The following is a 144,179-nucleotide window of genomic DNA, read 5'->3' on the forward strand; positions in this document are numbered from 1 at the left end:
GACCAATTTAGAAACTAATTTCATAATTAGAGACTAATCTAGAGACTCATTCTTTCGGTAGTCAAAACCTAAGTAGTTAATGATAATGATCAATTTATATTCATAGTAGAAACTATTTTAGTTATCAATTTAGACATCAATTATAATTTTTTTAAACTATTTTAGTTACTAATCATTTTTAATTTATAAACTGATTTTTATAGTGACTAATTATTTTTTGTTACTAAAATTGGTCATTAATTAAGGATTTTCTTAGAGTAAATATCAAATTATTTTCCTAATGTATTAAGTGATATTTTGTATCTTTTTTGAAAAAAAAACCTATATATACTTTATTTATATAGTTTTAGTCAAGTTAGATATAATCACCGTATATAAATAGTAAAAAAAATTGGTAAAACAAGGAATAGTAAAATTTTATTTCTGAGTATTTAATGTGTTTATATATATCCAGGAAAATAAATAAATTGAAGACTACTAATTAAAGTAGAATATAATCATATAAGAATAATCTTATAGGAGTGCATCTTTGAATTAGTTTGATAGTGAATTTATATATTCCATTAGTTTTAATAAACATTTAAATTGACTTGTTTGATAAAACTAATAAAATTAATCAATCTCAATCATTAAAAAAGAATAATAAGATATATTTCTACCATTTGTTCGTAATCTTCGGGTTCAGTAAAAGTATTTTTTTATATTTTAATTTATTGATACAATATATGTCATACATTTTTTATAAATATATATTTTCAAATTAACTTGTATATATAATAATTTTGTTTGAAATATTATCTAAAAATGTATAATGATAATCTGATAATCTGATTATTACATTCACAGAGTGCTGTTGTTATTTTTCATAAAAGCTCCTTTTATTTCAAAAATATCCTTTAGAGATATAAAAATTATCCTGAAACATTGATAAATAATTTACATTTTATGTAAACACTAATTAATAGAAAACTTAGCTCAATAACTCATTCAAAAACATACCTATAATTAATTTGAACTTTTTAATGGAGTACTTACTAAATATTTATATATACTCAAAATTATTACATTTTAATTTAGTAATTTTTTAATTAATTAGGTGATGTGAATGTTAGTTGACCTTGTGATTTTTTTTTCCACACATTAAAGGATAAAATATTTTACAATTAATATAAAATAATTTCAAAACTAATCATTAGTATTTTTAAATTAACCATAATAATTTTTTATTAACCATAATATCTCATATTTTTTAACATATAAAGATAAGGACTTAAGTTGATCATATAAGATAACAATCATATCATCTAATTAATAAATAAAATTAAAACTTTAAACACTTAATTAAAAACATCTAACTTTATAAAAGACTTAAAACTGAATTAAATCTATTAATAAATATAACATATGATAGGATGAGTCTAGACAGATAAAAAACAAGGTGCTTTAAAAGTTTTATTAAATGTTCTTAAAGTTTATTCAATTTTAGTTTAATTTCTTAAAATCAGATATTGATACTTAATTACAATTCATTTATTAACATATTTTAGATTAGGATAATAATCTAAAAGTGATGAGAATGGTAAACTAAAAATAGATCAAAAGAAATGAATTAAAATATTATTATCTTTTAGATTATACAAATACAATATATTTCAAAAAGTTTAAAAGTCAAAAGCTATGTATAGTATAACATGGTATCGAGCATCTGAGTGGATATAACATAAGCTTTTACATTCAAATTTTGTAAAATAAAATTATAATTTTTTTTAATCCTTATTGGGATGTTTATGGGATAAATATAATATTTATAGGAATGACAATAAAGTCTAACCCACTTTATTTTAATTTTAGTTAGTTTCACATTTAGTCAATAAAAAATAGGTTGAGTTGGCATGTGTTTCATAAGATTTACAGGTTAATTTTGTTGGCTTGCTTTCTGTAATGATTGATCCACGAGCCTCTGGAACAAACTGATAAAAGAAATTATACAAAATATTATAATAATTATAATATTGTTTTAATATTTTATATATTTGTTCATTGATCATAAGTTTATATTTGATAATAAAAATAAAATAAGCTAAGTAAATATAGAATTAAGATCCACATGAGATTAATATATTAATGTTAAATCTTTCGTGTATAAGTAAATATAAAAGGTTAATAATGTTTTTGTCTTTGATTTTTTTTTAAACTAAAATTTGTTTTTATTCAAAATTTTGATATATTTTGGTCTTAAACTTTAAAAATGAGTGAATATAATTTTTTTAACTCAATTACGTTAATTTTTTTTAGGTGTTGAACAAATTTTTCAGTAAATATTGAACTGAGGATGTGTGAAACGGTATAAACAACTTCAATACTGACATGAAACACGTTCAACAGATAAAAAATAATAATTAAGTTAAAAAGACTATATTTATTTATTTTCTAAATTTAAAAATCAAAATATATCAAAATTTCAGCATAAATAAATTCTAACTTTAAATCAAAATTTAAGGACTAAAAATATACTTAACACAAAGATAAAAATAAGGTGTAAAGAAATAACAAAATAAAATAAAATACTTTTATTGAAACTTAGAGATTAAAATAGTAAATTTCTTTCAAAATATTTAAATATATAATTTATTTCACACTTTTTGTTGTAAAGTAAGAAATCAGCTTCCACGCATTATTATCTCAAAATCTTTGGTCCCCATAAGTTAGAATGAGAGTATCCAAATGCAAATTAATCTGTCGTGATAGAATAAGAAAAGAATAATTGACATTACTTTCTTATTTTCTTCTTTTCTCATAAGTCTTAGTCTTAATAATTTCCTTAGAGAGGGTTCTGGATGATTCTTGAGTTGGACAAAATTGTCATAATCACTTTCAAGAACATTACTTTACACTTATACCTTTCCTTTATTTTCTAGATCCTATCATTCTTTCTCATTCCTCTTCTTCTCACACATATTTTGCTTTTTCACAAAGATTCTCTTCAAAGAAGGAAGACAAAAAAATTAAAAAACAAAATTGAAGCTTTATCACCTTTCAAAGTAGCAACCTCATATTTGCCAAGGTTACCAACATTAACTCATCATAATCTGAAACGTGGACACTCTTTTTTGGCTTTGGTCGTGACCACTTATCACTATGTCTCATTTTCCTATTAAAAAGTGAGAATGGTTTCAGCAAGGTTTTGGACCAACAATGGATTTTGGGACACGTGTTGCAAGAACAAAAGGAAAACTTTAGTACGCAATAAAAATGGAAAAAGAAAGAAAAAAAAAGAAAAAGAAAAAGAAAAGTAAGTGAAGTGAAGTGGTTTATTTGCCACTAACTAGACAGAATATGATATGGTGATTTCTTTTCTGTTTGCATTTATATATGCTTTTTGTGTTTTTTTTTCACTAATTTTTATAAGCTTCTCAAATTGTAAACGGAAAAGGGGAGAAAGAAACAAAAATCACGATGATAACTTTTCTGCTCAATCTTTTTAATAATTTTTAAAAAGTAATTATGTTTTTATTTGGTATTCAATCATTGTGTTTTGGTTTTAGTTTCTACGTTTTTTTTTTCTTTTCTTTTTTTCACCCGAAATTGAAAATCACTAATTTTGTATTCTTCTATTATGTGACTTCCATATAAACTGATTGGGGTATAACTATGACAAATCAAGTGATCATTTATAATGTAAGGGTATAATACTTTAAAAAAAAATCTAAGATTAAAAGATATACTTAGTAGTTATAAAGTAGAGGTTAGGAATAAAAATTAGTGACTTCAAAAAAGGATGAAAAATATAAAAAAAAAAATCACAAAAGATTAAAATCAAAACTCATATATAACAAAGCTTTAAAAAAATAGTTTTTTAAATTTCACAGAAATTAAAAAAAAGGCAGTTTAAGAAAAACCGAAATCAAACTCCTACAATTTAAATAGACTAATGAATATACAAGTTTTTTTTTTTTTTAATTATCGACTATTATATTTTTTTGTTACACAATCATATTAAGGTCGGTACGTAACACTTTTTTGAGAATGTATTAGCATAAATTATTTATTAGAAGAAACAACAATTAATATAGAATTTTGGACTATTTTAACCCAATAAGATTTCTCTAAAATAAGTTTTGGAACTATTCAATTTCAAAAATTATTGTTCTTCCTAAGGAGTTTGGATAATAAAGTTTTCCCGTCTTATATCTAGACTTGGTCCATGCAAAAATAAAGTTGGTTAATGGAGTCATTCCAAAGTTAAAGGTGTAAGTTTCTGTTGAAAGGTACATCATGAAAGGATGAAATTTGATATATAGTGTAAAAAACATAAAAAACTTCTTAATAATTATCTTCCTTCTTGTGGATCTTCTTCACCAAATCATACAATTGGTCAATAGTCATTAGGCTATTCCTAAAGTAATAAAATTAATTATGAGTAATTACTCATGTTTGTCCTTAATATGAACTTGAAGGACTATTTAGCATGGACAATGATACTATGACTCTTAATTTTTTATTTCCATTTTTTATTCTTTAATGTAACTTAATGTGAGTCATTGATTAGTGTACCACTATATTTTCTTTTGAAAGAATTAATAGTTTATGTTAAGTCATGTCACAAAATAAAGGATGTGAGTAAAAAAAAATGGAAGACAAATTATAATTTTCATTAGTATATAAAAGTTATAATTATTGAGATATAATATACACGTGTCTTTTTTATATGTGTATATGCTTTACTAATGTCTGTGTTATTTTTTCGCATGTTGTGTAATATGCGACAGTCACCATTTACTTCTTCCATGTTCTTCGTCTTTTATTCATCATGCCAACTCCTTCTGCAATGTGGACTCTATATATTGTTAACATGGGCATATGCTAACATATATAATATCAACATAAAGCTGATTTTCAAAAATAGATGCTAATAAATTTGTACCACACCTAGTCGGCTTAGTCATACATATCAACACTTCTCATCCTTTACCGTCACAGCTATACTGGCAAAGGCTGGGGGACTGGTGTACCACACCTAGCCGGCCTAGCCAATTTATCTATAAAGCCCATCTACGTAACCACCAAGGACGCAAATAATAATCACCATGTATGAACGAATGATAAGTACCTGACCCAGACCACCAAAGAAGTAACCGACCTAAGCCGCTAACTGAGAATAATTAAACACGAACTTAGTAATAACTTAGCATATTCGGGACACTACTAGTAAGGCTCTTGAGGACCACGATATTTGAATTGAGGAGCTTGGACCATGACCCAGGCCCACCTATGGCCCAAGCAGGAGCCTAGCCCATGATGTGGCAAAACATAATTAATAAGCCTATAAATAAGCATGGACCCAGCAATTAAAGGTACGCATTCATTACTCTCCTAATTACGAGATTTGACTTTCTAAGAGATTTTGTTGACTTGAGCATTAGAGTCTCTTCTGCAGGTAATCCCCTCGGGTCCAAACCAATTCACACCGAGATATCTACAGGCGACATGTATCGGTCGGGAGGAAACCTACTAAAGAGATTGCGGACCGAAATAAGGTAACGCTTGTGTCTGACTTATCTTATTTGTTCTCTATAGGAACAAAATTAATATACATGATTTTAGAATTTTTGTTTCTGAGATGCGAATCTGACATATTTACTGATTAGTGATTAGTGTTAGTTTTTGTTTGTTAGGGTGTATTTTAACTAATTCGGATGAAATGCAGGGTTTATTCTTCTAGTAATTTATGCGAGTAACATTATTCTATACAAACAGCAAAATTACTACTTTTTATGCGATTGAGAGGTAATTTGGAAAGGTTTGGTTGGAAGGCGATTGAGTGGAAGGGGTTTTTGTTAGAACATAAATAACGGTGTTTGAAAACATCGTAATATATAAAAATAAATGATATAACTTCACACTTTTTTTTATTATATAATTTATAGGTGATTATCGATAAATATTTATTGATATATTTGTAATCAATAACTATTTTACTGATGAGTTTTCGGTTGTTGATTATCCACCTATAAACTTAATTACTAACAAATTTTTGTTATTGACGTATGTTTGTTGATAATATATTATTTTCTTACCATTAGATTGAAAAGATTTAAAGCATATATGGTTTAAATTTTGTGTTTGATAGTATAAATTCATTAGAAATTAGTCTTAAAAGAATTTATTTATTACTTTGCAAAAGTTTCTCTAATTTATTTGTTAAGAATTATTAAAATATTTTTTCCAAACTTTCAAAATCAATTTACAAAAAGTTCAAAATAATTTATCAATAACTTTTTAATAATATATATTATTGAACATTTACACATTTAATTAAATAAAAGTCTTCATTTAAAAACTAAATACTAAAATAATATTTTATGTGTTCACAACCGAAAATAACACTAAAATAATATAATTATTAATTATTTTAAAATGAAATTAACATATAATCTTGTGATGATAAAATTAGTATGATAGCTTGAAGAATCAATTTAAAAAAAAATGATATGTTTACATTATATGATAGATGATTAGAGATAAAAAAAAGGATAATAAATGTTAAAAATAATTATCAATCAATCAAAGAGAAAGTAAGAAAATTAAATAAGCAATGGGGAAAAAAAAAACAAGAAACAGGATTAAGAATATTTTGGAGAAATTTCTGATTTAGAAGTTAAAAAAAGAAAATCAAACGAACTCTTGCGTAGCTTAAAATTAGTTTATATATAATTTCATTTGAAAAAACTTTAAAATATAATTTTTCCAATTTTTAAATATATACAAAAAATTAATTCTAATATTTTATTTTATGAATAAGTAACTTTTACTTAAAAAAAACTGTTTTTTTTCTTTTAAAATTTTTTATGAAAGATTCTTTTTCAAACTGAGACCCTAGGAAAAAATAGTTAGAAAAAAAAGTTTCATAGATACGAGTACACAAATTTTATTATTAGTAAGCAAACATAAACATTAATAAAAGTCAGTAGAAAAAAAAGTTTCTAGAAAAAAAAAATTATAAAGATGAGTACACAAAATTTTGTTACTAGCAAGCAAGGACAAGGTTATGAACGATTCAGATCTTTTACTGAGTGTTTTGACTGTTCTTTGTTTAATATTAAAAATATACTATGGGGTTACTTTAAAAATCTTTTTAAGATATTTTAAATTTTCAACATTAGTGACTATATATTTCTTAAAGACACAACAAAGAAACAACCTAGAAACAAGCTAGGAAACCCAATAAAAAATTCAAATTCGTTATAAACACAAGTATTAATAAAATTCAAATTCAATTCTTTGACAAAATTTGTCTATCTCTAGATTATCTCTTTAGAAACCTTTTTTTTTAAATATGTTTTTGATCTCTCAAGTTTTAGTGAATTTTAAAATTAGTCCCTCGAAACTTTAAACTAATTTAGTCATTTATTTTTAGAAATGCGTGGATTTAGTCATTCTTACCAAATTTCGTTAAGTTTATTTGACATTTTAAACGCATTTTATTATAATATTTGAGTTAACATTAAAACGAAAATATGTCTAGTGGTGTAAATAATTCAAATATTATTATGAAATGCGCTTGAAACAATTTGAACAAAATTTGGTTAAAAGGATTAAATTCACGCATTGTGAAAGGTGAATGACTAAATTGATCAAAAGTTTGGAAGATGGACTAATTCCAAATTTCAGTGAAACTTGAAGGACCAAAAACATATTTAACCCTTTTTTTTTTCTATAAAATTCTAACTTGGTTTCTCATCTTGAAAATCTAAACATGTCTTTGTAATCCTAACACAAGGAAAATATTTCGACCGATCAATTTCAACTATAGAGTATGTTCAAATTTTGCTCTATTTTTGAGAAAATTTATGTTTGCCATGCATGTGACCCTAATGCATTATAATAAGGAATTCTTTGATCTTCTATTATTTCAAAGGTATGTTTGGATCACTAAACCAAAATATATGTGTTTATAGAGTTGTTGGAAGGATGTAGAAGGTATATGGTGGATGTTTTTTTTTTAGAGCTTTACCAGAGTTTAGGAAGTTATTTGGCATGTTATAATTGATTAAGTAAATAGTTTTGGTTAAGCATATTTGTTTCTGAATTTTAACTATAATAGGTGGAGTCACTTGAGTTAAATATGTTAGAATTATGGTGCTTGATTTAGTCCCACATCGCTTAGAATAGTGAGTTGTGGTTCTCTATTTTACTATATAAGAGACTCTATGTAAAGCTTTAAGATACACCAAAAATACAAATACTTCCTAGTGTAGTCGTGGACGTAGGCATACACATTTAGCCGAACCACGTTAAATTCTCTGTGTCTATTTTTCTCTCCTTTATTCTTTCCTTTATTGCCTTGTTCCTAACAATTGGTATCAGAGCCGATGGTTAATACCGGCTCAGACGAGTGCAGTACCAGTATGGTCCTAGTATCGAAAGTCTTCCTGACAGTGTGAGTCAGGTAAGCGTGTCCCGTTAAGAAAAGAACGGCGGTACAGAAAAGGGCAGAAAAGGAGTACTCGTGGTTGGGCAGCTTCCGCTGGAGGGGGAGTGTACCAATGTGGTTGAAGGGACTCACCCTTGAGGGGGAGATTGTTAGGAATCCAAGTGAGTCTAAGTCTCACATTGACCAGAATTGAGAAAGTAGAGCACCATATAAGGATCAAGGCCCATAAACCTATTGCCTTAAGGTTTTGGGTTGAGAGTGGTGTCAGTGTCTTATGTGGTTAGGCTCAGATCTCATTGGTGTTTGTTCTCCCCAGTGAAACCCCCTCTGTAAAACCTAACAAGTGGTATCAGAGCCCGAGTCAGAGTTTGGGTCAGAACCTGAACAGATAGTAGAGTCAGTAACTCCTGAATTACCGACTAGAAGGTCTAGCAGAACCATTGTAGCACCACAAAGGTACTCCCCTTCATTGCATTACTTGTTGTTGACTGATGCTGGTGAGCCAGAGCATTTTGCTGAGGCTATGCAGGGAGGTGAATCTATTAAGTGGGAGCTAGCAATGGAAGATGAGATAAAGTCTCTTCAGAAGAATAAGACATGGTCTTTAACCAAGCTTCCAGAAGGAAAGAAGGTTTTGCAAAACAGGTGGGTCTATCGGTTAAAAGAAGAACCAGATGGCAGCAAACGATATAAGGCCAGACTCGTAGTGAAAGGGTTCCAACAGAGACAAGGAATTGACTTCACAGAAATTTTCTCTCCTGTTGTCAAGATGACTACCATCAGAGTTATCTTGAGTATAGTAGCTGCAGAAAATCTTCATCTGGAGCAGTTAGATGTGAAAACTGCATTCCTACATGGAGATCTTGAGGAAGAAATCTTTATGGCACAACCAAAAGGTTTTGAAGTACAAGGCAAAGAGAATCTTGTATGCAAGCTTCATAAAAGTTTGTATGGGTTGAAACAAGCACCGCGACAATGGTATAAGAAGTTTAATGAGTTTATGAGAAACTCAGGATTTCACAGATGTGAAGAAGATCATTGTTGTTATGTGAAGAAATATATTGATAGTTATATCATTCTTGCCTTGTATGTTGATGACATGTTGATTGCTGGTGCTAATATGGCAGAAATTGACAGGTTGAAGAAACAATTGTCAGAAAATTTTGAAATGAAGGATCTTGGTCCAGCCAAGCAAATTCTTGGTATGAGAATTTCCAGGGATAGATCTAAAGGTATTCTAAATTTATCTCAGGAAAAATATATTGAAAAATTGCTTAGCAGGTTCAATGTTGGAAATGCTAAAACCAGGAATACACCTTTGGGAACTCACTTAAAGTTCTCAAAAAGGCAATCTTCTCAGACAGAGGAAGAAGAAAATCACATGTCTAAAGTGCCATATGCATCTGCAGTAGGGAGCTTGATGTATGCTATGGTTTGCACCAGACCTGATATAGCACATGCAGTGGGAGTTGTGAGCAGGTTTCTATCCAATCCCGGAAAGGAGCATTGGGAAGGAGTGAAGTGGATATTGAGATATTTGAAGGGCACTTCAAAGATGCATTTGTCCTTTAAAAGAAGTAATCTCACTTTACAGGGGTTTTCTGATGCAGATTTGGGAGGTGATTTGGATGGTAGAAAGAGCACAACAGGTTATATTTTTACGTTGGGTGGCACAGCTATCAGTTGGAAGTCCAAACTTCAAGGAAGAGTCTCCCTTTCAACCACTGAAGCTGAATATATAGCTATCTCAAAAACAGCAAAAGAGATGATATGGTTGAAGAATCTTCTAAAAGAATTAGGAAAAGGGCAAGATGAACCTTCATTGTTCAGTGACAGTCAAAGTGCCATTTGTCTTGCTAAAAATCCAATTCTTCACTCCAGATGCAAACACATTGAATTGAAGTATCATTTTATCAGAAACTTGATAAATGATGGAGATTTGATTTTGTTGAAGATTCCAGGTGCAGAGAATCCAGCTGATATGTTAACCAAGACTGTCACAACAACTAAGTTGAGGCTTTGCATTGCCTCAACTGGCCTTCGAGAAGATTGATGATGAAGGCACTACACTAGGTGATAATGTAAATCAAACCCCAAGTGGGAGAATTGTTAGAATTATGGTGCTTGATTTAGTCCCACATCGCTTAGAATAGTGAGTTGTGGTTCTCTATTTTACTATATAAGAGACTCTATGTAAAGCTTTAAGATACACCAAAAATACAAATACTTCCTAGTGTAGTCGTGGACGTAGGCATACACATTGTAGCCGAACCACGTTAAATTCTCTGTGTCTATTTTTCTCTCCTTTATTCTTTCCTTTATTGCCTTGTTCCTAACAAAATATGTAAAATTTGAGGATTTTTGGTTTATTATGACTTTATTTGTTGTATTGTAATAATTTGGTGGCGAGGAATTGTTTGAAGGTATTAAAATTTAAGTAATTAGGCTCTAATGGTACTGTTTAAATGTATACTTTTATGTCAATTATTACTTTAGAACACAGTTACATGTACCAAAATTGATTAAACAAAAATGATCCATAGGAGAAGATTGTACACACCTTATATACTTTGTTTATGTAATTTCTCTGTTATGAGTATATTGAGTATATGGTGATATGCTATAATTGGATTATTATTATACAAACAAGTTATTGTTTATAATGTACCTTTTTTTCTTTTTTAGATGTTGAGCTAAATAACTTTGAGAAAAAAAAAATTAAACATTGATAGGGGTTGCTATCTCATTAGAACCCTAATTGTTCCGTGAAATCCAAAAACATAAGAAGCCAAAGATGAAGAGGTTGAGAAAGAAATTAGAAAAGTTTATTAGTAGTAGCATGCATATATGTGGTATGCATGTGTACCAGCTTTTGTCTTTGCTTATGAGTTACTCATCATGCATGTATGAAGAAGTGTGTCAGTCTCCTCTGAATTCTTGTTTCCTCTCTCTTTCTCCTTCAAACAAAGTGTGATCCTCTCTTCTCTTCTCTTCTCTTCTCAATATTCCTTTTCATCTCTCCTTATTCGAAGATCCACACAGTGACGCCATAACCTTTCTCTCTCTCATCCACCCAAAGAGCAAGAAAAACACCATTTCCCCATTCACAATAAATGACCCTTTTTTTTTCTCTTCTCTCATCAAACTCACTCATTTTGTGCCTTTCTACTCACTCACTACACTATACTTTGACTCATGCTACCTATACCACCTTACACAAACCTCCATGCAATAATATGTAACAACATTATCATCGTATGTTATGTCTCCCAACATTTCCATACATAAAAATATCTCACCTCAACCATGTCTCGCCCTATATAATCTCCAACACCGCTTTCTTTTCTCTCATCTCCAAAACCCTCACCAACATATCATCAACATGCAAGTCATGAAATCTGTCACCGACGCAACACCACCGCTGCAGCAACCACCCTCCTCCTCGCTCTCGCTAGCGCTCAACGTCATGAGACCCTACGAGATGGTGCACCACTTGGTCTCATGCAACGCCGTCGTCGTCTTCAGCGTCACCGACTGCTGCATGTCCACCGTCGCCAAACGCCTCCTCTTCAGCCTCGGCGTCGGCCCCACCGTCGTGGAGCTCGACGAGCAGACCAACGGTGCCGGAATCCGGTCGGTCCTCCACCAGCTTTCCGGGACCCACCAGCCTGTTCCTGCTGTGTTCATCGGTGGAAAGTTAGTCGGTGGGGTGGAAACCCTCATGGCCAGTCACATAAATGGCACTCTGGTTCCACTGCTCAAAGAAGCTGGAGCTTTATGGCTTTGAATTCACTTGTTTATGTGATAAGGTAGTGATGATATTGATATATAAAATAGGTAGATGAAAAAGTGTTACACAACTTTATCTGTGTTCTATCAAAAATTTCAGTAATGTTTGTTATTTTCATCTCTTAAGATGAACAATAGATGATTATATAATATTTTTGTTCAATCTCCTCATCTTTACAAAGTTTTTATCAGTCTTGTTTTTTCTAAAGAAATATTCTTTTTATTAAAATAGTTCAATCAGTCTTCATGCATGTATGTATACATATGGAAGGAAAAAAAATTGCATGCAAATTGTTCTGAAGAACCAGAGGAAATGAAATGAACACATGTGAGTGAACCACTGGCCCAGAGATATTTTAATGCAAATTAATTTGGAAATATGTACAATTTTAAAATAAGAGAAAGCTTTTAAATTTAATTTATATGTAAAAGATAAAAAAAAAAAATTGTTTTTGGTGTTTTTGAATTGTGAAGTGATGATTAGTCTATTGTAGTATGAATGGGTTGCTTTTCTGATTTAAAAAACTAATGTTGAGCCAAATTGGGCATTATGGATTTGTTCAGTTTTTGTTCTGTGGTTTGTTATTTTTCTGAGGAAAGGCTGCAGAATGACCTCACCCTGTCATGCATGGTCATGGTATGATAAATACCCAAATTTTGGAATTAAAATGAATTAAATGTTGTAACATATATGTGCCATCCAATTTTTTTTTTCTTCTCAATTCATTTACATGTTATATTTTTTCTTTCTCGACTAGTTCATCTGTTTCATTTTAAAATTTAGTTTTAGAAAAAAAAGAAAAAAAAAACTATTTAAGTTACATTACATTACATTTCAAAGTTTGGATATTAGTAATCGTTTTTTGTACAATGATATTGAATTTCAAAATCTAACGAATATACAAACAAATAAACCTAAAACTAATATAAAACATTGAAAATAAATCAAAATCACTTAAAACTTTTTAGATATTTTTTACAGCAGTCTGATTTGGAATTCAATTTAAAAATCAAGAAGCAAATGAAGATATAATATTATATATTTTAAGTTAATTAGTAATTAACTAACATGCATAATAGTTCTGACTCTTCAAATTTCTTTAACAGTGTGATTGTTTGTACTTGTATATTTATATATGTCTTACTTATGATAGTAAATTTGTTTTATAGTTTTTAATTATCATATTATATAATTTATATATGATAGAAATTAAAAATTATAAATATAACAGTAAATATATTTAAAAGCTATAATAAATCTCTTTATTTAACAATTTTTTATTGTAAAACGTTAATAATGTTATATTAATTCGTATAGTAACAATTTAATATAAAAAATACAAAAGTAAAAATTGCAAAATATTAATTTAATTCAAATTTATATTAAATTAAAATCAAGCAAAACCAGATTTCCAAAATTAATTTCAATCATTGTTAATAAAAAATCGAAAAAAAAAACTGACTCCCAAACACTTAACACCCCTTACATGCATGCATTATGCATTGAAAGTATAAAAGAATGAAAAAATGTCATAAGTAGGGTGAATATAATTAAAAGTAAATAATATTTCAGAAAATACCCTTATAAATTATAAATTAATTAATATTTTAAAAGGAAATAACTATTTTATCAAGACAAATAAAAAGTGTATTTCTTGATTTCTATAAAAGATTAGATAAAAAATAAATAAATAATAACTAACAAAATATTCAGGTTCGTAGCAACTCTTAAATTCATCATTTATGACGCTGAAAATGATGGTTTTGCACTTTGCTTCATGCTTAAAGTTGGCACACAAAATTATGTTTCTATCAATGCATGAAAATACTTAGTTTACATTTTTTGTCTTATTTAAGAGATATGTCATTGAAAATATCATGATATAGTTTAAAGGAAGCCTCGTTCAAAACGAGCATAGCAAAAAAGAAAAAAAAAATGATGAGATTATATATATATATGATATTCAAGTTAAGAATTAATGGCTATAATATAGTTATTTTCCTAGTTAAAATGTAAATTTTGATTCATGTGACACAACATTAATAAGCATTTAAAATCATTACTTAATTTTCCGTTAAATGCAGAATTTGTTTTACACAGTGTATAAATTGTTAACGTGTGTGAATATTTAACTTTAAAAGCTTCCTCAATGAGAAGGAAGGGAAATTAAATTTTGAATTAAGGTAATTAAAATGGGTAAATAAAATAAAAGAAAGATATAATTTAATATTGAATACTTTTGGAATAAGGTAATTAAAAACAATATGAAATGAAGTTGCTTGATGAGCCTCTTTTGGAGGGACCAAACATATGAAGAAACGAAAAGTTAGCATGATTGAAAAACATACAACAATATAAGAAAGTTGGAAGGAACAAGTCATGGCATGCGGATTCAAAGTGAGACCAAAATGATTATAGTTATTAGTTATAAAACTAAGATTTGATGTCTTTATTGTTTAATATTGATTTTAGAAAGAATTTTGATATTATTTTAAGAAATAAATTTAAATATAACAATTTATAAAATCAGTTTTTAAAATAAATTTAAAAATATTTATATTTATTTTAGAGTTAAATATATTTTTTTTAGGTTTTAGTAAAAATTGGAATTACAAAATTAATTCATCTCTAAAATATGTATATAATTTATGTTTTTTTAGTTATTTTAATTAAATTTTGTATTTTGTTAATGTTCCGGTACACCCAATAAATCCTATCTCCTACCTCGTTTAGGAGTCGAGGTCAAGCAAAATTTAAATATTCCTACCTCTCTTCATCTCTGGAGTATGTTTTAAAGACAAAATCGTGACAGAGCTCAAATGCTTCAGAATGAACAATATTTCGAGAACATAGTGGATGTTCCTAACGATAACTACAGGACGAATTTGGGTCAAAATTGGAATATTGGTGTCCACTACCGTGAAAACCGACAACTCACCTTCAACTTTCCTTGTCCTCGATTGAGGTCAAATAATTTTTAAAAACATTAAATTAAAACATTAAAATAACTAAATTCACACGATTTTAAATTAAAACATCAAATTAATTCAAAATTAAAGAAAAAACTAATTTTATTTTTCACTTAAAGAAAATATTGAATCTTTTATTTTATTTTGGAAGATAAAATCGGTAACAAATGATGAGCAAAGGATATGAAATTTGACCGTTGATGGAAATGTAAAGACGTGGGAAGGACAGAAAGTGACGTGAAGGTTCCTTTTTCCGAATCCCAATCTCTGTTTCTCTGCGTTTTCTTTGCATTTGACCGTTTTTCCACTTTCTTTGACTCTCACTCTTCATCTTCTTTCTCTTTTCCACTTTTGTTAGAGTATCTTCAAATGCTTTTCTTCTAACAAACTAATTCATTTTGTTATTGTTAGTCAATTGATTTTTTAACAATGTGATTCAATAACACCAAGTTTCATTGGTTGTGACGTTCAATAATTAGTGTTTATCTTATTAGGACATGTAATACAACATAAACTCCATTCCAATGTATATATATAAATCAATTACATCATTACAATTTAGAGTTTAGAGTTAGGGTTTATACATAGTTTACATTTAACCCCTTGAGTAACCTGTTGGATTCTATAAATGTTATAACCAATGGAAACAATAATTTGTTTACATAATCTAATTGGCAATGTTGCATTTACTGTAGAATGCATTGTGTATAGAATGTTTTCAAAGATCGAAATGATTTTCATGTTCAAGATTCAATGTCTAAAATCTACTAACTATAAGTAAAAGGGTTGTCCAATATCAAGGGGTTGAATTGGTGTTTTCAAAATTATTTTGCAAGTTATAACATATTAAAAACACTTTTCTTAAATAACTTCACTCGAGGATTTGAAAAAATTTTATCCAAAAAAAAAATGGAATTGATACTATTGTTGTATTAATTGTTTTTTGTTTGTTTGTAGTTTTAAAATTTTGAAAAATCCAAAATACAACCGTGATAATCCCAAATTTTCATCATGAATATTATGATGTATGTGTGTGATGAGTTAGATGTTCAAATTTGTTTTTAAGTAATGATATGCTTATGACGTGAATGCAATGAAAATCTTAATGGCATGAACACTAAAAAAAATTACGATTGAAAATTTGTTAGTAATGTTCGTCGATAAATTTTAGCTATGAATATTAAAAATTTGTTGGCAATTATTGACTATCAAAATTTATTGGTAATCATTGACAATAAAAAATTTATCGGTAATTATCTATCATTAAATATTATGGTTTGTTTCTCCTCTTCCTCCTTAAAATTTGTTGATAATTAATGACAGCCAAAAATTGTCTATAATCATCCATCAATAAATATTGTGATTTGTTTTTCCTCCTACTCTTTCTCTAAATTCGTTGCTAATTATAATCAAAATTTGTCGATAATTATTCATTGGTAATACTATGATTTGTTCATCTTCTTCCTCAAAATTTGTCGATAATTACTAAAAACTAAAAATTGTCACAATTATTCATCGGTAGATATCTAAATTTATTCCTTCCATTCCTCTTCTTTTTAGAAAAAACTTTAAAGGGTCGAAGAGTTAGAATACAACCCAAATTTTAACATGTGAGGCTTTGTAAATAGTATTACGCCAATTTAATGAAAGAATCTTGTTGAGTTTTTTTTTAAAACAAAAAAAATTAGAAAGTCAATTGAATTGAAAGTAAATATAAAAAAGTAATTAAAATTAAATATAAGCCTTACATTTTTATTAGCATATTTAAATTATTACTTGGTTGTCATACAAAAAGTTATTTAAGACCATGAAAAAAGTTTAAATTTTATTTTTTTTCTTCACTAAAATAGAGTTTCACTTTTTTTTACATTATAAAATATAGGGTTAGATATGTTTTTGATTCCTTAAATTTTAGTGAAAATTGAAATTAGTTCCTCTTTGAAACTTTGACCCAATTTAGTCCCTCAACTTTTAGATACGATAGATTTAATCCTTTTAATCAATTTTTGTTAATTTTATTTGAAGTTTCAAACACATTTCATGATAGTATTTGACTAAATATTGAAGCGAAAATGTGTTAAACAATGTAAATAACTCAAATATTATCATGAAATGTGTTTGAAACGTCAAAAAAACTTATCGAAATTCGGTTAAAAGAATTAAATTCATACATTTTTAAAGTAGGGGGACTAAATTGGCTTAAAGTTTTGTTGGGAGACTAATTCCAATTTTCACCGAAAATTAAAGGACTAAAAACATATTTAACCCAAAAATATAGTATTAAGAAAATATCATTTTCGTAATTTTGATCCGAAAAAAAATGGATTTGATACTATTGTTGTATTAATTGTTTTCTGTTTGTTTGTCGTTTTAAAATTTTGGAAAATTCATAATACAACCGTGATAATCCCAAATTTTCATCATGAAATTTATGATGTATATGTGTGAGTTCGATGTCCAAATTTGTTTATAAGTAATGATATGCTTATCGGAGATAATAATGATATATATAATGCGGATGGAATGAAGATCTTAATGACATCATATGTACACTAGAAAAAAGAATTATAATTAAAAATTTGTTTGTAATATTTGTTGATAAATTTTATTGATAAATATAAAATACATGTTAGAAATTACCGACGATCAAAATTTATTGGTAAGCACTGCTGATAATAAAAAATCTATTTGTAAAATGTTCATCAGTATCTATGAAAAAAATTTGTCAATAATTATTATTGTCCAAATTCATCAATAATTATCCATCGACAAATATGTTGAGTTGTTCATCCTCTTCTTCCTCCTCAAGATTTATGATAATTACTAATGGCAAAAACTTGTTGATAATTATCCGTTAAAATATTGAGATTTGTTCTTCCTTCTCCACCTCCTTAAAACTCATCAATAATTATTGAGAATCAAAATTTTCTAGTAAATATCATGGTTTGTTCCTCCCTTCCTCTTTAAATAAGTGAATTGAATTTAAAATAAATATAAAAAAAATAAGTAAAAATATAAAGATGAAATTTTAATTAAGTCTTATTTTTTTATTAGCGTAAAAAAGTTATTTAAGACCGTGAGAAAAGTTTAAATTTTATTTTTTTTCTTCACTTAAATAAAGTTTCACATTTTGTTACGTTATAAAAGATAGCATTACGAAAATATCGTTTTAAAGTAATGCATATTTCATTTCAAATGCAACAAATCATATATAAAATTTTTTGTTCAGTTTAATCAAAGTTTACAAATTAAATTAATAACAAAACATAATTCATACATGAATTACTTTAAAAATTTAATAAAATAATTAAAAATAATCGACTATAAATTAGTACATCACATTCACAGTATGAGAACATGTTTAACATGTCTATGATAATAACAATTTAATTTCCTGCAAATTTCCGTTGCTTATCTTAACATTTTGTGGGTATGTGATAAACAATAAAGAAGTTTTCCCTTATTGGGTTTTAGGAATAAAAGAAGGGTAGCGAAGTTAAAATTTTACAAGTAATAAAGAGATGGACACATTCTGTACTTTTTTTCGCATAACTGATCGGATTATTTGTTATTTTTTAAGAATTTCAATATTTATTATTGTTTTAGTTTTAGTTTTAGTAAATGAGTCATAAACAGATATGAAAAAAAAAATCTGCGAACATATGCGTGTGAAGATGCTAATCCTTTTTTTCGCATTTAATTTTGTTATTGATTTGTTAAATTATATTTAATTTATTATTTTTGTTGATGCCGCTTAAATTAATAATGATAGAGTATACATGTTGTCTCTATTCACACGACGTGACATTGTTCATCAATTGTGTTTTGTTCAAATAAGTCCTTGTTTTAGTTAAATTTGTTCAATTTATTCTCACCCTCTTTTTCATGATTCTTCACCACTATCACCACCATGTTAGGAACAAGACAATAAAGGAAAGAATAAAGGAGAAAAAAAAATAAACGACACGAAGAATTTAACGTGGTTTGGCTAGGAAGTATTTTTATTTTTTGTGTGTATCAAACTTTACAAAGGGTCTCTTATATAACAAAATAGAGAACCACATCTCATGATCCTAAGCGATGTGAGACTAAATCAAGCACCATAATACTAACAAATCTCCTAGTTGGAATTTGATTTACATTATCACCTACTGTAGTGCCTTCATCGTCAATTTTCTTGAAAGTCAATTGAGGCAATGTAAAGCCTCAACCTAATTGTTGTGACAATCTTAGTCAACATATCAGTTGGATTCTCTGCACTTAGAATCTTCAACAAAAATAAGTTTTCATCATTTATCAAGTATCTGATAAAATGATATTTCAATTCAATGTGCTTGCATCTAGAATGAATAATTGGATTTTTAACAAGACAAATAGCATTTTGACTGCCACTAAAAAATGGAGACTCATCTTGCTCTTTTTCTAATTCTTTTAGAAGATTCTTCAACCATATCATCTCCTTTGCTACTTCTGAGATAGCTACATACTCAACTTTAGTGGTTGAAAGAGAAACTCTTCCTTGAAATTTAGACTTCCAATGTATAGTTGTGATGCCCAATGTAAAAGTGTAACATGTTGTGTTTTTTCTACCATCCAAATCACCTCCCAAATCTGCATCAGAAAACCCTTGTAAAGTGAGATTACTTATTCTAAAAGATAAATGCATCTTTGAAGTACCCTTCAAATATCTCAATACCCATTTCACGCCCTCCCAATGCTCATTCCCGGGATTTGATAGAAACATACTCAACAATTCTATTGCATGTGCTATGTCAAGTCTGGTGCAAACCATAACATACATCAAGCTCCCTATTGCAGATGCATATGACACTTTAGACATGTGACTTTCTTCTTCCTTTATGAGAGAAGATTGCCTTTTTGAAAACTTTAAGTGAGTTCCCAAAGGTGTATTCCTAGTTTTAGCATTTCCAACATTAAACCTCCTAAGCAATTTTTCTATATATTTTTCTGGAGATAAGTTCATAATACCTTCAAATCTATCCATGGAGATTCTCATACAAAGAATTTGCTTGGTTAGACCAAGATCCTTCATTTAAAAATTTTCTGACAATTGTTTCTTCAACTTGTCAATTTTTGTCATAATAGCACCAACAATTAACATGTCGTCAATATACAAGGAAGGAATGATATAGTTGTCAACATATTTCTTCACGTAACAACAATGATCTTCTTCACATCTGTGAAATCCTGAGTGCCGCAACCGGGATCGTGATGGGACAACGAACAAAAAAGAAACAAGTTTAAAAAGAGATTTGGAGTCGCTACCATAGTTATTTCTGGAAAACTATGAAAAACCATAAAAATAAAGCAAGTCTGCGAAAAACCAGATTTTTGGATACGAGAGTTGATTACGCGTAGGGAAAATGTTAGCACCCTACCGTGCCCACCCTAAGGTCCTTAATTAAACATGCAAAGTTGATGTGGTTTTCAAAACATTAATTTTCTCCAAAAATAATGAGACAACTAATACTAAAAAGAAACAAAAATATATTTTTGATTTTCGGGTCCGACAAGGATTGACTTTGGTCTTACGTATTCTCATTTAGAGTGAGAAATCAGGGTGTAGTTCTTCAGAAAGACATTTTGCTTGAAAATGTTAATATTTTTGTATTTTGAAAGTTTTATATTTTTTTTTGTATTTTTTGAATTACTTGAAAAAAGGTGTCACACAAAGCGAACGGCCGAACAAACACCAAAAATTGAAAGAGAAAACCATCTTCGATATTTTTGGAAATTAGAGTCACACGATGCGGGTGACCGAACAGATACAATAAAGTGAAAGAAAACATTTTTTTAATTTTTTAAGATTTTTTTTCTATTTTTGTAATTTTTATAATTTTCAAATTTTTTTTAGAAAAAAATTAAAAAGGGGAGATTTAACTAAGAATAAAAGTGAAAAAAACAAAAGTATAAGGGTGCATGCGTAATGTGTGAGGTTCATGAAGTAAATGAGGTGTTTATAGTAAAAGTGGGGGTGCAGCTGGTAAAGTATAAAATAAGCCCGAACAAAGCACAAATGAGTGGTGGGGTCAGTAAACCTGGTGGTGCAAGAAGTATTTACTGAAGGTGTGTGTAGTGGAACATGGGCTGTGTACAATAACAACAAACAAGTCCAAAACAAAAATGGGGTGCGATGCTAACAAATATCAGGGGTGCATAGAAAAATGCACAATAGACCAACACAAATAATGGAGGTGTAGAGATTGAAAATGGCGGGTGCATGAAGGAGACAAACCCAATACAAAAAGGGTGAGAATATTAAAAGTGGTGATGCAGGAAGTTAATGGGACCAGATTTAAACCCAACTCCAAAATAACTCTCATAACATGAAAACGCTAAAGAGGGTTTCTTCCTAATCTATGTTGACGACCCACGACACCAACCCTCACCTACCCATGGTTGGCCAGGGCCAAAGTTGACGACGTCGACCACCGTCGAAGGTCGCAACGCTCCCATCGTCGTTTCTCATTCTTTCTTCCTCGCGTGCATGCTTCTTCAATCGCATCTTGCCCTCCAAACACGAGCCACTCCCTCCAACCCCAAGGTGACGACATCGCAAGCTTCTCGGTCCATCAGAGCCATCGGCGACGGCGCCAAACGCTACCAGAAGCGTCGCTGACTTCCGCGACACTCCAAACGTACCATTTTCTTCTCGCGCGAGCCACACCAGGTCTGGAATCTGCACCGCTGACCGCACACCCAACTGTGATCGAGGCCACCATCACTCAGCCCATTCGAACTCCGACATACTTTACTAGCTGCACCTTCCACTCTTATATAATGAAAAGGACGAAATTAAACATAATTTAGCAAATTAGGGACCAAATTGGATGCGCAAAAAAAAGAAGAACCAAATTGAACAAACTGAACCAAAATAGGACCAACATAGTATTTGAACCATCTTGTAATGGTTAGTGTATTTAATTATTTATTTGTTGATAGACAATTACATGTAGAGTACAGATTTATTATTTGAGTTTTTGGTGTTTTATCCATGATATATGATATTATTTTAAATTGTTTTAAAATTATAAAATTATTATTTTTAAACTAACTCTAACATTGGTATAGAAATTGTTGATATATGGATATTTAAAACAAAATTTAAATGAAGTTTAATATAAAGTACAAATTTAAATAAATTTAATATTGTTAAAAATATTTAGTAAAATTATTAATTTTAATATAAATATCATTATAACATTTATATGAGAGTTAATTTTGGTTTTAATTTAGAGAGATGTGAAATTATTTCACTTTAAAATAAGATTGAGACCGACAAATAAAAGGACTAAATTGAGATTTTTTTACATGACATGTGTCCCAACAAAGAGCCAAGTAACATTGCCACTACAACGTAACATAGCCTCTATCGTATGACAATACTCCTCATTTGACATGTGGCAAAATTTTATTTTAAAAAGTAAAAAAAAAATATAAAAAAAAGATCACAAAGCTGACACATGCATCAATTAATATGTACTTTTGTAACATTCGATGTGTATTAACTATCCTTAACTATTGTCATTAGAGTACCCGTGAGCAAGACCTAAGTAAAAATAATACTTAGACCCAAGTAAAAATAGTACTCAGACCCAAAGAAATAGTTCTGCCTCTTGCCATATGTGTCCTTGTTTTATTTATATTATGATAAGCCACTTACATTTTCCCCCCCTCTCCCTAAAGGATCCGAAGATATTTACAGTAAACATCCATCCACTTAAGTTCATACTCATTTAAGTTTGTATCCCGTCTAAATCCACATTTGGAAAGAAAAAATATTCTCGGATCAATAAATTTGTGAGTATATTTATTGAAAGATTTACGTAAAGTCATTTGACTTTATATGTTATATATATATATATATATATATATATATATATATATATAAATATATATATATATAAATATATATATATATATATGTATACATACATATATATATATATATATATATATATATGTATGTTATAGATACATATGTATACATATATACATATACATATGTATACATACATCTATATGTATATATATATATAGATGTATGTATACATATGTATATGTATATATGTATACATATGTATCTATAACATACATATATATATATATATATGTATATATATATATATGTATATATATATATATACATATATTATAAGAATAAAATAAAGGTTAAAATATTTTTTTATTCTAATTTTTGTCAAGTTTTGTCAAATCAGTTCTAATTTTGTTTTTATGCTCAAATAGGTTCTAATTTTTGTCAATTTTGTTCAATTAGGTACTTTTTTGTTAACATCATTTAAATCATTAACGATCATGAACATTGACTGACACATGTGATTTTGTGTTTTTTTTTTTGAATTTTTATTTTATTTTAAATTTTTTTTAAATATCCACGTGTCAACCCAACAATATGCCATATGTGAAAGTCAATGTTTTATATTCAAATAAGTTCTTGTATTCATTATTTTTTTTCAATTTAATCCCAATTTTTGTTAACATGAACCAATTTTGTTCCTCTCCAAATTGAAACAAAATTTAATTTTTGTATTAAAATTCACATTTTTACTTAAATATTTTTATATAATATATTAAAATTTACATCACTATAACTTTTATATAAAAATTAATTTTGGTCTCATATTCAACATGAACAAAATTGGTAAAAATTTTAATCAAAATTGGGATTAAATTAAACAAAAAAAATAAATATAGGGATCAAATTGAATATAAAACATTGACTATGACACGTGGCATGCAGCTGAGTTGACATGTGGACATTTAAATTTTTTTGTTAAAAATTAAAAAAATTAAAAAAAATTAAAAAAAATTAAAAAATTAAAAAAATTAAAAAAATCACAAAATGACACATGACAATCACTGTTTATGACCGTTAATTATTTAAACGGTGTTAGCAAACAAATACCTAATTAAACAAAATTGAGAAGAACCGAGACCTATTTAAGCATAAAAAACAAAATTATGACTGATTTTACAAAATTTGACGAAAATTGAGACAAAAAAGTATTTTAACCTAAAATAAAATAATAAATTCCTCTTCTTGTAATATATGTTTTATATCTATCATATTTCTTATATCTCTCATATTTTCATAATTTTTTAAAAAATTTAATATTCATATTATACTGTAATTTTATTATATGACTTCTTATATTTCATATTATAATATAACTCTTAAAATTTTAAAAGTATACATCTCAATTAAATTTATATACCAATTAAATTTGCATCAAACTTTTAAAATCAAACAATAAAACAAATATTTTCATTTCAACATCCAAACTAGAAAACCGCTCTGGCCATTCTCCACCTTCCTCTTCCCTCTTCTCTATCAATTACAATGTCCACAGGAATAAGCAAAGAACCTCCTTAATATATATATATATATATATATATATATATATATATATTAATAGGTGTTTGTGAAAAAACAAAGTAATATTTCAAAATTAAAAGAATGAAAATATAAAAAAGAAGACAATTAATATATTACAATTATTAATTGATAAAAATATTTATAGAATATTTTGCTGAAATCCCAAAAGCCAAGCACGAAACTGAAGCAAACTAGACGAAACCATCACTCCCCGCCAACCAAAAGAATAACGTAAGAGAACTAAAGAAAGCAGAAGCAGAGTTAATGTTACAATACGCAATGGCGTTACTAAAACTCCGTCAGAGTTCCTTCCTTTCTCCGCCCTTCCTCCGCCGCTTCTCTTCCGTTCCACCGCCACCAAGTGAATCAAACGACGCCGAACTGCTGTCGAATCTCCTCCTGCAGCACCACAACCCCTTCCACGCCGCGGAATCGAGCCTCCAGCTCCACGGCGTCACCCTCACCCCCGACCTCCTCTTCCAAACCCTCCTCCGCCTCAAGCACCACTCCAAGATAGCCCTTTCCCTCTTCCACTACGCCAAAACCCTCCCCAATCCCCCTCTCACCCACGCCTCCTACACGCTCCTCATCGATTCCGTCGCCAAGGTTCGCCAATTCGACGTTGCATGGCAACTCATCGTCGAAATGGCTCAGCGCGACCTCCACCCAACCCCCGCCACCTTCCTAACCCTAATTCGTCGCCTCATAGCGGCCGGCCTCACGCGCCAGGCGGTACGCGCCTTCCACGACATCGACGCCTTTGCCAAAACGACTCCCGACGACTTCTGCTTCCTGCTCGACACGCTCTGCAAGTACGGCTACGTCAGACTTGCCGTTGAGGTTTTCAACAGAAACAGAACCACTTTCCCTCCCAGCGTGAAAATGTACACTGTTTTGATCTACGGGTGGTGCAAGCTGGGGAAGGTTAAAATGGCGCAAACGTTTCTGAACGAAATGATTGAGCGAGGGATTGAGCCTAATGTTGTTACTTATAACGTTTTGTTGAATGGGGTTTGTAGGAAGGTGAGTTTGCACCCGGAGGAGAGGTTTGAGAGGACCATAAGGAATGCAGAGGAGGTGTTTGATCAAATGCGTAAGAACAGGATTGAGCCGGATGTGACCAGCTTTTCGATTTTGCTTCACGTTTATAGCCGCGCTCATAAGCCGGACCTGGTGCTTGATAAGTTGAGGTTGATGAAGGAGAAAGGGATTTTTCCCAATGTGGTGATGTATACGTCGGTTATCAAGTGTCTTGCTTCGTGTGGGAGGCTTGAGGATGCAGAGAGGTTGCTAGAGGAGATGGTGAAGGATGGAGTGAGTCCATGTGCCGCAACGTATAATTGCTTCTTTAAGGAGTATAGAGGGAGGAAGGATGCTGAGAGTGCTTTGAGGATGTTTAAGAGGATGAAAGAGGATGGGTTCTGTGCGCCAAGCTCGCACACCTATGTGATTTTGATTAGGATGTTTTTGAGGTTGGACAAGATCAGAGTTGTGAAGGAAATATGGGATGATATGAAGATCACTGGAGCAGGGCCGGATTTGGATTTGTACACGGTTTTGATACATGGGTTGTGTGAGAGGCAGAACTGGAGGGAGGCTTGCCATTATTTTGTTGAGATGATAGAGAATGGGTTTCTTCCTCTGAAAGGTACCTTTGAGACCCTTTACAGGGGCCTAATTCAGGCTGATATGTTGAGGACTTGGAGGAGATTGAAGAAGAAGCTTGATGAAGAATCGATAGCTTTTGGTTCAGAGTTTCAGAATTATCAATTGAAACCTTATAGGAGATAAGTCATCACACACAGGGTACTCTTACCTCCGATTGAATTCCCTCGCTTCGCCTCTGATTAGAATCCCGAGCTCCAGATTTGCAACTGGACTTCATTGCATTTCTTGTTTTCGAATCATTTTATTTTTTGTTTTGTTTAATTATTGTGTTTCATGTTTCTATTTTTAAAGCACGTGTTTGGAGGGTGCTTCAAGGAGGGTGTTATTTTCTACAAAGTGACCGTTGAACTTTAGTTTTGTTACCTTACTGTACATCCAACACTTTCCTCCTTTTAGAAAACTCTAGGCTCTGTTAGTGCTAAGTAGTGAGAGATATTAATCACGGTGAGCAATTAATCTGGGTAAGACGAAGTTAGTGCATCAAGGCCACTCAATGTGGACTAGAGACTTCTACAGTCTGTTTTATTTGTAAGTATTCCCAAAATATTTGGGAAGAAAAAACCACCAGTTAGAGTTAGGGCATATGCAGTAGAATTGAGACCTGCATTGTAAATTTTTTAAATGATGACCGACTAAAGTGACGTGCCTACAAATAATTATATGTTGTTGACTGAGATCTTCTCTTGTTGTTCTGCTTGTAGAGTGTAGACATCAACTTGACTATGATTTTGTTGAAATTGATCATATGTTTGAAATGTTTGCCGTTTTTCCCTTTTTCTGTGAATTTTTCTACTCTGACAATTCAATATTTTCTTTTATAGGATCCCGATTCCAAGCACTTGGGGACTACAGTATGGGATGCATCACTTGTGTTTGCTAAGTTTCTTGTAAGTTGTGTGTGCATCTCACGTGTTCGGGAATGTGCTTTTAACCTTTTAATAAATGAAAAAATGATTAGATCCTTATTATTAAAGCATAGTTGATGAGTAACTTGTAATTTGCTATGTTCATGAAAACCTAGCTGTGCAGACCGGACAAAAATAAGCCTTGGACTTGAACTTATTCTTGAAACTGTGCTTGAATAAAATTTTGCGTGAATACATTTAAATCACCTTTTTTCCTATAGCTCTTTGCTTTAAAAATGTAAGGGGAAATTTGGAAGAGGGAAGTTAAAGGACATGAATGGAAACAGGTCACATTTTCTCTTTGTTTGGGACATGATCCTAAGTTTACATTAGATCCTTTGACAGTGAACTAGGTCATGAAGCTCTTTAAATATTGATTTTAGTTTCCCTTACCTAGTAATAGAGTAATGGAAATAATAACTTGTCATTTGCTTTATGTATTTATTTATTTTAAATTCTTTATATCTTGTTGTACTTGTCCCTGGTTATTCTGTCTGTGGATTTAAAGATAGTAGTATTTGACTTGGAAATCAATTATTTTAAGAGACATTTGGTTCAATCAAGGTTGCTGAACTTCAGTGTTCCAGGATTTCCCTCTTATATAATGTTATGCATGTGTTGAATGATAAGATGAATTTTCTTGTTGAGGATTGATATTAAAAATATTTCCCTTTCTGAACTTCTTGAGATAAGTTAAATTTTGTTCAATAGTTGGTGACTAAATTCTTTTCTGTTGTTAGCTATTTAGGTCACAAGAATTTGCCACTTATTCATAGCTATGATGTCATTCAAGCACTTTCTAAAAGTATTCGTAGATCAGACATATGGATGACCTTGTAATTGCTGTAAGTTTATTCTTTTGGATTTTTACACTTGTTAGAAACATGTATATATATAGGCTCTAAATTTTTATATCCGGTATATTTACATTTTTCTCCACAATAGGTATAATGCAGTACCCATGTTTTAATTATTTGTCTCAGACTCTAGTACATTGTTAGGTTCAATCACAAGCATGGAAAAAAATATTGGCCAAACATTATCCAATTCTTCCAGAACATTGTTCTGCCACAAGAAGCTACCACTGTTCAGAAGTGCTACCTTGTGCTTGCCAGCAAGTCAAGGAAATGTTTTCCAAGATAGATCCTTACTTTGACAAGTTGGCAGATGCCACGGTCACTTGAAGCTTGGGATGAGCTTAACCTTGTTGGAGCATCACTGGCCAATGGAAAAACATGAATCAGCTCTGGTAAACTGCATAGCAGCGACAAAACTTGCAACTCAAATTAATTATACTGTATTATTTGGTCTAGTATGTATTTTCAACTTCGCTGTTATTGTCCTCTTAAAATATGCAGCACTATTGGCTATAACCCTATTAGTAACTATTGGTTTGAGCTTTTAGAAATAAGCACATGTTATAGGATGTTATTTTTCTTTTGATTATTGTTTGTTGGTTAGAGATCGGATAGCACCTTTTTGTTACATTTGACATAATTGGACAGATATTGATGTACCTTGTTTAATGTGCTTGTTTATTACAAAAAATAAACGTTATAATTAAGAATGATTTACATTTGATTTAACGAATATAAAATAATTAAACATGAGTTATTTATAAATTGTTGTCATTTAAAAATAATATAAAAATCAAAATTATATTTTAAAATTTATTATGTTTATTTGTTGCGAAATTTCTTGTAAAATTATTAGTAGAAAAAAATATACTTACAAATTTAATTTTGGAGAAAAAGTTATTTGATTTTTTTTTACAAAATATTACTTGAGAATTCAAAATATGTAAGAGAATTAATTTCGTAATTGAATTTGTAGAAAAAAATATGGGTTGATTTTTAAATTGATTTTTTCGTAGAAAAAGGATTTGCGATTTATTTTGCATGAAAATTTGTTGTAAATTTTTTTATAAAAGATTTTTTAGAAATTTGTTGTGAATTTTAAATTTAATGATAATTTACAGTGGAATTATCTACAAATCAAAATTTGTAGAAAAAAATTGTATGAAACACTTTTTTTGTAAATTTTTAAATTTGTAGAAAAATCTTCATAAAATAGAAGGATACTTGATTTATTTCTTAATAAACTCAAACAATTTAAATTCGATCTGATCTGTCACAAGTCGGTGAGTTAAAAGAAATTCAATTTATAAAATATTTCCAAGTTATCCGTGAAAGTTCTATATACATTAATTAAGGCAAGTTCTATATACATTAATTAACATTTAGTCATATCTGTCCAAAATTTACTGATTTTATCCATATAAAAATAAAACACACTACATAGATTGATTCTAATTTATTTTGTACGAAATGAACTTCGATTAAACAAACGAAAAATAAAATACTCCAACAAAATTCACCATCTGAATTTAATATAATTTAAAAGCTTCAAGAAAAGTTTCAATAAAATCCACCGTCTAAAGCTTCATGAAAAATCATTAGGATTTTTTTTTTTAGTATTTAGAATTTATAAATGGATCGATGAACCGGGTTTAAATTTGCTCTTAATTTTAAAATAAAAATAACAGTTATATAAATGTTATAATTTAATTGTGTAGACTTGTGTATGTTAAATTATAATAAAACTACCACCTTATTTAAATTTGGTAAGGCACTATCATGTAAAAAATAATAAAAATAAAGATTTAAAAACTTAATATTCATAGCAAAGCAATCACTATATATTTATTAATTTCATTTCTTAACACATGGGGAAAATAATAATGAAATGGACTCCTATTGGTTGAAACACGTAACCACACGCAGCCACCACGGTGTCCAAATTTGACACTGGAATTTTCTTACGAACACTGTTTTTTCAGAAACCAAAAATCGAAACCAACAACCGCCCATTTATTTCACCACTCCGACCAAGACCTTGACTGCTACAAACAGCAAAAACTGCCCTCAACTTTTAGTTCCTTCCGAAACGCATCCATTTTCTCCCTCGAAATTCACGCCACTGGGATCCGTCGAAGAACGCCAAAAATCTCGGTGCTTTGTTTCGGAAGCACCGGCATTGGGAACTGTGATGGTGAAAGCGGAGCCTAAGAAGAAGGGTCGGGGAGTGCCATGGCTTTGGGTTCTGATTTCTCTCGTGGCTGTCTTTGTTGCTATGGCTTTCTCCTCTAAAACTTCTCCCCGAATTTCTCTCTCTGGAGCCATCGATAGAGCTTGTCAGTGTGCCCGGGTAATTTTTATGAACTCTTCTTGACGAAAACCCACATTTTAAGCTTCTTTTTTTTTAGGGTTGTGGGATTCTGAATCTTGGACAAAGAGTGTGTCTTTTTATGATTTGTGTTTATGTTTCCCCCCCTTTATCTTGTTTGTGCAATTCTCTCTTTGTTGGTTGCAGGGTGCACCCAAGTTCAGTGGCATGGTAGAGGACTGTTGTTGTGATTATGAAACTGTGGACCATCTCAATGAGGAAGTGTTGAACCCTTCCCTCCAAGAACTCGTGAAGACCCCTTTCTTTCGATATTTTAAGGTTTTCTTCTTGGTTTATGCCTACATTTTTTCTGTTGACTAAGATCATCTTATTTTCTATTGATACTTATGTTTACCTTAAGTTTGATCAGAGCCTGATAAAATATTAGGTTATGGTTAGGCCCTTCTTGTATGTGAGTTTTTGTGTTCCAATTTTGTATTGGTTGCTGTTCTATTCTATCCCTTGTATTACCTGTAAAGATTCCTGGCATCCTGTTCACACCAGCAGCGCAATTTAGGATTGGGAGGCCTATGTAAAAGAACTTTTGATGATTCCAAGTTTGTGTTCTATTGGTGAATTTAAAGGTTCTATTCATCGATGAAATATTTGAATTTGGAATTGATCAACCGTATATGAAAATTTAACCACTAATGTTGTTGGAATGAATTAATGCTTTAGAATCAATCAAGTCTATGCATGCTCATTTGCATTATCAACTGAAATTAGTGGCCTTCATCTCCAACCAGTGTGTGAAATTTTGTACAGGTGAAGTTATGGTGTGACTGTCCTTTCTGGCCTGACGACGGCATGTGCCGGTTGCGGGACTGTAGTGTATGTGAATGCCCAGAAAGTGAATTCCCTGAATCATTTAAGAAGCCACATGGCTTGTCAATGAATGATCTTGTTTGTCAAGAAAGTCAACCTCAGGCAGCTGTTGACCGTACTTTAGACAGTAAAGTTTTCAGATGGACAGAAATAGACAATCCATGGACAAATGACGATGAGACTGACAATGGTGCGTTATTACTCTATGTTCTTATTCACATCTAAATTATTTGTGCTATTAGTTATTGTTTATCCAATTAGTTGTGTGAAAGTGAAATAGCAGATATTAGCAGTGAAGTATAAAATTTAGGATTCTTAAGTATATTTAGTGACATCAGATTTATACTCCTCAAATGATTATATCTTTGTGAGTGGATTTGTTTGATATCTTGATCTGCTAAGATATTTCTATGATTAAATTTCAACTTGATCAGCCCTTGATTTTCAGTATCAGAAAGCGAACAGTGTAGTTAGTATTCACTTCTAGTAAAAGTGCCTAAGCAGGTGGCAGCACATGATTCGAATTATTAAATTTTTTTATGATGTATTCAACTTTTTTCTAAGAAAAATAAGCATGTCAATTGAAAGCCGTGTTTGCATTTGCAGACGAGATGACGTACGTGAATCTTCAACTGAATCCTGAAAGGTATACTGGTTACACTGGTGATTCTGCAAGAAGGATATGGGATGCTGTCTACTCTGAGAACTGCCCCAAATGTGAGTTTTACTCTGAAAAGCTTATTCACTTAAATAATTTGACTAAACTTTAATATTTTGAAAAGGCCTTGGATTTTAGGTTGTTTGATGGTACCTGTCATATTGTCAAACATTGACAGACCAGTAACTTTGAATGTAAATAATCGCCCTCTATTTTTTCTATCTGTATGCATTATTCTTTTAATTGTATAATGTCTTTGCTTTCCGTAGAGTGGATATTGTTTGTGTTCTTATCATTTTTTTTTTAGTGAAAGATATCTTTGAAATGTTAATAAAAGGGGAGTTTGTTTTCTCTGGTTTTTATGGCTCATCATTCTGAAAAAAAAAAATGTCTTCTGCAGATCCGTCTCAAGAGTTATGCCAAGAGGAAAAAATTTTGTATAAATTGATATCCGGTCTCCACTCCTCCATATCAATACATATAGCTGCCGAATATCTACTTGATGAAGCTTCAAATTTGGTAAATCTCACGTTCCTCTTTCTAGCAATAGCTAATTTTCTGTTTGGAACGAAAATTTGCATTGTTTTTGAGGAATTAATATAGCTATTGCATATTTGAGCCTGAAAGTTATGGATCGTTCTATGCTCTAAAGTAATTTGGATGTAGCTCATTTTGAAGCTTCCTGCATTTTGTGTGTGGCATACCCATGTTATGTTATTCTAATATATTTCACTGTGAACATAAGAAAAATATATTTCAATATCTAACTTGTTTCTTTCTTTTTTATTATTCCAGTGGGGCCAGAATCTTACTTTGATGTATGATCGAGTCCTAAAATACCCTGATCGTGTCAGCAATTTGTATTTCACTTTTCTCTTTGTGCTGCGAGCAGTGACCAAGGTGAGTATAAAATGTAATAGTTTAACATCACAAACTGTGCATCTATATATGGATTAATCTTGCTATTTTATTCTTTTAAAAGTACTAGTTAACTAGTTAATTAATTCTTGATGCAATTTACATTCTTCTTTATTCTTCTTTAGGCTGCAGAATATCTGGAACAGGCACAGTATGATACAGGTAACCATAATGAGGACCTTAAGACACAGTCCTTGATAAAACAGCTACTTCATGACCCCAAGCTTCAATCTGCGTGTCCGATTCCATTTGATGAAGCTAATTTGTGGAGAGGCCAAAGTGGACCTGAGCTAAAACAGAAAATTCAACAACAATTTAGAAACATCAGGTATTACTAAAAACTAGTGGACTTGGTTCTGGCCTAGCTAAATATTATCCATTTATAACTTGCAGAGCTTGTTGTGGCTTATTCTCTTGTAAGCATGCTTCATACTTCTAACATGTATGTAGAAAAGACAATTGATTATCAATGATTCATAGTAACGCTCCCAAAACAATATTTGTGGAAGGAATCAAAGTGTGTAGGTTTGATTTTATCCAAAATCCTGTAATTGATAAGTATGATTTTTCTTTTTCTTCTTCCATGCTTTGGAATTTTAGTCCCTTTTGAGTTTCCACATCCCTGATGGATGTTAAGTGGATTTATCTAGACTTTTTAAGTGCTGATCGTATCTGAACATAACTTTTGACTGCATAAGACAACTAAGTGACCGAGCCTTTTACTTGTTCTCCATTTATTATTCTACTCCTGATTCATTTTACACTCTTTTTTATTTATCTCATTGGAAATTGAATAATATATTTTTGTGGAAACAGTGCGTTGATGGATTGTATAGGATGTGAGAAGTGTCGATTATGGGGTAAGCTTCAGGTTCTTGGTCTTGGAACTGCATTAAAGATTCTCTTCTCTGTTGATGGTCAAGAAAACTCAAGTCAAACAGTAAGTACATTTTACCTCAGAATTATTTTTTTTCTTCCTCTCTTCACACTATGGTTAAGTGACCAACACCTTATAAATTGCACTTGACGATCTTTCAGCTGCAGCTGCAAAGGAATGAGGTAATTGCATTGATGAACCTTCTGAATCGGCTTTCAGAATCTGTCAAATTTGTCCATGAAATGGGACCTGCAGCAGCTGATAGTGTGATGGAAGGACATGTTTCTGCTCATAAAACATTGATTAACGCATGGAAAAATATTTGGTCCTTTGTATCTAAAACATAGGTAACAATAACATACTCTCTTCTTAGTATTTGTTGTATCAGTCTTTGATGTACCAAACTGAGTATTAAATGTTTGCATCTGCAGGTTGAGTGAGTGGTGACAGTTCTGTTTTCTGTGATTCAAATTACTTCATAGGTTAGACATAGAAAAGCACTGTCATTATTTGGAAATTAATGTACTTAGAGTGTCTCAAAACTGAAAATAAATGGTTGAATATAGGGGAAAAGATTAAGTGAAAGTAATAGAAGATATATTACTTGGGAATATGGGGTTTAATCCCTTCTTCCCCACTGATTTTGTAGTTCAATATTTCTTACAATATCTCTGCACCATTTATCCTTCTGTCTTGGAAAAAGTAAACAACCAACAAACAAACAACCACACTTTTTGGAGTAAAACAGTGAACATGATGTTTGTTTCCTTCGACACGATAGGTGGATCATAAATAAGTATTGTTAAAAAATTTGCAATTCTTAAAATTGCAAAAACAGTTTTTCAAAGGTTGATGCTGTTTAACCCGCAATGACTTATAAGTTTATGGGATTGACTTGTAAACTTGTAGATTGACTTATTTTAATAACTATATTTTGAAAAATTAAAGGTGATGCTGTTTTATTAAAATATTTGTTAATTTAAATATCAAATGGTCATATTTAAAATTTCAAATTAGTTTTATGAATGCTGAAATAAGTTTTAAAATATATATTTTATTGTTTTAATTTTTATATTTAAAATTATCTTCTGAAAGAGAAAAAAAAAAGTTTATTAACCCAACATAAGACCTAAATATTACAATCTACTTAAAATATAATTTAGAGCATCAATTACATTTTTACCCCTTGACCCATTGGTAAAAAAAGTCGAATCATCTTTGGTAACCTCAGTCTCTTTAGTTAACAAGTTGGATAATTGGACCTTCGAACTCCTAACTAAAATATATAGAACCTTAAATCATTATTCATATAATGATAAATGTAATATACATAAATACATTATAATTATATATATATATATATATATATATATATATATACTTTTAAATTTTCTTAAATCACATTCACATTCCTTTTAATTTGAAAAAAAAAAATTGTTTTTCTAAATGTAATTTGTTTCTTTTTTAAAGTACGGTGTAAGATTTGTGTACATTATGTAATATTATGTAATAGATAAAATAAATTTTCATGTCTTACATAAATTCTCAATTTAATCCTCAATGAAATGCAAAATTAATTGTTTTATGAATGGATGTCAAAAAAATTTATACTTATGCTTATTTGTAAATAAAACCCGCAACGGGTAAAAAATGAATATTACAAATGGAACCCGCGATTTTAACGGGTACGGGTATTTTTTATACCAGCGTGTTAACAGAGTAGATACGAGTATCATAATATCTATGGACCCATACCTCCAATACTCTAATTTAAATTAAATAAAAATTAAAAAAAATATAAACATGATTAAAACATAAACACATTAATTTTGAATGAGTTACTTTTTATCAATTGGTTTTGATAAATCTTCATTTCTTTATAGACGGTAATTCAACACTATTTGAGTCACTATGTTTGAAATTTATGAATGTTATGCATTGTATTTCTATTTAAAATGATTAAAATATATTGTTAAATATTAAAATTTTCTTTTGTAAATATCCGCGGGTACCTATGGATACATGTGAATATTAAAAAAAATGAATGCGAGTACCTACATAATAAATACCCGTACGAATATGGGTAGAGACAGATATTTATCTGGCGATTAGAGTACGGAGAGCTATTATCCATACCATATTTGTCTCCCGCTGACATCCCTAGCACCATGAAACAAATATTAGTTATTTTATATTGTATTAAAAAAAACAAAGGGACTCAAGATTATGGAAAACAAATAGAGAACAAAATTATGATTTTTATAAAAGATAACTCCCTTGAATACAATTTTTTTTTATTGAATACAACATATAATATTAATTTTCAAGTTATTAAGTCTTTGGTTAATAACTTTAAAATTAAAATTAAAAGGTAAAATATAGGACAACGTAGTTTATTCGTGGTGACAATAATTTTAGCAAATTATTGAATTTTAATATAATTTAATTTGACGAATGGGTCATATACGAAAGACATTGATGGATATAAAATGAAACCTTAAAATTAGGGAAATTTTGTTCAGTACAATGTGAATGTATGGGCTATTTATGAGTGGATTAAAAAAGTCCCAACCGAATGAAGATTTTTAGTGCATGCCAGTTTTATTTTTATTTTTGTTTACTTTAGTAAATTATAAATAACTTCTGTAACCGTTTGAGATATGAATTTGAGACTAACTGTTTCTTTTGAATTTTAATTATAATTGTATTCAATTTTGGATTGCCTACATTCAATTTTGGATAGTTGGTTGCACAACTCCAGTAATGACACCAAACAAAGAGAAACAAGGGAGTTCATACTTGTGAATGATTTTAAAACTAAAAATTAAACAAAATTACAAATAATTAAAAATTAAAGAATAAAAAGTTATGTGAAAATTATTTGAAGACTAAATAATACATTATTCTTTCAAAAAGAAAGCAATACACATATATATAGTCGAGAAGAAATAATGAAATAAGTCTTTATATTAATTTATTACATTAAGTAAAGAATACGATTAAAAAATAAATTATTTGATTACAAAGAATACATAGATTCTTTATACGTGGGTATTTAGTGTTTAAATCAGATATAAGATAAAAGATGGACAAAAGTATTGCAATTTGTATAAGAAAGTAGTAAATAGGAAAAAGTTAAAAGAATTACCTACACATGTAATTCGTGCTTAGTTGACACGCTTTTATATCGAAGTCGTGGCAGAGGACGACGACGTCTCCAAATTTCTCAAGATGAAGATGTTTTAGATTTCGGTGACTTCAGTAGAAACGATGAAGTCGTGTGGTTTAGTGGATACTTTAATTAGTGGTAATCAAAGTCATTTACCACATAAACGATTCCAGGAAATTCAAAGTGTGAACTGAAGTCTCGGAACTAAAACATGATAGCATTTGTTAAATAGAATCTGATGGAACATCTAAAACCTCACAGGATCAAACTCGCACCTCAACCACGACGGCCACCACGGCGGGGGTCACGGCGGCGAGGGTCTGTTCTTCCGCCGTCATTGGGAGAATTAGGGGAGGAAGATAGAGCGCTGTGGTGATCTGGAGAGCGAGGAGGTGGTTGAATATCACGATGAATTGAATGAGCGGCAGTTAGACGGTTAGCGGGAATTAGGCATTCAACAGGAGCAAGAATGTTGAATCGCTCCATATGTGATTCTTGAACGGTCAAGAAGGACACAACATTATGAAGCGGTGGAGGGTTCCAACGTCCTCGTACGACGGTGGCACAATCGTTATACTGCTCCGGCAAGCCGTTCAAGATGGTATCAATGTGTTCTTTTTCAGAGACCGGTTCACCAGCTTCAGCTAAAGAGTCAACAATGGTTTGGATTCTCGCAAGATACTCTGCAAGATAACCGGTTTTCTTCACGTTATTGAGCTGCACCCTGAGTGCTGTAGCCCTAGCTTTCAGCTCAGAAGCCATGTGTTCGTTGATGGTGTGCCAAAGCTCCCACGAGTGTATGCATCGGACTATGATCGGAACAAGGTCGTCGGATAGAGACGATAAAAACCAACTGTACAACATCTGATCTTGAATAAGCCATTCCTCGTACTCTTCGCTCAGGATATCATTCTTGCGATCGCTTTCGTTCGCGTATTCATCCGGAATCAGAAACCTTACAACCAACCGCTCCAAATTGTGAGAGATGATGATACTCCGAACTTCTTCTTTCCACGAAACATAATTCTCCACTCCCTTCAGTTTCGTCGGTATCACTTCTGGGATTTTCACCGCCCACAGCGGAGAAGATGTCGGTGTCGACGCTGGTGTCGCTACAGTAGCAGATGTTGGGGCTGGTGTCGGTGCGAAAGCCGACGCTGAGGTTGAGGCTGTACACGACTTTCCTTTTCTTTTGCCATGTTGTCGTCTTTTTAACGCCATAAGAATGCAGTGGAGAGGATTCAGTGTTAGAAACTTGTTTATATTTTGAACGTGAGTGGGAACTAATAACACAAAGATTACCCACTAACTCCGGATATACATAACAATAACAACAACAATAACATAATAATAATACATTATTAATGCAACAAAATTTGAAGATATTAATATTAATTTTCTATAAATATCTTTTTATAATAAAATTTGTAAATATTTTTTTTTCAAAAAATATATATATATAAATATCTAATTAAAATTGCATGTATTTTTTAATCAATTATTTTTTATCGGCAAATTTGTAATATAGATATTTTTCTAATAGGCTTATATACTTTGTGCTATACAGGAGAATTCATGGAATATGTATTTTCAAGGGATGAATCCGAGAATGGCATAATGTTTTAGCCATTTTGACTAAAAAAAAAACAATTGTGTACTGTTAATTATTTCTTAAAAATATGTGGATGATAAGATTTAAATTGTCGCTAAAGTATCAAAGCTATGAAAGTCGGGTTGAACTGTATGTAAGTGATTTTTTCAGTATGCAATTCTTACTCATTTTTTTGTGGATACTTATCTTTATTTCTTTTTTTATAAGTTATGTGTGTATTAAAAAAAAAATTATTAAGAGGGATTTATCACTTTGCATTTCAAATAGATAACGACGAATCCAAAAAAGTGAAAAACGTGACCAGGAAATAAGTTTTATTTATTTTTAAATCAGGAGGACTGATTATGTATAAAAGGGTAGAAGACTTAATTCAAAAATACTTTTGAATTTGCATGTAAATTATTATAACCTTAAACAGCTTAGTAAACTCTTTATTTTATTTCGAAAAATTAAATGTGATTTCTTTTATTAATCTCGCCTCAATCGAACCTTTATTTATTTTTTTTCCTGTTTCCAAAGGTAAAGAACAGAAGGGATGAGATTTCTTTTTACTCTCAAATACTAATTCATAAACCAAATTCATTCATAACATTAATGTGAAGAGATTTGTGTACTAATTAAGATTTCGATTAAAAACCCTGTGACCTAGCTCATGATCAACAACTCAAAAGCAAATGAATTTTGAACCAATACATACTCACTGTAAAGTTCGGTGAATGAAGATTAAACTTATGATCAAACAGTCCATTAACGTATAGCATTGAACAGCACTGTACAACAATAAAGTGAGACCACAAAATTTGAATGGCCAAAGTGTTGTACGTGCATGGCAGGCATTTGTTAAACAGAATCTGATGAAACATCTAAAACCTCATCCTTTAACAGTTTAAAACTTTCACCTCAACCACGGCGGCCACCGCGGCGGGGGTCGCGGCGGCAGGGGTCTGTTCTTCCGCTGCGGCGGGGGTATGTTCTTCCACCGTCATTGGGATAATTAGAAAAAGGAGAAGATGATGCAGCGTTGTGGTGATCTGGAGGGGCAGGAGATGGTTGAATATCACGATCAGTAGAATCAGTAGAAGGAGCGGCAGTTAGAGGGTTATCGGGCATTAGATATTGAACAGGAACAAGAATGTTGAATTGCTCGATTTGCGATTCTTGAGCGGTCAACACCATTACGAAGCGGTGGAGGGTTCCAACGTCCTCGTACGACGGTGGCACAATCGTTATACTGCTCCGGCAAGCCGTTCAAGATGGTATCAATGTGTTCTTTTTCAGAGACCGGATCACCGGCTTCCGCTAAAGAGTCAACAATGGTTTGGATTCTCGCAAGATACTCTACGAGATAACCGGTTTTCTTCATGTTATTGAGTTGTACCCTAAGGGCTGTAGCCCTAGCTTTCAGCTCAGAAGCCATGCATTCGTTGATCGTGTGCCAAAGCTCCCATGAGTGTTTGCATCGGACTATCATCGGAACAAGGTCGTTGGATAGAGACGATAAAAACCAACTGTACAACCTCTGATCTTGAATAAGCCATTCCTCGTACTCTTTGCTCAAAATATCATTTTTGCGATCGCTTTCGTTCTCGTATTTCTCAGGAATCAGAAACTTTTCAACCAACCGCACCAAATTGTGAGAGATGATGATACTCCGAACTTCTTCTTTCCACGAAACATAATTCTCCACCCCCTTCAGTTTCGCCTGTATCTCTTCTGGGATTTTCACAGCCCACAGCAGATAAGATGCCGGTGCCGACGCTGGTGCCCTTGCAGTAGCAGTTGGTGGTGTCGGTGCCGGTGACGGTGCCCGTTCGGAAGCCAAATCAGACGCTGAGGTCGAGGCTCTAGACGCCTTTCCTTTTCTTTTGCCATGGTGTCGTCTTTTTGGCGGCATAAGAATTCATAGGAGAGGATTCAGTATTAGAAACTTGTTTATATTTTAAAAAATGATAGTTTGACAAAAAAAATTAACAAACTTTCTTAAAGTTTGTTTTTTACATTAAGACACTGTTATTTTACTTTTTATTTTTAATTTTTTTAAAAAAAATTCAGTTTAGTTAGGAAAAAGACAAAAGATTGTCAAGTTTGTTAATTTTGTTTTGTAAGATTCCATTCCCTTATATTTACAATTATATTTTTTGACTATTAAATTTTGATAACTTTATCTTAGAACATGATGGGTCATTTTCTAAGTTTCCAAATGGTTTTAGAATATTTAGAATGAGAAAATAGAGAAGTGGAGAACCATTTAGAAGATGCGACCTAAAATTCTAAGAAAAAGTTGTCAAACTTTAGTAGTCAAAAAATCATTTTCCTATATTTGTATCCTGTTTGAAGGGTGTGTGAGGGGTGACGGTAAAAATAGAAAGATTACCAACTAACTAACTCCTTATTATAATTAAATATTAAAATTTTAAAAATATTAATATTTTAGAATATAGTTATTATAAAAATAAACATATTCTAATAATATATATTACATAATTTTATTCTTGTTAACTATTAAATCTAAGAATTATATTCAATTTTTAATTAAATATAATAATTTACAATTGAATTTCAAAAATAATTAATAAAAATATTAATTTTAGAGAAAAAAATATTAGTATAATATTTATATATAAAAAAAATTGGTGTCAATTTGAAAGGGACAACATTGCTTCATTTTAACCAAAATTGACACTAAATTAAACAAAAATTAATAAATATAAGGACCGAACTGAAAAAAAATAACAAATATGTAGACTAAATTGAACAAAAAGAAATAATACAATCACAAACTAACACGTGACACCGACAATGACACCTGTCATAATGTTGAAATTAATATAACTATAAAAAAGGGGAGAATATGAAAAGTTAAAGTAGGAATTACGGTGGAAAATTTTAAATTGGTGAATTTTTCGAGGTTTCTTGAAAAATCCTTAACACTTATTAGGGGTTTCTAAAATCTCCATTACGATTATTTTTTCCTGAGGTTATTATAACCTTAAGTAATAAATCCCTTTTAAAATCAAACACTTTTAAATTTGTAGTGATAGGGAATGTTCAGCAGTGGAAATTTGGTGTTAAGCGCTAGTTAGTATTGAAGAACTTATGTTGAGAAGTGGTTTGACAAAGAGCCCCTTTGGCGTTTTAACTAATGGCACTCAACGGTGCTAAGATGTCGAGCGTCGTTGACATGTCAAAATTGGGTATTTATTCATGTTTTTCTTGAGGTTTTTGGGCATTCTCTTCCTCCCATGATTTCTCTCCACCTAATGTGACTGAGGAGACCCTTTGAGGTTGTTTAGAGTATTTGGAAACTCTTCCAGTCCTCGTTGGGTCTTCAATCTTCACCCAGGTGTTATGCCCCTTTAGGGTTTGATGACAAGGAAGATGTACAAATTGGAGGTGTTGATGCAAAGGGGAGTCATGACTCGAGCATGGAGAAACTCCTAAGAACCTTGGGAAAAAAGGGCGTGAATCTCTTTTTTGTTTCAATTTCTTTCATATCTTTCCTATTTGTAAACCATAGGTCCTCTACCATGGAGAGCTTATTCCATTTGTGAAATTAGATGTAATAAACTAAATCTTGTGTATTTTGAGATGTTAGTACATGTGTTTTTTCTTTTCTATGTTAGTATTTGATTTCTATGCTTAATGTTTGTTGTGACTTGATCACTCATGACTTGTTTGTTGGTTCTTGAGATGTTGAAAAATATTTTATGGCCCTAAAACTAAAATTGAATACCTAATGGAGTTTGTATCTAGGGATAAAACATGATTCATTAGCAATCTTAAAAATCTTGAACTTAATGCATGATTTATTACTTGCTACGTGTCACATGTACACGTAACAACAAACACAACAAACCCATAAAAAAATTGAAAATAATGAAGTCATGTGTTAGTTCCACAATTTCTTATCACACTAAAATCTAAAATATGAATTCCTTAAAGTCATTTATGTGTTCATGACTTCAATTACTACTAATTAAAGTCTGCACTGAACCACACAACTTCATCGTTTCTACTGAAGTTACCTAGGTCCAGAATGACTTCATCATGAAAAATTTGAAGATGTCGTCCTTAATTACGACTTCTTTAATATAAAAGAATGTTAATTAAGCACAACTTATATAGGTAGGTAATTTTTTTTAACTTTTTACCTATTTGTGTATTTTCTAATAAAAATTGCATGAGTTATGTACTTTTGCCTAAAAGATAAGTATATGCATAATTGTCAAATTTTTTCATATTCTAATTATTAAACATCTTTAATTTATTTTATGTGTTTTGGGTGTAGGGTCGAGTTTCTACTCCACCAATTTTGCTAAGTCTTTAAGTTTCCTATTTGTCTTCCTTTCCCAATGTTCTTGTTGGTCAACTGATCAATTAGTATCTGTTGAAGGTGCTTCGATGTTAAAGTCAGCGCAAGATCGATCGATTAAAGCAACAAATGATATAATTAATATGAGTTAAAAGTTCCAACAACTATACCTTTGACATATATTTATAATTTTGTCGTGGGCCAATGATTAGAGACAACCTAATCACGGCCTAATACTTCTTAATCCTGATTACTGGCCTGTTTAAGTTAATTAGATGATTTGACCTTTTGTTATCGATCGGTCAAGAGAGTGGTCAACAGACGTGACCACATAAAGGCATAAGAAGGTCCCAAGTGGAATGTTGTAGGTAATCCAACTAACTCCAAATGGAAGGGTGTTCATAGGTGTAAGACCCGGGAAAATTAAATAAATAAATAAAATTTATTTAATAAATACAAGGGCGAGAATCCCTAAGTTAATAAATGTGGAAAGAGAAGACAATGAGTAATGGTGGCTTAAGTGGTTAAGCGTGTGGAGTGGTGTTGAGAGGATGTGTGTTGAAGTCTTGTGTATGCCAATTGTTTATTAATTTAAATTGTTTTATCGTTTTACGTGTATGCTTGAGACTAGAGCAATATGATAAAATCATAAATAAGTATGAATTACCAAGAAACATGAATTGGTCTGATGGTTGTGCATGAACTTGGTAATTGGGAGGTTGTGGGTTCAAACTTTGGCTAGAGTAAAATCATAGCATCTTATTTTTTTATGCCTTGGGGGCGACTTGAGTAGATGAAGATCATTTCATGTGGTTGCTAATGAGAGAGCTTTAGAACCCTAGAAACAAAACTTAGGAAAGTGTTAGAAGGCTGGAAGGAGTGCTCAAGGGTGGAGATCATTTGTGGTGCAAGGAAGGATTCTAAAAGCACTTTTGGAGCAGGAATTTCAGGTTAGGGGAGCTGTCATTTCCTGTTTTAATGATTATAAGTATAGTTATAGTTGATATGACTAAAGTTATGACTAAAGACTTCAAGTTCAAATTGGGAATGAAATTTTGTTCTTGGAAGGATTTTAAACAGACATTGATGGAGCATGGTGTTTTGAATGGGAAAGAAGTACAATTTGTAAAGAATGATCAGAAGAGAGTGAGGGTTGTGTGTAAAAAAAGGTGTGGTTTTTTAATTATGGTGAGTAAGGTTGTTGGTAGGCAAACATTTCAGGTTAAGACATTGGTTGGGCGTCATAAGTGTGGAAGGGTTTTTAGGAATAAAAATGCTAATAAGGACTGGATTGCACAAGTGCTGGTAGACAAATTTATGAATGTGGGTGTAATGACAGTGTGTCAAATCATTGATAAAATCAAAAAGACATACAATGTAGGCATAACTCCATGGAGGGCTGGAAAGGCAAAACAAATTACAATGGACTATTTGGTGGGGGATGGACAACGTCAATACGGTTGATTACATGATTATGTTGCTGAATTGCTCAAAGTTAAGGCTGGAACTTTCAAGATCAAGATAAATCAACCTCAACCCAGTCTGCCACCAAGATTTGGCTGTTTTTACATGTGCTTAGCGAGCTGTAAGGCTGGTTTCTTGGTTGGGTGTAGGCCCTTTATAGGTGTTGACTTTTGCTACGGTTGAGAATGAATGCAAAGAGACCCAAAGGTGGTTCCTAACACTATTGCTAGAGGATATTGGAGGTGTTGCAAATCATCGTTGGGTATTCATCTCAGATCAACAAAAGGTAATGTAAATACATTAACTTTTCCTTTATACAGTCACAATTAATTGATTTTTTTTGCTCTTATTTAGAACTATGGTTTTTTTGGGACTTATGGTTGTATTTGATGAAATTTTGAATGGGGTGGAGCATCGTTTCTGTTTGAGGCACCTGTATAGCAATTTCAAGAAGAAATTTGGTGGTGGGGTGGTCATCAGAGACCTTATGATGGGGGCAGCAAAGGCTACTTTTTATGCTGCCTGGAAAAAAAAAGGGTGAGTTAAGAAATATTAACCTTGAAGCATATAATTGGTTAGTTGCCATTCCTAGAAGTTCATAGTGTAAACATGCATTCAACATTTACCCTAGATGTGATGTTTTAATGAATAATTTGTCTGAGTCATTCAATAGTACTATTTTATTGGCTAAAGATAAACCAATCATTAGTATGATGGAATGGATTAGATCATATACACAATGTGTAGATTTGCTACACTTAGAGAAAAGTTGATTGCATATCCGGGTAATGTAATGCCTAAGCCTAAAAAAACGGCTTGATACGGAAGTGGAAAAATGTGGGAATTGGCTTCCAGTATGGGCAGGGGGTTCTAAGTTTGAAGTCACGCAAGGGTTCACTATAGAGAAGTTTATAGTTGATCTAAGTAAGCATAGTTGCACTTGTTATTTTTTGGATTTGGTGGGTATTCCTTGTAGACATGTTGTGGCTGCAATTAACTACAAGATAGAAAATCTTGTGGCATACGTTCATCCATGCTACAAAAGAGAAGCTTATCACACTTGTTATAGCCCAGAAATTATCCAAATAAATGGACAACAACTTTGGTCCAAAAGCAACCAACCCTGAACTACTCCCACCCACATACAAAACACCACCTGACAGGCCCAAAAAAATTATAAGAAGGGAAGCTGATGAACATGTTAGTCATTCGAAACTTTAAAAGAAAAATCTCATCATGAAATGTAGTAGGTGCAAACAAATAGGACATAATATCAAAAGTTGTAGAAGGGGGATGAAATCCAGAAAGGTAAAACATCATGTTCTTTACTTTTTAATGATTTTTCTTTTACAAAATACAAATCTGAAAGTTGAAAACATACTGAATTGACAGGGAAACACACAACGGACTCGAACTGCCACTAAAGCTACCAATGCTGTTAGACCATCAAACCAAACCTCCAGTAGAACGAGATCCACACCCATAGTTGCAACAAACGTGAACCAAGGAGAAAGAGCACCAACAACACAGACAAGAAACATGGCAGCACAAGCATTGGGGTCTCAAGCTAGTAGTACTACAACTTGTGCACAATCCACGTGAAAATGAATGAAGAATCCTACTTTTTTGTTGCTTTATTAAAGACATCTATAATAAATTAAGACTTCTATAACATTGGGCATAGTGATAGTGGACCACTATTTTGTTTTGGAGCAGTCGTACTTCAATATTTTAGTTAAAGTTATGGACCACTTGCCTGCTTTGGACCACTTTTTGCATTATTGTATTCAATTCAAGGAAAAACTTTTGGTATTGCTTTGGACCACTTGTTTGGCATTATTGATCAATGGCGTTGGTGATGCACTGTTTGAATGAAATGCACATTTCTATTCCTTATTCACCATACATTGTATACCATTCTTTCAGTCATAATTTTTCATTCAAAAATACTTTCTGATACTCTGAAATTGGTAAAACAGGAGACCAAATCAAAAAATAATTCATGGAATCCATTATTACCAAACCTTTTCCAAACTGCAATATTTCATTCACAGATTATGCACATAATTATCAGAACTGATTACTTTTATACTACCCTTAAAGTGCTTTACAAACTAAATAAAAAATGTTATGGCAAATATAAAAAAGGTCATGGCAAATATCATATTCTAATACAAAACACTTCCTCACGAAACTTACCTCACACAACATTAACCACCAAGTTTAATACATAAGTAATCACTTCTATAACTAGCTAAGACATAACTAATTACAATTAACCTTCAACAACACCATAACAATCAAAACAACAGTTGCCACCCACAACAACAAATAAAAGTTGCAAAAAATTTCCAATTTTTTTCTCTTGTTGCAATTTCCTCTTCAGCTTCTCATTTTTCTTTATCAAGTCCATTATAACTTTGTCCTTTTCCAAACAACAACCTTTATCTTCTTCAACTATTTTTCCTCCGCTGGATTCAAATTCAGATTCTTTACCTTCAAATGTAGATTCCGACTCATTAACCCATTCGAAATAATTACAATGGAAATTGGACTGCACAAAAAGGAAACCATTACACAGAAAACCAAATGAAGCTCGAGAAAAAGTGAAGGAATTTATCACTTACAGCCCAATTCCTACACCTCTAAAATAATCTGCCCTTGTTCTTCACAGTACTTGCCTTTAGAAGCAACAAATTTTCCCACACCCACACACTTTGAATGCTATTTATGAAGATGACGCACAACTACGCCATATTTTCGAACCACTACTCCTTTATGTACAATCCAATCCTTTGCTTCCGCTATTCATCACTATAGAACGCTCAACAAAACTGAATTTTGTTACCTAAGATTTGCTCACACCAATACGATCTGCAATCTTTGCAACCTCTCCAATCCTGAAATTAAAATTTTAGGATTTCATAAATTACCCACAAACAACCTACCAATAACCACGTCTTTATTGTAACTAAAGAGAAACCTTTAAACAGGATCCTGACGTGACTATCCCTTAGTCATATGTTAGTTAATACTAACGGAGTTTAAAATTAGGGACCAATTCCATGCAATTCAAAACGTCAGGAACTGAAATTGATCAATCTTTAGATGGAGGACTGAAACCAAAATCCACTAATAGTTGGGGACAATCCTGAAAAATGATTTTTCGACAAATATTTTTTGTATGAAAATTACAAAAATTAAATAATAAAATTTTAGAATTTTTTTTTGTCAAAATTTTTCTAATAAAACGTTGTAAATATCATTTTCCTTGTAAATAATAAATCATAGTCAAAATGATCCTATCTTAATTAATCGCCGGGTTTGTTCCGGCCATGACATGGTTGGAAAAGTCACCTGAGAGTGCCTGCTTCTCCACACTATCTATGAACAACATTTGATCCAACACTCCATGAAGAACCTCAAACTCAACCTCAACCTCACCCAAGCCCAAGCCCTCAACCCCTCTCTGAAGCCCGTGTTCTACGCCTCCCTCCTCCAAGCATGCATCAAAGCCCACTCCTTCGTCCATGGCACCCTCCTCCACGCCCACGTCCTCAAATCGGGCCTCCTTGCCGACCGCTTCCTCGCCAACAGCCTCCTCTCCCTATACTTCAAACTCTCCCCACACTTCTCCCAGGCCCGCACTCTCTTCGACGGGCTTTCCTTCAAAGATGTCATCGCCTGGACCTCCATTATCTCCGGCTACGTCCGGAAAGCCCAGCCCACCCAGGCCCTCCGCCTCTTCCTCCAAATGCTCCGCCTCGGCCTCCATCCCAACGCCTTCACCCTCTCCTCCCTCCTCAAAGCCTCCTCCCAGCTCCCTAACCTCCCCCTTGGCAAGGCCCTCCATGGCATCGTCGCCACTCGCGGCTTCCACTCCAACTGCGTTGTGGCCTGCGCGCTCATCGACATGTACGGGAGGACCAGCGTGGTCGACGACGCGCGCAGGGTGTTCGACGAATTGCCCCACCCGGACCCCGTCTGCTGGACGGCCTGTATCTCCACGTTGGCGCGTAACGACAGGTTTAGGGAGGCCGTGGGGTTGTTTTCCGTTATGCACGACGGAGGTTTGGGGTTGGAGGTTGATGGTTTCACTTTCGGGTCACTGTTGAACGCTTGTGGGCACTTGGGGTGGGTGAGGATGGGGAGGGAGGTGCATGGGAAGGTTGTGACTTTGGGGATGCGTGGGAATGTGGTTGTGGAGAGTAGTTTGTTGGATATGTATGGGAAGTGCGGCGATGTTGGGTGTGCGAGGGTAGTGTTTGATGGGTTGGAGGGGAGGAATTGGGTGTCTTGGACTGCTATGCTTGGTGTTTATTGTCACAATGGTGAATCTGAGAGTGTGCTTGGGCTTGTTAGGGAGTGGGGGGTGGTGGATGTTTATAGTTTTGGGACGATTATTCGTGCTTGTTCGGCGCTGGCTACGGTGAGGCAGGGGAAGGAGGTGCATTGTCATTATGTGAGGAAGGGTGGGTGGAGGGATGTGGTGGTGGAGTCTGCTTTGGTTGATATGTATGCGAAATGTGGGAGTGTGGATTTTGCATATAGGTTGTTTTCGAGGATGGAGGTGAGGAATTTGATCACATGGAACTCCATGATTGGGGGGTTTGCGCAGAATGGGAGAGGGCAAGAGGGGTTGGAGTTGTTTGAGGAGATGGTGAAGGAGGGGGTGAGGCCAGATGGGATCAGTTTTGTGAATGTTCTGTTTGCGTGTAGTCATAATGGTTTGGTTGATGATGGGAGGAGGTATTTTGATTTGATGAAGAGGGAGTATGGGATTAGGCCCGGGGTGGTGCATTACACTTGCATGATTGATCTTCTTGGAAGGGCTGAGTTGATACATGAGGCTGAGACTTTGCTTGAGGCTGCTGATTGCAGGTATGATCATTCGGTTTGGGCGGTTCTGCTTGGAGCTTGCACTAAGTGTTCGGATTATATCACAGCTGAACGTGTTGCGAAAAGGATGATTCAGTTGGAGCCTGAATTCCATCTGAGTTATGTTCTGCTTAGTAATGTTTATAGAGCAGTTGGCCGGTGGAACGAGGCCCAGGAGATCAGGAGGTTGATGGAGGAACGAGGGGTTAAGAAGATGCCTGGCACCAGCTGGATTGAAAGTGAGAAGCAAAAGGGTTCTCCTAGTTTTGATTTGAGCATTGATGGAAGGAGCATGGGAGAGGCTGCGTGACGAAAGATTAGATAGTAATTGGCAGGTTGAGTTGTGTTGATATAGTTGATAGATCGATTTAGCGTAGAATGAACACCCGGTTTGTCCAGAGATTCTATGCTGGTGCTGTACATGAAAAGATTTATTTTGTCATCTGACTTGCATTGTATTGGACAGTCAAAAAACTCTCACTTGGTGGTTGACTAGAAAGAAGTCTGAAAGCAGCATCAAATGAATTTTCTTGTCTGGTTGGAGGGATCAGCATGAAAAGCCTGCAGACATCATCCGCTGCTGCAATCAAATGAATAAAGAGTAACACCTTGAGCTCATGTATGGTCTCATGACTAGGATGACCTCACTGTTGAAGGGCTAATGATAATAATTTCCCTTACTGCATGCAGTGGGTGCAATGCAAGCAAACTGAGTTTATTCCCTGCTTGCTTATGAAGGTGTGATCTTTGGACTGCATGATTGATGCAAAATCCCTACATCCAACAGTAACAGGATCTACCGATCAAAGATAATCAGTTCGCATGTAAAGAAAGGACCAATCAAATGCCTATTGGACTTGGAACTAGTGGGAACCTACCGGACCAAGTCTTTGTTTGAAGATTTAAGCTTTAATATTGTTTGAGCCTGAAATGTTTGTTCCATATTTATTTGAAGAGGAATCCATATTAATATTCCAGGCTTAACAAAGATTGTGATGTGCCGCGCACGAAACCATGCTTGTGATCTTACTGGAAGTGGTACCTGTCACAGAACAAACCAATAGCTTCACTCAATGTTATTAATATTGTACTAGGTTATGGGTTAACTTAACTAAACTTAGGTAACATGCTCTCTTCTTAGTGGTTTTGTTTGATATCTTGATCTGCTAAGATATTTCTATGATTAAATTTCAACTTGATCAGCCCTTGATTTTCAGTATCAGAAAGCAGACAGTGTAGTTAGTATTCACTTCTAGTAAAAGTGCCTTTTAACTTTTTTTTAAACAGGTGGCAGCACATGATTCGAATTATTAAATTTTTTTATGATGTATTCAACTTTTTTCTAAGAAAAATAAGCATGTCAATTGAAAGCCGTGTTTGCATTTGCAGACGAGATGGCGTACGTGAATCTTCAACTGAATCCTGAAAGGTATACTGGTTACACTGGTGCTTCTGCAAGAAGGATATGGGATGCTGTCTACTCTGAGAACTGCCCCAAATGTGAGTTTTCTCTGAAAAGCTTATTAACTAACATAATTTGACTAAACTTTAATATTTTGAAAAGGCCTTGGATTTTAGGTTGTTTGATGGTAAATTTTTTGAGTTGGAGAAAATGATTATTGACAAAAAGAGTGAACATGATGTTTGTTTCCGTCTACGAAATAGGTTGGTCATCTCATAAATAAGCAATGTTATGAAAATTGCAAAATCAGTTTTTCAAAGGCGGATAATTCTAAATCCAACTATGTTTATGTGGTTGACTTATTTTAATATATATATTTTGAAAAATTAAAGGTGATGGTATTTTATTAAAATATGTGTTAATTTATATATCAAATTATTATATTTGAAATTTTAAATTATTTTTATCCATGATGTACGGATATATATATATATATATATATATATATATATATATATATATATATATAAATCTTTAGAAACATAATAACTATGTATGAATCCTAACTAAAATCATATTTATTAAATATTATCAAAATAAAAAATTATAAATTATTTTTATCATAAAAATATTATTATTTTATAGATTAAATATTTTATTGTTAAATATTGGTAAAATTTCATAAAGTATCGAATTTATATACGTATTCACTTTCAAGTATAGTGCATCATATTGGTTTTATTAATATTGAAAAGAGTTTATATATATATATATATATAAAATTTTTAGATTTAAAATTATCTCTTAAAGGAGATTAAAAAATAGTTTATTAACCCAACGTAACACCGTGCGTCAACCTACAAATTACAATCTATTTAAAATATAAATTACATCATCAATTACATTTTTACTCCTTCAATTAATCTAAAAAAGCCTAATCATCTAATACTAGTAAAGTTAAACCTTATATATATATATATATATATATATATATATATATATGTATGTATATATACCGCATATGGTACAAAACAAAATTTACCTAATTTTAAGATTATATTTTGTCTCCAATGTCACCTTTAATGTCCATTAGTTAAATTAAATTATATTAAAATTTAATAATTTGGTAAATAATATTTTAGATTGATATTTAAGTTAAAACATTGTATTGTTTAATATGTACAAATAATTGAACGTAAAAAAATTAACATTTTGATTAAAAGAAGTGTAACAATTTGTTATACTGAAAAATAAAATAAAATAATTTTAAACTTATTGAAAGCAAGAACAATAACGAAACGTTAATAAATAAAAATATAGAATGGTTTGTAAATTAGATTTTTCTTTTCAAAATGTTTGAACCCGATTAATGTTTTTTATGACTTATATTTGATTTGAAGGAACAAGAGTAGCACATAGTTGGAAGGAGAGGAGATAGTGGTTAAAAACCCCCTAGGGTTTTAGGAAGAAGAGCGAGAGGAGTGTGTGTGAGTGTCTACTACAGAGGAAAATAATGAGTTTGGTTGCAGGTTCGTACGAGAAATTCATCTGGGGTCTCACCCTAAAGCCCCAATCCCAATCCCTAACCCCTCTTTTCTCCTACCCTTCCCACCTCTCCTCCATCAAAACCGTTGCCGTCTCAGGCTCTGTCGTCGCTTCCGGCGGTGACGACGACACCATCCACCTCTACGACCTCTCCGCCGCCTCCTCCCTCGGTTCCCTCCACCAACACTCCGCCTCCGTCACCGCCCTCTCCTTCTACGCCCCTCCCAACCTCCCCTTCCCCCGCAACCTCATCTCCGCCGACGCCGCTGGCTCCCTCTCCATCTTTGACGCCGACGGCTTCGTCCATCTTACCACGCTCTCCGTTCACCGCAACGCCGCCATCAACGACCTCGCCCTGCACCCCTCCGGTGAGCGCGCCCTCACCGTTGCCCGTGACAACTGCCTCGCCGTCGTCAACCTCGTCCGCGGCCGCCGCAACTGCTGCCTGCGCCTCGACAAGGAAGCTACTCTGGTCAAGTTCAATGCCTCCGGCGACCACTTTTTCATGGCCGCGAAGGAGAAGGTTTCTGTCCACCAGACCGAGGATGCACGCATATTGTTCGAATTGGAATGTTCCAAGCCCGTTCTCTGCGCTGCTCCTGCTAGGGTTTGTGCTTCTTCAAATTCTTTTTCTGTTTTCTCGAATTATCATTGAACATCAAGTTTGCTTCATTGGTTATTTTTATTTTCTCTGTTTCTTCTTTCGGTGCTGCTAATTTCTCTTGTATGTTAATGATGCATTTTCTCTATCTTGTAAGAAGAAGAAATGTTCTCTCGGATAAGGAATTCATAACCATCGATTTTTATGATAAAGGAGAAAGGAAAATATTGGTACTGCCATTGCTGATTGATGTTAATTCTTGCCTTTTGGAGGAGTGCTGATTACATAGTAATCTGTAATCAAATGCTTTGTTGTATGTTTTAAGGATGAATTAATGGTCTACTATTTATAATATAGACAGACACAACCGGTATGCAGGAAGTTCTGGATTTTAAATGAGGTGGGATGTGTATGTAATTCCTATATAATTTTCTCTCTTACTGTCAATCAAGAGTTGGAAGATCAGTGTTCATGTAATATAAATCGTCTATTAAGAAAATATTTCTTTGAAGTTTATGATATTGTAATTGGGGCTGGTCAAAGTATGTATGGTATGATATGGCTGTTTTCTTCCACTAGTATGCAACTTTTTTCCCTGATAGCCGGTTTGACTGGTGGAGTGAACTATCTCTGTAATTTGTGTGGAGTTATCAAGTAATTAACTCTGATTTTTTTCAATATTTTAAATTATTTTATTCCTTTTGCAGAATGGACTTCTTTACACTGGTGGTGAGGACAAAAGTATAACAGCATGGGATATCAAGACTGGAAAAGTTGCATATTGCTTGGAAGAGGCGCATACTTCCCGTGTCAAAGGTATTGTTGTGCTTACGGATACTGATGGTGCTACGGGGGATGATGATCCTTACCTAGTGGCATCTGCATCATCTGATGGCAGTATACGTGTCTGGGATGTTCGGATGGTGGCTAGAGAGAAACCATTAGCTGAATATAACACACGGTCAAGATTGACATGCCTTGCTGGAACAAGTCTGAGATGTAAGTTGTAAATACTAAATCCTCACATATGCTTTTTGTTATAATAGGTTAACTTATCCTCTGATCAACTCTGGGAGCGCTAAAATGCTGTTTTTTGGTGTACCTATCTCTAACCTGGAGTCCTAGGTGTGGTCTTTTTATATCTTTCCATTGTGTGCACGCATACATACCATGGTAGTTGAATCGTGAATCGTATCGTGTATCGGAGAGCTTAAATTTTGAATCGTGAATCGTATCGTATCGTGAATCGTACGATTCATAAACATTAAAAAAATGTAACATATACTTAAATATATAAGATATATAAATATGCAAAGAGACAATTAATAACAAAACAACGTCATAGTCAATTTCACCAATGTATATATACCACATAGATTCACAATTTCAGCAACACAGCCTTCAAAAAACATTGTGGTTGCTGCCTAAGATTTCTTTAACTATGGCTATATGCTACTAAACAAGTGTTGCATTATAGCCATCCAAAAAATAAGTGTTGTTGTTGCTTGGATCCTAAAGAACCTCAAAAAAACATTCTAGTCTAAATCATTCATATTTCATCATCATCATTTCCAAGATCTACATCACTTAAGTCATCTTCATCTTCTAGTGAAAGTTCTTCTCCTTCATTAATGTCTTCAAATTCCTCCTCATCTCCTACTACGGATTTTCCTTTTTTATTGGTCTTGGCATTTAAGTTTCTTGGTCCTATATTAGCAAAAGAAAAAGAAATAAAGTTTAGTTCTAGTTTGTTGACATTCAAATTTCAACTTGTGAATAGAAATAATTACCTCTCTTCCTTTTTTTATTTGGAGCTCCCTCTTCATCATCAAAGCACTCATGTATATCCATCCATGACGAATCAATAGGCAAACAAGGATTTTCTTTTTCTGTAATCCATTCATCATCTGATTCAATATCTGACAAACATATGGGATCATAAGTTTCCCCCTTCTCTTCTCTACTCTTTTGTCTCAACTCAAGTTGGAGATTGTACTTGACATAGACAAGAGCATTTAGTCTTTGCTGTTCCAATCTATTTCTTCTCTTAGTATGAACTTGGTCAAAGGTGCTCCAATTCCTTTCACACCCTGTTGCACTACATGTGAGACTCAAAATTTTCATGGCTATCTTTTGTAGCTCTTTACCTTCTCCTCCATAACTCTCCCACCAAAGAGCTATCAAAATAAAGAAGTATTGAATTATAATTTAATGTAATTAAAAATTATAAATCATATAAAAGTGGTAATGAGAGTAATTTCATTACCAGGTTGTTTCTTGTTTCTAGTAGCTATTGCCATGTGCATTCCAAAAAGCCCCTTAGCTCCCTTGAACTTTTCAAGTTGTTGATCAATTGTAACTCTTGTGCTAACATCCAAAACCATTTTTTCAAATGTTTCATATAAACCAATCAAGACCTCCCTATCCGGATTGAAATTTTTGTCATAGTGATATCTAACACAACAAAAATAAATTGATGACATGAGAAGAACGAAAATAGAGGTACTTGGTAGGAAAAATTTAGGTGAAATATGCATTACCTAGGATTGAGATAATAGGCTGCTGCATGGAGAGGCCTATGTAGTTGCAAATTCCACCTAGTGTCAATAATCTTCCACACTTTTTTATACCTTGTTTCTATCTTTTGGAAATTTTCAGCAATTTGCTCCTTTGCTCTATCCATTGCTTCATAAATGTATGGCATTGCTGGTTTTGCATCACCATCTACAAGCCTCAACACTTTTACAAGTGGAATCACACATTTTAAGCAATAGGTGATTGATCTCCAAAATCTACCATCACTCAACACCAAATTCATAACTTGCTTACCCTCACTTTTATTAGCATGTGGACTAGTAGCCCATTCCTCTGAAGCAAACATTGATCTAAGAGCATTCTTTTGTTGCTTAATACAATTTAATGTGAGAAAAGAAGTAGCAAATCGTGTGACAGCGGGTCTTGCTAATTCTCTTCCATTAGAGTAGCTTCTATACAAATTAAGGACCCATGTATGCCTATATATGTATGTGGTGATTTTCTTTGCATTGCTAATAGTATTGTAAAAGACTGGAAGCTCTCCAATATCTTCAAGAACCAAATCAAGGCAATGTGCTGCACATGGGGACCAAAATAATTTGGTTCTTTTTTCCATTAACATTCTTCCCGCTGCCACAAGGTTAGAAGCTCCATCAGTAACTACTTGGACAACATGGTCCTCTCCAATTTCCTCCACCATGCTGTCCAACAACTCAAACATTTTCTTCCCATCTTTAATGACATCACTAGTATCAATAGATTTCAGAAAAACAGTCCCACTTGGACTGTTAACAAGAAAATTAGTCAATGATCTTCCTTTACCATCCGTCCATCCATCACACATCAATGTACATCCCCATTTTTCCCAATCAGTTTTATACTTTTCTAGACCTTGTTTAACATTATCCACAGCTTTTTTCAGATATGAAACCCTTACCTCATGATAAGAAGGAGGTTTTAATCCTTTGCCATATTCTCCAACAGCCTTCAACATTTGTATAAAAAGAGGGCTCCTTACAAGGTTAAATGGCAATGCATTGCCATAAATACAGCTGCAAATTTCTCTGATTACATCTTCTCTATTTTTATATGTTGCATTGATTGTCATTTGTTGAAGATCATTTTTTCCCTTTGTCACCTCTCTTGATAAGTCTCCTCCACAATCAAAGCTGCCATCCTCTGTCTTTTTTTCTTTACCTTTTAGCATCTTCACAAATATATCTTTCACATCATCAGGGACACTACAACATGGAATAACATCTTTTTTTGTTCCAGCAAGGTGTTGTTTCATTCTTGCTATACCACCCCAACAAGTGTGAGAACAAAACTTGCATTTAACCTGTAGCCTATTTGGTGGAACATTGTCACAGTAATTCCAAGTAATGTCGACCTCCCTTTTCGACTTACTCATGTTTGAAGTTCAGCAGCTGCACATGAAAAATCCCCTACCCAGAAATATGAAAACAACCTCCCTGCCCAGAACCCCGCACCACCACAGAACCACCCCGCAACCACCACAAAACCACTGCACACACAAACAGAAGATGAACAGAGTAGTTCGCAACACAAAAACGCAACCACCGCGTGACCACCGCGCGACCACCAGAACCACCGCGCGACCACCACAGAACCACTGTGCGACCACCACAGAACCACCACACACACAAACAGAAGACGAAAAGAGGCGTTCGCGAGACGAAACGCAGCAACCACCGCGCGAAGACGGCACGACCACCGCGCGACCACCACAGAACCACTGCGCGACCACCACAGAACCACCGCACACACGAACAGAAGACGAAAAGATGCGTTCGCGAGACGAAACGCAACCACCACCGTGCGACCACCGCGCGACCACCGTTCGACCACCGTGCGACCACCGCGCGACCACCGTGCGACCACCACAGCACCACCTCGTCACCACCACAGTGCAAGTAAAGGTCGAAAGTCGAGGTCGAGAACGAGAGTTGAGAGGTCGAGTTCGTTAATGTTAATATGTTTGGAAGAGAGAGAGTTTCAATGTGAATAAAATAAAGGGGGGAAAATTTAGGGTTTTAAATTGGGGGTAAATTGGCAGGGGGAAAAATTTAGGGTTTTAATTTGGGGGTAATTTTGTATCGCGAATCGAATTATGATTCTTACGATTCGCACCTGTATCGTACGATACGTTTACGATTCGGGAGTAAAAACGATACATCGAACGATTCGTATCGCGGAGAGGATGTATCGTATCGTATCGTACAATTCGTATCGTGAATCGTACGATACTTACTACAATGATACATACTTTAATCACATAAAAATTACTGTCAATTTGGTATAAGAGGAGGTTGATCTCGCTTTGTCATTGTATAGTGAGGAAACCATCACCCACCACAATCCATTGTTGTCGGCCACCATCCTTATGTTTGGCAAGCACTGAATCTGGTGCAGCTTGTTGAGTGACAAAACCAATCTTGTTTTTCGTGAGAACCAAACAACTACTCATATTGTCTCCGATCCTGTATTTTGTGAGAATCTAACACGGGGAATTATTATTATTTTGTTCAAGAGGAGTTGTCCAAGGAAATTTGCACTCAATTTGTCAGCTTCAAGAGATTAGCATGTTGGCCAAATTCTTGAGACGTTTTCTCGAATTCAATTTATATGTTATAAACTTGGTACATATTTTGACCAACTATTGGAAAGCCAAAAAGCGGTATTTTGTAGTATCTATTTGTTATCTAGAGTCTTAGGTGTAGCCTTTTTATATTTTGCGTTTGTATTTCTGATGTAAGAACTCATGCATATATGTATATGTATATGTGTGTGTGTGCCCGCGTGTGTACATACATATATACATGAATCAGCTAAGCGATTATCATCTCCCAATCATCTTTTCTCATATTGTCATTCTCATGTCTTTTTAAGGTAGAGGATTGTTTCACAATTAAAGCCATTTTATCGCAATAATTTATGCAGCTCATAATTTAAAAGGAAATTAAAACTAAGTTGGAAAAAAGAATCTGGTGTTGTCAATCAAATTAGTTTATTACTGTGTAGTAGAAATATAGAATTACCGGCTTGTGTGTATATCGAATATGAATTACGAACATCTCTGAGGTTCCCTTGAGCCTAAGCTATGACCTTTACTGTTATTATTTATTTATAGTCTTAACCAGTGCTTTTGAATGCCTTCGGTCAGAGTTGCGCTTCATCTGTTTTGAGGAAGAATGATTTTGTAATTACGTAGGTAGAGCTGGCAAAAGACGAGGCTTTTGAGCGTATCATTTCACCTTACATAAAATAGAGGAATAATTGGAACAGAAGGGAATGCTCTTTCAAGGAGGATGCAAACCCTTGAATTCTTCGAGAAATTTTATATATAAAATAGCTTGTATAATATGGCATTATTAATAAAAATGAAGCATTGGTTTAATTTGGGAGTTTCTGTTCATTTCACTGCATCCCAAATCCGATGATCAGACTTTAGTTGATGTAATAATTTTAACTTGTGGTTGGTTGTAGTTTAGGGTTTAGTTTTATGCTTATTGGTTCTTTACTTGGATGTTATACATTTGTTTTAATTTCTGTTTCTGCAGTCCGAAGACAAAAGCCCCAGGATGGGAGTAAATCAAAGATAGTGAAACGACAAAGAGTGGAGGGTGGAAAGAAGGTAAAGGTAGATGATGAAACGATAGAAGGTTAATCAATAGCTGAAGATGACATACTTGAGAAAAGGTGATGCTATCTCAGTTGCAGAATTTTGATCCCTGTTACTTAACGAAGACATATCAACAATTTTTTGAAGTATTCTGAAATTTGAAACAGGAAAATCATGTATGTATAATTTTTATTCAATATAAAATTTATTATGGACAGGTCCATAAGATCTTTCATTCAAGTCTAACAAAGAACTTTAAGCGTGTGTTTGTATCGACGTATTTACTGTTGATGAGCGATTGAGAGCGAGTATCACCTCGGTTTGTTTCAATGAATTTGAAGTGATTTAAAGGGAGCAGATATCTGATTTGAGTTTATATCTTCATCCTCATAGAAGATTTGGGATGATTTACGGTTCATACATGGTGAAGTTACCAATGTGTCCCTTTTATTTAAACCAGTTTGCGCATGAGTTTGCTTCTGATGGATTGGTTAAACATTGGTGAGTGAGGCCTTTAAAACTGAACATTAGGTTTGATGTAGTAAGCTTAGAGTTGTGATGTGAGTGTCTTAATAAGTATAATACTTAATAATAATAATACTAATAATACAATAATCAAATATAAAGCATTTTAACATAATAATATTGAATAATAATACAACATTTATTTATTTTATTATAATATAATATTTAAATTAAAATTATTTTTAACCATTGACATTATATTTTAAATTAAATTCAACTAAAAAAATATATTTTATAATAATTCAAACTATAATGACAAAATTGTAATTTTATATTTTAATCTATTAAAACATTCTTTTTATATTTATCATGTTTATCAAATTATTTACAAATTTTTATCAATTTTAATTTCAAATTTTTTCATCTATTTCTTAAAACAAATAACACCATCATCTTCGTCTATGTTCCGTCCTCTTAAATTTATCTACTCACTTACCTTTAAATTCATTCTCAAATTCAAATACATCCTAGATTTCTTGAATCTGAATTATTTTAAATTATCTTTTAAAAAATTATTCTCATTTCCAATTGTACGATGGGATAAATAAATCTTTGCAACATTAATGCATTTAAATTTTTTATCCAAATCATCTAAGTTTATTAATCAGTTATGGTAAGTTTAATAACATACCATACCTCGTTATCATCAACTGTTAGGTTATCATTATAATACGAATATAGTTAAGATAATTATTACGAAATATAACAAATTTATTATTTATTATATAATAACTTATAATTAAATGATATTATAATCTTTCAGTTCTTCTCGTGTAATATTAATTATTTATCTTTCAAATAGTTATCGTAGAGATAAACTATTTTTTAACATACGACAAATTGCGATTAATAAAAGGTTATTATATAATTTTACTAAATTGTAAAAATAAATACAAGTTGATAATAAAATGTTTACTCAAACTACATAATAATTTTTTTATTAATATTTATATATTATTTAATATTTATATTTATTGAATACTTCTTTTCACATGAAAATGATTAAGACTCTTAATTTAAGTGTTCAATAGTATAAAATTTTTATCTACTACGTAATATAAAAAATTTATTTTTTTATTATATTATTATTAGTTTTTGTTTCATTTTAACAACTCTTTTATTTTGCTAAAATAATTTTCGTTATCTATCAACTATTAGGGGAGGTAAAACGGTATGAGCTCAACATGCTAGTCTTTCAGCTCGTATTTAAAGAGACAGTTGGGTTAAAGATTTTAGCTTATCAGTTAGTTCTGACCTGTTATGTCCAGCCCGTCAATTTGACGAACTAAAATACGGGCCAACTTGTCCTAGCTTGTTGGCCTTTTTTCCAATTAAAAATTTAAAAAAAAATAATTTTTTATATAATTTTTTTAAAACATGTATAAATATATAATAATATTGTGATTTAAATTATTAACACTTACAAATTAAGTTATAATTATTAGTTATAATAGAATAATATAACATGTAAATTCAATAATTATTTTTATTTATCTAATTAAAAACATTAACTAATCAATTAATTGTTTACAAAATATTTTACATGATTAAATATGCTTTAAATATAAAGTTGTACGTAAATATAAACAAATTTTAAAAATAAAAAAATTTGAGAACAAATTAAAAAATTAAAAACAAAATAAAAAGTAACGGACCAGTCTGGCCTGACACATTAGCATGTCTCATACAGGACACATTACCATTATTGGCCCATTTATGTTTGAAGGGCCACGAACGGGCCGGGCCAAAACGGGTCGGACTGATCCGTTTTGCCATCCCTATCATTTATTAACTGTTAGTATTTGAAAAATTTTCTCATATCTCTAAGATATTTTTCATCTTATCATACCCTTACTTATACAATTGTTTTCTTATGTGTGATTTCATTCAATGATACATTTGATATTTTTTAATATTTTTATTTTTTGTTTACTTTTATCATGTAGAATACCATTTTGATTTTTTTTATATAATTACTTTTATTTTAATACTTATTATCATACGTGTAATTTTATCATTACAATTGTATAAATAAATTTTATTAACTATAATATAATAATTTAATGTAATTGTCATGAATTTTTTTATATATTATCCAACATATATTAAAATGAGAAAGATGAAAGATCTATGTTAAAATTATATTATTACCAGTTTATGTTATTTTGATAAAATAATGTATTATAAATTTTATTAGTGTATAAAAAAATTCATTAAATTTTGATAATTTGAATATTTGTTTTCTTTTTATATTTTTGTAAAATATTTTTAAATTTTATCAATTAGATTTCATTAACGTTTTAAAATTTAATAAATATTTTATTTCTCATGAAATTTAATAAATCTAATTACTATATAAAATTATATAAACTAATAAAAAAATAATTAAATTATTTTTTACAATAAAAAAAGAAATAAACTGCAAATAGAATTAATTAAAATAAAACCCACTTAATTAATATCTAATGCTTGTAAAAAGGAGGGGATACAACCCAAGAGAGGATCACCTGATGACGAAAAAAAGAGAACAATCACACAACACTCTGTACCAAACACAAAGGCATCAAAAAGTCATCAATGCAAACACAGGGTATTGCTGCTATTGCAAATTTCACGTTTTCATGTGTCTTATATTGCATTTCTACTCCATTTTGGAGTGGCTCCATCAACTTTTTCATTTCTTCTTATTTTTTTAATATGTTCCACTTCCAATGGTCTTATAGATTTTTTATCATATTTTATTTCTGACATTTTTCTACCTCTGCTGTGGCCTTTAGTTTCTTTAGGTATTTATTAACACTAAAAAAATATTTTTTATTAGCTATCTCTTTTTATCGGTTTAGTAAATGGTTAGAAATATTTTTACTTTTTGTCAATTTTTCTTAACCATCACACTCTTTCCCTAAATTTTCTGAGATGTTAAGCGTTTATGTTCGGTTTTAAGATGCATCAATCGCAACCACAACTCATTTACCTTCAATGGAATGGGAGAACGATCCCGATTTCAACAGCGATGATGTCGATGCCGTTTCCCTTTTTCCCAACGACGATAATGACGACTTCGTTGGATCCCTCCCCTTCTCGATCCTCCATATTCTGCCATTCGACTTCGTCTTCCCTGACTTCGTTGCCACTAACGCATCTGCGCCTGGCCACTCAATCATTTATCATATTGTTTTTCAGCTGGTCGTCATTTTCAGTGCAGAAGAAGTTCGCGGTCGCAACTGGTTAGTACCTTCGTCAAGATTTCAGGTCATCAAGTTTTGGTTTTCAGTTCATATTCCTAGTAAACCACATTGGAATTTTAATGGATCATTGTTAATGTGATGCTTGTGGTACTGAATGCTACTAGTCGGTCGAAATTTGAATTGTGTTGTGTGTGTTTGGGGTTTTGTTGAGGGTGCTGGAAGTCGAAATTAATCAGAGATAAATACAATTTTATAGTATAGAAATGAGATGAAAACTATTTTACCAGATTTGGTGGGGTTTAATTAAACTTAAAGTGTCATTTTTAACATCGTACTAGAATCGGATTGAAAAAAAAAAAACCAAAAAAGTCTATCCTAATAAATTTTTTTGACATTCTGTTTAACCCATTAGTTCAGACTATTATTGGATCTCTCATTTCTAGACTCACGTACGAAATATATATACCTCGGTGTGAAGAGGTGTGTTGAAAGTCTTAGATCAACTAGAGATAAAACAATTTCATAATATATAAATAAATAAAAATTTATCTTACAAATTAATTTTGTTGGATTGAGTTAGACTTTCGAGATATTTGAATTTCTACTTGTGTAATGAAACGGTGGTTTGATGATGATAATTTTGTTGTCTTTGTGTTGAGTGGTGATTTTTGTTATGGTGGAGAACTGGTTTTATGATTTGCCTCATGTATGTAGACTTGAAGGAATATATGGAAATACTTAGTGAGTGACTCTGGGATTACATTCAATGAACAAAAAGAAATGAAAGCATTGCAAATTGCTGGAAAAGGCTAGGGATGCTACTCTTAGTTGGAAATTTGATCAGGTAATTAAATGTTATCAGGTAATTTTGAAAATAGTGGTCTGTTATTTACTCTTTTATTTTATTTGTTTTGTAGGTACGTGTCAACCTTCCAAATAGTGACATGGTAGGGATATACAGGTGGCAGATACACAAATGATATGAGTATTGAACATGAAATGTATCGATACAAAGATTCGTCTCATCTTAAAACCTATATCTGATTTTGTATTAAAATTATATGTTTTATTGTTAAATTTTAAGATGTTTGAAATTGTTGTTGTGTGTTTAGACACTTAATTTTTTAATTTTTATGATTTTATAAACCATTTTATTTGTTGTTATTAATATTTTAAAATTCAATTTATATCTTATTTAAAATTATATTTATTTATTGTGATTATTATTTAAAAATAATTTAAAATAAAAGGATGACAAACAAAATTTCATTTCAGATTATTGCACAATCAAACTTTGACTCATTTATTACTGAATTTGGTTGACTTATGAGGTTAGTCATCGAGTTTTCGACTGAACAGTTTGTTTTGATTTTTTTTTAATTCTAAAAAAATAACAGTTGGATGAAATTTAATAGATAATAGGTTTTATTACTTCACAATATGGTAATATACCTTTTGTCTTATGTTTTCATATAGATAGGTATTTCGAAAATATTTCATCATCGATAATATGATATTAAGATTACTTTTACCACTTTAGAGTTTGATAAATTCTTATTAGTTAATTCAAATTATTAAAATGTAATCAATATATTTGAATTAGTTAAATGACCATGCAAAGTTGAATATGCTGAATAATAAAAACTTGAATTGCTTACAACATTATTCTTTGGTTTACCTAATCAGATATATATCGGTAATAAATACAGCTGGGTTTTAACTGTAAACGTGATACTGAAATTATAATTAGTTATAAAAAGTATAACTATTTATTTAATAAGTGAAGCTACAAATTGCTATAAATTTTATTACTGTAAATGAAATGCATTTTTTTAAAAGAATTTGTTACACATAATTTGTATTACCAAACAATATAGTAATATAACTTTTTGTGTTATATTTACATAGATACCTATTAAATGAATATTTCAATATCAATAAGATTGGTAAGATATTACTTGTTAAGTGAAGGTACAACTTGTTAAATAATCTCATAACTATAAATACAATTATTTTTAAAAACAATTTGTTATACACAATGGTGAAGGTGTAATTAACTAACCATACGTAAAAAGAAATGTAAATAAACAAAAATTTGCAAATACCTAAATAAAGTAAAACCAAAAATCTTTCTTACAATAACACATTAGAGTATTGTAAAAAACAAAAATAATTTATCTACAATTCTTAATTAAAGGAGTCAAGTATTTGTATATACAATTTTTTAGTATTTGTATATACAACTTTCTCATAATAATATGATATTTTTTATGCTTGATTGTTTTGCCAACCTTGTTGATAATTGTTCAGATTGCACCTCGTGATCTTCATTCTTAAAATCCGAGGACAATCTTTTGATAGATTCTTACACAAATTTTCTCATTAGGATCATGATCCACTTTTTGATTGATTATGGATATTGATAATACAACTATTAGTGTCTACACCTAAATCACAAGTGGTTTTCTCACTTAATTCAACAATTCGTTCAAAATTGATAAAAAAAATATTATCTATATAAACAATAACGATTACGTATTTAAGTACACCTCAAATAACTTACACCTATTTTTTTTTTTTAATTGACCTTTAATTAGTGCTATGATACCAGAATTTGTATAAGCTTTCACTACTAAATAACATTTATTTTGTGGTTGCACTCTAACCTTAAATGCATCCTAACAACACATCTAAGTTATTAGAAAAACATCTTTATCATCCTCTTGATGCAATTTAAGTATTTCAAACTAAGTTAAAATTCTTCTAATATTAACAATTTTGTGACGATATTTGCAACTTGATCTTGACTTGCTGCATTAAGTAGAAGGTTATCTTGAAGACATACTCAAACCTACTTCCATTGTAGCTCTAAGATCCCTTTCAACTTGCAATTGTTCTTATAATTTTGAGACATTTTGCTAAAGTGTCAAACGTTGCTCATGGAAAACATATTCCTTTCTTTATAAGTTTGCTTGTAAACTTACATTGCCACTATAACCTCTGTTAATTTTGTTTTGTGAATCACCTTTTGCAATTGATAGTCTCTAAATAGCAAGCTCCTCTTCTTCAAAAGAATCAACTGATTCCATTGATAATGTCTTCCATAAATAACTCCTTTCCCAAAATGTTGACCACTTAAAACTTAAACTATCACTACTCGCTTTACTAGTTTGCTTCCCAAAACTTGATTCAACCACATGAATGGGTAAATGGTTGTCTGGGTCCATAGAAAATAAAATTTCACCCACAGATCGATAAAATTCAATGGAAAGCAACAATCATGAATTGGGTTTTCACTGCCCTTTATTTGCTTGTTTTAATCCCCAATCAATGGGTATTTGGCATGACATTTAGATTAGCATTTTCTTTCTTAGCATGGTATTTACCATATAATTGAACAATATGGGCATCCTCCTTATCACCAAATTCAGTCTTGCCTTGTTTGTTTTCTTGAACTCTCAAATCTACTTCCTCAACATCAAATTTTTAAGCACTTTTTTCGAATGATCTTCATATCCAATTTACGCATTTGGTTTTTCTTCATGTTAACTTGTGCATTCTATCCAAACTTATCCTTCAAATATAATACTCGCTCTTTTATGAGTATTGAGTAACCTTTTTTCATAAGTTGCCTTGTCTTAGAGTGTTGCTTTTAAGATATGGTGCATTGTACACATATCATTATCCAACATCGACCATCCTTTTGCAATTACCAAATTGTACCTTAACCTTTCACTGCAACATTTGAAGTATCTCCAAACAACACGTATTTGAATTCAACCTTTGATAGGTCTTTGAATAAATGCTCGTATCAATATATATGATTTCTGTTCCGGTCAAAAATTGAATATTTTTTACCGAAGACAAAATTTTAAGAATCTTTCTGACTTAACGTGAAATAAAGAATACACTAAGGTCAGAAAATACAATTCCCCCTGACCCTGAGGGTTAATATCTTATTTATAGACAAAACAATTACAAATATCCTAACTAACTGACCAATATATCTCATATAAAAATATCTTAATAAAATATCAACTAGGCCCGTAGACTTTCATGAATCGGGTTGGGCCTTGGACGACCAGGACGGTAGACAACTCCCTAGTCTTGAGCATCAGTATTTGAGGCGTAAAGGCTGAAAAAAGAAGTCTTGGTTTTGCAAGAATCATTGATCAAGACTGCTCTTCATCGCCCTAAGTCGAGCTTTAATCATCGCTTTAGACGGCTCTTCACCGCCTCTGATCCTAGCTCGACGTTTGTCATTTTAACGGCTCTTCACCGCCCCCGAGCCGAGCTCGACATTTGTCGTTTTAACGGCTTTTCACCGCCCCGAGCCGAGCTCGAGGTTTGTCATTTTAATGACTCTTCACTGCCCCCGAGCCGAGCTCGAGGTTTGTTGCTCTAACGGCTCTTCACCGCCCTCGAGCCGAGCTCGAGGTTTGTCGTTTTAACGGCTCTTCACCGCCCCGAGCCGAACTTGAGGTTTGTCGCTTTAACGACTCTTCGCCGCCCCCGAGCCGAGCTCAAGGTTTGTCGCTTTAACCGCTCTTCACCGACCCCGAGCAGAGCTTGAGGTTTGTCGCTTTAATGGCTCTTCACCGCCCCCGAGTCGAGCTCGAGGTTTGTCGTTTTAACGGCTCTTCACCGTCTCCGAGCCGAGCTGGAGGTTTATCGCTTTAACGACTCTTCACCGCCCCGAGCCGAGCTCGAAGTTAATCGAATTAAATATGATGAATGAACTTTGAATACAGCTACAAAATGAAGGTTAATCTGCATAATATAACTCGAATTATATACAGCAATGATAATATTCATCGAAATAAATTTATTTATAAATCAACGTATATAAATTAAAAAAAAAACCATCTTGCAAATAATAATTATTTAATTTCAACACAAATGTTTGTGGGCTAGATCCTTCACACCGTACATTCTCTAAAGCTCAGTGTTTTATTTGAAATTTACAATCAGTTAGTTGCTTAAAACATAGTTGAAGTATATCCTTATTTAATGTGAGTAACGAAAAATTTAATCAATAATTACCATAACCATACCGAATATAACAATCTTTCAACATACATAATGAAAACATATTTACTAATCAACATTCATATATAAAATAATTTTTAACCTAAAAGTAACACGTTTATAAAAGAGACATTTTTAAAAGTAACAGTTGAGATAATAATATTAAAATAATTTATAACAATATTCTTAAACAAATAATTTTTAAAATAAGAACCAAAATATTTAAGGTGGGTGAAAAATCGTATTAATGTAAAGCATTTATGTTTGTTAAAATTATATTAAATATCTTAACACTAGTGCAAGGAAGGAAAATGACAGCGGTTATTTTCAGCTTTTGGCTTCGGGTCCGCAACCATTGCATATACGACCGAGGTAAAAAGCTAGTATTTTATGCCTCGATTACAACCCGAGACATATTTAATCTTTACTGTCTCGGTTCTTGCACAACCGAGACCTAATGAGTATCAGAAATTAAAAAAAAAAATTTAATATACTTTTTGCCTCGGGTCTATTTTAACCGCGACAGAAAGTTAACTTTACTGCCTCGGTTCTGGTCTAACCGAGGCATATGGCCATTTAACCACAGTCAAATATGCATCCAAAGATCAATACAAAACACAATTGACAAATATTCATGAATATTGAGATATGTATATTAAAATAGACATGCACTAATAAACTATTAAAAAGTGATTAATCTTCTTAAACTGTCCAACCGGACAATTCAAGATTGAATACATTTAAATTATTAGTATTGTCTCCTTTTAAAAAAATACATATTCTTTAACAAAAATACTTGGAGACAAGTAAATAATTTTCGTATTCAATCTCAAACGAGAAACTATGGCTAACTCCATGCAACGACAATTTGAGATCAAACAAAATAAATTGATTTACTTTAAAATATAAATAAATAAACATACTAAATAAACAATATACTAAACAATTATAAGCTCATAATAAAATTAAGAACCTGGAGCGTGAGATGTGAGTAGCAACGTAGGAGAATCAATTGTACCCACAGTCGGACAACACGAATAGTATGTGAACACTGTCAAAAGTTTAAAATAAATTCTCATGAAATTGATACATACTAACTCCTAGGATCCAAATTATCTCCTAGTACAAACAATCCAAAATTTCTTCCATATTTTTAATAATCTCAAATTCAAGATTGAAAATATAAGAACATTCGAACAATCCAAAAAATTAAATCCAGGCGAATCCAAAAACAATCCAAATCGTAAAAATAAACATACCAAGGAGCAGGGGATTGAATGGAGGCAATGGCAGCGGCAACGGAAGAACCTCCTCGAGGTGCGTGTAGTGGCGGTGCAGGCAGACTGAACAGAATCGCAGTGGACGTTGGTGATGGTTGCTCGAAGAACACGCAGCGGCTCCGGTGGCAGTGCACGGCTCCTCCACGGTGCAGCTACGGTGGTGGTTGGTCGAAGAAGAAGAAGAAGCCGCGGCGATGCGGTGCAGGCGACGAAACGATGGCCTAGAGTGTCGGAGGTGTGTAGGATGGTGGGAGCTGTGCATTAGAGGTGTGCGGGATGGTGGCGCAGAGCTGCGCTGGTCGTCGAAGAAGGGCGGTGCGGTGCGGTGCAGGCGACGAAATGCTGGCCTGGAGCGTCGGAGGTGTGCAGGATAGTGGGAACTGTGTGTCGGAGGTGTGCTGGACGGTGAGAGCTGTGCGGGACGGCGGTGCTGGTCGTCGGAGAAGATGAAGGCTGGCCGAAGATGGTGAAGGCTCGCAGAAGAAATCGGAGACGATGAAGGTCGCGAAGAAATTGGGGTTTTTTAAGCCTACGAAGGGATACTGCCTCGGTTATTCGAAACCGAGGCATATGGTACCCTTACTGCCTCGGGTGGGCGCCTGACCGAGGCCTATTGTCTCGCTACTGCCTCGGTTATTAGAGAACCGAGGCATATTGCTTCAGTAAAAAAAAAGAATTTCAAATTATGGGTCAACGCAGTGGTCAAAATTTTTACCTGTCTCTACTGCCTCGGTTAAAAGAGAACCGAGGCATATTGCTTCCGTAAAAAAAAAATAAATTAAAATATGGGTCAACGCGTGAGTAAAATTTTTTTTTAGCCATATGCCTCGGTTAGTATGACAACCGAGGCATAAAAGATGAATTTAATTACGAAACTGCCACCGCGTGCTTATATGCAGCGGGTCCGCAGGAACCGAGGCATATACTGCGATGTAAATGCTCCTAAATGCACTAGTGTAAATTCCGTAATATGTTACCACGTTGAGGCTTTTACCTGATTCTATTTGCGTTTTCTTCTCCACTTCCCTTAATTTTCGCAACCATGATCACAAACCCTACGATGTTTTAGGGATTTGTTGGATTGCACAAATTCTTGATTCAACTTTCCATCCATCCGAACACAAAATCTACTGGTTCAAAAACCCCTTTGCCTTCGATGATGGTCACGATGCCATCCCGATGTTGTGCGATGTTGGTCGTGTGGAGCCCCAACTGTCGACGCCACCACCAGACGAAGTTCATCGGAATTTGAGATGGATGAAGTGGGTGTCACAGTAGGTGTTACAGTGAGTACTGTTGTTGCTATTTGTTGAAGAAAGATGGGAGACGACGATGATGTTCGGGAGTGTTCTATTAGTGAGATCTTTGTGTGAATTCTGTTGGGACTTTTTTTTTTAGAGCAAAAACGAAAGCCCTTTCCTCTCGTGTAGTGGTTGGAGTAGAGAAGAACGGTTCAATGTTCAGAATACTATTTCGCGGTGCAATGGCGAGAGGATCTGCAGCGAAGACCCAACTGTTGATGTTTATGACCACGGTGAATGTGGGCTTCAGCGTCCAAAAAACGAGCCCCGGGTAGACTTTGCAAAGGTTGCTATGTAAGAGGATTCATGTTGACGGTGACAGGTCTCGAAAGCAATTGGATAAGCTTCAAGGATGGCCAACATGAATTGGAAGGTGTTGGGAAAATTTTATAGTCTACATGCTTGTGATTGATTTGTGTTTTGGAGTCGCAATTTGGGGTTTGCTGGCACATTTTGTGGCGGATGAAATTTCATCAGTGATAGTGGTTGTTGAACAACGGCGTGGGAGAGGTGATACAAATCTGCTTTCATGGTCGATAAGGTTGTAGCAAATCCCTAGTGATGGGTTCTGGTCGAGCGTGATTGGCGTGATTTCCCTCCTCTGGATCAGGGTTTTCTCGCCATCGTGTGGTCACTTTGTTTGTCGTTAAGGTCTGGGAATCTGTTTTACCGAGGCACCACGGTGGGCGCCAATTATTCCGGTTAAAAATTAAATATTTTTTTACCGAAGACAAAATTTTAAGAATATTTCTGACTTAACGTGAAATAAAGAATACACTGAGGTCAGAAAATATAGTTCCCCTAACCCTGAGGGTTAATATCTTATTTATAGACAAAACAGTTACAAATATCCTACCTGACTGACCAATATATTTCATATAAAAATATCTTAATAAAATATCAACTAGGTCCATAGACTTTCATGAATCGGGTTGGGCCTTGGACGACCAGGATGGTACAATTTCTTACACTTGTGTCAAGATACCATACCGGATTAAAATTGGTTCTTGAATTTCCAAGATGGGTGTGATTAGTTTAAGGTGTGACTAGTTTAAGGTGTGATGAGTGCCTGAATTGTCAATAAAATTAAGATCAATAATTAAGCTTTGTGTCATCATCAACAAGGTATCTTTGGTTTCAACATCTTTTGTTAGTAAATTGGTTGTCTTTTTCCTCCTATTCTCAAATCAACACTCTTTACCATAATGTTCGACCTTATCATAACTATAACATTTATCCGAGTTACATTTGTAGCACTTGACATTTGAATGACTCGACAATCCACCTCCTTTCCATCGACCTTTTCCATTTTCATGCCAATTTTGTTGACTTTGTTGTTCTATCTCTTTATTGTATTCTTCTTGACCGTGACCTTTTAACACCTTCATTTGGAGTGCTTGCTCTATTGACTCCCTTTTCTACTATGAGCATTAATCATGTGCTTCAAGAGAATCAACAACCTTTTCTACCGTACACATTGATAAGTTCGTTGATCCTTCAATTGCACATTCTCGAAGTTGCCAGCCAACGACCTTAAGATTTTCTCTACAATTCATCTAGAGGGCAATGTCTCTATTACAGCCAGGTTTGTTCACCATGGTTTCAACCTGAGTGATGTACTCAAAAACTCTTTTTGTCTCATTCATTCTCATACTTTCCAACTTACCCCTAAGTGTTTGAAGTCGAACTTGTTTTACTCAGCAATCTCCCTTTGTATGCATTTTTTCAAAATATCTCACTTTCTTTTGAAGTTTTAGCAATTTCCAAGTGCTTAAAGTCAAACTCATCAACAACTCGGTATAAGGCTACCTTATCCTTCATATGTGTTGCCTTCAACGAATTATTTTAGATTACTCTAAGACCCACGATGCTTTCTAGTTCTACAAAACCATCTTTAACCACCTCCCAATTATCTTGAAAACCAAAAAGAACCTTCATCTAGAGACTTAAATTATTATACTTGATTGCCTTTCTCAGTCGGGACAAAGGCACATTGTTCGTAATGTTGGTCATCACTAAATATCATTTAACATTTATACACTTTGAAGCTTAGATACCAATTAGTAGACAAGTCTTTCTAGTTCTATGAAACCATCTTCAACCACCTCCCAATTATTTTGGAAACAAAAAAAAGCTTTCATATGAAATTCCAATTGTTATACTTGATTGCATTTCTCAAACAGGACAAATGCATATTATTTATAAGGTTGGTCATCACTAAATATCTTTAAAGACTTACACAATAAAACTTTCAAGCTTAGATACCAATTTGTATACATGTCTTTTATGTGAATATTTTGATTCACTTTTTCATTCATATAATCAAATAATAAAATTATGAACTTATATATAATAATATAACTTTTTAATTCTAAAGTCTCCTTACTACAAATCAACACAATATATAACTTAACTTTTATATATATATATATATATATATATATATATATATATATATATATATATATATATATATATATATATAATTTATAATCTATAACAATATATAAAGAGATACTCTTGTTTGTGTCCACATTTTATTATTCCAATTTTACCCTTAATTATTATTTTAAAAATTAATTATTTTATAAATGGTGTGTCTTTAACCGTTATTCTAAAAACCTCTTTTTTTCTTTAAGGGTTATTTTGTTTACATATTTTATTTTTCTAATTTTACATTTAACAACTATTTTAAAAATTAATTATATATTCTTTATATCTTAACTCAAATTTTTATGAAATTAAAAAATGCGAATAGACAGACGTGATAGCACATGTGTTTTCGCTATTAATATATAAAGAAGATTTACTCTTTTGTATCCATATTTCATAATTTCAATTTTATTCTTTATTATATAATTATTTGTTAAATTTTTAAAATTTTATAGTTATTTTTACATATTTTCTATAAAATGTCCGTGTTTTTTTCTCTTATCTGTACGTTTCTTAACCGTTATTTTATCATGTTTTCTGTTATTCATGTCATTTTATTTCTAATAAATATAAATTTATTTTATATAATCACATGCATAATATTTTAAAAAACCATATATACAATCACAACGTTTACGCTAATAATAATAATAATAATAATAATAATAATAATAATAATAATAATAATAATAATAATAATAATAATATAACTTTTTAATTGTAAGTCTTAAAAGTCTGCTAATTATTACAATCAACACAATAATAACTGTTATATATATCGAACTTTTCCCTATAAAATTGGTAAGAGATTAACTCTCATATAGCAACATTAACTCCAGTAGATAAATGACTATCAAAGTATGCCAGAACTATTAAAATTATTAAAAATAATTTAATTTTTATATAATTTTATAAAAATGAATAGAATTTAAAAAACTACTAATATAGATAAATTGTATGGAAGTATGACTTAAAAGAAAGATGCACACTCATGAATATTTACATATTGGTGTTGATTATCTTTACACATAAACTTATAATTAATTTATTATTTCAATAGAAAAGGCTTGCTTTATTTTAATAATAGGAAGAAATGAAAGCTTGACTTCTAATAAAAAAGCGATAAATAAGCAAATTGAGGAGTTCACTCACTGCTAACAAACTCCATAAAGAACTATTCTTAAGCAAAGAATCCAAATAAACGGGGTATTATTTAGTCACTCAAACCTAACAATCTTCTCAGTATGTATTCTCATGGCGGAAAAACCCGTCCAAGTCGATGAAGCTGCTTCGGCCTCGTCTCTCACCTCCGTTTCCGTTTCGGTACCTGCCTCGTCTTCCATTTCCTCTTCTACCTCTGTTTCTGTATCGGTTCCAGTGTTATCTTCCACATCTGCTTCTGTTTCGTTACCTGCGTCGTCTTCCACATCTGCCTCTGTTTCAGTAGCTGCGTCAGCTTCGGCTTATGCTTCCGCTCTAGCACTGGCGTCAGCATCCACAACAGCAACCACAGTAGTATCAGCATCGGCGTTGTCGTCGCTGTCGGAATTAGCATCAGCAGCATGGGCAACGGATTCAGCACCCAAAACATCCACATCATGGGCACCACGTCCAGTACCAAAGTCATCTTCGGTGCCATGGAAGCTCACGGATGAGTTACCGATAAAACTGGAAGGAGTGAGCAATATTGTTGCATGGAAAAAACAAGTTGTGCGTGTATTGATCACAGAAAACATGCTAGGGGTGGTGACAAGCGCTGTGACCCCTGTAAAATATGCGAGCGAAAAGGATCGTTCTCGCGATATGGTAAGGGCGGAGTATCGGCAATGGGTTATGAAAGATGAAAGGTTGCGCATTTGGCTGTTGTCATCTTTGTCGGAAAATATGTGTTCTTTTGTGACGGGAAAAGAACACGCATGGGAAGTTTGGAGTAGAGTGTTAGAACTGTGTCGTAACGAGTTGATAAGCAATATGAAGACAGCCCTGAGGGATGAGATAAAGAGCACGAAGAAAGGAAATCAAAGTGTGAGAGATTACGTTAGCAGGATCACTTCTCTGATCGGCACGTTGGTTGCTTTGGGAGATGATGTGTCTGAACAAGATCACGTTGACGCCATTTTGGAAGGGTTGCCGGAGGAGTATGAATCTCTGCGAGCGATCATTCGCGCACGTCGTGAACGTGCCACTGTTTCTCATCTTGAATCGTTAATGACGATTCAAGAAACGTTGGTTAACAATTTGGAGAGTGAAGTCCCCCTCGAAACTCTACTTCCCCTTGGATCTCTTCATGTTGTTAGTCCAGGACATTCTAACAACAATGTTGATGGAGCTGGGAGAGGCCGCGGCGGTGCTCAACGAGGTGGTGGTGTTGGTGGCAGAGGTGGCCGTTTCGGTGGTCGTCGCCGTTAAGGGGACGAAGACAGTGGTGGCCATGGAGGTAGTAACTAGGTCTTGCTTTTTCTTTGTTTTTTACTTTGACTCTTTGTTACTGAATTTGGTTGACTCAATAACTCATTCATGGAGTTTGCTACTGGAACCGTCTGTTTTGAATGACATATTATGCTTACTGTTTAAGAGTTACATGTCAATAATATGGCCTATTCTTATGCTACAAACATGGTGATTTTTAGTATCCAAAATACCATAAATCTTAAAAAAATATAAATAAAAATCACATAATAGTCTACAATATTAATGCATAATTAACTAAAAAATATATCAATACACAAAACTTTTTTATTTTTATTAAGGAACTAAGTAATCCTGGTTTTTCATTTTTTTAATAAGTACGAGAAAGATGAATTCTTGCCAAGTTTAAATAAATATTTTCATACATATTTTGGAAAGTTGGAAAGTTTGGTATGATGTTGTATCACGGAAGCAATCCGCACTGTTTTTGTAAAGATCTTGGAAAACAGTGTATATGATGGCCTTACAAATAAAAATTCATTTTAAAATAACACTAATTCGTATTCAAACCTCTATCTTCTAAAGAGCATAATGAGGATAAATAAATAAAAAAATACAAACATAAAAAGAAAAGATGCAGAAACTAGAGGAAACATTATTTTTGAAAATTAAAGAAAATTCTACTGCATAAAAAAATTGTTATTAGTAAAATAATGAATAGTCATTTGAAAAATTTTAATTTACACAAACTTTTACAAATTAAAACCTACTTTCGATTGATTACAAATTAGAATAACATGAAATTGAGGTTACAACTTTTAAATAGAAACACACAAAGATATATAAATAAGCAGCTTAAAGTAAAATGCAAACATGATATCCCATCCAAAATTAGAGCAACATGAAGATGCACTTAAATTCAATCATAACCATATAACCATGGTTTGAAATTCATCTCAAACAAAGTTACTAAATAATATAACCACAAAAAGCATATTTGTGTTGGAAGTACAACATATAAAAGCTCAATATACATACTTTTTTTCTTAAAACCATTTGTGAATATATATTGTCTTACACTAATTTGAAGGTCCTACCACTTGATTCAGTTAAATAACAATGACCATAAGTAATTATGTATTAGCACATGATCTTGAAAGTAACATGTTGACGGTAGACACATTTCATATGTGATAAAAAGACCTCAAGAGGATACAATAATATTGGACTTTTCTTGACACGAGTCGCCTTGAATGTAAGATCAATTGTAGAGTAGGAATAAGAAGACTTGTACTTGGGTCTCATACACTGGAGTATTTGACTAGTATTTGGACCTAATAGTGTAGGGTTATCTTGGAGGATTGTACATAAATATTAGGGTTGCTAGAGTTTTAATTGGACCCATTTAAGTCCAAATTAAAAACCTTAGGTCGGTTAATTTAAAAGATGAATTTGTCTAAATTATATTATTTGAAGGATGCAAATATATAAAACTATTGTAACTTAAATAATTAATACTTGCAAGTTATAATATTCAAATATAATAATTATTTTAGTTTATCCAATTGTCATAATTAATGAACTAAAAAATTAGAAAATATTTATATAATTAAATATATTTGTTATATATATATATATATATATATATATAACTTAAAAATTAAAAAAAAAAATTGGGAAATCACAAATACAAGCCCATTTTACTACAAAAATATAAATATACAAAATCAAATTTTAAGTAGGCATTAAGTAATTAATATTTCTCTCGTCAATATAATTTTAGTTTAGTTAGTTAGATTTGGTTAAATGTCTGAATAAAATATAATAATAAATTATTACTGAAGTGAATTACGATATTTGGACCCTACTCCATCAATATTATCGTATTTTTGTCTAATATTTTTGACAAAAAAAGTAAGTTAGTTATACGATATAACTTTTATTTTTTATTTATTTTTGTGGAAATTCGAAATTAAAATTGTGATTTGTATTATTACTAACCTCGTTGTCATCTAGAATAGAAACTACATTCCAATATTGAACCCTCTTGTGTACACTTACATGGCGCCAAAGAAACAAGCGAAAGGCAGTAGAAAGAAAAGCACTGCAGCTTCGTCTACGAAGTCCCCCTCCTCATCTTCATGCAACCCTACGCCTTCGTCATGCCACCCTACGTCATCGCCGTCTTCCCAGTCCACGTCGTCACACAATTCGTACTCCGTATCGCCACCGTTGTTATCCTCGACATCACCACCGATAACGTCGTTGCCGTCGGCATCGGTGCCGTCGCCCAGTTCACCATCGGCGTCAACACTCACTCCGACATCCGTGTCCACCTCGACTTCCGCATCCACGTCCGTGACGACGTCATCGTCCGCGTCGGCGGCGTCGTCCACATCCGTTTCGGCCGCAACGTCCGCGATCACATCTCTATCGATATCCGACTCCCTAACTCTGACTGACGAGATACCCATTAAGCTGGACGGCAAGAATTATCTTGGATGGAGTGAGGAAGTTGAAGGTGTCTTGAAAGCGCACAATCTGCTAGGGTTCTTGGTGAAGGCCGCCGTTCCTGTGCCATACGCAAGCGATCGCGATCGCACGCAGAACATCGAAACCGAAGAGTACCGGCGATGGTTAGTTCAAGATCAGATGTTGCGCGCGTGGTTGTTATCGTCTATGTGCAAAGAAGTTGCTTCTTCGATGACCGGATGCAAATACTCGTGGCAGGTTTGGGATACGGTGAAAGAACACTTCCAGTCTCATTTGACGGCGAGGGTTTGGCAACTTAGGTCAGAGCTGGGGAACTCAAGGAAAGGAAATGAGTCTGTGTCTGAGTACGTTGGCAAGATCCAAAGCATTGTTAATTCTTTGGCTGAAACAGGTTATCCTGTGTCTGAAGAAGATCACCTTGAAGCGGTCTTGGGAGGATTGCCAGAGGACTATAACTCGGTCGTCAAAATGGCGCGAATGTTGGATGGTCTTACCCCTGTCGCAGTTAGTAATATTGAAACGTGGTGTTTAGTCCTGGAAGAGAGATATAGAAGTGAATATCGGCATGTTGATGGTGGAGGAGGCCCTTCAACTCAAGATGACGAGCCATCTTGCTCTCCTGAGTGTTCTACGGCTGGAAGAGGTCGTGGTGGAACTCGTAGACGACATGGTCGCGGAGGCCGCCGTCGAGGCAGGAACTAGGTTTTTTTTCTTTCTCTTTCTTCATTTTCTTTTCCCCAAAATTTAAGTCTTAAAAGTGTTTTAGTCCCGATGAATGAAGATTTAGCTTCTGATTTATGCTGCATGGCATTTACGTTTTGTGGTCTCACTGTAGGTATTGTATAACAATTTTCTTCAATTTTCTTTGCTCAAAACTCCATGATCGAGTTATTTGTTCAGGCGCTTTAGGTGTGTGTAATTTATTTGTGCTTGTTCGCCATAGATTGGGGGTTTTGGATCATTTTCGTTTGAATTTGAAAGTAACCCCGTTGTGAAAAGGTTAATTATTTCTTCATTTTTTCTTAGGGTTTTTGGGTGAACCAATTGATTGATTGCAAATAAATGATCATAGTGTAGATTTTATGGTTTTAATATAGATAAATTGTGATTTTCCATGTCTTCATAGATGGATTGCAAAGAAATTTGTCATTCCTTTATTTTTAGGTTTTCTAACATTTCAAATTTTTTTTGAGTTGTGGTTTTAAGAATTTTGATCGTTTGTGATTGTGTGGTGTTTGGGGAATTTCCATATTGCTGTGTATGCATATTTAATTGTACTACCGTTGTGGTTAAGTTGTGTTGTAATAATTGAATGTGGTGTTCGTTGTTCTGTTATTTGAATACATGCATTGTGTTAATTGTTTATCTTAGTTAACTATTTTGGACATCGAAGCATTATATTTGAAACCATTTTCATTACAATGATTTGCATCTCCATAGTTTACGAGAATTTTTGCATTAAAGTTGTTGTAGGTCCATGCAGATGGACATTGTATATATTTTGAAATTGAAGCATATAAATGGTATACCATTGTGACTAAACATTCAGTAGCATTTGTATACAGGAACATCTGTTAGCGACACATCTGTTGCTGCATTCTCTGGTTTTGGTTTTTCGGTTGTTGGAAGCTCAGGAGATGGAATGCACTTGCCTATGATGACTTTTTGCAACTCAATATCATTTAAGTTGTTACTCATAATTGACTTTTTGCACGAATTTTTTTTTTTATATTTGGAAAGTGTAGTGGGAAACATCATTCCATCTCTGACATGGTGGACCCCAATTGTGCATAGACATAACATGTATCTCGGTTCTTTTAAACCAAATATAAGTGCATTTCTGGAAAAACTTTTCAAACACATTTTTGAATTTAACTTGCAACCCAATACCATTTAAGTTGTTACTCATAATTCACTTTTTGCACAATTTTTTTTTTTTTTTACATTTGAAAAGTGCTGGGGGAAACATAATTCCCTCTCTAACATGGTGGACTCTTGCTATGTACAAACATAACACACCACATCCCAGTTCTTCTAAACCAAGTATAAGTGCATTACTGGAAAAACTTTTCTGACACATTTTTTTAATTTTACTTGCAACACAAAAATCATTTAAGTTGTTACCCAATGTTGACTTTTTGCACACAAAAAAAAAATTACATTTGGAAAGTACATGGAGAAACAAAATTCCCTCTCTAACATTGTGGACTCCAACCGTACACACACATAACACACCCCATTGTAGTTCTCTTGAACCAAGTATAAGTGTATTTCTAGAAAAACTTCCCTAGGCACATTTTTGAATTTAACTTGCAACCCAAGACCAATTAAGTTGTAACCCATACATGAATTTTTGCACGAAAAAACAATTGAGACATTTCAAAAGTGCAGGTGCAAATAAAATTCCCTCCCTCACATGGTGAACCCCATCTCTGCAAACATATAACACACCTCATTTTAGTTCTTCTAAAGCAAACATAAGAGCATTTAGGGAAAAACTTCCCTCCCCCATTTGGAAATAATCTTGCAACCCAACAACAACAATTACATTTTTCAAAAGTGTAGGGGGAAACAAAATTCCCTCCCTGATAGATACCACAACTTAAACATACATCTTAACAAGTTATTTACTAAGAACATGTGAATCTCACATACAAACACATCATGTTCATGCCTACAAAGGTCATAACTTAGGCAAATAATACAACTTTTAAACTTCCTTTTAACATATAAAGAGTTCTAACAATTAAACATTTCAAAAGAGTTTCCAACTGATTAAACAACTTCCTCCTACCATAACTCACAAATAGAGTTTGAATAGCACGACTTTTGTAGCGTCTGCATGGTTGATGCTTCATTCGCACATATATATTGCTTTCCTCCAATTGCTCACCGTCTTCATTTCTTTTTCGACCTTCTTCATCTTAATGAACAAAATAGGCACCAAAATGATAAGAATTACGGTTTGTATACATACAAAGGCCTAATGTTTAGTCACAATAGTATACCATTTATATGTTTCAATTTCAAAATATATACATTGCCCATCTACAAGGACTTGCAACAACTTTAACATAAAGATTCCCATAAACTATGGAGATAGAAATCATTGTAATGAATCTGGTATAATGCTTCAATGTCCAAAATAGTTAATTCAGGTAAACAATTAACATAATGCATGTATTCAAATAACATAACTACCCACACCACATCCAATTATTACCGCCTGACTTAACCACAACGGTAGTGCAATTAAATATGCACACACAACCATATGAAACTTCCCCAAACACCACACAATCACAAACGATCAAAATGTTTAAAACCACAACTCAAAAGTTCAAAATGCTAAAAAACCTAAAAATCAAGGAATGACCCATTTCTTTGCAATCCATCAATGAAGACGCAAAAAATTCACAATTTATCTATCTTAAAACCATAGAATTCACACAATGACCATTTATTTGCGGTCAATCAATGGGTAAAAACCTTAAGGAAAAATGGAGAAACAATTAACCTTTTTCACCAATGGGATTCCTTTCAAATTCAAACAAAAAAACGTCCAAAACCCTCAATCTGTGGTGACCAAGCACAAACGTGGAAGTCAAGATGAAAGGAGAAGATCAATACTGATTTTTCGTAGGTGGAAATGAAGAAAGAAAGTGGAAGGGTTACAAAATGGCATTCCTGATTTTCTTTCTAGACGACGCTCACCGAAAGTGAAAGGGAGGACGAAGTTTCGCAATTACTGCGAGGTTTCGGGAAGAAGAGAGTGGAGTGCGAAAATTCCACCTTCAACAATGCCTAACACGAGCTTTCGTGGATGGAAACAAATGGGGTTGGGGTTCTTCAATGGAAGCTTTCGGGGTTTGGGAATTTTTTAGGATGAAGAGGAAATGGGTTCTATTTGAAAGAATGGGATAATGGTAAGAGAGTGAAAGTGTTTGACACCACGCGCGACTGATTTTTCACTTTTGTCTGCAGCTTTTAAGTTAAAAAAAAAATCAAATTAAATTTCAATAACAAATGACACGTAATGTGGTAAGAGAAATAGTAAAAATTAGTAGTCATTTGATCATTAATCTTAAAAATTGGTGGGTCCTGTGTCATCTCTACTTATAAGAACTTCACTCAAATTTTCTCCAATGCTATAATTGAAATGCCTCCTTCCAGAATCATTATACTTGATATATTGAGAATTGCAGTTAGTCTTGTAACTATTAAACAACTGTCAAGGTAATAATTGTAATTATATTTTATTCATGAGTTTTGTTAATTCACATATGCGTACTATTATTGTTAAAATCAAGAAATACTTTGTTTGAACTGTTTAAAAAATAGAGGATGTTAAAATAACATTTTTGAATCATTTATTCCTCCCATAAAACAAAATGTAGACACTTAGAAACTCCTCCTCAACTTTAATGTGTTTCTATTACGGAAACAAAAATCTAAAAAATCGCTGCTCTCATCTTGACCTCCCTTCAAAAGAGGTAATAGGACCAAAGCGATAGGGAGTACACAATATGGTGCATAACATAAACAGTTAAATCTACTACGCAGTACATCGAACAGGTGAACGAAAACCCACAAATACTCAAAGAACAGCAGCTAAATGTTATGGCAACATCCATCACTTTACATAATACTAAGACACTTCCCACAAGGTCAATGGTTATGTGAATCAGATCCATGAAAATACATGTTCCAATTCAGTACGTTAATGATCGATGTTTCAACCATATAGTGCACGCCATGGCTCTTTGCTTTCACCTGATTTCTTCTTTGGATTCCATACCACTCTCTCTTCTGAAAACTGCAGACCTGTAGCGCTAGCCAAAATCTCACCTATAGCACGAATTATCTAGCAGAAACCATCATAAGTCTATTGAACTCATAACCAAAAAAAAGGAACACTGCTACACAATTAAGGTTATTGTATGGTGAGAATAGAACAATATAGAATAATTAAGGCAACAGTCCCCCTGTTTACAGGACGGTTGCCACATGATATGCAATCCATTGAGACCAACCAGTCTCAAAATTAGTAGACAATTTTCTACACAGATAAAAATTAGCATGCTTTAAAAGTGATGAGGAAAATGAATACCTCATGATGTTTGGTGGATTTATTGTCCAAATACTGACTAGTTTGTCCAATCAGAAGAAAGGTCGGCAACTGCATTACACGAACAAAGTGAAGAAAAGATGCAAAATTTTCATGTTGAATCCATAACGAAGATGGTAGCTCCTGGGTTTTGTTGAGTAATGTCCGCATTATGTCTGTATTTTGACCAATCCGTATACCAAATATTAGAGGTTTGCTTTCATCTGATCCTAGGTATTTAATTTGCCCTTTAACCTTGGAAGACTCCACCAGAAATGGTACCAAAAGTGTTGGCAGGGATGATTTATCAGCAGTAATTTTATTGAGGACCTCATTTAGAGCACAAACTAGAACTGGTGGCTCATAATGCTCCATAACCACAATTGAGACCTGATACGAAAAGCCTAACAGAATCAGATGTATTTCTAGAGTACACGAATAACAAATCATCTCAGAAGATAAATTTGTATGGTTTAAGTTTACCACTAATGTAATCTAATTGCTCAGAGTATTAACTCCAAATTTACAGAATCAAGCAGCAGTTTGTAAAATTTTCAGAAAGCCAATCTCAGCTGAGAAATTTATCCAATATGAAAAAAAAAAAATAATACTAGAATTCACAGTTGTTTAAGTTGAAACATCACACATAATTATAGAAACACCTTGAACAAAGATCTGAAAAATCACATCCTCTAGCAAGGGAAGACGAAATTAACCACAAAGATTGTAGACTGGACAATAAATCAGCTATGAATGATAAATTCTGTTTTCAGAAAGGAAAAAACAAAGATGTTGTTCGAGAGAATCCGCTCAATATGCTGTTTCTAAGCATTGGAATCCATTCATTAATTTCATTTAACATCGGAGTAATAACAGCCTAGTCCACCCACCACAGAACTCATTTGCAACCTTCAACAGCCATCCACCTCTATTCATACCAAAATTTCAGATCCAACATTTGAAAACAAAAACCTACCCTATTTGTAAGAGGCTCAAGGATTGCCAGAATGACTTAAGACCTTTTTCAGTTGGCTCACCAGGACTCTGCACTCAAACAAAAGTTGTATTCATTCTCTTCAATGCCATTCCACTCAACAAGAAAGCCAAATTTAACATATATCTCGCAACCACTCACTATCATTTCACAATTCAACCAAAAGGGTATCTAATTTCTGTGATTTACAAATCAATTACCATCACATAACAATATCTGAGAAAACACGAGAAAAAAGCGTAAAAGGGTGGTTGGGGAGGGTGACCGTATAAGCGCCGTGTTCATCAACGAAGTGCGAAACGCTGCCAGAGGCTTTGTGGTGCTTGATTCCATAAGGCTCCAGAGAATGGTCGAATGTGTCCTCTCTACGACACAAAACTTCATGAATGAATAATGATTATGAACTTGAGTTGAGTGAAGAAAAAGTGATGAGAAGAAGAAATTACCGGCGGGTGAAGGAGGATGAGGGGTTCGGGTGGAGAGCTTGTAACATAGCGGCGGCGAAACCCTCACCGTCTTTGAACAAGAAAACCACTATCGGAGCAACCTTCATTTTCACTCTCTCTTCTATGCAGATCACCGATTTGCCGTCAATTTAGTCTTCTATGTAAATATTTTGTTAACAACATAACTTTCTCATATATTTTAAATTAACTTTCAATTAAAAATTTTGTTTTAAAAACTTCTATCTTCTTTTAATTATTTAGTATTTTTTTTTTTTGTATCAATGGGATGTGACTTTTATTTAAATCATCCATTAACTTTTCTTTTTCAATCTGCTTTTAAGTCGTTACTTGCTTTTTTTTCTTACAAATGTGATTCAATTGAAAATATTAAAATTGATCCCTAATTAAAACTTAATTAATTCTTAAAAATCCAAGAGAGTTAATTTATATTAAATCATTTTATTATTAAGTTACGATCTTTAAAAAATAATTATAAACCTTAAATATTCCTAGACAAAAAATTGATAAAATCTCACATATTCAAACACCAAATGGATCATTCTATCAAAAATAAAACTGGAGATTGTGTTATTTGTTATACAAAATAAAATAAAAATTGTGCTATTTAGATTATTTTTGTAATGAAAAGTGATTAAATAGATTTCATTTCGCTTACACAAAAAATCTAAGGACCTACAAGCTTTTAACTCCAAAACAATCAAAAACACAAATTACAACAATCTAAAAGCTAGTTGAGAAGAATCAAAGTTTTTAACTACAAAACTAAGGAAAAAATATGAAAAATTTAAGGAATTACATATAAAAATAACTTACACTATTTTAAAATCTAATCAGGTGAATGTGCTTCTTATCAATAAATGATCAACAATTGACTCTCCAAAAACCCAGGCACCTACAAGTTTTTAACTTCAAAACAACCGAAGCATAAATTACAAACAATATAAAGTTTAGTTGAGAAGAATCAAAGTTCTTAACTACAAAGCAAAGGAATAATATGAAAATTGAAGTGATTACTAAGTAAAAATGAACTTAATATGCTTCAAAACTCAATCGAATAGATATGCTCCCAATCTCACTACTGTCCATAAGATATGATCCAATAATGAAGAAGAGAATTGGAGTCAAATTTTTAGAAAGAATGCGAAGCTAGAGAAAAAGAAAAAAAAAATCTTACATATTGAATAAAAATGAGTCGATCCCAAAGGGTTTTACAATGTTGGCATATATTTGTATATTTCGTCAACTAAACAAATCAAACTATTCATAATTTAAGTTGAACCTATTATTTAACAAGCTCACTCATTTAATGAAGTTCAAGGTATTGATTATCGGATGAAACTTGAAATAAGTTTGAGTTGGTTCGGTTTAATGTCAACCCTACTTATAACCTCCTACAACTATGTTTCCACAAACAAAATAACCTAACAAAGCATCAATGATCCTGAACACTCCGGTATAAATAAAAATCGGACAATGATATTTTGATTACTAAATTTTGACAACTTTCTCTTACAATATAATGTGTCATCTTCTAAGTGTTTTTGGAATATTGAGAATGAGAAAATGAAAAATGGAGAACCATTTAGAAGATACTACCTAAGGTTGTAAGAGAAAGTTGTCAAAATTTAGTAGTCAAAAAATCATTTTCCATAAAAACCATTTCAAATTAAACCTAAAAGTGAACAATCCTAAAGAAGAAAGTTTTGGGAGTGATTTTGATCGAGAACAAAATAAAACAAAAAACAGATCTGTGGAATGAATCAAAACAGCAAAGGCTAGATAATTTTGTAAAATTGCACATTCCGACAAGTTAATAAAAAATGCCGCTAATACGTAAGAACCCACCCTTGCCTTTACAATTACAACACATAAATGGCAAAATGTGCATAACTATCTTCTCTTTTCCTTTATGATACCATAAATACCACTTAAAAAAATACCCAAAGAAGCCATAAAACAAAGCCTAACAAGTGAAAAGGTGGAGCATATCTATGATGAGTAAAATTTTGTAATTTATAATCTTCAACTCCAAGGTAAAAGTGGAGCTTACATGACATCTAGATTGTCTTAACTTATCGTGTTATGTCAAAGGTTATGTTGATTCATGTGCAATTCACACCCCTTAATGACAGAAGGGTCAAAGAGTTCAAGATCATTCTCCATATCCCCTGCTTCCAACTCTAGTACATTTAATATTGAGTATATATCCTCCCATCTTTGATGAGATTTATCTGCAACACGAAACTCGTGTACTTGTCCATTTAATTCAAGCCAGCTACAACCTGGTGTTTTCTTTAGTCCTCTATCTCTAAGAATACTCCTCATTCTAGCAACTTTGTCCCACTTTCCTGCTGCAGCATATATATTGGAGAGCAATACATAGTTTCCAGCATTTTTAGGTTCCATATTTATAAGCTTCTGAGCAGCAACTTCTGCTAAACGGGTCTCTGAGTGCATCTTACAGGCACTCAACAAGGGGCCATAAACCCTGCCATCTGACTCCAATGGAATAGTTTTTATCATTTCATTGGCTTCATGGATTTGGCCAGCACGTCCGAGTAGATCAACCATACATGTATGGTGTTCCTGATAAGGTTGACAACCATAAATTTCCACCATTTCCTTGAAAATTTCTTTGCCTTTGCTAACAAGGCCTGAATTAACACATGCTGTGAGCAGCCCAAGAAATGTTACTTGATCCGGTACAATGTTCGATAGTTTCATTTGGTTGTACAATTGAAAACATCTAAACCACTCTCCATGTTTAGAATACGCACTGATCATTGAGTTCCACGCAATTATATCTCTATGGAGACTTTTCTCTTCATCAAAAAGCTTTCTGGCCATTTTAATGCAGCCACATTTTGCATAGCTACTAAGAAAGGATGTCCTCAGTGATTTGAGTGAATCAAGGCTGATTTTCAAAGAGTAACCGTGTAAGTAACTTACATAATGCAATGCCCCTATCTTTGCAAAGGCCGGTAAGATGTTAATGACTATAATGAAGTCAATTCTAGTACCACTCAACTTCATTTTCAAGAATAGAGACAGAGCCTCGAGAGGTTGATCGTGTATTGTATATCCTTTGATCATTGCACTCCATGAAACCACAGTCTTGTTTATTATGAAGTCAAAAATCTTCTGTGCCAAATTTAAGTCATCGCATGCAGAGTACATGTCGATTAGAGAATTGTGAATGGATACCTGATAATCTGAACCATTTCTTATCACATGAGCGTGCATTTGCTTTCCCCATTCACTATTCTTTAACTGTGTGATAGAAGAAATGGCAGGAATTGCCGTGAACAAGTCAGGTCTAAAGCCTGATCTAACCATACGATATACAAGTTCTAAGGATTCCTTGGGGAATCCATTCCCTGCGTATGCTGCAATCATTATGTTCCAGACTACAAGGTCCTTCTCAGGCATTTTCTCAAACAGCATTCTTGCATCTTCTGGGCTACCCAACTTTGCATACATTGACAACAGTGCAGTATTCACAGCTAGTTCTTCACACAGGTTGCTCACAACAACTAAAGAGTGTAGGGCTTGTCCTGCCTTCAGAGAGTTCAACTCAAAAGTGGACCTTAACAGGCCAATTACAGTACTTGAATTAGGTTGGATATTCTCCTTTCTCATCCTATATAAGAGTTTAAAGCTTTCCTCCATTTTCCCATTTTCAGATGCCTGTGAAATTAAGTTATTCCAATAATTCAATTCCATTACATATTTTCCTTCAGCAGGTTCATCAACATTTAAAAAATCATTCATGTCATACAACTCTACCAAAGTTCTTCCCACCGAGTCAAATGCATCCAAACCCAGCCTCATTATCTGTCCATGAACCATCTTCCCTTGTTCATGAGACAAACAAAAGCAAGATCTCAAAACAAAAGAACAACTTTCTTCATCTGGGTACATGGACTTCCCAACCATCGCTTTGTACAAAAAGAGGGTCTTTTCATAATCACCAAACTGATACAAGTTTCTTAAGATTGCTCTGTGGAGAACAGAATCTGGGTTTTGAGTGTAGTAAAAAAGCTTCTGCATTAAGTCCAGGAGTCCAAATTTAGCGTAGCAATCAACGAGTTTGGAGGAAAGAGATTGGTTTTGGTGGAGGCCATGGAGGAAGAACCTGGCATGGAGTTGTTGAAGGTGCTGGGGCTTGGTGCAGAGATCTAACATAGAAGATGAAGTGCTGAAAAACCATGTTTGGAAGATTCTTGGAACGTTGAAGAGATGTAACAAATGGTGGTGTGTGGAGTATTTGGCTGAACCTAAAAACATCATAAGTTCAGCACAAAGTTCAGAGTAGCCAGATGAAAGGACTGAGATTAACTCATCAGAATACGCATAGAAATCACACAATTAGTATTATTATACCATTTATTATTTAAATAATAAATTATTTTCATTACTTACTAAAATTTTTATTTATTTATTATTAAGATCATGATTTTGTTTGCAGACAACAGTTTAAATAATAGAAACAACGTGTAAATCCATAGTTAAACATGATGCGAAGGTAGTATAAAACAAACAATGATAGATAAATAATAAAACAATTATAGTTGAATGAGTGGCTCATATTGAATTTAGATTTTCGGTTAGATTTTTTTTTCTGTTTCTCTTTATAATATATTAATTATTAATGTTTTAAAATATATTAAAAAAATATTTAAAATGTTAACATAATATATTTTTAATAAAAAAAATAGTATAAAATAATTAATAAAAAATCTTGACTTGCTCATAGTTCCTCCACAACAGAAGGTTATCTCAAAGAGAACAAAGTAATTTGCCAAATTGGGATTGAAATGGGATAATATTTTTTTTCCTTAATACTTGTTCAATTCATTGTAATTGATCTTAATCTTGTTTTTTTTTCTATTTAAGGTTTTTCTGTTTAAAGGTTCTATAAGGGTGTGTACAAGAGCAAAAAGAAACAAGTTTATTCTTAACTTTTTTGTTGAATAAGTTGATCGTGAATCATTGTGGAAAAAATGTGTTTTTTTGTCTTTAATTAATTTGTCATTTTTAGTAAATAAATAAAAGTTATGATACAAGGAAGGGAATTAGAAATACAATTACCGTTTTTCACCTTTTTCATTCCTTAATTAAGAAAAACTCGTGTACATATTACTTATACAAATATGACAAAACTTAAATTATAAGACAAAACAAATAAATTGATTATAAAAAATAAAATATATGTGTCCACTTTTTGGTGAGATGAAAACAAGTGTCAGTGTCTCATGAATCATACATCAACTGAGTTGGCAGATTACAGACCCCTCAATATCCTTAAATCATACTCACACACACATAAAAAATAAAGATAAAAAAATTATAAACACAAAATAAAAATAATGTGTGGTCCATTTTTCACATCCCATTTCCCATTCATTCCCAAATAGATTCCAAATTTTGAATCTAGCAACACAATCTCAACCTTTCAAAAACCAGTAACATAGGGGTAATTTATCTATAAATAATAAATATTATCATGGAAAATTTTTGCCATATTGATATTACTATATATAAATTTAAGAGATATAGAAAATTTAATATATTTAGTTTTAATTACAAAAATTGAGTATACATAGCTACCGACTCTTATTTATATGAGGGTTCGTGACCTCCCCCAGTTACTTCTTCAAAGATCATAAAGTCCTTTCCTTCTTTATTAAGTCTAAATAAATTCTTATTAATATCACAAAACTTAGCATCACTAAACTTAATTGCAACTTTTTCTTTCGCAAATCATACATTTTTAATAAAAAATTATAACTCAATTCATCATATTTGATAAACTAATATTTATACCATACATGGAAAATTTAGTCATTGAATACACAATTTAGTTTTTGAAAAGTTATTTTAGTTCCTAAATATGTTTAAAAATCATGGGTTATATTTAGTTTTAAAGTTGTATAGAACTAAATTTATTATAATAAATACTTTTAAAGACCAATTTAACTTTAAATCAAGAACTTTTATATTATTAATTATGGTAATATCAAGAATAAACTTAAATTTTACATGATTAAAAACTAAATTAGGTTTTCATTTAATAATGTAAAATTAGTCATTTATGTTTTTTTATTTGTTCAAGCTAACTTCGATTATATTTTGAATTCCCTTCAATTTTTATGATTTAAATTATATCTAACTATGTAAGTTTGATTTTTAATTATTAAATTTAATATTTTAAAATTAAATAAACATTGCATTTTAATCAATTTTTACTTAAATTTTTTAAAATTGTCCTTTTTATTTAAATTATTCACAAATTGTACCAACGAGATTGTGTTTGAATCTTATTAGTTTTACCCAAAATTAAAAACCTCGTATTTTCTCTCTTGAAAGTCTATTTTATTTAAATATTTGCTTCTAAAATTTCAAAATTATTTAATATGAAATTCTTAATCAACCGACAATTATTTGAATATAAAAGAATATTAATAAAAATAGATGATAAAGCTAAGTCCACTTAATTTTAAAAACACGGTTAATTAACTTTTTTTAAAAATAAACTCAATCATAATTCAAAACTTAAAAATTTAACAATTAAGAGTTTAACTTTTATACATTATTGATATAAATTTTAAAATGATTATTATAATAATAACCAGCAAGAATTAAGTCTAATATATAATTTGCATATGTTCTTATCTGAGTGAAAATAATAGAATCTGAGTCACAGAATCCAAGTGTCAGCAGGGAGTGAAGGATATATCCCTTCTCAGACCCCATCATTTTCCTATTACCAAATTTCTAACACAAAGTTCTCCTTTTTCATTTTTTCTTTTTGTAATTTAAGAGAAAGAAAAACAAGATCTCTCTCCCACTTCACCTTCTTCAACCTACTACCTACTTCTTTTGTGCAACTTGTCTCTAGAACAGCTCCTGAATCTCACACTAAAAAGTAAGAGAGAGAGTGAGAGTGAGGGGACAACATCCCACCATTTGAGGCTGCCCCTATTTTAGTCTCTACCCTCAATCATGCCATCAGGTGCTAAGAAGAGGAAAGCTGCCAAGAAAAAGAAGGAAAAGGGAACGGAAATTAACACCAACCCTTCAACTACCAACCTTCAAGGTACTGTTTTTCACCCTACACTGCTCAACTTTATGCATGCAAAGCATACCCTTTTCAATTTTTTTATCTTTTTGGTTAATTTTGGGCAGATGGGTACCTTTAAATTGTCTTTTTTTTCTTAAAGATTAGATTTTGCTGTATAACTGAAGGATTTTATGATTGAAAGTGTTTGGGGGTAATTGGGGTGGTTTGATTGATAATGGTTGTGAAACTGATTGATTCAATGACCAATGTTAGGGAATGATGAGGTGAAGTCACAGGATGAGAAGGGAAGTGATGGTGGTGAGGGTGGTTCACCTTCACATGGAGACCATGATCTTGCTTTCAATGAAGAGGAGGAGGAGGAGAGAGACCCTTCAGCTGCTCAACCATCTGATGCTGCTACTTCCAAGGATTTGGAAGCCAAGATCGGTGAAACTGAGGGAGGAAAGGAAGGTGTTGTTGTTGTAGAGTGGGATGAGAAATCTGAGGAGAATTCTGAGAGCAAAGATGTGAGTGCAGGGCTCGTTGAGTCTGCCAAGGAATCCCATCATGGGAATGGAAAATCTGATAGTTCAAGTGATGAAACCGGAACTGTGACAAGCTCAAAGGACGAGTCCCATGATTCGATAAATGAGACAGTTGCATTCGGTGAGTTGGTTAAATCGACGGATTCTTTGCATGCAAAAGTGTCGCCAGTTACTCAAAACGTACTGGCTGAGACTTCTGATTCGGTTGCAGAACCTTCTAATGAACCAGTTAAATCAGTGGCATCCGTACCTGATGTTCAAACCATTCATAATGATAATGCTTCATTAGAGAAATCAACTGGATCTCAAGTCGAAGCAACCGACCTTGCTGTGAAGAAAAATGAGGATGAAGAGCATCCAATCACTGATCAGAATGTCAGAACACTAAGTTTGGAGGAACCTAAGCCAAGGGAATTTGACAATGAAGTATCAGCATCTGTGTCTCATAGTCCTATCCCTGAATCTACTCTTGGTGCAGAACATGTTAAAGATTCTGATGCTCCAGAGAGCTCTGAAAATCAGGTTCTTACATCTTTCTCATTGCTTGTATTATATAGTCTGTATCAGTTTAATTAGACACTTTTCGTAGTGATAATCCTTTTTTTGGACTATTACATTAAATCTTTTTGTTTGCTGAATCAATCAATATGCAGGCTCTTGTATCATCATCAGTCCCGCCTGTGATGCAAAAGACTTCCTGGTTGAGTTGCTGTGGACTATTTGATGTTCTGTCTGGCTCCAACAGATAAGTTGAGGTTGGGAACTATTCTGTCTTCGAAAATTATATTTTTGAAGCTTGCATAAGATTTTCTTCTTATATATATGTGTGTGTGTGCGCGCGCTTCCTTGTACTTGTTTGCAACTGTTTAAGTTGCTTACCCTATGGCATTGTTCTTAACTGGTCCAATTTTCTTCCATTTTCTATTTTTATGTTTTCAATGATTAGTTTGCTGGTTTTGTTGTATTCTCCAATTATTGCTAAGTTAACTTTTTCCTTCTTTTTTGGCATCTTTTTTTTTTATTATTATTTTCATTCATGACTTGTATTATTTTTTTTTTGGTTATGTGTTTCATCCATTAATGGGATATGCAACAAGGTTAGGAAATGACATAGTTGTGCCCACTGAAAATCAATATAACAAATGTAGAGTGAATCATAATGTATTCAGGAAGCAAGTATGGATGATTTAAAATTTCATTTAATTTGTGGCTGTTGGTTTGGAAATAGAGAGTACATTGAGACCCACAAATTTGTTCACACAGTCATAAGTTAATTCTGTCAATAACATCGACGTTTTGGGGCTAAAGAAGATGAAATAACTGTTTAAATACTTGACCTGAAATTATGAGTTGTTATATGTAAGCTCTAGAATAGATTTTGTAATTTACTATCTCAAAGAAACACCTACTGTGTGTGAAGTGTGATAAAATTATTGGCTTAAATTGAAGTTATTTCAAGGCTATAGCTATCTGCTCAAGACTCAAAACAGTGTTGTAATTTCAAGTTTGGGTGGGTAAAGATTGAATTTTATGCGTCTTGATCAATGATATTTTGATATTCTCCAAGAACTTTTTGACCTTAGAATAGTGTTACTAAAATTGAACCAGCCAATTTGACTAGTGTAACTGGAAACTGGATCCATGGGTTTATGAGTATATGAAAAATTATATTCATAAATGTCTATCACTAAAAATAGGCTTAATAGGTTTTTTGATTCCAATATTTGAGGGGTTTATTCAATGTGATTCCTTTTTTTATGTCATCCTCTTTTTATTTAAAAGGAGTGTATGTGGTTCCTTCTATTAAATTGGTGTTGACACTGTTTGGAATGTGACTACGTATAGGCTTCTCCAACTTTTCACTCTCCAATTTTTACACACCGCAACTCTACGGCTACCTCCGCTACAACCACTGTTCTAACTACCCCACCTCCAGGAACACACATCTGTTTATGGAGGCGATTGTAGAGGTGCAGTGAGTAGGAAAAGAGAGTGAAGGATCGGAGAAGTCCATAGTCAATGAGACTACATTGACTCCTTTTAAATAAAAAGGAGATTCAATCGAGGACTCACATTAAATAAACCCCTCAAATATTGGGACCTAAAAACCTATTAAGCCTTAAAAATAATCTAGATGATAAACATATCTCATACAAAACATATAATAATAAATTTTAAGTAATAATATCCAAAACATAAAACACGACCAAAAGGGTTCATACTAAGCACCAAGTTGAATAGCAAAAGGAAGACAGTTGTGAGCAATACAAAATGTAGAAGATCAAAATACCGAGTGTAAGCGCCGAGACAACTAGTGTAGAGGGTGGCAAGGGTGTGAGGACGACGACTGCAAATGATTGCAAGCGCACTGAAAGGGTGGTGAGTGCCTATGGCTACAAATGAATGTTTGGTGGTGACATCAAATGACATAGTGTTATCAATATATTTTACCAAATTAGGATTCAACTTAATTATATAGGATCCTAGTTACATCGGAAAATGAATTGTGGAATTTGAGCCTAATAAGTACAAAACTACATTAGGCTTGTCAGATTGATTAGTTTGAATCTAGAATCCTTGTTGTCATTTGGATTACCATAAGAATGTAGCACAAGGGTTATGATTCTTCCTGAAAAAAAATAAAGTGTCTTAATATTCTGAAGCCCGAACCTTGGTAATGATTTCAACTGAGGTGAGGGAGTATTCTTATTTGTGGGCACACACATAAAATTCATGAAATTGTATTATGGAATTTATCCAACAAATTTGTATTCATTTATTGTTTTAACCTTCTGTTGCTTATTTTCAATTCATCTTGGTAGAGTGCAGATCCTGTAGGTTTCAAGAATGAAGACTGCCTCTTCACTTAGAAGAATTGTTTGCATGTTCTGTTTAAGAGAGTTGTCTCTATATTCTCTACAATTCCCTCTATATTATCAGTATACATTTTGAAATCATCATCATGTACAGTTTTTGTTGACAACATTGGCCACTTGCTTCTGTTGCAGAAATACAAGCACGGGGATCTCATCAGATGGATCAGACTTGTGAAAACTTAGGACTTCATTGATAAATTTTTGTGATATTTTAATGTAGATGTGTTTAGATTTTCCGAACAATAATGGGCACAGACCCAACTACATAATTCATGAGGTTTATCATCCAAAGATTGTTGTCGTAAGTAGTTGTGTTAGCAACAGTTCCAGCTTAATATACCCAAGTACTTGAAACTTTTCAAACTACATTTTTGTAACTCTGCAATTATATTATTGTTCTTAGACTTATCTCCCTCTTTTCTACCATGTAACCTTGAAACTTCTATGATAGTTATTTCATCTTCATATTCTTTCAAAGTCACATCCTCACAATCAATTGGTACCCTTTGGTTGTTTCTTGGTATAATCTTAATTATGGTGTAGGTAGTTTGGCTTAATTGAAATTTGTAGATTTTTGGTCTGTCTTGGCTACTTTAGGTAGGTGGGGAGATAAGGGAAGAAAAGTAAGAACATAACATAAGATGCAATAAATGGAATGAAAAGAACGATGAATGTATATTAAAAAAGTTAGTACTCAACTCATACTTTTGAATTCCTGACAGTATAACATGAGAAGGTGTCACTTTCTGCATAACTAGTAGGTTTAAAAGGAGATTCAATTTGTAAAGGCGACATATTTGTGTTCTATAGTTTGCTGGTGCTTTTAAAACAGCATCAAAGTTTTGTTTGAACAATCCTTTCAATGAATTTAGTTTTCTATCGTTATCACTGTATGTGATCGACATATCGTACTTCCAGGAACATTCGAGAAAAATAGAAATCAAACAAACAAGAAAATGGTATAGAAGATGATGAGTTAATAATTTTGTACACAACTTATTCTTATTACGCAATACAAATCCATTCATGTAATTAATAAATCGCACAGTTTGTAACTGTGTTGAAAAGAAAAAAAGAATAAATCAGAGGGGAGAAAAATAATAAACAAACTATGACAATCACAACTTCACATCAACACTCCAATTTATCTCCTGATTGAAGCAGCACCATGGATAGCTGCTATGTAGAAAAGCTGTGTAGCAGAAAGTATAATCATAAAAGCCTCCATTGTTTTCTGCAAAAGCTCCACATTCCAAGGCTTTTAGTGAAGGAAATTATTCTCTAATCACATTTCATTCAAATTCATTTATATATAAAAATATCAGCCTAAGACTATAAAATAGTTAACACCATTACAATAATTGACTAAGAGATTAATCAGTATAATATAAAAAATTATAAAATTAGTGTTACTTTTCGCAGATGATAAATTTAAAATATGACAGTAAATAATGGAATTTTCTTAATCTTACCAGGCGAGAATTTCTGACGTTAAGCTGAATTTCTTTGCAAGCGAAACTGCATAATTATGTCAGTGATATTAGTAACTATGATACAACAGAAGCTATTTTATGAATGCAAAGCAAAATTACTTTGATGGTGGCTATATAATGACTAAAACATTAAACAAATGTATTAACTGGAAAATCAGAATGGGGGAAGACATTATTACCCCATGGCAAGAACAGTGAGAGCCCATGCAATGGAAGCCACTGAAGCTGCAGATGGTAAGGTCTCAGAAGTCCATGAACGGACATGATTGAGTCCTGTGATTAATGATCCAACACCAGCAACTCCAGCAATCAAAGCAAATGTTACAAAGAATCCAGTGGCAGCATTTCCCATTGGGAAGTATATGGGTGAAAAATGAGCTGGTAGATCAAATCGTGGACCTGCATGCATGCATATTATTACAGGACTGAAGAACCATTCACAAAATGATTTTTTAATTCACCCATCACTGCAGAATTTACCTATGACAAAGCCATGATCAATGGCTCTGTTCATGGCCCATCCACCAATGCCTAGAACTATGACATACATGCAGAAGTTGAGACCCAGAAGAAGGGTGGCAATGGGCTTCATTTGGTCGTTAGCCATGTTGAGAAGGAACAAGGAACAAACAGAAAGGGTAAAAGGTTGTCAAAGGCTGAAATAGAGAAGAAGAATGTGTTATGTGGAAGTGAGGGAGGTGTTATATATGGAACAAGTGGATGAAAGGTTTGGTTCTTTACTTGCTAAGGCTGCTACTTCAAAAGGGCCATGCAGATAATGCCTCATGCTTCAAATTCAAGGCAAAACACCAAATATGATTCTTACTTGCTTCATTTTTTTAGTTTATTTTTAGTATTGCTACCTTGTTGAAGGGCCTAGTTGTTCCTTTTCCAAGGCAAGTCATATTCTTTGCCTTTTCAGGACTCTTCTCACTACCAAATTATTGCAATCATTGATTGGTACCTATCCTTTTCAAATCAAAACACTTATTTACATATTTTCCTTCATTACGTACCATGTTACATTCATGTAAATACATTATAAAAAAATGTATGAGATTAATTTGAGTATAGGATTTACTCCTTGTCTTCATCTTCCTTAAATAATAAAATAAATATTTTTTTTTTATTTTAATTCGCAAATCTTATAGGTCACTGCTTCTTTGATATTTTTAAATCGTTCCATTCACAAACATATCATCGCCATATCGAGTTATTTACCAATAGTTTTAGAAGAATAAACCATTAGTTTACTATCGTGGACTACGAACACACCACACTGTTTATAAGGCACAGTAAATGCGCTCTCAAAAAACAATTGACTTTAACTACAACTGAATATTAACTCAAAATTGGGTAAAATAATTTGTAACAGTAAACATTTCGCGACATAAAAACGTATAACATTGCAGCATGTTTTGACAATGAAAATAGCAAAAAGCAATCAAAATCAAAGTGTGTCAACCGAAGCTCACTACAAAACGTAAAATCGGCTCCCAGACATTGGGATCTATTCATCTTCCTGGCTGCGTAATCTGGCGGTTTTGTTTGTCACAACTACGTCAAGCTGAGCAGCTCTCTCAACAATGTCCTTCCTCTTCCTTGTGGACACATTGTGAGCCATCTCAGCACAGTATGTCCTGAGTTACCATAGAAAGCAAAAAAAATCAGCAAATGTGTACATAATAAACCAAAAGAAAAGTATGCATTCAACGAAATTCGTAAAATTAAACTAGTCACCTGTTATGCATCATGAGAAGTTCAAGGTCTTTCACATTGTGGACAACAAATTTCTTGAAACCATTTGGAAGATAATGGCGAGTTTTCTTGTCTGAACCATAACCAATGTTTGGCATCAAAGTGCATCCTTTGAACTTCCTCCTGACACGAGAGTCAATACCCTTGGTCTGCGCCAGCTTGGCTGTTAAAACACAAATGGTAGAACATTGTTACTCTATTAGAACATTACGACCTATTTCCAAACCGTTTTAGACATCTTTATTCGAGAATATTATCTAACCTACATTCACATATCAAAAGTATAATCCTACATTCACACATCAAAAGTATAATCCTACATTCACACATCAAAAGTATAATCCTACATTCACACATCAAAAGTATAATCCTACATTCACACATCAAAAGTATAATCCTACATTCACACATCAAAAGTATAATCCTACATTCACACATCAAAAGTATAATCCTACATTCACACATCAAAAGTATAATCCTACATTCACACATCAAAACATCAAAAGTATAATCCTACCTTCACACATCAAAAGTATAATCCTACCTTCACACATCAAAAGTATAATCCTACCTTCACACATCAAAAGTATAATCCTACCTTCACACATCAAAAGTATAATCCTACCTTCACACATTTAAACTAGTTCATATTAAAATTGATGGATAAATATGATCATACCTCATGAAAATTAAAAATAAACTTCTTAAACATCAATAATAAACAATGCAAAACAAAACCATAACTTTATCAACATATACCAGTACCAGACTGCAAAACACACCCTATATACGTAAACTAAAATATTGGTGCAAATTAAGAATAGGCAATAACCATCATCATCATTTCAACCCAACTGGCAACAATGAACTTCGTCCAAGTTCAATCTTAAGTTCAACCTAAAAAAGGCTTAACAAAACAAAGAACGTAAAATGACTATAGTTACTGACTAACCTTGACGGAAATCATGCGAGGACGCTTAAACTTCTTCACGCGCTTCTTCACAACCCTCCTCGAGAGCAAGGGTACCGCCATTTTCACTAACTTCAATTAGTTTATCTAGCGGAGAAACTTACTTCTCAATATTTATATATAAAAGTTAAGATGACATAGGGTTTTTACATAACCGGACCCAAATCCGACCCGGTTCTTTACATTTTGTCTCGGTTATAACTCTTGTTTAGTGTTGGACTGGCCTGCGAGAGGCATCTTCTTCCCCCTCTAATTTTTTACTGAACCATCAAAAATTTAATATGTATTTATAAGGTAATTATGAAACCTTTTTATATTTTGAAGTACAGGGGAAATTGATGGAAATGAAGGAAAAAATTATCTTTATGAAATTATTTTGAATATAAACGAAAATATTTCAAGTCTAGTAACTTAAATTATATATATACATAAAATCATTTAATTAAAAATAGAATAACATAAATTGTAAATTAATTATTATAAAGTTATAGTAATATAAAAATTTACGTTATTAATAGATTTAAATAGATTGAATGTTTAAAATTATTATTTCAATTAATTACTTTATTTTTCGTATTATACACACAAATATATATTATAAAGGGTTCAAATTAGTATTTTAATTTTGTAATTTTTTATTGGAAAAAACTTATTATTCTTCACCTTGTTTTATTATACACGGCTCTAAGGTGTATTTTTAGTGACAATTCCAAAATTTTATTATTTAAATCTTAACTTCAACTTATAAACTCTTACAACAGGGTTAGTAGTGAAAGAATAATTAGCTTCAATGTTGTAATATCTTACTAGAATTCTAATGCATTTACCAAACACTACTAAAATTATGAGAGATTATAATAATAAGATTTTAAAATTATAAAATAAAAAATAATTTTAAAAAAATTATAAATGACAAAAATTAAATTTTTTCTACAAATATAAAAATATAACTCTCTCATCTTATCTGTATAGATTAAAAATATATTTAATCATAACTTTATCATGTTGAATGCACATGATAAAATATTTACACATAATTATTTATAATAAATAAATTTATTTAAATATAGATAGTTATAATTAAAATTATAGAAAGTAATTATTTTTGAAGATATATTTATTTTTTTATAAGATTACTTTTAATTATTTTATATCCTTACAAACCTTAAATTGATATGAAAAATTATGATTTAGATAATCATATTTAATTTTGGACAAAATTAATTTTGGCTTCCTATTTATCATAAACTCGAAAATCCTATAATACGTACAAAAATATATATGTACAGATAAATTCTATAATACGTACAAAAACTATATATATATATATATATATATATATATATATATATATATATATATATATATGATGTATATAACCCTTTAGCACACTCAAAGACATATATGATGTACATAATTCTACAGTACTTACAAAATCATAGACACAACCTTATAATACAGTGTATATTATACAACCTTATAATACAATGTATATTATGTACAAAGTTTCATAATATGTACAAAAACATATATTATGTACATAATCTTAAATATTTTAAAATTAATTATTATTTTATCCTTTTCAATATAATATCATTATTTTTTTTTTGCTACTTTTGTTGAAATTGGCACACTGGAACTGTAGAATTTTATAATTGTGCTAACATATATCTTTTGGTAAATTTTCTCCAATTCTGACTAGACAATTATAAGTTGTCATCAATGCTGCTGTGCTGTCTTCATTCAGTACGGAATTTATAACAGCTGTATAAACTTCTTCTTGAGAGTAGGTTGTAGTCAAGAATCTTTGGATTGTGGTAATCAAATCTTGACGGCACACTTCCAAAATTTGATCCAAAAGTGTTGGTCTTCAATCACCCAAGTACGTAACTCTTCTGATAGAGAAGAAAAGATCCATGGTCTTAACTTTTCCTCCTTCATCAGATCTTCTTCTTGGATACTTTCTTTTTCGTCTGGATGGCAAAAACAACAATTATCTGTTTCTTGCAAGAAACAAGTTGCAGTTTGATGGGCAATTCATCTGTCAATGACAGAAAAGGAGGTGTCAGGTGTTCATGACCACAAGGTCGGAGTTCTAGGCTTGGTCTCGGTTGCCCGCATGCTAAGGAAAGTATAAAAGGAGACGATGCAGGATGCCGCGGAATAATTCTTACTAGTTGGCAATGCTGGCATAGGATAGAAGAGACCGATGCAAAGCAGAGACAGGGTGGAAGAGGAGGACAATGGCATCGTGGAGGAAGAGCACGATGACGGTGCCGATTCAGAATCGGCAGTGATAGACAAGACGGGCACAGTGGTAGAAGACATAGCCATTTGAAAGAAAAAGTTGAGTATAGAAAGAATGAGTATGAGAAGAGTTGTGTAAAAGATGACGCACACAAGGATAACTAATTCAACGGTTAACAAATATTTTCTAACTGTTTAACGCATATTCAATAGCAAGACAGTTGTCATAAGTATTAGTCAATCATTCGCGAGTTTAATTTTTGAGTTAAAATTTGTGAAATTCAGTCGTTTAGTAATTAAGCCTATTTTTATGTTTAGATCTATATCATTCGCGAGTTTAATTACGATATATATATATATGCTTAATCTTTAAATTTAAATGAAAAATTAAAATTTATTTTTATTTTAGAGTTTAAATATAAATGGATCCAATTGTGTTAATTTTTGTATGTATTAAAAGTTTTTCCGGATTATGATTTTAGTTAGAATGTATCAAATGATTTAAACAGACGTCAGTTTGAAATATTGTTTGATACATAAAAAATTTAATTGAATTAGGAAGATTATATTTATAAGAATCGAATTGTATTAAAGTTTAAAACTTAAATAATTATATATTTATAGATTAAATTATTTTATTATAATTAATAATTAAAACTAAGTTTTAATAATTTAAATTACAATAATATTAGATATTTAGGTCCTTAATGTAAGTCGGGCTCGGCCTTTGGACCAAGTCGACTCGGCTCCACCTTATGTGAGGGTCATTCTATTAACCTTCGCTCCAGACCAACTAGGGTCGTCCTCGACCCGGGCCGACTAGGCTGGTCCTCGACTCAAGTCGATTAAGCTAGTCTTCTGATCGAGCCTACCTAGCTCAACCTTGGCCTATGCCGACCCGACTTGACTTTCGCCCCAGCTGACTCCGCTCACCCTTCGCCTTGGGCCTACTCGATCTGACCTTCGTTCCAGGTTTACTCGACTCGACCTTCGTGAGTGGAGTGAAAAGAAGTTAAATTTCAATTTTCTTATACTTTTGAAAGTATTTGAAATTCTTCTATTTTATTCATTTGAAATACCTTCCAAAATTTCTTAAATTTGAATATTTTTTAATTACTTTATCCAAACAAGTTATTTTAGTATAAAAAATTTTAAAATTTTAAAATAAATGAATTATCCTTCTAAATTACCTCGACCAAGCAGAACATTCATGTTTTTACCCTTTAATTGATAGTTTATTTAAATTTATCCATTTTCAAAATTAAAATAATTATTTTACTATTTTATCTTTTAAAAGAATTTTTAATTAAATTTAATTGTTTTAAAGGTTTATTAATTACTTACAATAAAAAAAAGGCACCTCCGTGTAGTTTATGATTTTAACTAATATAACAAAAAATTAAAACTTTTAAATATTACTTTAATTTTTAATTTTAAAAAATTATGAATTCATCTCAAATGCTTTTGATCCGTCAGTTTAAAGAGTTAAATCGAACAAATAAAAATATGAATTGAAAAAAAAAAAAAAAACTCCAATTTAATCAATTAAATTATGATAAGTTAATGGGTTGGGCCGCAGATCGTAGCGTACGGTAGTCCAGTTTGTCATTCAAGATGTACATAGCATTTAGAAATTGTTAAAGATAATCTTGATTTTCTTTGATATGGTAATAAAACCTAAGTTCCGTTAAATCTTATTGAATTTTTTAATTAAATATCAACTTTTTAAAAAACATACAAAGTTAATAGGCAGGAAAAGTTGCAGTGCTTCTATGAGTTATGATGTTATCCATAATTTTTAGTTTTAATAATTTACAAATTTTATTTTAATTAAGTGAATTTCAAACTATTGTTATTGTTATTAGGATTAAATATTTTTAGTTTTCAAATTCGATATGCAATTAAATTTTCTTTCTGTTCTACACTTTCATGTATGTTCATCATCAATCTTTAAGAATGAAATAAATATATCCTTTTAACTTTTAACTTAATAAATTTAATGTTAACTTTTTCTTTTATGTATTAAATGATGTTGTATTTGAGTTGTTTATATAATTTATGAAGTTTTAGTTCTTATGTTAATACTTTAAATTATAAGGACTATATTTATTTTTATAAGTTTTTATAAAAATGTATTAAATTGTCAACCAGGATTGAATTATAATTTTGCATCAAGTCTAAAAATTAAAAATATAGAATACATTATTACTGATAATATTGGAATTCAGTTTATGTAGAAGATTGATGGATAAGAAAAGAGATATAAGCAAAAGTTACGGCAGTAAATATTTTTGACAAAGTGAACCAAACTGCCGTAAGGTATGATGGAATGCAACTCAAATATCATTTGGTTTGCAAAAAAACATTTTCATTAATTTTGTGTGAACTTGTTTATTGGTTTGTTGGTATGGTCCACAGTACCTTGTTAGTCAATTACATGCCATAACAAGTCTTTTTTATATGGAAAATAATATTTTAATCCACTTTTAATTCATCACTTTCATCACTCTTAGATCATTTATTTTAATTTTTTGTAGTGAGGTAATGTGATGATCTAAAAATGATGAAAGTGGTAAGTTAAAAATGGATCAAAAAAAGTAGATCAAAGTATCATTATCTTTTCTATATTTCCGTCACTCCTTTATTTTCTTACATAAATGCACTCAATTGGTATTTGTGTAATAGAGGTACAACCAATTTTAGGATTAAGTTAAAGAAAAGCAAGATTTCTAGTTATCGGAGGTTCTCTGATAGTGACCGGGCAAGTTATATTGATGATAAAAAGAACTTCAGGTATTGCTTTAATCTTGGATTTGGAGTCGGAGTTTAGAGAAACAAGATATGTTATATTTATAAGGTTTAATTAATCGTATAGTACCCAGTTTGGGGCTAGTGTGTCAAATAGGTACCTGGTTTTAAAAAAGTGTCAATTGCATCCCAACTTTTGAAAATTGCTTCAATTAGGTCCCTTTCAGACAGAGTTGACTAACGCCGTTAGTCAACGTGTCACGTGTCAATCTGTGATTTTTTTTATTTTTTTTTATTTTTTTTAATTTTAAAATTTTTAAAAAAAAAATAAAAAATGCCACGTGTCAAGTCCCTGTGTATGACACCTGGCATTGTCAGTGCCACGTGGCATTGCAATGCCACGTGTCAGTATCACTATCAGATGTCATAATGTTGATTTCGATTTAGTCCCCATTTATGTTTTTTCGTTTCAATTTAGTACCTACTTATGTGTATTTGATTCAATTTTGACCTAATACTTTTTAATAATTAAAATATTTTTTATAAAATTAAAAGTAATTAAGTATAAAAGTTTTACAAAAATTAAGTATTTGATATTTATATTAAAATTTAATGGTAAAAGTCATTTTTAATAAAAAAAATTAGTATAACATTCATACCAATAGAAATTTTGATTTAAAATTAGTAAGAGACAATATTGTTCTATTTTAAAAAAAATTAACAAAACATGAGTACTTAATAAAAAAGTAATTAATAAAGTAATATGTTAAAAAGTCGTTTTTAATAAAAAATATTAGTATAACATTTATACAAATAATAAATTTGGTCTGAAATTAAGAGAAACATTATAAATATTAGTACTTAATTTTGTAAAAATATTTATACTTAATTATTTTTAATCTTATAAAAAATGGATTACAAAAATATTTTAATTATTAAAAAAAATTGGGACAAAATTGAATCATATACACATACTTAGGTACTAAATTGAAACAAAAAGACATATATGGGGACTAAATCGAAATCAACATAATGACATCTAATAGTGACACTGACACGTGGCATTGCAATGCCACGTGGCACTGACAATGCCAGGTGTCATACACAGGGACTTGACACGTGGCATTTTTATTTTTTTTTTAAATTTAAAAAAAAATTAAAAATTAAAATAAAATTAAAATAAAATTAAAAAAAATCAAAAAAACCACAGATTGACATGTGGCATGTTGACTAACGGCGTTAGTCAACTCTGTCTGAAAGGGACCTAATTGAAGCAATTTTCAAAAGTTGGGATGCAATTGACACTTTTTTAAAACTGGGTACCTATTTGACACACTAGCCCCAAACTGGATACTATACGATTAATTAAACCTATTTATAAATATTTATACTTTGTTGAGAAAAAACACTATTCGCGAAGACAAATTGGTTTGTCATTCTATTATATGTCTAGATATACAATAAAAAGTAACTTTCTATAAATTTTTATTTTTATTTTTAGTAAATTTGAAGAAATAATAATTATAAGGTAATTAGTTTTATTTGGAAGTCAAAAAAAATTATTATTACGCTAAAAAAAAATGTCATTTTGATTACTAGAAGTTTTTACATACTATTTTTCTTATTTTACTGTGTGCATCTTACACACATAGTTTACTATGATGTATGATGTGATATTCCATTTCAAATATAAAACTTACAAAAATTATAGTTTGACAAAAAAAAATGACAAACTTTGCCGCATTGAGGCTTTTATTTATTTGGTTAAATTACTGTTTTAGTTCTCTGATTTGTTATCAATTTTCAAAATGATTATTCAATTATTCAATTATTTAATGTCTCAATTTAGTCCTCAAGTTTTCAAAAGTGACTCAATTTAGTCCTCAAAGTTAACAGCGCTAAAATCAGTAATAGAACAATGACATGGTTGTTTTACTCTGTCTCACTTGGAATTAAGTGGCCCGTAACACTACATTTATGTGGAAGGTGAATTCATTTGAATCTAATTAGGGTTATTGATAGTGGAATTGGGATCAGGTGGAAAACGACTTCTCGAGGCACTGCGTTGGTGTGAGGAATTGGGAGCAGCACCCATTTCGTTCGTGTGGCTGTCGTCTGTAATCGAAATCGTTGAGCATTCCAGGTGAGTTCTGCTTCGAATTTTATAGGTTTGCGTTTTAGGGTTTTGTGGATTTTGTTCTTAATTACTGAAATTGGGGGGTTTTGGGTATAGGGTTTTGATTTGGACGCTTGATTGTCGTTTTTCAGTTGGAAATTTGTTTAATTTGTTCGATGTTTTTGTGTTGTCCCACCATTTTCACATTAGTGTGTAGTTTGTGGTCCCCCTTTAACGGGGTTAGTGTATCCTGTCGGTTTGTCGGTGGTATTTGTTGTAATAAAACTATATTGTTGTGGGTATGTGGACATTTCACATGTTTACAAGCAGTACTCACTTTTTGTGATGGAAGATGACAAGTTTCAAGTCGTTATTCACCATGGAGGACATTTCGTGAATGAAGGGGGAATTAAGTATGTTGATGGCTAAAGAAGCGAATTGTCGTGTGACCAAGACAGATGGTCTTACTTCGAGTTTCTTTCTATATTGAGAGATATGGGTTATATTAATGTGAAGGACCTATGCTATTAAGTAGGAGGTTGTCCAGTGTTGGAGGAAAAGTTGCGACATTTCGTTGATGATGTTGGTGCACTGCATATGGTCCAAATCGCGAAGCAACGTGGTGAAGTCCATATGTATGTCTTTAACTAAGTTTGTGTAGTAGAGGAGGTACATATGTTGGAATATTATCCGATTGAGGATAATGGTGAAGAAAATATTGGTGTGGAGAATGACACTGAGGCTGAAGCTGTAGAGGATTTATGAAATGAGGCTGAGGTGGAAAGTTAGGCAAATGTGTTAAGAAATGAGGTTGAGGTGCAATGTAATGGTGCAGAACAAGTCCAGCTTGAAAGTGGTGAGGTTGAGGTGTAGTGTGAGGCAGAAGAGTTAGAACAGGTGTAGTGTAATGGTGCAGAACAAGTCCAGCTCGAAAGTGGTGAGGTTAAGGTGTAGTGTGAGGCAAAAGAATTAGTAAATGAGGCTCATGTGCAGTGTGAGGTGGAACTTTTAGAAGAGGTGCAGTTTAATGGTGCAAAACAGGTCCAGCCTGAAAGTGTTGAGGTTGAGGTTCAGAATCTGGGTGAATCACAGGTACAACCTGAGAATGGTGTCTCGCAAGTCCAGCTTGAAACACAGAATGTGGAAGAGGTTCATATTGAAGATGGTTCCTCCACTAATTCCATACATGAAGAAAGTGATGGTTTATTTGATGTAGATATAGATTGTGACCCAGGGATGGGTGGGTCAGGTTGGACTTCCTCTGGAAAGAGGAAGAAAATTAATGAGGCTGAGAATAATGTACAAATCAACAAACATGTCAGGGGACTTTCTGATGATGAATGAGAAAATGATGAATTGGTCAGTTTGGTAGACAGTGATTGTGATAGTGATGAAGAAGACACATGTGGAAAGTTTCCCACATTTTCTATGCCTAAAAGTATGGCTGACTATGAATGGGAAGTTGGGACATATTTTGTAAGTAAAGAAGAATTTATAAAAGCCATTAGAACATACGGGTTGGAAAACGGGAGAAACTTGAAAATTGGTATGAATGACAAAAAAAGAGTAAGGGTGACATGTTTGGGTTCAAAAGGAAAATGTGGCTGGATTGCTTATTGTGCATATGTACCTATTGTGCAAACTTGGCTGTTAAGAAAGATAGTTGATAAACATACCTGCTGTAGGGAGTCTAACAATAGGCTAATGAATGCAAAGTGGTTAAGTGGAAGAATAGAAAACACAATGAGAGAAAATCCTAATGTTAAGGTCATGCACATTTGTGAAAAGGGCTTAAGAAAGTGGAACGTTTCTATATTGCTCAATCATATATCTTGTAAACGGCCAACATGTGTGGGAAATCACTCCCTTCCCTGATGTGTTGCATCCACTAAAGCGTATATTGCCTGTAAGACCTAAGAAGAAAAGAAGGCTATAAGCATATGAGATGAAGAAAGATGACACCCAGGTTAGAAGAGGGGGGATAAGGAAGAAATGCGCAATATGTAAGCAACTTGGACACAATAGAACCACTTGCCCACAAGCTCCACCATCTCCACTACCATCAGCTACTTCTGTCCAAGCCCAAAATCATCCACATGAGCAATCTGTGCCTCCAACCCAGGCACCAACTTCTGATGAAGGGCAAAATCTGTCAAGTCAACAATTTGTGCCTCCAACCCAATCGTCAACTGTTGATCAATCTGTTCCTCCAACCCAACCATCCAACTCTGATGTAGGTGCAAATATGCCACCAGTCGTGATTTGTACACAAGCTTCAACTTCAACTGAACCAAGGACTACCCAAGAGTCAACTCCACTAGTTCCAGCACATCCCATTGCAACACCAACTCCACCACTACGTCCCCCATCACGTGGCAAACCCAATATAAGGCCAAAACTTCAACATAGGCGGGGTCGTGTTTGGAAACCATGAAAATCTGATGTTAATTTAAATTTGAATATGATGTTAACCATGAAAACCATTTGTATTTATATTTTGTTAGTAGATAAGACAAATTTGAATCTGATGTATTTGGTTTATATAGAACTTATTGTGGTTGTATTTTGGAGAAACACTCTTGATGTAGTATTTTGGAGCAAAACTGATTGTAGTATTTTGGAGAAACTCTGATGTTCTAATTTGTAGTATTTTGGAAGCATATAAATGAACAGGTTTATATATAAACTATGATGTTCTGATATATCACAAGTTTCCTTGTTTAGTTACAATCCTTTTCTGTGTGATTTATGTGCATTGTGTAATAGCCAAAAAAACATATAAATGAACAAGTTTATATATAAAAAGCAAATACACAGAGTTCACTAATTTTGGAACTTTATATATGATATGAAAACCAAATACAACTTTGGTGCATCATATCAGATCACACCATACCACAACAAAACATAATACAAACAACCCCTTCACAACAATTTAGGGACTTTTGATCACTACTGTAACTAAGAATACATTCACTAGAACAAGAACACAAACAATTCCTATTAATCTGTCATGTAACTGACTATTATAAATAGTCAGAGGTTATAGGAAAAAGGTAGTTTTTTTTTTCTTCTGAAAGGACCTGGTAGGAGAATGAGGATCTCTCAAAACTTCCTTAGTTGTAATATGGAATTTTGGCTTCTACTCTATTGGCAGAAGTAGTGTTGTTCAATAAAAATAATCAAGAATTGATCTTGATTGTTCTGTATTACTAATTGTTCCTATCAGGATTCAAGTGAGAATGTTAGAGAAATCAGTTAGTGAGCAAAGAGTGACATTGGCATATCTAAAGACGAATGTTGCATTTATCAAGGAATTTCTCGAGATAGAGTAATCACAAAAATCATTCTATGGATGGGGATATTTCAGTATTGATCAGTCCACAGAAGAAGTAGTCAGCTGGTTTGAAGGGGAGTCTTTAAGACAATCTTGGACTGACAAAGGGAAGTTACCTACTTTTGAAGGGCAATATCCTTTAGGATAGCTTGCAAGGGTAGAAATATTTTTGAAGTTCAACAAATCAAGCCTCATGAAATGTTAAAGCTGGCATTGATTGGTATGGAATGGAATGTTGTTCACTGGTTCCAATATTGGTGCTGGAATTCCAAGACCCCTTGGAAAGGGTTTGCAAAACCCTCGATGAGGAGATTTGAAAATAAAGGCGGGTTGGTGTGTGAGGGATTGGCATCATTTAGACAAAAGGGAAGAGTAGAAGAATACATACAAGAATTTGAGCTCTTGGTTGTGCAGGGAAAAATTCAGAAGACCAATTGATGGGTTATTTTTTGGTGGGGGCTCAAGCTATACAACCTTGGTTTTAGCTTTTCTAGATTTCTCCAGGCCGTTTTCAATTGAGCATGAAGCTTTAGGCAAAGGAGTAGGGGTAGTTCTTACACAAGACAGTAAGGCCTTAGCAGAGATATGTAATTTTTTCTTTTCATTTTTTTTGGATAAAATTTATAATCCATAAATTCCAGTAAAAATTGTATAATATATATAAAGATTAATATAGTGGTTTGATAATTTTTTTTTCATTTATTTGAATATGTTTGTATTTAAAAAAATTGAAAAACGATGGTAATTAAAAAATGCATTGCGGATATCGACATCCACAATACAATTTCAACGGATGTTAGGTTATGTTCCGATGTCGACATCCGTAACATACTTTTTTTTGGTCTTTTCATATGTAATTTTTTGGGATAAAATTTATAATTCATAAGTTCCAGTAAAAATTATATAATATGTATAAAGATTAATATATTGGTTTGATAATTTGTTTTCATTTATTTGAGTATGTTTTTATTAAAAAAATTGAAAAACGATGGTAATTAAAAAATGCATTAGGGATGTCAACATCTGCAATACAATTTCAACGGTGTCAGGTTATGTTGCGGATGTCGATATCCGCAACATACTTTTTTTCTCTCTTCATGGCAAAGCGGAAATTAAAAATGTTTTTGGGGTACAGGAGAAAGGATTCGGAGGTGTAGGGAGAAGTTCCCTCATAATATGGATATTTAACCTAGGATGGAACTGAAAAATCGAAAAACATGAGCCACAACTTGATTTTGAATATATTCAGCAAGTAACTTGGGTCATATGAATATTTAGATGACATAAATTGGCACAAATGTGTAGCTAGCCTTCAGACCAGAGGAAAGAACTAAAGAATATGTACATTTCTGATTTATTAAACTGCACGGGTTACATGAATATATATATATATATATATATATATATATATATAAGGAGAATTCAAAATAAGAAAAAATTGAGCTGAATCTACAATAAGGTCCGGATTACATTATGTACAGGAAATCTCCTAAAGGAAAGCTATTTGTTCACATAAAATCAAATTAAATATGCTATAAATTGAAACAAAGTCTACTAAGGCTATGTTTGGACCAACACTCTTCTTTATATTAATATGCTATAAATTGAAACAAAGTCAACTAAGAACTACTTTAATGCTAAAGCTCAAAATAAGAGCTCTAAAAATAAATTAGTTGTTTGGAAATTTTCAATTTTTTTAAAGCTTAAAAGAGGACTCAAGAGAGTGATGGCAGAAGAGCAGAAGAAGAGAGAGAAAGACATGGGAGTTGAAAAGATAGGAAGTAGGTACAGAGAAATTTAGAGGAGAGGGAGAGAGAGTAAATGACAACTTGTTTTGAAAACACTTTCACCTAGCATATTAAAAAGAATAAAGATAATTTAACTAATTTTTTTTGACCTATTTTTAATTCACTCCTTTAATTATTATTAAATTATTTATTTTGATTTTTTCAAATAATGTGATGTGATAATTTAATAGTGATTGAAGTATGAGTTAAAAATGAGTCAAAAAAAGTAAATTAAAATATCGTTGTCCTTTTATAACTCTTTAAAGAAAATGTTCCAAACTTAATTCAAGAAAAAGATAAAATAAAAGAGTTGGTCTGAATACTACCAAAATCATATATATATATATATATATATATATATATATATATATATATATATATATATATATATTATATCTCCTGGGCTAGCATTGCAATCTACTTAATATTTAAACAAAGAAAAAGCGGATGCAAGAGCAATTTTCCATTGAATCATAAACAGTAGGATGATGAACTAAATACTCAATTATCTGGATGTTTAGATGATGAAAGGGATTATTTTGGCATTCTTATGGTGCAATTAGTTTCAAAAGGCAACCGAAACCTTAAATGAAACAAGGTTATCATCATACATAACTATCCTAAAAACTATACTATTTAAGTAATTGAAGTAGTAAAATAACGTGTACGGGTATGGATACAAAATTATACCTAATCTTGTTGGGATGGGGATAAGGATGAGACAAAATTTTGAAACTTGTTGGATTTAGATATGAGGATAAATTTTTTCTACAGAAATAAGAATGAATATGGGGTAGCGAAACTCGTCTCGTCCGACCTGTTGTCATCCCTAATCTTATTGTATAATTGTATTAGAATAGGCTTGGGCTTTACACTTAACCTAATTATAGTAATATATGTTAGTTAGTATTTTGCATCACACCTTATCGATCATGGATCATACTATTTTAAGATGCTGGTATGTTGTATTTTACAGCAAACCATATCACACAATATCAATTTGAGATTACATTTTTCTATTTTTATATTCTCTTTTACTTCTTACCTATATCATGTGACTATGATTTCAACAACGAAAGCAAAAAACCATCCTTTACGAGCGTTTGTTCCTTACCAATAAATGTATAACACATATCCATGTTTACATATGCATCTGATATTTACAAATTGTTTTTCTAGGCAAAATTATTATTTTTAAGAATTTAGGTGAAAATAATAAGCTTTACCATGTCATGAACAGAAATATATTCACATGGATACCTTTTTTTGAGCTAAAGCATTAAAAAGTCCGAAGATAAATCATCCAAATTTTATTCTTAAGCAAAAGTAAAGTGACATTTTCATGATAGAGGCCAATATGTGTAAATAACAATTATAAAGTGAAAAAAGGGTGTCATGCATAAAAAGCAACTTATAATCATAATGAATAAGGAATGATGAATGGATCATAAACATAATTTAAGTTAATGGTGTCAAATTACGTCAATGCTATATTAATAATTATTGATTATTAATATTCTGTGGTAGAAATGCCAACTTAATTTCTTACCATCTAAATTAAGCACTAGAGTTATTGATTTAGATGAAGAATTTGAAGAGAATAATTCATTAGTATGAAATTTTTGAAATGATTTTTAAGAAAAATATCATGTTCTAATAAAGAATTTCAAAAAAAAAAACATATTAAAGTAATTTAATTACTTCAAATAAAGATTTTAAAGTTTAATTAAAAGATAAAATTTTTAAAATTATTCATATTTTCAAACTCGTGTTTTTCCTTATATTCTCTTCAATTTTGTCGACATGATTAAGACTAGGGATGTTAACGGGACGGGTAGGGTACGAGTAATAGCTCCCACGTACCCTATCCGCTGGATAAATATTCGTCCCGTACCCGTACCCATATCCGTCGGATATCCGTTATGCGGGTACCCGTCTATTTTTTTCATATCTACGGGTATCCACGGGTACTTGCGGGTATTTACAAAATTATTTAAAAAATAAATATTTAATCATAAATTCAAATAAAATAAAATAAAATACATCACTATCATAAATTTTAAATAAAGTTCAAACAAACTCAAATCCATACAAATCTAAATAATTATAAAAATAAATATAAAATGACGTTCAATACAATGAAAATCCTTTAATTAGTGTTTTCATCAACAAGCCCACTTTCTCCGGTTAATTCCTGAGAAATAATAAACCCCAACTGTCACGTGCCAAGTATTCTTATTTTAATTTCATCATTTGACAAAAGCATACCATAAATGTTCACTGTCTATATAGGGTTTGATGTATATGCCTAATTTTAAAGAAGGAAAAGAGAAGAATGTCAAGGGGTATATTTGGGATAAGATAACGTACCAATACTGATGAAAGAATGAAGACAGAAGAACATAAGATGTGCAGTTTATAAAATATTAGATTAGAATGTTTATATATATATATATATATATATATATATATATATATATATATATATAAGATATTTTTGTGAATTAAAGTTGAGCGGGTACGGGTATCCACGAGTACGGATACTATGATACCTGTACCCGCCTCGTTAACATGCGGGTATCAAAAATACCCGTACCCGTGGGTAGCGGGTATCCATTTTTAATATCCGTTTTCTATCCATTACGGGTTTTATCCGCGAATACCCGCGGGTATGGATATTTTTGACATCCCAAATTAAGACTAAAATATTGGTAGCATGATGATTTTTTTTTTATTAATGTCAATTAAGGATTTTTTTTTATTTATATTGATACGAGTTCAATTTTATTTAAGTTGTTAAGATTATTTCTTTTATTTTGTAAATCACTAATATATTTTGTTCCGTATAAACTAAGATTTAATTGGTTCACTAGAAAGGAATTATATTTTGATAAATGTCAAGGAGAGTATCTTTCGACAAATTTAAATTACATTCTTTAATTAACATTTGTTATGATTTTTTTTTGCCAATATTCATAGTGATTATCTTCTTAAATATTTGTCAATAGTTTGTTTAGATTTTCTTTAACATAATGATTGAGAAAATTTCCAGTCAAATAATTTTTTCCACTAAGTTATATTTGAAATATTCTATCCAAAAGAAAAAGAAATAGAATTTAATAAATTTAAATGGATTTTTTCAAAAAAAATATTTAAAAAAAGAAAATAGTTTGATGGGAAAATTTTCTATCCAAAGGGAAGGCAAAGTATGAATTTTGTTTCTTACAACAGAAGTATCTGCACACAAAAAAAAAGTATGGATTTTGTTTCTTAAATTATTAGATTTGATGCATCATATTTGTGCTATAATTTGAAATTATATATTTATAAAATAATAGTTAATATATAATCATATTTATGTAATAATACGTAATCAGAGTCACATAAGACGTATATAATTATGTCTATAATATTATTTGAGATTTAATGATGATTTAACACTGTTTTATAAGGAGATGAGTACCAATCCAATTGAACCCTTACATTTGCTTCTTTTCAAGTTTCATGGTTGGAAGTTTCCAAGATCAAAAATCGAAAGTAAGGAACTTTCTTCTCTTTTTCTTCAAGAAAATCTTTGGTGCGTTTTTCTTTATTGTTTATAATAATCATTTTCACTAACTTTTCCTTATAATCTGTGATAAAATTCAATTCATGAATTAATCTGTGATTCCAAGTTTTGGTTTGTTGATGTTTCAGAATATGGGTCGTCCAAAATTGATCTTGAAACCCATCACAAATAAGAAAGATCGTGATTTAGCTTTGATGAAGAGAAAGAAGGCATTAATGAAGACAATATCTGAATTTTGTAGTGTGTGTGGAGTGAAAGCTTGTTTGATTATATATGATGGCAAAGGTGATTCTCCGCCATTGACTTGGCCCCAAGACCCCATTGAGATGCACTCCATCATCCAGAGGTATGAGCGTATAATGTTTGAGAAAATTCCCAAGAACTTTGATCTCAATAATTTTTTTGAGATTAGGAAGAACACGGTTGACACTGAGATTTCCAAAGTTCAAAGAGAGATCCTTGACATCAAATATCCCACTTGGCATCCATGCTTCAACAACCTTGGTGCTGAAGAATTGAAGAATTTCATAGCTGGATTGGACACTAAGCTTGAAGCTTGTAATCAACGAACAATGATGTTCAAATGCAAGAAACAAAATGAAGCACAATTCATCAATTTCAAGCAATGTCTGATTCAACCAGATTGTGTTGCTCCAAACCCAATCCAACCGAGTTTCATGCAGGATATCTTCCAAAACCAACTTCTTCTTGCTCCAATGAACACACTTAATTGTAACCTTGCACCATCTTTCCAATTCAATCTTGAAAAAGGCTCTAGTTCTCAATCCCTAAAGCTGAATTTTGATCCAAATCTCATGCGATTGAAGGCAGAGAACAGAGGGATGGTGGATACAGCCAATGCATGCCAAATTGATGGGCTTGAAAATCCTTCAAATAAATTTGATGTGCCTTCTGATCTACTTGATGAGTCTATGAATCTTTTTGACCAATTTGGTGAAATACAAAGTTTGAATCAACATTGGGGGAATATTCAACATGATGCACATATGATTGGAGGAAGTATCACAACAATGAATGGAAATCAATGCAATCCAGAGTCCTCTCTTTGCAATTACAATGGAGTTATGCAATTCTATAACTATGATGCATCATTGCAGAATATTGGTTTTCAGTAACAGAATCTGCAGCAAATGGTAATTTTGCCTCACTTCAACTATGAGTAGATAAATATCATATAGATCACAACATCAGATAGCTTCAAAATCTGTTATCCTAACACATCACTTAGATAATATTTGTTCATATTTCTTCTGTTTTCATCCATCTTTGTGTTATGTTATGTACTCATGGGGTACCTTATGTAATTCATACTTATTTTACATATTGAGTTTAGTTGTATAAAAAAGTACTTTCAATATCCACTAACAAAAAGTTCACTTATACTAAAATTATATTAAATGATTATTCAAAAAGAATTCTGAAAAGAATTTAAAGAAGCATATCCAAGATAGCTGATTACATTGTATGATATAAAGTCAATGATTTTTTTTGAAAAATTAATGTAAGATATTTTGCTAATCATGAATTAATGTAAGACTTTTACAAATTAAAGTTAAGAGTTTTATTCGGACGAGGAGAATAAATTATTTGCAATTTGATACACAAATCTTTGAAGAAAATTCTATAACATAATGTTTTAAAATTGAAATGTAAATTAAATGATTTAAGATTTTTTTTCCTCACCACAATACCTATTCCCATTTCTTATAATAGAAATATAGGTAAAAAATAAGTATTGATTTTGTGATTTTGTTTCTTAAATTATTTGATTTGATGTAAGGATGTATGTTATAATTTTTAATTATATATTTATATTATAATAGTTATTATATAATTATATCTATGTTATAATAACTTGATTAGAATTACATGTAATTATATCATTATCTCTGTAATTGCTTGAGATTTAGACTTTGTTCTTTTGAAAGGAATGACCAAAGGGCGAAGTTAATGTTGTTTTCTTAAGTAATTCAAAGATGATTTAAAGGTGATTTTAGAATAGATTAGAGAGTAAAATTTGTGACTGAATTGACTGATGTAATATATTAAAAAAACATTTAATAAAATAAAAGTTAGATTATCAAAATATTTCTATTATTATAAGTAATATAAAATTATATATAAATAATTTAAAATTATTTTATTAAATGTTTGAAAATATATAAAAAATAAATGATACAATACATTTTGTATAAAAATTAATTTAACATATAAGGTAAAAAATAATTAACTTGCATGGAAACTTTTTTTTTTCTTTTTAATAATAATTTTAGAAATACTAATTTTTTATTATAACTATAATAAATTATTATTATCGTTAACATAGAATTAAGAAAATGAATTAAAATCACATATATTGATTTTAATCACTAAATCACATCACATGTAACAAAAATTAAATAAGGAAGGATAATTAGTAAATCCAACTATATCACCTTCTGATTTTACTATAGATGGTAAAATTAAATTTTCAATTAATCCTTCTAATCATCTTCTCTCATCACTTTATATCACTTTCATAAGAACATGCTACTCTCCTTCTAATCATCTTTTTCATTCTCTGTACATCCAACAAAAGAAACACAGCCTTAATAAGGATTTAAAATTGTTTTAAAGGGTTATAGGTGCACTAAAAATCTTATATATATATTTAATCCTTACTAACATTTTATTTATTGTAAAATCAAGAACAGTGATTTGAAAAGTTTTGGTGTTAATTTTAAGATGAATCACTCCTATACACAGGTACTTGAAATAAACTTATTATTCAAAGATTTTGTTTCGAGACAAATTAGTGTACATTATTTGGAAAATAATGAATAGACTAAAATTTTCTTGATCTTCTGATTCTTATAGAAAATTTAAATTTTATTTGATTAAATTTGGTTTTTTAGTCTTTTAAAATGAGCGAAGTCTTTTTCGTCACATTTCCTTTAAAATATATACATCCAAGTCATTTCATTAAAAATTAAAATTAATTTAAATATTTAGATCTTTTAGAGATTTGAATATTTAAAATTATAAAAATATAGAATTATAAAATTAAAAAATCATTTTATAGTTTATTAATTTCAATAACTGATAAAAAAAACAAACGAATTGAATGAGTACTTACTCATTTCCTCTCCACACTAAACCTAAATAATCATTATATCCAAACACAGCAATGCAAAATCAATCCAACACTCTCCAAACTAAAATAATACTACAACACGGAAACCAAGCCAATCATAGTAATAGAGTTCAAAAAAATTTTACCACCTCATATGTAGATGCAACAGAGATACCCTGCACGCATGATATTTAGTCCTTCAACTACCAACATTTTGAACGACTATTTTTCAGTGAAATTCAACTTCCTTGAAAACTCGTTTGTTGTAAGACTCATTTTGTGTTAGAGCTACAGCCTATATCTCTTTGAGTACTTTACTTTCTTTTATCTCTTGTGGTTGCTACATCATCTAAATTTGATACATAAAAACAGTCTTGATAATTCTTGAATAACAGTATCAACTTTTATCATAATTCTTGGTCCCAAAGTTCAAATTCTTTAAATGTTTAATACATAATAAACCATTTCAAGTACCCATGAAATAAATAAACAAACCATGCTAACGTAGTATGTTAAATATCACATTAAGTGACCATATTCTAATTCAACTAAAGATCAAAAGAATAAAAAAAACAAAAAACTTTTAACAACCTTCTTCCTAGGATTTACATAGGTTTACAGCCAATTGTAGAGACAAGAATGAAAAATGGACAGGGAAATAACAATGTCCTAAAATTTCCAATTTAGATTTTACACCTTTACACACCACCTTGCTTCAGATAACAAAGGTGAAACATGGTTAAAATATTATGGCAAGATAATTAACATATATATCTTCTGGTCCCTTGTGTAATCAAAATTTACATACCTATTAAACAGCCATTAGAGGGATAATCTAATAAAATTTTCTTCACATACCTGCAGGCAATGGATGCAAAATCATGAAAGCATATGAAGATAGCAAGGAATAGCAGACAATCATTAAAACAGTGATAGTCAGCTATTTAAGACAGGCCAAGTCTATGAACTTTTAATCCAAACCTAAAGGACTGTAGGACAGATTAAAAACTGTCATAAAATCAGCTCTCTTTTAGAATAAACAACATAAGCATATATATCATATCATATGCACAGAAACAGATACTTCAAGTATTTCCATTCTGATCACATACAGATGGTATAATGATAAATAATATATTAGTCCTTTTAAAATATATCACCTCCTGTTGTTGTTATATCAGATTACCTCAAACAAGTCCTCTTTACTAAGGTTGGCTTATAGGTTGATATTCTAGAGAGGCTTACACTATACGGTTGCCTGAAACATTTAAGCTTAATAGACTATATCGTAAGATACAAAACTACAAGCAACATTCAACATCCTCCAGCTGTCAGCATTCGGGATATCTTATCCTTTTGTAAACCATTGAAGCAAACTCATTGTCACACAGGTAATTCAATCTTAACTTACGTTTTTCTAATATACACCAATGGCAATCCTAATAAATGACACTTCTTATATCACCCGTGAACCATCATAGAGGATGATAAAAGCAAATTCATTTCTAGTAAGTATATAGCAGTACAGTCAAGTGTGTGATACTAAGGATGTTTACAAAATTATATTGTTCTCCTTCCACCTATGCCAACTGTTTTCCTCTATGACAATAAATGTCTTTCTACATATGAAGGAAATGGTCTAGTTATCAAGATAAGCATTACAGGATAATCTTGAATGGAAATTTATAACAAGTTAGTTTGAAGTTTAAAGAAATAATGGAAAATGCGGGGAAGTTAGTTTGTTACCTCTCAAATCTTGACAACTCAATTGAAATTATCAAGGATGATGACTTCCAACTCAGACCTGATAGTGGCCAAAATATGTTTACAATGATGATGCACATTCAAAATTAAAGACAGTATAAGCATCCCTCATTCAAAATTTTGATATACCATTCTTGACAATTAATTTTTCCATAAGTTTCAGAAACCAAATGAATAATTTTTATTAACCAGTTAATAGTTAAATGCAAGTGTAATAACATTATCAGGTTAAGAGCAATTCTCTATCTTTCTTCCATCTGATTACCAAAATATTTCAAGCATTGAAGTCTCAAAAAGTGTATTCAGCCATTTCTTGCACAGTCAACCTTTTTATTTAGTGAATGATCTTGGTCTTGAGTCCTGGTATTTTTAATGGAAAGAATAAGGAAGAACTCCCCACTCCCCAATTAACAGAATAAAAGACAAACTATCGAACTTCTTGGGTCAGCACCTCCCAATGACAAAGGCCATAATTTCCTCTCATATGACAAGATGATCTATTTCTAACCATCCCATCATATATAGGCAACATGCCTTATTCAGACAATCTAACTAACTCTTGTAATTAACTAATGGGTAACTAATCTATTGTAACTAACTGCAAATCCGGGTCATCTAACAATACTCCCATCCAAAAATAAAAGCATTCACATTGTCTTCAAGATGAAATCGCTTACAGCTGCAAGTTCCAGCAGGGTAACCAATTATTTGAAGTACGACAACCAAGCCAAATCCCACCCCTGCAGCAGCCCCAAAATACATATCATCAAATCAAACCATTCTTCGTCAAATACAAATAGTTGAATACCTCTATTCTTCTCCAATGATCTGTTTTTGTAATATCATTGGCAGTGAAACTAAGTATCAATGGCCCAGCACAGGACTGAGATTCTGACTCCCTTCCGAATTGCACCAAGGCAAGTGGCACAAGATGATAACTATAGCAACCCTTTACTTTCTTTTGTTGGATCTGGCCCATTAAATCAGAAAAAGAGCTCAGCTTACAAGCTCCATTTGCACACACAGCCAAAAAGAAACCAATGCAACTGTACTGGGCTTGGAACAATAGAACAAATATATCATATAAATATGGGCTTGACTAATCAGGCTAATGAATTGGGGTTAGCTCTTCCAGTGTGTTCTACTGGTATGAGGTTGTGCGACAGCAACCACCCCCGTCTTTTGATAGTACAGTTATGGTAGTACAGCTTGGTCAATGAGCTAGAGATTACCTAAGCCTTTAACTCTTGTTACCTCATGAATGGAGTTAATGTTCGGGCCACCAGAAACACTTCCTTCTCAACCCTCTTCTTCATTTCCAAGGTAACATAGACCATATCCCCACATATCAATGCTTTGGATAAGCAAGACAAATCCAATCTCTCCGTCTATTTCAGTCACCGTATGTGTCCTTTGCCATTCTGATGATGGAATCTGGGCATGTGACAGAATGACAACCCATCCTCCTAAACGGAAGCTTTTTGAGTCTGGTGGTTGAAGCAGTGGTTTACGCACTAGTGCCTGAGCTCCTACAAGCTGATGATAGGTTAACTAGTACTCTTAGGGATTTACTATCTCTCAAATCTTCTTCGTCCATGCTCTTACTAAGGTTTCTTTTATTCTCAATTAACTGATTTGCTAAATGACTCTTGTTCTTTGTTCTTTTTGCTTCCTCCCCATTGATGTTCTACCAACAACCTTGACTAAAGTTATAGAACTCTGATTTTGCTGCTGGTTCTAATTCACCATAGCTTGCCTCTTCTCGTTCCTGATTTTCACCCTTGTATCTACATTCTTGAATCCGTTTCTTGGCTCCCATGGTTCTCCTCCACCCAAACTCAATCCTATTAATCAAAAGCACTCCCTGGATGGATGAAGTCTTTTGACTGCTGCCTTCATAAATGTAAAGCAAATTTCCCTTTTAATTACTCTGTTTCTTCGGATTGAGCACAGTAATGTCATTGCAGCCTAAGATAACTCCTTTTCTAGCACCATGGCCTCAAAATATTCTCTAGACATTTATTGGCCAACAATAGGTCTCTTTTCCATCAAAAGTTGGAATCATTTTCAAAATTTTCATACCCACAGTTCCAATAGGTACTGAAAAGAACAGGAAAGAACTACATCAAATTTACCAACGCCAATAGGCCCTCCTCTCCCAGGCAACAATATGATCTATTTCTCTCTCTTCCTTCTTATTTATGGGCAACATGACATATTCAAACTATTGAATCTAACTAACTACTTAGTAACTAACCTACCATACTGCTAAGGTGGTTACCTAACAAAACCATTTAATAAAAAGTTTTAAAGAATATACTTAATATAGTCCGAACTTGTACCCTTAAGTGAAAGCCCAGACTAAAGATTTTCTCATTCCTCATCCTTATCTATTTTTTTATTATTTTCACAACCCAGCCAGATGGCATCATAAGATTGAACAGAAACAATAAAGGGATGGGCCCGACACATTTAACAAATACATATCTATGCCTATCATAATATGGATATTTAACCCAGGATGGAACTGAAAAATCGAGAAATATGAAACCACGACTTGATTTTCAATATATTCAGCAAGTAACTTGGGTCATATGAATATTTAGATGACATAAATTGGCACAGATGTGTAGCTAGCCTTCAGAATAGAGGAAAGGACTAAAGAATATGTACATTTCTGATCTATTAAACTGCACAGGATACATGAATATATATAGATACAAAGAGAATTCAAAATAAGAAAAAATTGAGCTGAATCTACAGATAAGGTCCGGATTACATTATGTACGGAAATCTCCTAAAGGAAAGCTATTTATTTACATAAAATCAAATTAAAGGTTATAAATTGAAACAAAGTCAACTAAGGCTGTGTTTAAACCAACATTCTTCTTTATATTAAAGCTTAAGAACTACTTTAATGTTAAAGCTCAAAATAAGAGCTCTAAAAATAAATTAGTTGTTTGGAAATTTTCAATTTTTTTATAGCTTAAAAGAGGCCTCAAGAGAGGGATGGCAGAAGAGCAGAGGAAGAGAGAGAAAGACAGGGGAGTAGACGAGATAGAAAGTGGGTACAGAGAAATTGATAGGAGAGGGAGAGAGAGGAAATGACAACTTGTTTTGAAAATACCTTCACCTAGCTTTTTAAAAATAAAATAACTATTGAGAGCTCTTTAAAGAAAATGTTCCAAACTTAATTCAAAGAGAAGATAAAATAAAAGAGTTGGTCTAAATACTACCTAAATCAAAGATGTATATCATATCTCCTGGGCTAGCATTGCAATCTACTTAATATTTAAACAAAGGAAAAGCGGATGCAGGAAAACTTTTTTATTGAATCATAAACAGTAGGACGATGAACTAAATACTTAATTATCTGGATGTTTAGATGATGAAAGGGATTATTTTGGCATTCGTATATTGCAATTAGTTTCAAAATGCAACCGAAACCTTAAATGAAACAAGGTTATCATCATACATAATTATCCTCAAAACTATACTATTAAAGTAACTGAAACCATAAATGAAACAAGATTATCATCATACATTATTATCCTCACAACTATACTATCCAATTATTCTCACGAACTTGTTGATGTTTCATATCTATGATCATATATTTGTATGTTTCAAATTTGTTGGCAATGGATGATAATTATTGTTTGAAAGATTAATAAATAAATACTATTCAATCTCATTCATAGAACTGTTAACTTGATTTTATAAATTCAGCTCTAAAATTTACCCCTTTTCAATTTATTGTACTTTCTCAGTTTTTCCTACTATTTTAACTGTTCCTGGACAAATAGTTCAGTATTTCTTAATATATCAAACTAAAATTGTCTCTTTAGACGACAAATTACACACTTCATCAATCAATATCCATAAGAAAATACTTGAATCATAATATTAAAGGAGAATATGACAATAATAAAAAGATTAAAAGATTAATAAAAGGTTCCATTTCTAACAGCACGCATGAAAATTGATTGGCCTTGCATATCAAACACAAATGAAATATGTAACTTTCAGAACTATATTCCTTAATATGATAAACTTCATGTACACCCCCACGGAATATTCAAACTTTTACTGTACAAAGACTAACATGAGGAAGTGAAGACAAAGAGATGGTTGCTACAACTACCTTTTGAGAGAAACACAGAACTCCACATTTGTCAACTGAGAAGAAAGGGGAACCAATTCTGGACTCAACAATAAGATAACCAATAGTTTATTTTATAGGTTAATTCATCTCAAACTCAAATAGAAAGGAGGCTTTAGCATCTAATTAGAGGCCAATTTTTTCTTAATCCTAGAAGAAAGAAGATCAGCTAAATTTGGTCTAATGAGAAACCTTATTCTTTGTTACCATATCTCTTTGCAATGATAGGACGGACATCATCAGCATCAGCCAAGGTCTCAAGAAAGGGAAGTAGTGACATCAGTGCGCAATCTAATGGATCATCAAACCAACTCTTTATAGGAATACCATTATTCACTTGCAACCGGAAAACCTGAAATGCATTATATAAGAATAGAAGGATTAACACCCAAGAATATTCATTAAAGAAAATAATATCTCCCCATCACCCCATGGGGTGATGCGAGCCTCTATGCGTTTCTAAGTAGGGAAAGAGATGGAGAGTTAAGAGAAGGAGATGGAAGAGAATTATTTCCTTTTGTATGGATGTTTAGGGATTTAAAGGAGAGAATGAGGACTATTTTTCTCTTTAAAATAAAGCCTTCAACCCCAGCCCAATTATGCGGGGGAAAGAAGAAGACTTCCTCCACCCTTCTCTTATTAAAAAACTTCCAAACAAGGTCCGACTAAATTTCCCTTCTTTTACCTTACATCCAAACACCCAACACAAGGTTATTAAGTTATTATAAACTCATTGTAAGTAATCTCAAATTTCTTCTATTGTATTATTGTCTTGGCAAATGTTAAAGCCCAATGCTCATCTAGTGCTCGCTGAAGGAGCCCAAATGATAACTTGTGAAGCTTTTAACATACCTACTTTATATGTGCCTTTTGGAAAATCTTCTAATATTTACAACAATTAGAAAAGTGAAATATTTTTAATTACCCTCAGAGACAAAATAACATTGTGGTCAGAGTTGAATATTAAACAGATATTGCAAACTACTTAAAACTTGGGAACTGAAGAAAATAGTTGAACCAACAAAAGTGAGGAACGGATTACATACCTGAGGTGAATTATCAATTATAGCAACTTTTGCAAGATCAACACCTAATATAGTAAGATCTTTTGTGTAATTTCCATCTGAGAAAAGGCATGATTCTCGATACATGCGACGAGAGATAAATCGTCCATCAGGATCCAATATATCAAGTAGTTGCTTTGCATATATGCTCTGGCTGGCAGTAAAAATAACTACTTCAAACATCTCTGATACTCTCTCCAAGAATGCATGGAGATAAGGCCTCTGTTTCACATACACCGTGTATTCTTTCATATTGAAGAAAACACCAAAAGTGAAATCCGCATCATCACAGTGTTCCAGTGTAGAATGAACAAGCGTTTCTGGATACAAGAAAACATAACAGATGGCTAGGTAAAAAGCATTTTCAACCGTAAATATTTCAAAAACATTCAGAAAAATGATAAATCTGCTTTGTATGAATGAAACAGATAAATATCCCAGTAGAGATGCTTAAAGAAATCAGTCAAATATGCCCCTGTTTGGTTGAGAGGAAAGGTAAGGACATTGGAGGATAAAAATGATATGGTGTGTTTGCTGGAAGAGAAGAGAAGAAATAATTTTATTTGAGACATTATACTATTTGTCACCTATTTTTACTCATCTCTCTATCTCTCTCCTCAGCTCATCTTCATTCTTCTTTAATCAAACACCTTTTAATTTCTACATTAATTCTATTCAACCAACTATTTCTATCCCAGAGTTTCGAAAAGTATGTTTAATAGTCAGTTAATTGAGCAATTAAAGAAAGAAATTCCGATGTTATTTCATAATTTATTTCCTTATTCAATTAGAATTAGGAGTCTTAGTGTATAATTGTATTAGAGTAGGCTTGGGCTTTAGCACTTAACCTAAATATAGTAATATATGTATTAGTTAGTATTTTGCATCACACCTTATCAATCATGGATCATACTATTTTAAGCTGCTAGTAAGTTGTATTTTACAACACACCTATCAATTTGGGATTACATTTTTCTATTTTTTTATTCTCTTTTACTTCTTACCTATATCCTGTGACTATGATTTCAACAACGAAAGAAATTCCTTGCCAATAAATGTATAACATATATCCATGTTATTCCTTGCCAATAAATGTATAACATATATCCATATTTACATATGCATCTGATATTTGCAAATTGTTTTTCTAGAAAAAATTATTATTTTTGACAACTTAGATGAAAATAATAAGCTTTACCATGTCATGGACAGAAATATATTCACATGGATACCTTTTTTGAGCTAAAGCATTAAAAAGTCCGAAGATAAATCATCTAAATTTTATTCTTAAGCAAAAGTAAAGTGACATTTTTATGATAGAGGCCAATCTGTATAAATAACAATTATAAAGTGAAAAAAGGTGTCATGCATCAAAAGCAACTTATAATCATAATGAATAAGGAATGGTGAATTGATCATAAACATCATTTAAATTAATGATGTCAATTTACCTCAATGCTATATTAATAATTATTGATTATTAATTCTGTGGGAGAAATGCCAATTTATTTTCTTACCATCTAAATCAAGCACTAGAGTTATTGATTTTCTTCTTGGAGATTGCTTAGGAATTAGGGTTGGCTGCCCATTCACTTCTATTTCTGATAGATCTGGTAGATTCTTGATAAATGATTGTGGATCAAAGCACTCTGATTTATCCAAGTCACTTTTAACATCTGACTCCTGGTTGCAGATCTGACCCATTGCCGAATACAAACTGGCACTTTCTCGAACCATCACAGTTTCTTCAAATGATATGAGATCAGAAGTACAGCCAACTTTAATATCATCTTCAAGAGCAGGCAGGATCATGTACTGTTCAGATGCAGTAAACATGGAAGGCTCAGCAGATGCATAATCAGATAGACAGTTGGTTTCACTGATATCATCATCAAAGGAATTTCCACCAAAGGGTAAGCTTGTAATGATCATGTCAGAAATGTAAAAGTCAGACACATCACATGTTTCATAACCACATATGGTTCTTCCCTCATCAGCTCCCAGTCCTTCCAAGTTTGGATCACTAATGCTCCCTAAAATAGAACCAAGGTAGTTAGCCCATAAATGATAACAATCAAATAATCAGGAGGTAAGACCCATACATTGTGATGCAGGCAGTGCAATCTAAAAGAGAAACTTAAGAATCAAAGACATCTAACTAATTTGGTCCACTAGGAAATTGTGTTGGACTGTAAATCTCACTAATTTACAATGTAGAAATTTTAAGCCAAAATATTGCAAGTTCAATCATAGGGGTATTTCACCACTTTCTTTTTAGGGCCTCAAATTCTTGTTTTAGTCAGGTGCACAGACTTTGGTTTTGTGGGCATTCTTTAACTGGTGCCAGTATTTGGGCTGCCATTCATGTCTTTGCAAGACTTTCTGTTTGTTTTTTTATGTATCTTATTTTAAATTTTGTAACAGTCGTAAAGGTCCCTAACCAGTATGCTATGACTATCATGCATATCTTCTTTTGTTACTATGACTACTTCAGATTTAAAACTATGACCTACAAACACCACTAACTCCTATATTCAATTTTCCCGACAAAAAAATCTTGAAATGTTGAATTCAAAGCTTCCAACACCCTGCCATAATTGCATGATATGTAAGCAAATGCAGAGTGTTGGTGTATGGATGCAACAGAAATTGTTGGCATAGCATAGGGAAAATTTCTTATGGAACGATTTAATAATTTAAATTATATCGTATTTTGTGACTGGAGTCCCAGGTAACAGACTTTGGATTATGGCAAACTGTTTGTCGATTGTCTGGGAAATTTTAAAAAATCATTCCTATATATTATTGCCCGTACATGTCCCTGAAACTAAATAACAAAATGACTGGTAGACAGTAAATCAATAAGTTATTCGATGCAGAAAATAGCTACAGATTTGGTGGCCAAAAGAGAAATTGATAATTTAATAGTAATCAATCCTAACTATTTGAGTTTACTGGACTAAAGGGAAATTGAAAAACTGGATTTTGTATAACCTGTCTATCTTAAATAATAAAACCTGTAAGAATATGAAGGCCTTATCTCACAGTTACATAAATTCTTAAGCAGCATCAAATACAGAATTGGGTCATATATAGGACATTAACTCACAAAAAACCCAAGAGTAAGATCATATGCAAAGCAAGTGACAAAAACCCAAGGAGTAATATAACAAGGGTTCGTTAGGAAACAGTACAGAATGTGGTATCTGGTCATGAATAGCGGAAGATATTCTTTACATATATTACTAAAATAATATATAAATATTACTAAAATTTTCAAGGGATAATTGTTACTTACAAAAAAATATACACAATTTCCATAATAAAGGAGTTTAGATTCAATGATACCATTTCTTTGAGGGGTATGAAGACAAGAAGAAAGATGTATCACTTCATTGCTAAACATAAAAGAATTAAAAGGAGTGCTTTTTAGCATTATCACTCTATGCACAACACAAACAGAACCACCAAAACTAATTTGAAGTTTCCTTAATAAAAATATTCAAACCAAATAATCCTGATATTTCTATATTTATACATGCATCTAGAAAATTCATCAATGAAGGTAGAAAAATACCTAAGTCCCAAAACAAAAGTGATATGACTTGGAACCCATATATTAGGAAGAAAAACATCCAAAGGAACATGAGCTTGTGACTTGACACTTTCGGGGAAAACAAAGCATACATGTTTCGAAGCTAACATGCTCAACACTCCAAGTACTATACATGAGGACTGATAAGGAATCATTTTCTTTGACTTCTTTTATACCCAAATGACCTAGCCAATAGTGAAGAAGGTGGCAGATTCTATAATGGTGCAATCAATTGAGGATGAAGATTCAGGGTTCCTACCCTATAAACAAATATATAAATACACACTTCGAGATAAAACGAAAGCAGTTCTTATTAGAAGAATGTAAGAACTACAAAACATGGGCAAATGAAGTGTAAAAACATGCAGGGATGGTCGAGACTAAAAATTCATAAGTGGTCACATGACCACTTAAAAGGTCTTGTGGATATATTTTGAATCTTAGACTATTTAAATATTAGCAAATGATCTATATTTAATTTATCAATTTTTGTTTAAACAGTGGAAATTGTTCTAATTGAAACAACCCAGAATGGTCTGAAGAAAAATCGAAGCATCACATAACCGGAAAAGAACCAGTCAAACAGCTCCAAAAACATTTTAAACCGGTTTTTCATTTTTTTTTCAATTTTTAAGTTTTATTTTTAATCTGTAACATTTTAAGATAAATAAACAGGTATATTTAACAATTTCACATGAGTATAAATTATTTTCAATTATTTTAAAATGTAATGTAGTCATTCATATTAACTTAAAATTGAAAATCCTTATTTCTTTAACTTTTTATGCTATTTTATTACAAAAAATACCACAAATATAAATTTTATTAGTACCAGTTCAAGCATTGAATCTTGAATCAAGGTTTTTACCGGGTCAATAACCAGTCCACTTTAAGAACGTTGATATTTATTGTTCTAGTTTATCATTCTTGAATAACTCCCATTCATACCTATCTATCTATCTATCTATCTATTTATCTATGTGTGTGTGTGTATATATATATACACACACACCGAAGATTGTTTCAAGGTTTAAATTTGTTTTTATTCTCTTAAAACAATGCAATGTTTTCTTTAGTCCCTACAAAAGTTTTATTCATTTCGAACAACTTTATTTACAAAAAATGATGGATGTTTATGTTATTACTATCCTGTGAGGGTTGAGATTCGCTCCCTTTATGCTTTCATCCCTTTACTCCCATTCAAATATGTATAAGAGCATACACAACAAGTACATTCCCATTTTGAAAATGTGAGAACTATAAATTTAGATCACATAATGTACATGGACGGTCAAGATCAAAAGTTAGTCAGTGACCACATAAGAAAGTCACAATTCTCATGTCTCATACCTGCATCTTTTTCAGTATAATGTTGTGACTGGTCTTCAATGGGCTCAAAAGCAGGAGAAAAGATTGTTTCTAAGCTTGCTGTACAGGGGTTGGTTAGTTCCTAGAAAAAAGAGAACGAATTGTCAGTTGGGCATTATAAAAAAGTTCGAATTTCATGGATACAGGTATAGAGTAATGATTGACAAGATATGAACATTAGCATAAAAATCTACTATTATTTTTAAAATGTCAAGGAAAAGTATTTAGCTTCCATATTGAGTTGAAGCATCACATCCCGGACCAATCATCCTTTATTCTCCTCTCAGTGTGTTCAGATATCACATGCATAACATAAATTTTAAACAGGAAAGTCAAGTTACAATCAAAGCTTCTAGAAGTAGTTTCTCCATGCTCTCACTGTAACCAAAACTAGAGCTCCTAGAAATATCCAATAGTTAGGAAAAGGCATAATTTAATTATCTGGGAGAGAATGATATACATAATATAGCACGGATATATCTAGTTACTGTACATACCAAATTAAGTTGTCCACGAGGTGCTTGCCAACCATCAAAAGTCAGATAACACTTCTACAATCCTAGACGTGTTTAATATTCCACAGTAATTCAATAAACTTATTCTAATTTAGCTCATTTTTTTAAGTCCAAACTAGTTCCAAACAAGTGTATGGTTTTACTTTATTCCTCTCCCTGTTTCTCATTTGTCTACTAAACTAGAATATATAAGAAAGATACACAAAGCATTGACAAAAAAAGTAAGTATTAAACAAGAAGTGAACTTTCAAAAAACAATTGTCTAAAGCCAATAAATCAAACTCTACCATTTTTTCCAGGACAGAAGAACAAACAGAAAATTGGTGCTCGGATTCAGACTTTTCTGTATCCAGAAATTCTTTGCTGTCAATAGATTGATCGCATGCAATGTCTTTCGGCTGTGTCCTTGAGGAAACTACAGAAAGCGTAAGAACTATCAAATGTGAATAATTGAAATAATTTAAGCACAATCCCATGAATCAGGAGATTGAGATTGTACGTAGTCAGAAAATAATCACATTATTGCAGCACAAGAACGGATTGTGTAAAAAACAACAGGAAGAAATGGATACAAAGTTCTATAGTTGACCCACTCTACTCAGTCAAAAGATCAAGAACTAGTTCTGTTATACCAAATGAATCTCACCATAACAATTTTATCTGTTCCATAATCTAACATTAAAACTTTTAGAAAGCTCCCAAATAATGGTTTAATTAGCTGTACATTAATGATGCAGTACAGCTGCACTATGGAAACTATGATCAAAGATTCCAACACATTACAAATAGAAAGAATTTATGACAAAGAAGAGTCCTGAAGCTTACAGTTCAGAATTCATAAAAGGGCTTATCAGAAGCCAAATTTTAAGATTAATCTCAGATCATAAATCCATATTAGTATGACAGAGAACAATCTTTCGTACATCCTCGTTTATGTGGCTCAGAAGAATGACTCAGATGACCAAGGGAAAGAGTGGTAATCCATATTATCTAGGTAAAGACTACCTTATGGGAAAAGTAGCTTCACTTTTGGGTCTCTCTGCTTTTGTCATATCGTTCTTTTTCCCATTTTTCGTCTGTGGCAAGGATTTAGATATTCTCACCGGAATTTTCCACATGACTATGCCATGTGATGGTTAACATTATATAAGACAATTTCTTAGTCCCTGTGTAGGGGTGTAGCACCCATTGCAGGAGGGCCTTAACGTCTTCAATTTTCTCACATGACATGGTCAATTGAAAAACTAACATGAGGATCTACATCCCAAGGAAATATTGAGATGTTCTTAAATTTTTCTTTCCTAGTAGAATGTCAAAACTCGTGTATTTCACACATCATTTGTTTTCTTAATTAAGAAACAAGTGAAGATAATAATTGATCAGATGGATCAGCAAGAATTGTGCAGTAACTTAAATTATGAGCAATACAAAGTCACTACTTATTCATAATAAAGAAAATCTCAATATCATAAATTCATGTGATGCTTCGATTTGTCCTCACATGAAAGATTAAGTCAGTAGCGTATTATATAATATTATGTTAAAAATAGCAAAAGGTAAGCTGAAAGAAGAAGAACAAAGTTAAAAATGCAGAAATCATTGATAAGACACTGATTAGCAAAATAAAAATGAAATTAAATAGATACTAAGAAAGTAGTCTCGGAGACAGATTGGGAACTGGCTCCTACCATCTAGGTAAGTAGTCTCTATTTCAGTCTTCTGTGTAGAGACCATGATTTTAGAACATGGGCTTTTGGATATAACTTTTGACTTCGAACACACATGAAGATCCTTTGTTTCTGTTAAACAGCTCACGCTTACTTTGCTCTTCATTTTTAGGGATGGCATTTGATTTGTGCTTACAGTAGGTGCAACAATCTTGCTCTGGGCACATCTGTGGGAACCAAGGTCCCTCTACACAGTCAAAGCAGCAGAGGCTGTTGCACAAAAAGAGAATAAAAATCTAAATTTCCAATTATATAATAGTCAGTAGAAAAAAAACATAAAGAATTTTTAATAAAAAGAAGTTACACAGAAAGCAAACAGCTTTTTATATCAAAATTTAGAAGCATACAAGACTTTCAAAACATAGAGTACAAAAACAATAAAATCTCTCACCAAACAATTATTCACCAAGAAGCAAACAAGCCTAAAGGAGATCACAATAGTTGTGTAAAATTGCATGCACAACTTAAAAAACAAAACAAATTTACAAAATATTAGATTCAAGTTTGAATTAATTAGTCTAGTCTATATTCATAATTTCTCAGGCTCCACCCTTGAGGCGGTCATCTAGAGGAAGCTCAAATTTCATCCATATCCATTTTTTAGCTTTTACAATAATCATTACTCACACCAAAATAGCCTAATTTATACAAACTAAAATTACTTTAATCAAAGAAATCAAAAACATCATTTCTTCCTCAGTTCTAAAACCTGATTAGTAAATCCTTTTTTTAGTACTAAAGAAAAATCTCTTTGATCATTTTCTATGGTTGCATGTTTCCAGTTATTTTCGAATCATCAAAAGAATTTACCTTCAACACAATCCATAACCTCCAAAACCAAAAGCCGCTAAAAAGTCAAAACCCAAAACCCCAAGTCTCAAAACACTAAAGAAACTCATGAATTGACGCCTCAAATCGGAAGTCAACCCAAAATATTCCCAGCGAAAACCAACCAAATCGCAATTGTCACACATGCAGACCCCAAAAACCAATTGTCACACATGCAGACCCCAAAAACCCGAACCACAAAATTTTCAACACAAATTCAAAACATAGCAACCAAGTATCAGCTTCCACTTACACACTAGCATGACTAACAACAACTGCAACAACAAGAAACAGTTTCTGAATTTTTTTTTTTATGAACAGAAAAAGACAAAAATAATTTACCTGAGAAAAAAAAAATGTTAAAGAGTGAAATTGGAAAGGGGATTATTACCTGTGTGGTGGTGGCAACCGAACCAACCCTTAGTTTCTCTCTCTAAAATTCCATTTGGGTCAGAGTGAGAAAAGAGAGAGAAAGAGAATGGACAGCGTGAACCTTCAAGTAGTATATGTGTTGTTGGATGATGGTTCTGACGGCTGGGATGGGATCTGTGCATTCAACCGCTAGGAGTACGCCACGTAGCACAATGAAACCAGCTCAGCATGACGCGTTGACACGTGCTGTTTCGCGGAAAGAGAGGACTTAATGCAGCAGGCTAAACAATTCCCACTCCCACTATGTAGAGCGTGTCAATCACGCGTCTCTTATGTGAATGGTCAATTTTCCTCACTTGTGCAGAGTTGTGCAGTTCAAGTCTGAGGTCAACTTTGTCAATTACAAATGAGTCATATATATATATATATATATATATATATATATATATATATATATATATATATATATATATATATATATATATATATATATATATATAAATGAAAACTGGATGTGGTTATCAATTATTCAATTTAAACTATAATTATTTAGAAAAAAGTTATTGTAAACAATGATTTGATCATGAGTTCTATTATGTTAAATTAACTCCATTTATTCAAGAGAAGTGAAATTTAATAACATATTAAGACAAACACTTCTGAAGTAGATTAGTCTCGATGTAGGTTAGTCAAACAAAATCTATATTTCTTTACTCAAGTAATATAGTTTTAACTAAATATATAGGAGTTGTATTTTTATTTAAGGGATTATATTCTTAAATTTATGAGAAAAATATGATTTTTAAAATTATGATTAGTATTCAAATATGTATCTTTTAAAATATTTGAATAATAGTTATTTAAATTTGATATTTTAATTAATGGAATATGTTATCTAAATTACTATATTACTTTATATCATATTTAGCATTTATAATAATACTACAATTGTCTATAGTACAATTTTTTAAGTTATGTTATCCCAAACATTTGGTAATTATGGTTTTCTAATAATTCTCATATATAAATAAATAAAATTTATATTTTATCCATTAAACTGTCTATTGGGTACCTATGACACAAATAGAGTTAGAGTTCTGAATTATTTTATGGAAACGTGCATAAATGAATATTCAAAAAAGATCATTGTCATTTTAGAATATGAATAGTCAGAAGAAGATTCTTTTTCATTTTTTTTTCCTAAGAATTTCTATAAATTACAATAAAACTTTATAAAAAGACGGAAATTCATGTCTCCTTTCAACCATTCAAGAGACAACAAGGTTTTTATCCCTTTTACTAGAACAGATATATTAGGTTTGATTCTCTTGAGTTTCACAAGCCAAATATTAGTTAATTAAAATATTTTGACATTGTTAGTAAATATATTACAAAGTTTTAATAATTATGCCTTTTAAAATTTGTATGTAACATGTGTAAGGCCCAATAATTTTGGCTCATTACTTTCTGCCCTAAAGTAAAGGTCTGTCCGTTGTGTTTGGGTCTAGAGCTGGCCAAACTGATAAAACTTACTTCAGTTACCCTAATGCCTCCATTTTCCTTGAATTCACAGAACCTTCAGCCGTTTCCCTAACTGGTACGCTAGAGCTCTGCTAGGGTTTGTTCCTGTCTCGAACCAGTCAGTCCCAAGAGCTCAAGTAACGATTTCTACTCCATGTAAGTGACTCTAAACCTACTGTACTTACTTTCTAAAGCTTTACTTACAACAAGGTTTTTATCCCTTTTACTAGAACAGATATATTAGGTTTGATTCTCTTGAGTTTCACAAGCCAAATATTAGTTAATTAAAATATTTTGACATTGTTAGTAAATATATTACAAAGTTTTAATAATTATGCCTTTTAAAATTTGTATGTAACATGTGTAAGGCCCAATAATTTTGGCTCATTACTTTCTGCCCTAAAGTAAAGGTCTGTCCGTTGTGTTTGGGTCTAGAGCTGGCCAAACTGATAAAACTTACTTCAGTTACCCTAATGCCTCCATTTTCCTTGAATTCACAGAACCTTCAGCCGTTTCCCTAACTGGTACGCTAGAGCTCTGCTAGGGTTTGTTCCTGTCTCGAACCAGTCAGTCCCAAGAGCTCAAGTAACGATTTCTACTCCATGTAAGTGACTCTAAACCTACTGTACTTACTTTCTAAAGCTTTACATTCGTATTTCCACCGATTAAAGTTCGAAAATAATCGTGTCTTCCGCTGTTCCGCCAGTTCTGCAAGTTCCGTCTTTCAAGATGCTGTGCTCCGAGGTCCCGTGTCGAAGTTCTGTTAGCCCTTTTCCAAGTACTGGAAGTTAGGGTTTCTAGTTTCCAGTCGTTTTGGTCTGTGTTTGAGTTGGTTGTTGATTGTATGGTTTAATCCTTCGATTTGATGCGTGAGAATACTTTGTATGTTTGGTTGGTTTGAAAAACATGGCTGTTGCAGGTGAAATAGTGGCGAGATCTGTTAATCTCGCCCAAGCGAGCCAGTCTCGCCTAGGCGAGACAAACGGGGATTCACCCAAGCCAGTTTGCGCGAGAGGTCGTCCAGGCGACCCGCTCAAATTTTTGAGCGAGCGAGCATCTCGCCCAGGCGAGAGGGGTCTCGCCTAAGCGAGATCCCACATTGCTTCCTGATGCTCTTTTCGAGCCCTCGCCTAGGCGAAGGGGACTCGCCTGAGCGAGACCCTTCAGCCTGAGCGAGGGATTGGGCGAGACAAGGTGATGTTTGGTTGTGTGTTGCTCTCTTATGATTGGAATTGTTTGGGTATGACTGCCATTATGAGATACGTGTACATATGTATGGATATATGCCTGATGGATTGCTATAAATGCGTGACATGATTCATAAATGATGAATGATGGGTGTTGTGGGAACTTGACATGTGAAATGAATGAGTGGTTTGGAACTAAAGGAACATAATGTTGATATGAGATGAGGCCCTAGACTCATGGGGTGGTGATGATCAGAGGTATGGATTTGAAATGTGATACGTATGAGGAATTAATCTCAGGGGTTGGTATGGAATTGTAAATATGATTTAATGTTCTTTTATTGCCGATTTATGAATGTTGGTCCGTGTCAGCGTGTAAATTCCTTGGGGTCTCTAGGTGAGACCTCCGGGGTTGCGCTTCAGTGGTCGGGACGTAATCCCATGGCCCCTGGTAGTGGGTGTCCATGGTGGTGCCCCATCGGTATAACTAGTTAAGGATTCAAGGTAAGGTTGCATCCTGACACTCTAAGGGGTCAGTTAGTCTCACCTAGAGCGGACTGACTCCTGTGGTGAGAGTAGTAGGAGGCCTGAAATTCACTAAGGGCTAACCTTGTGGTGAGTGAAAATTAATCCATCGTAACACTTGTAACACATAGCTCGGGGGTGAGCAGAGGTATCCACCACAAGTGCAAGCATCCGCTGAATCCGACCAGGTTATACGTATCCAGATGAGTCGATTCGAGTCGTAGTGTATTGATTGAAAAGTCATAACATGCTTGGTTGTCGTATGAATATTGGATGGTGAAAGTATATTTGACTGTATGATGAGAATATTGTTGGCTCTAGCTTACCCTGTTTGTTGTATGGTTGTCTTGTATGTGGTTCTTCTTTCTTGTGATGATCATCAATTTGATTTATGGGAGCAGATGGACGAGGTTCTCGTGGCCAACAAGGGAATGGTGATTCCGCTGCTTAGTCATCTGGGCTGGAGTTACTTTCTTCATGTTTTCTTTAGGGCTACGGCCCATGTATCACCTTATGTATCTCTACCCTACACTCTTTGTTAGACTTGTATTTGGTTTTCCTTTGATATCGTGGTGTGCCCAGTTTGTAGGGGTTGTGTCAAGGACCCAAAGACTACGCTACATTGTTATCTCTGTGTGACGTTTCCTTTAATTTTGCGCTTTAAATTAAATGGAGCGTTACAACATGTATAGAATATGAACTAATCAAGAATTTTTGAACATTTTAACAACAGGCATTATAAAGTTAAAGTATTTACAATATTTCTTATTATACAATTTTAGAAAATAATCATCACAAAAATTAATATTTTCAAGCGTAACTATTCATTATGTTTAATTTAATTAAAATAATATTATACATTGAAAAGGCATATAATTTGTGTAAGAAATGAAACTCAAACATTATTATTGTATAAAATTAAATAGTCAGAGAAAGTTTTTTGTGAAAAAGGAAAATCTTTAAAATTATTTGTCATTCATAAAGTATGGTATATTGATGGTGTAAGGACTTAAAAAAGAGTAAGAAGTAATAGTAACTTGTAAAAGATGATATTTTATTATTTAAAATGTTAAAATATAAATAGAATTTTTATCAATTTTCATTTTATAAAAGTCATTATCTCTTTAAACCTTTTGATATAACTTCCTTATGCCATCTCTTTAAATTTCTAACTTCATTTATTTGTTTGAAGTTCAAAGACAAAGACACTAAGAGTAATCTTTGCAAAAAGTTATACACATCCAACCGATTAGAGTTACAAATATATTAGTTTAATTTTTGTTTTTTTTTTAGTATTTTTACCGTTTTGAGTAACATGTGGCCTCTAGTATGTGTATAGGACTCAAAATAAATCAAGCTGAATCTGTTTGTTTGTGGTCATGAAGGTGTGTTTTGATCTTTTATTGAGATTTGCTTGTTAGAGCATCATGTGATAACTAGAGCCTTTAAGAGTAACTTTTGAGTCAAAAGTTTTTTTGCTCTAGGTAAGAGAGCTAATTATTTAAATAAGTTGTATGATTTTGCTATGAATGGATAAATGGTTAGTTGTAAGATGATCGTGATGAGATCATAAAAGTAGTATTGTTGGTGGTGTTATTGTTATGTTATTGTCTTTTGATGTAAATGGGTTGAATTGTATGTAATAATGACTATATGTGAGAATAAGGTATATCAGTTTGGATCAAATTAGCCCTTTGGTAACTTATTTCCAAGTGAATTATAGCCATTGTGGTTTGTAAAATAAATAAGAACACCTCATAGAGTCAATTAAGCAAATTGATATACCTGTCATGATTATGATTTTATGTAGACTCGTCTGACAATCCAAACCACTGCTAAGTCAGAGTGAAAAATTAAAAACACATGGAGCTCCAAAACTTCCACTCGTAAGGTGAGTTAGGGCTTGTTGAGCAAGTTTGGTGAAACAAGCTCTTGGGGGGGGGGGGGGGGGGAATCACTAGGCAACCATAATGGTCAATAGGTGAAATCATTCTAAAACATCTAAAAGCTTAGGGTGATTTTGGATCGTTAGACAATGACTAGATTCGCTAGGTAAAAATGATTTTGGAATATTGTAGAGAGGCAGGAGAGGCATGGTCATTGAGTGAGCTTGGCCTCACTAGGTGAATTTAAAGGAATTTAGCTCTAAGACATGAGTTTATACTCTAGGGATGTCTCACTAAGTGAGGAGACAATTCATTGAGTGAGTATGATTTTGAAGGAATAACACAATAAAGTTGTTGGACAAATTGTGTGGTGGCTAGGCGAGAAAACATAGTTTTTGAGAAAAATTATGGTTATGCAGTATGAATTGAGGGTGAGGATGAGTAGATTTTGTGCTATAAATCTATTGAGTTGAAATTGTTGTATCTTATATGTAGATTTGTTGATGTGGTTATCTATAATGGGATTTGCCATATTGTCTAGTGTTAGGGTATCTATTAGATAGGAGGTCCGATGTGAAATCATAATAACTCTACCTAACTCACAAATTCATATAGAATGAAATTTAGGACTTAACAGGTTCCTGATCTGTGGGACCAATATGGAATAGTCATGACCTAGAGGATTAAAGGACCAATATTGGATCCTTGGTCTTGTTTCTTAATAATAATAAGATAATTTGATTTAGAGACAGTAGTAACCTTGTGTTGTCATTAACTATTTAAACTTTTAAGAATTTTGATATTGAGTTCTTTTTTGTCAAAAGTTTTCTCAAAAGCAAGAAGATGATTCACTACCTAAGTGAACCTTTTTTATACATCATATATGTTTTCTCCTTGTAACATTTTTAACATCTCATACTTTTGTATAAAATATTTTCATTTTTTTCCTTGCACTCTTAACCTCTTTAGTACCTTTATAAGTGACTTATGGCTCATCCACGTTTCTTCAATTGAAAAACACACAAAAACTCTATAAAATTAATCAAGAGTTAAAAAAAACATTATATTTTTTTGCTATTATATCATAATATACTTTTTTTGTTTTCATCAAGAGCCCATAAAGAAAATTCCTTAGGAACAATATGTCTTAACCAACTTTATTTGATGCAAAGAACCATTTACCACAAAACCCAAATCCCCTTATCAATAGTCAGGAAATATTTTCATCCTTACATTTCATAAAAAATAGTTTTCTTTAGCAAAAATAAATTATGTTTTTATATATGCACCCTCGATGTTGTGAATGACTAGCCATTTTAGGATAAAAAAATGAATAACTTTCAATTATAGGCTCTTAACACCGATTATGAAAGAAAGTATTGCTAAAATCACAACCAAATGCCTTATAGTTTTCAAATGGACCTCTTAACCTTTAAAAACTTTCTTCTTAAAATCGTGTTTAAAAGGATAAATCAATGCCGGAATAATGATTACAATGAAACATTAAAATTCAAGATAATATAAATAAGATGAAGAGAAAGTAAAATACACAAATTTTTATACTAGTTCGATTTTGCATAAAATTACATCTAATTAATTCAAACAACCTTATTTGAATTTTATTAAATTTTTGAATGATTAGTTACACTCATATGTAACTAAAACAAATACTACTTGAAATACCATTCAAAAAGAACTACACAGTAATGAAAACTTTCAATTACCTACAAAATACACCACACACTGATGCAAAATAACTGGAAAGATTACAAGAAAAAAGAAAGATATTACCCAATGCATGAGATATTACTATACTAACTTATGATAAATAAAAAACAATAAAAAAAGTGTAACATGTTCAACCCTTTAATTAATCTTGAACAAATCTTTTTGGACAAGTTGCAGTGAATAGTTCTTCAAGAATTTTTTTTTCACAAAATTATATATATATATATATATATATATATATATATAAAAGATTTTTATAAAGAAGAAATCAATACTAAAATTCTTAAAAATTTGGACGTTAAGAGCAACACAAGGTTACTGTTATCTCTAAATCAAATTATCTTATTATTATGAATATGACTATTTTGTTTTGTTTGGCAAGATGAGAGAACATGAGTTAGAATTTTGAAAATTGAAATAAGAATGAGAGATGAAGAACATAATAGATTTCAAAAAGCAGCATAAAAAAAAAACTAGGATATGAACAATGGAAAGAGGTGGATAATCTAGTTAGTGAAAATTTGAACTTTGCTTAAGAAATTTTAAATTTTTTTAACAAACATAGCAAGCATGTAAAGGAAAAGTTTCAAGAAACAGGAACAAGAGTTTGAGATAGAAAGCCTTGTTTTCTATGATTGTGGTAAGCAATGTCATAGAAAGCCTTGTTTTCATTTGTTAAAAGCAAAAACAAGAGTTTGAGATACCCAAAAAGAAAAGAGTCTACATTGCATGAAAAATTAATATTCCCTGCACCTCAAGTAGTTCAAGTGAAACTGAAAAAGAATTTAATCTTTGCTTAATGGAAGATGTTGAAATGTTGAATCAATAAACAGTAGTGTGAGTAGTTTTGAATTTGAAATTGCGGAAAACTATAATCAATTTTTGATGGATTTAATGAATTACATCAAAAAGCAAAAAATATCTTTTATTCAAACAATATACTTAAAAGAGAGAATATATTAACTCAATTGAAAGAGAAGAATTACAATCAATAAACTGATATTGATGTTTAATAAATGACTTATGAAAACTCATCAAGCAATTGTAAATCAAAGTCTAAGAGAGAATTTATATCGAAGATTACAAGAAACATGTAACAAAAGTATAACATGTTTTGAAAACCATTGCTAAAAATCGCATTAGGAAGATCAAATTTGTATGTACTTCTAAGTTCATAAAAGGTATGTTATGGACAAAGTTAGAATTGGTTTTTCATTTCAAAAGAAAAAAAAAATAAGAAAAAAGTCATGCATAAAATATCTTGGTGTTAAAAATATTAAAAATTCCTTATCTATTACCACTGAAAATGTGTTTGTTAGTAAAATACTTCAAACACAATTTATTTAATATTAGCCAATTTTATGATAAAAGGTATGAAGATACATTAAATTTTAAACATAGAGATTAAGTATTCAAACCTTGTGTAGATCAACCCGTATTATATTTAAATTTTGGATCACAGAGGTGCATTAAAATAAAAATAAAATCAGATAGCCAAAACAAAATAATCTTTGTCAAATGCTATATGAATCAGAAAGTGCCAAGAATTTGTGCATCCTTACTACCATGTAATATTGATTGTTTTCATCATTAGTTTGAAAAAATAATTCCAACATTGTAGCTTGTCTTGATATTATTTTATTAATTGATTTTGACAAGAAACTTTATCATTTTACTTTTTTTAATTTATTTGGTGTTTTTCCTTTGTCTTACTTCTTAGTTTTGTTACATTTTGTTAGTTTTTTTATATATTTGTTCTTGTTTTAACCCTTTTAGTTTATCTTTCTTAAACCATCATCATTTTATTTGAAGTTGTCATAATATTCTTGAACTTCTAATTGCATCTGGAAAAACATTTCATATTTCACTTGAATTGGTTACTTAGATCCATAATTTCTTTGAAATGTTGAACTAACTTTAAGAATTTGAGTAAAAAAGTTATTTGACCTTGTATTCCTTTTGTATTGTTGAGTGGTTGAGAGAATTTTTGTGATCTTGAACATCATTTATAAAGACTATATAGAAATTATTTCATTGAACTTTTTGCTTTAATCTAACCATTTTCTTTGTTTAGTTATTGTTTTTGTTAACCTTTTTTTAAGGAAAAATGATGAGTCAATATAATTCTTCTACCTTGTCTCTACAATAAACTCAAATTTATGTTAAAGTAAAATAATTTACATAGAAAATTTTCAACACACAAATTATCTTATAAAGATAAGAAGAAAGATAACGTAGAATAAAAATATGCTTATAAAAAACATAGAAGAAGAAGGACTCTATATTAAGATACCAAAACAATGAAGAATATATTCATATTTATAGGACTAGAAGAGGAGGAAGAAATATATACCAAGAAAGAAAAGATATTACTCACATAAATATTTGTTACTAACGAAAGAGAATAAAATCACAAAATATTTAACATCCTTTACTATTTTTTAATCATTCTTTCGTCATCTTGAACATATATAAATATATAAAAAAAATTTAAGTTATACATTTATAAGTGAGAAGAAGATTAAAGTTACATTTACAATTGAGAAAAACCATAATTGGATGACAACTAATTCATTTCGAACAACACGTCCAAATAATATAGAAAGACAAACATGTTGAAAAAGTTTTGTCATATAATAAGATAAAAGAAACATGCACAAAATGATAATTGGTTTTTCAATCAAAGTAGACACTACATTATCATATAACATGTGTCATACACGAGAAAATTAAAATGTTTCATGTAATATTGAGTCTATTCGTTTATTTGTGTTAAATATATATATATATATATATATAAAATTAAAATAAATTACTTTTTAAGTGATTCATACATTAATGTGTATGTAAGTGCCCATAAGTTTGTGTTAATTTACTGTAAAAAAAATGTTTTAATAGAAAGTGTGCAGAAAAAACAAAATTAATCTCAAAGGGAAAATGAAAGAGAAAGGACACAGTTTATAAAGTATGGTACAGTAATAAAAAATAATAATATTAGATTTTGTACAACAAAAAGAAAGATTGAAAAATAATACTATAAAACCCTATGAAACTTCGACAATAATGTTTTGTCAAATAAAAAGTCATAAACACATCTTTATGCGTTTTAACAAAGTTTTATTTGACTAATTTTGAAAAATAATTATTTTTGGTAAAAAAGTCTTAAGATTTTATTATTTAATTTTGTAACTTTCATAAAAAAAATAAAAAATTACTCTATTTAGTAATTTTGTTATCCAAATATTTGTCAAAAAATCATTTTTGATTTTTAAATAAATTTACCAAAAATGTATTAAAAATTTTAATGTGATTATTTTATTAAAAACACTTTTTTCTAACGAAACGATTTAAATTTATACTTGTATTCCTAATCATATCCGATATAAGTTATATCATTTTGATTCTCATAACTTTTTAACCATATAATTTTTATTTCTTTAATTTTGGACCCATATATTTTTCTCTTAGATTTGTTGTAACATAAACAAAAATAATCCTTGTATTTTTTTTTTACTTTCTTATTTTGAAGTGAAAGCAACTAGTACAAGATCTAGACATCCAAAAGTTGAAAATCTAAGATATATATAATCAAATGGCATCATAGGACACCTAATATTCTTGATTCAAGAGATCTTGTTCTAAAAAAAACAGGAAGCAAAAACCTTAAACATGTAGAATGTGTGAGATAACATTAAAGCATGGGACAAGGAAGCATAAGAATAACATATTCAATTGAAGTTCTTGTGAGAGAAGGTAGCAATGACCTAGTAGACAATTCTGATAAAAGAAATCGTGATTCCTAAGTATTCATTGAAACAAAAAGCAGAATACAATGCAGACAACATTCTTCATCACTACCCTGAAAGGCACCGAGTGCAAAATTAGTGTATCAACTTTAGCTTTTGGTTCAGTCCCATAAACAGTGGCAGAAAAAGCATAAAAGAGCTATGACATTGTACCACACATATCACCATCCAATTAAATTATGCATATTTCAGTTCCCAAGTGTCAGATTAATACAATACTAGATCTCCCTTTTGCCTTTTACCATCATTCTCCTTTTTCTCCCTTTTGAACCTTCTCTTGCTTGCTAAATTCAAATATCCAATGCCTCATTTCCCAAGTTTTCTATATTCTTCCTTCTCTCTTTGATCCAAGAAAGCAATGATTCTCAGGTTTTTGTTTTACATATATATATAAATATGAAGATGGGGGCTAAAAGA

The 144,179-nt window shown here is 32.2% G+C and overlaps 14 protein-coding genes and 1 long non-coding RNA gene across 23 annotated transcripts; 9 read left to right on the forward strand and 6 right to left on the reverse strand.

Moving 5' to 3' along the window:
* The first annotated feature begins 11,498 nt into the window (after positions 1 to 11,498).
* Positions 11,499 to 12,333, forward strand: LOC114162793 (glutaredoxin-C1-like). The gene has a single exon (XM_028046767.2). It carries the CDS (start codon positions 11,697 to 11,699, stop codon positions 12,219 to 12,221), a length of 525 nt encoding a protein of 174 aa, XP_027902568.2. The 5' UTR covers positions 11,499 to 11,696; the 3' UTR covers positions 12,222 to 12,333.
* A 12,439-nt stretch (positions 12,334 to 24,772) lies between these two features.
* On the forward strand, positions 24,773 to 28,763 carry LOC114164086 (pentatricopeptide repeat-containing protein At2g13420, mitochondrial-like). 5 transcript variants are annotated; one of them, XM_085666064.1, is made up of 4 exons: positions 24,773 to 26,417; positions 27,101 to 27,166; positions 27,925 to 28,029; positions 28,168 to 28,763. In XM_085666064.1, the coding sequence occupies exon 1, from the start codon at positions 24,876 to 24,878 to the stop codon at positions 26,400 to 26,402; it is 1,527 nt and encodes a 508-aa protein (XP_085522190.1). In that variant the 5' UTR covers positions 24,773 to 24,875; the 3' UTR covers positions 26,403 to 26,417; positions 27,101 to 27,166; positions 27,925 to 28,029; positions 28,168 to 28,763. The 5 variants fall into 5 exon arrangements, with proteins under 5 accessions (XP_085522190.1, XP_027904394.2, XP_085522192.1 ...); XM_028048593.2 differs by having other exon boundaries at positions 28,186 to 28,763; XM_085666066.1 differs by having other exon boundaries at positions 27,933 to 28,029.
* A 1,205-nt stretch (positions 28,764 to 29,968) lies between these two features.
* LOC114164675 (endoplasmic reticulum oxidoreductin-2-like) lies at positions 29,969 to 34,341 on the forward strand. The gene is made up of 10 exons (XM_028049416.2): positions 29,969 to 30,391; positions 30,557 to 30,688; positions 31,175 to 31,424; positions 31,841 to 31,951; positions 32,293 to 32,411; positions 32,688 to 32,792; positions 32,936 to 33,138; positions 33,627 to 33,750; positions 33,849 to 34,034; positions 34,119 to 34,341. The coding sequence occupies exons 1-9, from the start codon at positions 30,233 to 30,235 to the stop codon at positions 34,032 to 34,034; spliced, it is 1,389 nt and encodes a 462-aa protein (XP_027905217.2). The 5' UTR covers positions 29,969 to 30,232; the 3' UTR covers positions 34,119 to 34,341.
* Positions 34,342 to 47,540: 13,199 nt separating this feature from the next.
* On the forward strand, positions 47,541 to 49,433 carry LOC114163104 (Pentatricopeptide repeat (PPR-like) superfamily protein). The gene has a single exon (XM_028047191.2). It carries the CDS (start codon positions 47,657 to 47,659, stop codon positions 49,430 to 49,432), a length of 1,776 nt encoding a protein of 591 aa, XP_027902992.1. The 5' UTR covers positions 47,541 to 47,656; the 3' UTR covers position 49,433.
* Positions 49,434 to 52,037: 2,604 nt separating this feature from the next.
* LOC114163105 (Transducin/WD40 repeat-like superfamily protein) lies at positions 52,038 to 59,083 on the forward strand. The gene is made up of 3 exons (XM_028047192.2): positions 52,038 to 52,676; positions 53,378 to 53,669; positions 58,787 to 59,083. The coding sequence occupies exons 1-3, from the start codon at positions 52,038 to 52,040 to the stop codon at positions 58,891 to 58,893; spliced, it is 1,038 nt and encodes a 345-aa protein (XP_027902993.1). The 3' UTR covers positions 58,894 to 59,083.
* Positions 54,044 to 56,631, reverse strand: LOC146883471 (uncharacterized). The gene is made up of 4 exons (XM_085666446.1): positions 55,211 to 56,631; positions 54,937 to 55,124; positions 54,461 to 54,847; positions 54,044 to 54,377 (listed from the first exon to the last, which is right to left on the reverse strand). Exons 1-4 carry the CDS (start codon positions 56,614 to 56,616, stop codon positions 54,220 to 54,222), a joined length of 2,139 nt encoding a protein of 712 aa, XP_085522572.1. The 5' UTR covers positions 56,617 to 56,631; the 3' UTR covers positions 54,044 to 54,219.
* A 3,093-nt stretch (positions 59,084 to 62,176) lies between the features above and the next one.
* Positions 62,177 to 63,710, forward strand: LOC114164836 (uncharacterized). Its single transcript, XR_003599603.2, has 3 exons — positions 62,177 to 62,600; positions 63,276 to 63,405; positions 63,479 to 63,710. It is a non-coding gene; the product is annotated as an uncharacterized LOC114164836 (long non-coding RNA).
* A 13,363-nt stretch (positions 63,711 to 77,073) lies between these two features.
* On the forward strand, positions 77,074 to 78,207 carry LOC146883472 (uncharacterized). Its single transcript, XM_085666499.1, has one exon. It carries the CDS (start codon positions 77,074 to 77,076, stop codon positions 78,205 to 78,207), a length of 1,134 nt encoding a protein of 377 aa, XP_085522625.1.
* Positions 78,208 to 81,914: 3,707 nt separating this feature from the next.
* On the reverse strand, positions 81,915 to 84,227 carry LOC114196212 (period circadian protein). Its single transcript, XM_028086777.2, has 4 exons — positions 84,053 to 84,227; positions 83,872 to 83,971; positions 82,616 to 83,002; positions 81,915 to 82,369 (listed from the first exon to the last, which is right to left on the reverse strand). Exons 1-4 carry the CDS (start codon positions 84,157 to 84,159, stop codon positions 82,241 to 82,243), a joined length of 723 nt encoding a protein of 240 aa, XP_027942578.1. The 5' UTR covers positions 84,160 to 84,227; the 3' UTR covers positions 81,915 to 82,240.
* Positions 84,228 to 85,859: 1,632 nt separating this feature from the next.
* LOC114162975 (pentatricopeptide repeat-containing protein At1g11290, chloroplastic-like) lies at positions 85,860 to 88,439 on the reverse strand. The gene has a single exon (XM_028047003.2). The coding sequence runs from the start codon at positions 88,361 to 88,363 to the stop codon at positions 86,159 to 86,161; it is 2,205 nt and encodes a 734-aa protein (XP_027902804.1). The 5' UTR covers positions 88,364 to 88,439; the 3' UTR covers positions 85,860 to 86,158.
* Positions 88,440 to 90,838: 2,399 nt separating this feature from the next.
* On the forward strand, positions 90,839 to 94,965 carry LOC114163277 (uncharacterized). 2 transcript variants are annotated; one of them, XR_003599395.2, is made up of 5 exons: positions 90,839 to 91,172; positions 91,410 to 92,203; positions 92,335 to 92,436; positions 94,504 to 94,581; positions 94,690 to 94,965. XR_003599395.2 is itself a non-coding variant. In XM_028047492.2 (4 exons), the coding sequence occupies exons 1-3, from the start codon at positions 91,079 to 91,081 to the stop codon at positions 92,428 to 92,430; spliced, it is 984 nt and encodes a 327-aa protein (XP_027903293.1). In that variant the 5' UTR covers positions 90,839 to 91,078; the 3' UTR covers positions 92,431 to 92,436; positions 94,690 to 94,965. The 2 variants fall into 2 exon arrangements, 1 of the variants encoding a protein (XP_027903293.1); XM_028047492.2 differs by lacking the exon at positions 94,504 to 94,581.
* Positions 94,966 to 95,497: 532 nt separating this feature from the next.
* LOC114164328 (membrane protein PM19L-like) lies at positions 95,498 to 96,734 on the reverse strand. The gene is made up of 4 exons (XM_028048963.2): positions 96,531 to 96,734; positions 96,230 to 96,449; positions 96,030 to 96,075; positions 95,498 to 95,791 (listed from the first exon to the last, which is right to left on the reverse strand). Exons 1-4 carry the CDS (start codon positions 96,655 to 96,657, stop codon positions 95,702 to 95,704), a joined length of 483 nt encoding a protein of 160 aa, XP_027904764.1. The 5' UTR covers positions 96,658 to 96,734; the 3' UTR covers positions 95,498 to 95,701.
* Positions 96,735 to 97,391: 657 nt separating this feature from the next.
* Positions 97,392 to 98,914, reverse strand: LOC114164594 (large ribosomal subunit protein eL32z-like). Its single transcript, XM_085666547.1, has 3 exons — positions 98,761 to 98,914; positions 97,791 to 97,971; positions 97,392 to 97,690 (listed from the first exon to the last, which is right to left on the reverse strand). Exons 2-3 carry the CDS (start codon positions 97,904 to 97,906, stop codon positions 97,561 to 97,563), a joined length of 246 nt encoding a protein of 81 aa, XP_085522673.1. The 5' UTR covers positions 97,907 to 97,971; positions 98,761 to 98,914; the 3' UTR covers positions 97,392 to 97,560.
* Positions 98,915 to 114,451: 15,537 nt separating this feature from the next.
* Positions 114,452 to 115,966, forward strand: LOC114164831 (agamous-like MADS-box protein AGL75). The gene is made up of 2 exons (XM_028049605.2): positions 114,452 to 114,550; positions 114,710 to 115,966. Exons 1-2 carry the CDS (start codon positions 114,518 to 114,520, stop codon positions 115,715 to 115,717), a joined length of 1,041 nt encoding a protein of 346 aa, XP_027905406.1. The 5' UTR covers positions 114,452 to 114,517; the 3' UTR covers positions 115,718 to 115,966.
* Positions 115,967 to 118,196: 2,230 nt separating this feature from the next.
* Positions 118,197 to 133,235, reverse strand: LOC114163769 (uncharacterized). Of its 4 annotated transcripts, XR_014984358.1 has the most exons (9): positions 133,129 to 133,235; positions 131,871 to 132,119; positions 130,470 to 130,597; positions 129,650 to 129,749; positions 126,222 to 126,737; positions 124,687 to 125,024; positions 123,623 to 123,992; positions 119,461 to 119,518; positions 118,197 to 118,572 (listed from the first exon to the last, which is right to left on the reverse strand). XR_014984358.1 is itself a non-coding variant. In XM_028048078.2 (7 exons), exons 2-7 carry the CDS (start codon positions 132,028 to 132,030, stop codon positions 123,834 to 123,836), a joined length of 1,401 nt encoding a protein of 466 aa, XP_027903879.2. In that variant the 5' UTR covers positions 132,031 to 132,119; positions 133,129 to 133,235; the 3' UTR covers positions 123,494 to 123,833. The 4 variants fall into 4 exon arrangements, 1 of the variants encoding a protein (XP_027903879.2); XR_014984359.1 differs by lacking the exon at positions 119,461 to 119,518; XR_014984357.1 differs by having other exon boundaries at positions 118,197 to 119,518.
* Between the last annotated feature and the right edge of the window lie 10,944 nt (positions 133,236 to 144,179).

This window comes from Vigna unguiculata, chromosome 9 (assembly GCF_037176805.1).
Source record: "Vigna unguiculata cultivar grain cowpea cultivar isolate G323 ecotype 2 chromosome 9, ASM3717680v1, whole genome shotgun sequence".
Lineage (NCBI taxonomy): Eukaryota > Viridiplantae > Streptophyta > Magnoliopsida > Fabales > Fabaceae > Vigna > Vigna unguiculata.

Coding starts and splice junctions, on each gene's coding strand:
- LOC114162793 (XM_028046767.2), top strand. CDS start 11,697: ATGTCTCCCAACATTTCCATACATAAAAATATCTCACCTCAACCATGT.
- LOC114164086 (XM_085666064.1), top strand. CDS start 24,876: ATGTTACAATACGCAATGGCGTTACTAAAACTCCGTCAGAGTTCCTTC.
- LOC114164675 (XM_028049416.2), top strand. CDS start 30,233: ATGGTGAAAGCGGAGCCTAAGAAGAAGGGTCGGGGAGTGCCATGGCTT. Junction 32,412..32,687: donor TTGATGAAGCTTCAAATTTG/GTAAATCTCACG, acceptor TTATTATTCCAG/TGGGGCCAGAATCTTACTTT. Junction 33,139..33,626: donor CAACAATTTAGAAACATCAG/GTATTACTAAAA, acceptor TTGTGGAAACAG/TGCGTTGATGGATTGTATAG.
- LOC114163104 (XM_028047191.2), top strand. CDS start 47,657: ATGAAGAACCTCAAACTCAACCTCAACCTCACCCAAGCCCAAGCCCTC.
- LOC114163105 (XM_028047192.2), top strand. CDS start 52,038: ATGAGTTTGGTTGCAGGTTCGTACGAGAAATTCATCTGGGGTCTCACC. Junction 52,677..53,377: donor TCTGCGCTGCTCCTGCTAGG/GTTTGTGCTTCT, acceptor TTCCTTTTGCAG/AATGGACTTCTTTACACTGG. Junction 53,670..58,786: donor TGCTGGAACAAGTCTGAGAT/GTAAGTTGTAAA, acceptor CTGTTTCTGCAG/TCCGAAGACAAAAGCCCCAG.
- LOC146883471 (XM_085666446.1), bottom strand. CDS start 56,616: ATGAGTAAGTCGAAAAGGGAGGTCGACATTACTTGGAATTACTGTGAC. Junction 55,125..55,210: donor GCCTATTATCTCAATCCTAG/GTAATGCATATT, acceptor TTGTTGTGTTAG/ATATCACTATGACAAAAATT. Junction 54,378..54,460: donor AAATAAAAAAAGGAAGAGAG/GTAATTATTTCT, acceptor TTGCTAATATAG/GACCAAGAAACTTAAATGCC.
- LOC146883472 (XM_085666499.1), top strand. CDS start 77,074: ATGGCGCCAAAGAAACAAGCGAAAGGCAGTAGAAAGAAAAGCACTGCA.
- LOC114196212 (XM_028086777.2), bottom strand. CDS start 84,159: ATGAAGGTTGCTCCGATAGTGGTTTTCTTGTTCAAAGACGGTGAGGGT. Junction 83,972..84,052: donor TCATCCTCCTTCACCCGCCG/GTAATTTCTTCT, acceptor TTTGTGTCGTAG/AGAGGACACATTCGACCATT. Junction 83,003..83,871: donor ATGAACACGGCGCTTATACG/GTCACCCTCCCC, acceptor TTTTCGTATCAG/GTCTCAATTGTGGTTATGGA.
- LOC114162975 (XM_028047003.2), bottom strand. CDS start 88,363: ATGATGTTTTTAGGTTCAGCCAAATACTCCACACACCACCATTTGTTA.
- LOC114163277 (XM_028047492.2), top strand. CDS start 91,079: ATGCCATCAGGTGCTAAGAAGAGGAAAGCTGCCAAGAAAAAGAAGGAA. Junction 91,173..91,409: donor TTCAACTACCAACCTTCAAG/GTACTGTTTTTC, acceptor GACCAATGTTAG/GGAATGATGAGGTGAAGTCA. Junction 92,204..92,334: donor CAGAGAGCTCTGAAAATCAG/GTTCTTACATCT, acceptor ATCAATATGCAG/GCTCTTGTATCATCATCAGT.
- LOC114164328 (XM_028048963.2), bottom strand. CDS start 96,657: ATGGCTAACGACCAAATGAAGCCCATTGCCACCCTTCTTCTGGGTCTC. Junction 96,450..96,530: donor TGATCATGGCTTTGTCATAG/GTAAATTCTGCA, acceptor GCATGCATGCAG/GTCCACGATTTGATCTACCA. Junction 95,792..96,029: donor ACGTCAGAAATTCTCGCCTG/GTAAGATTAAGA, acceptor GAGCTTTTGCAG/AAAACAATGGAGGCTTTTAT.
- LOC114164594 (XM_085666547.1), bottom strand. CDS start 97,906: ATGCCAAACATTGGTTATGGTTCAGACAAGAAAACTCGCCATTATCTT. Junction 97,691..97,790: donor CTTCTCATGATGCATAACAG/GTGACTAGTTTA, acceptor ATGGTAACTCAG/GACATACTGTGCTGAGATGG.
- LOC114164831 (XM_028049605.2), top strand. CDS start 114,518: ATGGTTGGAAGTTTCCAAGATCAAAAATCGAAA. Junction 114,551..114,709: donor TCCAAGATCAAAAATCGAAA/GTAAGGAACTTT, acceptor TTGATGTTTCAG/AATATGGGTCGTCCAAAATT.
- LOC114163769 (XM_028048078.2), bottom strand. CDS start 132,030: ATGCCATCCCTAAAAATGAAGAGCAAAGTAAGCGTGAGCTGTTTAACA. Junction 126,738..129,649: donor TTATACTGAAAAAGATGCAG/GTATGAGACATG, acceptor GTTCTATTTTAG/GGAGCATTAGTGATCCAAAC. Junction 123,993..124,686: donor TAATTGATAATTCACCTCAG/GTATGTAATCCG, acceptor AATGCATTTCAG/GTTTTCCGGTTGCAAGTGAA.